Source organism: Pleuronectes platessa, chromosome 18, assembly GCF_947347685.1.
Source record: "Pleuronectes platessa chromosome 18, fPlePla1.1, whole genome shotgun sequence".
Taxonomy (NCBI): Eukaryota; Metazoa; Chordata; class Actinopteri; order Pleuronectiformes; family Pleuronectidae; genus Pleuronectes; species Pleuronectes platessa.
In genome coordinates, this window is record NC_070643.1 from 15,096,197 (window position 1) to 15,220,116 (window position 123,920).

Here is a 123,920-nt window from a genome sequence, read left to right on the forward strand (position 1 = left end):
GGGAATTCCAAACCATAAAACATGTCATAAGCTCCGCGACATCTTTTACGATAATGCATTCCCCTCAAGGGTGTGACTTTCTGGAAAAATACTGAGCTGTTGCCATTCTGCAGTTCAAGAAAACAACAAACAGATTGCTTACAGTGGATTATTCAAAGATGGTGAACGGTCGAGGGCAAACGAGAGCCTTATCAGAATATCTCCTATTGTCGCTTTAACCTCGCTGTAGACATGCAAATCTGGAGCTTCACGCCACAAGCCCTGTCGCAGGTTGAGTGGAGGGTCAAGATTCCACACAGAAGGATTTCGCTGTAGACACCAGAAAGTGAAGATGGAGAATTTGAAGGTTTTTCTCATCATCCTCTGACTGTTGGCTGCAGCCGGTGTATCTGACCTGGACGTGCAGGAGGAATGCAGCTCTGCCTGTCAGAGGCCCGTCAGCAGCATCCAACTCCTTCCAGCTCTCTGCTAATGAATGTTTGTCTGCTGTGTTTACCCAGCATGTGACGCTGCTCCCACAGAAAACACATCATCCACATCATCCACATCCAGCTGCTCTGCCTCTGTGGGGATCTGCACCGCCGAGCAGCAGATTGCGGGTTCAGTTGGAGACCCGCAACCCTGTCAGTCACATAATTAGTCTTTGCTATCAGTGTCTGTCAATCATGTGGCGGCCTGCACATGAAGGAAAAGCTTGGTTTGCTAAGTGATGCTTATCTGGCAAATCAAATGAAAATAAACTGAAGTTTAAGGTGGAAAAATACTTCCAAGTTTTTCTGCTACCATGTCTAAATACATTGTTGAGAGGATTTTTTTTCCTACATCTTCTCTCTAAATAAACAGATTTGCAGTGTTGTGCATGAACGAACGCAAAAGAACGCGCTCATTGAACACGTTCACTTTTATGAGAACGATGAACTGAACGCAACTCAATAACAAATAATGAATTTGAACGGTGAACACGTTCATATTGTAGCGTCCTCGCGTATAGACGACAGGAAACTTCTCTCTTTATGTGTAACCTTATTAAAGTCCAGCAAACACGACACACTTCTTGTTCGTAACTCCGACACTCCTCTCATCCACCACTGTATTCCTCACTCCGCTTCCTCATTCACCCTTGATACACCAACTCATCAGCCAATGAGAGCCTGGCATCCCACAAAACCCTACAGCCATTGGCCTAGACCAGTGGTTCCCAAACTTTTTACAGTCTCGTACCCCTTCAGACATTCAATCTCCAGCTACGTACCCCCCCGACGCACGTATATAGCCTATAACACTTGAAACTTTGAAATTGTCAGGGATTTCAGGACTTATAATAATCGTAGATGACAAAATAATGTCATCTACGAAATTCTTAAGGATCAATTAATCGATTGTCGATTAATTATGCCCATCCCTAGTTTTGACTAATGGTCACTAACCTACCTGTAACTTTTTTTGGCAGTGTAATTATTTTGCTGAATATGGGTATTTTTGGCAATGCGAGTTGGCTATTCAGACTATTTAATATTGCGCGATTATTTATAGCTCAGTTTGAAAATGTAATGGGCTTTTTCACTTTGAAAACGCAGATAAAATGTTCTCCCCACGTACCCCCTGAACCACTTCGCGTACCCCTTGGGGTACATGTACCCCAGTTTGGGAACCGAGGGCCTAGACTGTCACGTTCCCCACCCCTACCTGTTCACTGACCCTCGGGACATTTCAATACTTTCTTCTCAGGAGAGACGCTGTCTAAATCGAATGCTTTCATCATGTCGTTGCTCAGTGCCCGTAAAATGTCCGCGATTTAGCCTAACCGAAACCAACTAACTAGACTTCGCACTACGTTACCCATCTCCCATTGCACACATATGCAGACCAAACAAGCAACGTATTCCAAGTGTTTTCTTCTCTGGCCAGTGTCTCGGCTCCGTACCACACAACTTGGTAGAAGGAAGCTTCATACTGGGTTATTCTCTAACAATAGGTTTCATCCAGTATCTAAAAGCCAAAAATATCAAAGTAACCTTCAATTAAGGCTGAAGTAAAATATTTTCCCTGAAGTGTTTATCAAAAGCAGCATAAAATGACAGCGACACACACACGATAATTTGTCCATCGTCTTGATGTGCTTAGTTCCGGGAGGTAACCATCACTTAAGTGGCCTAGTCGGTAAAGCGGTCGTTCTCTAATAACAGCGACCCAGGTTAGAATCCCACTCATTTTCAAGCTGGCAATATGTTACACTTAAAATTGGCAGGACTTATTCTATTAATTGCTAAATATCTTACACTATGTTAATTTAAATTAATTCAATATAAAAACCGGGAAAAATATTAATTAAAAAAAAAGCTGCGGGCGCAATTTCTGCGCAGGATGTGTGCAGTGGCCTTCTGCGCAGAATGTGCGCAGTAGGCTTCTGCGCAATGGGCTTCTGCGCAGGATGTGCGCGCAGTTTGTTTTTTTTCCCCATTTTATTTAATTAAAAAAATATATATTTTATTTTATATTTAAAAATGTTATATTACATTTCATCATCATTTCTCCGCGCTTGTTCAGGGGTAAATGATGCTGGTCTTCGCAGGTGACTGACCTACGCAAGCCTGTAGCCGCCACCCCCCCACAGGAGATTATGTGCTTGTGTGTGGCCGCGGCGCTTCCTGGTTCTTCCCGGCACTACGCTGCCGGTGCGAACAGCCAAAGTATTTACCATGGGCGAGGAGAGGAGGCGGAGCGCTTTTCACAGCGCTTCTACCTCGTCCCGGGGTTAGAGGATGATGGTGAGATGTTAATGTATTGTTTTACATTGCATGTGTCACGTCATGATGAATCAGTCTCCTATGTCGCCTGTACCAGGAGCCGCCCCTGTCACTGGTTATCTTGGCTCGCTGTCTGGCCGGTAACCAGCCGTCCGGACCGCTCCGTGAATAAGGAGGAGGAGATGTTTCTTCACTTGGAATGCGGCCACTTTATTTCTCGGATCTACAGCAGGAGCAAGACTCGCATCACCTCTAGGTGGTACGTCACTTCTCGTTATACACACTTTTAGCGTCTTTTCCCACAATGCCGAGGTGCACTACGTCACACACTACAAACTTTCGTTAAAGGGGCAGGCCATACCTGCAACACAACAGCTCTCGGTCTCATACAGATGGAAAGAGAAAGCAGAGAGGGATTTTTACACACTGTCTGATAAAGATTCCGACCGTAAAGGCAAGGGGTAGTGATGGATAAGGTTTTCTTTAACAAGTTAAGTCTTTCATTCTCACTTTCCACCTTAAAACTATGAAATGAACTGAAATATGAACTAGTTCAGAATTTAAATGGCGAACTATGAACGTGAACTATTCATGTTTACTTGTATGAACTGAACTTTGAACTTGTTCATGAGAGTAGTGAACTTGCACAACACTGCTGATTTGACAGGAAACTTATATTTATAGATATTCTGAGCACTGAAATCAAACGCATGCCATTTTAATCTGTGCACACAACTCAAATCCACTGCAGTGTTTCTGGCTGCCACCTGCTGGCCGAGATTCTGCAATACAGGCAATGCACCTCAGGGTCACATAAAATCACGTTTGCAATTCTTTCACTGTTGATAGTTCATTTGTCACAATAGGTCAATAACATATCTTTTTCAGTTGATAGAGATAAAGCTACATGATTGAAACACGACAAACTTACTGCGAACTTTCACTCACATCATCAGTTTGTGTCTCTCCTGTTTCAAAAGTATGTTTGTTTGCATATTTAGGGCCCGAGCACTGACAGGCACTGACAGACAGGGAGGCCCTATTGAAATTGTAAGGATTATTATTATAATTTTTCAGGCAAATGAATTGGCTTTAACATGCTCAAATTCTTACCAAAATTTGCAGAAAGGAGATGATGTTGTCATAACTCCACTGTGCATTGTCCCATCACTACCAAACTTCTGTCTCATGATCAGAGTCCAAGCCTGAACAGCTCTATGTGTCAATATTTCCTCAGAGTCATAGCGCCACCTATTGATCGGTGTGAAAATGAAGTTGTTGTAATTATTTTATTTTTTTTTCAGGTGAAAGGCAAAAGGCATGCAACGTTTCAAAATTGCATGTGCTCGGCCCGCTCAGTGCTGCTTTGCAGTCCTAGACATTTTTGAAATTGTATTTTATAGTTGGTACTTTCCAGGGTTGAGCAATCCTGGTTTTAGTATTTATAGAGAGGTCATATCTAAGAGCTACAACAGTAGTCAATAATTTGGTTTACAGAACATTTCTGATCGAACAACTGATCGATCAACTCTGGAAAAAGTGCCAAAAATGTTAAACTATGATTAACTGAATATCTCTGGGTTGTGGATGGTTGATCCAAAAAAACAAGACATTTGAGGGAGAAATGATTTGGTCATCACTGACAACAGAGTAGTTCACATGTGGTGAGACAGATGCACCAATTATTACACTAACGATTCAATAATGTGAGCATGGACCATATGACGGTGGTTGAGAATCAGAGATCGTGGATCAATTTTTCTAGTTTTATTATTGTAATGTGTGGTCATGCTTCAATTTCTGTCATCTTTAAGATCTATGTCCCCTTATAGCAGGCGGACTTTTAAACCAGCAATCCCTGGAGTATGGCTAACACTTTTTAATATATTTATGTAATGTTATGATGTTTATGGGTTGTGTGTGACTACTGTTTGCAAACCAAATTGCCCCTCGTTATTATTATAATTTTTCAGGCAAATTAATTGGCTTTAAGAGGGCTTTAACATGCTAAAATTCTTAGCAAAAAAAGAAAATTAGAAAGTGTTGAAAATTTACTTTTAATTTATTTTGTGTTAACATTAAGGATTAGATTACCTGCTCATTCCCATGAGAAACTAAGCACAGGATATTTATATTTGAATATGCATACATTACTAATAAATTCAAATATAAACACATAGATCCTCCTCTGTTTCCATCATACACAAAAAAGAACAATTGATTTTGCACAGAAATAAACGATTACATCATCACCATTATAGTATAACAGTATTAACTTTTATATCATTAGTTTTGTCTATTTATTGTACTTTTTAATGTTGTCGTCGTTATTATAGCGGTTATTTTAATGACAGTATTTGTATTAGTTTTTCTAACTGCATGTGAGGTGCTGTAGAATTAAAGTCCGGGTTTAGAAACATGTTTTAATCACACATGTAATAAACATTATTCAATCTACAGAGAACTGACACTGACAGTGTTTCTTAGCGCTTTGTTGTGCCGTCCCCTGTTCTGACCCTCGTGATGCGCCGTCGTCTTCCCAGCAACACGTGACAGGGTCAGCTGACATCGCGGTGGTGAAAACACGGCAGTAGATCGGGGAAGAGGAGCCATGGAGCATCGTCCGCTGGACCGGGTGGGCCTGCTGTCCCCGCTGGAGGAGTCCAGTGCGGAGATCAGCCGGGACAGCGGCATCGTGTCGCAGAGCGCCAGCAGCCTGTCCATGGTCAGCGAGATCCTGAGCAGCGGCTCCGTGTCGCAGAGCCCCAGCTTCGGCGCCGCGGCCAACGTCGTCCCGGAGAGCCCGAGCCTCCACGAAGCTGCGGAGCCCGGGGCGACCCGTCGGCACGACCCGGAGCAGGACGACGAGGAGCTGGGACACACCGCCCTCAGCTACTCCTCCTACATCAGGGCCTCCGCTGGAGAGGAGGTCGGTGCTGCTCACAGACACACACACTCTCACAACACACACCAGGATCTTTGAGGGATAACATGTCAACACGAGCCAAGTGTGGTGCCACTTTGTTACAGGTGCACCTTTTCATTTTACAGGCTGTGACCAATGATTTGATCCTCCATTGATCAGTTGTAACTGAGCAATGACTGAGAACAGTTTGTTGCGGTTGCCAGATTATGTACGATCCCCCTTGAGCAATGCACTTCTTCTACTGTCTCCACTCAAGCATGTTCCCTCTGCAGGACGTTTGGACCAAAATCAATGAAAGTGTAATTTAACTGAACAATTAAGCTGTCATAAGCAACCTCCCTCTGGTAGAGGGCTAGTGGATTTAATTGAAAAGGACTAGGTGTCATTAAAGACGTGGACTTAAATCAACATGGCAACTGTCAGAGGTGAACACTGGCTGGAGGAAGGTTGGAGAAAACCGTAGAGATGTGATGTGGCCCCTACTCTTAAATCAGTAATGGCCACAACTATAATTCCTTATTTGCCAAAATAGCTAGAATTAGAGATGTTTCTTTAGGCTGTAATCAATGTATTTAGGATTAATTGTCAGTTATAAGCCATCATTGAGAACCAGGTTGGGAAATGACATGACTCCAACAGTCCCCCTTCCCTGTGGAAAAGGGCTGCAGGACATTTGGACCACAATCCATGGAAATAATAAAGAAAACAGGATTGCTTGGGGAGAGTGAAGGTACTGACTGTGTTTCCTTAAGCGTTACTCATGATGACCGGCTCTCTGTCACTCATGAGCTGACATTAAGTGGATATGCATGACACCACAGACTGAGTGAGCTGGCACTGGAACAACACAAAGCCCCCTGTGTGTTTGGCCTTGTGGCCCTCGCTGAAACAATTTTAGTGAGTTCCAAGATTCACTCCTTTGATTCAGAGTGGGGTCAGTAGCTTTAGTTTGCATGAATGTGTTTGATATTTTACACCATTCTCTTCTCATCCAATGATTTCTCCTCCAGATCCTGTGTTTAGAGAAGAGTTTGGAAGAAATGCTGACAAGAGTAGATGAGTTTGTTGGAATGCTGGATATGGTGAGTCGGCTGAGTCTATGAAACAGTGAAAGACTATGTGTCGTTAATATTAAGATTGTTAAGGATGCACTGAAACTAATGACAAGTATATTTGTCTCCTGGAATTGTTCTGTGTTTTGTCTCCAGATCCGTAACGATACCTCCCAGATAGTGAATGAAAACCTACCTCAAATCCAGCAGAAGTCGGATGAAATGAGACAAATATACGGAAGAATTGATAAGTTAGAGGTAAGTGATCAAGGTTGAAGATGATAACACTGCTTTTTGTTAAAATTATTTTTTTGGGGCTTTTGTAAAACACACTTTATCCAGTGAATAGCTTCCTGTGAAGGAAACTAAACCAACAAGAATTGTGAAATTAATGAAACATGTGATGTAATATGATATATTAGATATCCTCATCACAAGAGGAGAGAGTGGTACACATATTGTGAACTAGAACCACTCTTTATTAACAACCACTTCCTGTTTTCTCCTGTCATTGCTGGAAATAAACACTGGTCTTGGAAAGTTCCTTTTTTTTAAATCTAATGTTTCACACACAATGGGAAACTAACTGTGACAGAGGCCGCTGAGCCAAAACGAGATAAGATAATCCTTTATCAGTCCCTGACTGGGGAAATTTGCAAAAAGGAATCAGGCATCCTATAATAAGTAAGTGGCCCTCATAAACCGTTTGCTTTACATGTGGGTGATAGTATTTTGAATGTAGTTTCAGATTTTCTCATCTTCTTGCTGTGTTATTCTGCTGTGTCGTCAGGCCTTTGTAAAGATGGTGGGAGCCAACGTCAACGCCATGGAGGAGCAGGTCACGCAGGCAGAGGGAGAAGTAGGAACACTACCGGGCGCTTTCAAGAAGATCTTCCGCACAATGAGTGTCCCAGGCTTCCTAAATGTAAGAGCTTGTGAATCTGCTGCTTTACACAGTTTGCTTTGTGTGTACCAATGAATGTAGTGTAGTTTCGTTTTAACAGTGTGATCAATAGTGGACTGTGGTGGGAAACTTTCTCTTTTCCTACATCCATGCTAATACATTTTTATTTTAAAACAAACACCAATACTCGTGCACACTGATGCTTAAATCCAGACCGAAGTTTTCAAACTAATATAACTAAAACAACATCGCAACAGTAAAGCATTTTAAAGCTAAAACATTGTCATGTGGATGTAGCCTGAGAGATGAGACCCTTTCCTTGTTAAATGATACCAGTTTTCCCAGCAGTGGCCCCTGATTCCACTCTAGTGTGTCTGCTACTGAACAATGGAGATTCATTTGTCTTCCCTTCGTTGACAGAAACCGGCCAGCCCGAGAAGACCAGCACCAAATCAGCGTCAAGAAATCCCCAGCGTGTTCCGGACAGATGATTATTTCACATCACAGCCAGAACAGTGACACGTCGGAACGTTCAACACATAACTTGGTTCTAACCTCAAGAGGCCTGTTTTGGGTGGAAAAACTGTAGAGACAACTTTCACTGCCATCCATCGCAAGTGGATCTGTCAGTGCGGCGGCCTCACCCCAGCAATAGCAGCATTTCTGAACAAGTCACTGGAAGTCAAGTGTGTGGAGACACTGCAGATTTTGAGTGCCGTTCTCCTGGCAGCAACAAACACTAAACTGTAGCAAACTGGTTTTTATAAAGTGCCTATAAGGGTCTTATTTCTGTCCAGTCCTGTTTTCAGTAATTGTGAAGACATTGTCCGTTGTTAAATGTGACAAGTCAGGAGGTCAGAGTCGTCCCACTATAAACAGAGGTACTAAAGGAGGCGCTGTAAAGATCTTAGGACGTATTACACGAAGGATTAGCCCAGCTCTTTTATATTTTACATTCCTCTTACTAGTATTTGTAAAAGCCTGCACGCTGTTATGAATTAATCTGTTTTTCATGCATCTTATTGCTCTCCCTGAGCAATATCGATCTCAACCAGTTAAGCATTTAATGTCTTCCATTTCAGAAGATTTCACTTTATTGTTAGCCTGACGTCATTGGCCTTGGATGATCCCGTCGATTGTGGGGCTACATCTTTGATGGCACCTTTTCAAAAAAGAAGAACAAAAAAAAAAAAGCACAATACTGATGAGTTTTGTCGGCTTCACAAGTCGGAGCATCTGGAGATGAATCAGAGTTTAGGGCCATGATGAAGCTGAGGTCGAGATTCATACCGATGGATGGAGGAATTTAGAGAAAGTCTCGCCTTAGAGGTGTGACGTGGCCCTTTCCCTTTTCAACAAATCAGCGAGGATTCGTTATTTGATTCATGATTTGCCAAAGTATTTAATAATAAAGATGTTATTGTTTAAGTGTTGCTTTTCGTTCACGTTTTTAAAATAATCATTAAAGATTTATATATAAAAAGTTTATCTTGTGTTTGTTATTGTTATTATATCTACTTTTTTGGTGTATTATTCTTATTTTAAGTCAGTGTTGGTGTGTTTTTGTTTTAGCTTCAATTTATCTGACTCTCGTGCTCCAGCTGTAGTTGTAAGCTTTGTGAATGTTTTTTTGTTTTAAGCAGAAGTATACATGGGATTGCAAACAATAACAAACAGGAACATACAAGCCTAGGTGTTGTACAATATACATATAAATCATATAAATAGGTTATAAATAGGATTTAAAGATATTCAAGGTTTAAACATCCTTGTTGTTGGATGATTTGGAAATAAGGTTTCCATATTGTGCAACGTCTTTTATCGCCAGGGTCTTTTATCGCTATATTTGCATTAATGGTTAATAGATAACATTTTACCTAAATAATGAAGATTCTTTGAAAAATGTATCAATAATAAATCTACAGAGGTCCCTCTTGGTGTGAGCGTGGTGCCCAATAAAAGGTAAGACTATTTCTGGAGGCTCATCACAGAAAGAAGGTACTGAAGTCTGCAATTCGTCAGTGGTGATGGAACTTCATAAAGTATTCAACTACAGACAGGTTCATCACTCTTTGGGGTCCCCTGGAAACATTTCCGTTGTGGTTTTTCTTAATTTGCACGTTTTTTTTATACTTGCATGTATTTTCTTAATTTGCACTTTGTTGTTCTCCCTCGGCCACGGTCATCTTTAAACGGGTATTGATCCTGTTGATGGAAGTATCAGACAATTTTCTAAAACACTGCGGATTCCTGACAGGCAGAACACGGGGCAACTCTACTCGCGGACATCACGGGCCCTTATTGGTTTGTTTGTAGGCGACGTCATTAGTGCGTCATAATTAAGAGGAAGCGGGAATCTCGTCGCCCTCGGTTTGTCTGGATCTGTCTCCACGCTGACGAACCGGCGCTCTGTCCCAAAGTAAGCACACACAACAGCCCTCTCCGTGCGAATACAACTCTGTTCACGACCGATGACTTTACAACTCACATCCGGGGTGACACGTTTTAACCGAGGGGGCGCTAACGGGGACATTTGACACATTTCCGGGTGGAATGCTAACATGCGTGCTAACAGCAAAGTTAGTTAGCCGCAAGTTGCGTCGCTTGCTAAGTCATCGCGGTACTTTGTGCAGCGGCGAGACACTTTGAGCCCCAAACGAGCACGACACCAGGTTCCGATGAACCTGGATCGATTTGTCCGATCTCAACCGAGCTCCCGTTCACACTGGTTTATGGTCATGAGGCCAAATCGTGGAAAACAATCCTTCGACTCGTTGCTATTCCAGCTTCGTAACGGTATTTAGCTTCATCTCCACCTACAGGAGTGAAGCTGAAGCTGCAACTCACGATTAGATTCACTGCCGATTAAGCCGTCGATTATTTAATCAATTGACCAGTTTTTCGACAGCTATATTTTCCTAATTCGGACATGGTGTGTTCAGATTGCTTGTACGGTTCGTCTGTGATATTCCCCACATGATCAGAAATGACACTGACCATTATGAAAACAATGCATTGGAGCAGCTCTAACCAGCAGATATGTTGAGTTGTTGGAAAATGATTTTTGAAACGATCCAATTATGGATTTGAGTCATATATTTTCCCATTTGTTTATTTACACACATGAGAATAGCTAATTGTGTTTATTTGGACAATGTGATTTGTGGGTGGTCTGGTACATTATGAATAGGAAAAATCTCTTATTTTATTAATATCCATCTTAATGCAATCATGATGAAGCTAGCTAGGAAAATTCACAATGATAGAATTTGCAAATATTCACTAAGGACCTTGTAAGAATAATAGACTTGTGTGCAGTTTATAAATTGTTTTCAATGCGGTGCTATTCTCATTGGCTGTTGGTGTTGTCTACCAACGAAGGATCGAATGAGTTCTATCCACGTACTGACAATGTCTTATATATCTATCAAGGAAAAGTTATATTGCGATAATTATCTTTATTAATGGATATCAGTCTCTTAAGATGCATGATTTTTTTTTCATCAAGATTCTCAGACATACTCTGAACTCTGCAGAGCCTTGGAAAAAATAACAGAGGAGGTGCATGTGTGAACACAAATGACTGAGTGAGAGGCTCTGCATTATCTATGTACTCTCTACGCCTGGCCTCCTAGAAGGGGATCCCCTGCTGGATTCACCATGGGCGAGCGAGTGGGAGGGGGTTGATGGCGCTTCTAACAAACCCCAAACTTTAAAAAACATAAAGAAAACCAATGTCTCCTGGTGAAAAAACAGGAGTCACCGACAAAGATGCCAAGAGAGTCTGTGGTGATATGAGCCAACGTCTGTGTGTCGTAAAGAAAATGATCTGATCTTCGCAGCGGAGTTAATAAGTTACTTTCTGCCTCTGCTGATGCACCAACTCTAACCTGAATAATGTGGAGGATTTGTTGCGGTTTATTGGACCAGAGAACGCCTCTGTTCAGTGAACCTCCCGCTGCGTTGTACATGTGTGAAACTGGGTAAACTCCCAGTTCTCCGGACTTTACCCACAGGTCATGTCAGAAAACGGCTAGAGATATCAACAAAAGTGTGTGTGTGACTACGGGGTGGTCAAAAAACTAGAGAAAGTTTCCATCATGAGTTTATTGAACAGTTTGCCTTCCACTACAACTCTTTACTCCCAGCTGGTAACAAGACTCTGCTTCTTCTTTCAGATCTTAAGCGTCACACATGGCTAGTGAGACAGAATTATGGCAAAGGATCGGAGAAGGCTTTGTCCAATTATATTACACCCAGTTTGACACTACCAACAGGATGCTCCTGGGTGACCTTTATGTAAGTTTCCTCACTGTCCATCGTGTATTGTCTGTGTTGTTGCACTAATCGCTGCTATGTCACTGACATTTGCTGCAAACCAAATAGTAAACAAAAATCTTTCTGATGTGAACAAATTTCTCTCTTAGTCTAGTACTGCTTGTCTGACGTGGGAAGGAACAACCTTCTTCGGAAGGGAAGCAATCGCAAACAAACTAATAGTAAGTATAGTTTCTTTATTGTGCCTTTAATTGGCCTCATCATTTCCACAGATACAATTTAAATTGACTATTTTTACTCACTTCTTTGTTTCCACTTCACAGAACTTGCCTTTCAAGAACATAAAGCACATTATCACAGGACAAGACTTTCAACCCACAGTAGATAGTTGCATCCTCATAATGGTGTTTGGACAGTTACAGGTAAGCTGGTAGATTTGAGTCTAAGCCTCTGTTATCACTGATGGAAAACCTACATTGTATTTGTGCTTGAAGGCAGGTTGATGTTTTATTTGCAGCTATTATGTATCCTGCACACATGTATATCTTCAGGGTTCCTTGCAGATCCCCAAAAAAATTCCAAAGGCATTGAAATTGTTTGTCTAAAAACAAGACCTCAATTTGGTTTTAAAATGTCTCAAGTCAAGTTGTAAGTCTTAAAAATGCTGAGGAAGTAATATTTCATGAGAGATTTGTTTTTCTTTTTTACTTTGCAATGGAAAAACTCAAACTAGCTAACAGTCAGTCGGGATGCTCGGAGCCAAAGCCACAGTATATGTGTAAACAAATTCTCCCAGTTTAGTCAAACCACATCTCCATGCTGTTCTGAATTGGTCTTGCATTTAATTCTCTTCTCAAAGTCTTGCATCTACTTCGACTTGAGCTGCAGGAACCGTGTGAATTCATCGTGAATATTGCAGGATTTCTGCCTTAATGGAAGTTTTACAGCTTGTTTTCTCACCCTTGTGTTCACATTTTCTGCAACAGATAGATGATCATCCCCCAATGGCCTTCCATCAAGTGTTCATGCTGAAGAACCAGAACGACAATTGGGCTTGCACAAACGATGTGTTCCGGTTGGGGATACACAACATACCAGTGTAGCTCCAACGCATAATGACATGTGACCCTGAATCCACACTGGGGTGAAGTTAAATTGAATATTTCAAAATGAAAGGAACTTGCATTGAAAGTTCCTCCACGTTTACAATAAATCTATGAACACTCTGTTTGTATTGGAGATGTGTCGAACTACATCCCTGTCCAATAAAAGCATTTATTAGTTTGATCTAACGTCGCCCTGTCTTTACTTTCGGTGACAAATACCTGCATTTTCTTCCATAGCCGTTTTCAGACATGAACTCCAGAGGATGTCCGTAGAACTTTCTCCGGAGTTTGCCTCTCACACACAAACACAGCAGGAGATCCTCAGCTCAGTTCACAACCACACAGAAATCTCTGTAAAGTTCAGTCAAAGGCTAGAGGTTCTTTATAATGTCTGCCTTGGAGATAAGCACATTGACACTAGCATTTGCCCTTATCACCAACTTTTGACATCTTAGTGTCGTCTATGTTTATTGCATTGGTTTTTCCTCCTGAGATATATATGTATTCCTCCTTTTTGTCATCAACATGCCTATTTGCTCGCTGAGGATCTCCTGTTGTTTTCCTACATCAGCTCTTTTGGACATTCTATGGACTTTATTAATGGGAAGCTGGCTGGAGAAAGTCCAGAGGATCTCACTGGGGCAACTGCGTTCTCAGCCCCTCTGGAGAACATCAGGACGACCAGTGGAGCTCAGTTCATGTCTGAAAAGCAGCTCATCCCTCAGTTTCACCACAACAAAGACTGCAGTGCGATGACTTGATGCTGTGTTGTCACAAATGAGTGTAGGCAGGTGTTTTTTAGATATGTATTTGTGCAGAGTTTGTGATTGTGTAGTGCAGCATTGCGTGTAGTGCAGTATGGCGTGTGGCCGTTAGGGGCGCGCTCCCCTGCACGCTGGGCTCGTCTCTTTAAAACGGCTCGACCGACACAGCTGCAGCTGCATGAGGAACCGACATCAGCTCCAATGACACCGACGGTGAACAAGTCTCAGGAAAAGGCTCTGATGAATAGAACCCTCCAGCCTGACGATCTCCAGCTCAAGGTAAACCGCCTCAGCACAGACAGACACCGTGCGTGGTGCGACAGAGGGACGTAGACTGAGGGTGACGGTCACATCTGACTTGTCTCTGCGGTTCTATAACGGAGAATCTGGTATTTAATGAAAATCAACGCGTGTCCTGCACAGCGAAGGTTTTAAGGGCTAACGTCATTGTGAAGCTAGCTCCTTGTTAGCTAGCTCTTAAGTGTTCTAAGTATGACGACGACACAACAGCCGCTGAAATGGACACAAAACGTTTAAAAGTGTCAATGGGGGGTGACACGACGTTTGTTGTGGTGTTAGAACTTTTTAAAAAGCTAAATATATGTGAGGTAGATGTTTAACAGCCTTTGTTGTGGGTGTTATGAGACTGTGACGCGCAGGCGCAGTAGCATCTTTGGTAATTAAAGGTACAGTCCACAAAAACGTGTCAACCTAAAGCTAAGCCTCAATTTAAAGATTTAAATTTAAACAAAAGTAAACGTATCATGTAAAATACAAATGTAATGTAAGTGAAAATATTTATAATTATCTTCTATTTATATATCACTAATATAGTAGTGGCTGAGGGGTAGAGTGGTCGTCCTCCAACCTGAAGGTCGGCGGTTTGATCCCCAGTCTGACCCATCTGCATGCCGAAGTGTCCTTGGGCAAGATGCTGAATCCTGAATACCCCCCATAGAATAACAAAGTGCTGCGATTAGATGCACTGTATGAATGTGTGTGTGAATGTAAAACTGTACTGTAAAGCGCTTTGAGTGGTCATCAAGACTAGAAAAGCGCTATATAAATACAAAACCATTTACCATTACTACTGCTACAACTGAGGTATTGCATGTTACTTATTACTTACTGATGCCTTTTTCGACTCTTGCTGCTGTAATACTACAAATTTCCCCATAATAAAGGATGATCTCATCTTAACACGTGTATTTTTGCTCTGGCTCTCTGCAGAATGGCATCAGAGATAAAAGTCCAGCATGCCAAAGAGGTTCCGAGACAGAGGAGGAACCTTTACTCCAGGAGAACTCCAGACGGTTTGTCATCTTCCCCATCCAGTACCCGGAAATCTGGAAGATGTACAAGCAGGCACAGGCCTCTTTCTGGACGGTGGAAGAGGTGGGTCCAGCAATATTGGTGTTTCTCTGACCTGCCGTTAGTGGAAAATACACAGATAACAATAATGTTAAACTTTTCAATTAAAATGTCTGATCAATTACCACACAAAGTGGAATATGGCAACCTCCCATCATATTTACATTTTTTTATTTACAAATCCAAAGCTTACTCCTAGTTAATTGTCCACCACAGCTTGTTATCCATGTGAAAACTTGATCAGTGTATGACACCGATTTACTCCTCATGTTGTTTCTCTCAGGTCGATCTATCCAAAGACCTGCCGCACTGGGACCGGTTGAAACCAGAAGAGAAACACTTCATCTCTCACATCCTCGCCTTCTTTGCTGCCAGTGATGGCATCGTCAATGAGAACCTGGTGAGAGAGATGTTAGTGGGATCTAAAGGCAGCATAAGATCTTCCTGTTAAATGTATAATGAATTGATATAGCAGTAAATTAACCCAGGTCTGTTATCTTCCACAGTCACATGTAAAACTATCTTTCCCCTGCCAAAATGTATTGCTTTTTAATTATAAGAGATGTTTCATAGCATAAATTGACACTAGACTGAATCTTGCCTTGCTCTGTGTCAATCAGCTGTTTATTTCATAACTCTCACAGATTTATTTTAAATGTTGTATTTAACTGATTCAATTTTGCATTCAGGGATGTGCCAGAGTTTTACTTTTGCTTGATGCATTTGTGTTTTGTCGAACAGGTGCAGAGGTTCAGTCAGGAGGTGCAGGTCCCTGAAGCTCGCTCCTTCTACAGCTTCCAGATCCTCATAGAGACTGTTCACTCGGAGATGTACAGCATGCTCATCAACACTTACATTAGGGACCTGAAGGAAAGGTCAGTGGCTTATTGGTCCAGCACATTCTGGTGGTGGTTTTGTCTAACATTATGAATAGGTTGAACTGAAGGCATTGTTAAATAAATTGTGTCTTAATGTAGAATATTTCAATAAAAAAAGGTATATAAGGTCTAATGAGAACATATTTACTCTCCACTAAGTCAGTATGAGTAATTTCTTCTTCCAGTAAAGGCTAGATGGCAAAGATTATTTTTCTCACCCTCGTTCGATGGGGTGTAGGTGCATAACCACAAACAGACAATTTATCTTGTTTATCTAATTCTCTGAAGATTCAAAACAAACTGTAGGAGACCTGCACCTGTTGATCACAGGATAAGTCTACAACACTGTGGTTAATTTCTGTTGCATTCCCAGCTGTATCAGCTGTATCAATACACACAGACAACAGTGTCAGGTTGCCTATAAGAAGAAAAAGGATTTCATATTTTAATGTTCTACAATACAAATCTTTTACATTAATTGTATCCTCTTCCTTCAGACATTAATCTGTTAATACATGTTTGTGAGTTAAATAATTTGATCCATTATGATTCAGTATTCTACATTAAAAGTTGTAATAGTTTTATAGTAACTGTGAGTTTGAACAGGTAATGTTTAAAATATATTTTGTGTCTTAGGGACCACTTGTTAAATGCCATTCAGACCATGCCATGTGTGAAACGAAAAGCAGACTGGGCCATTCAGTGGATAAATGACAGCAACTCCACATTCGGTAAGGAAGGCATGATATTAAAATCAGTGTATCAAATAACGAATATATTCGACAACACTGGCCTTGTGACTCTTCTTATTTATTGGGGCTTGATAATATACATGACAGTTTGACTTTTTGTCCACAGGCGAGCGCATTGTGGCTTTTGCTGCTGTGGAGGGAATCTTCTTCTCCGGTTCGTTCGCTGCCATCTTTTGGCTGAAGAAGAGAGGCTTAATGCCTGGGCTTACCTTCTCCAATGAGCTGATTAGCAGGGATGAGGTGAGAGGAATTCACAGACTAAAAGACACGTTTCCCTATCTGTTGAAAGGGACACTTAAATTCCAAGGCAGTTACGGAAAAATTTAAAAGTGATCTCAGGCCACTCAATACATATTACTCGTAATTCTTTATATACTTTCAAAATTAATCTTAAAATTTAAGTTAAATATGACTTCTTGCAACACATAGATTAAAACAAGGATTTAATTTGCATAATTCCGAGGAGGACCGTTATGCCGGATGATTTCTCAGACACCTGTATTTAGCCTCAGCTTTGCAAGTTTTTCCCTCACCCTTTCATGTCCCTCAGCTGTTGTTAAAGGTAGCTGTGGTGTATTACTGGCTGTATTCACCACTCGTGTGATGTTAATCATGTTTTCTTCAGCTGTTAAAACCACATTTTGCTGTTTAAACATTGTCTTAGTTGCAGCGAGGCGCATGGTTCAGTTTAGGTAGTAAAAGCCGTCACAGTTTGTTTATGAAAACAGTTAACTGACGCTCTTGTTTGTTTAAACATCAGCCATCCTGACGTGTGTATCAATGTGTCTCCTAGGGCCTGCACTGCAGCTTCGCCTGCCTGCTGTACAGCTACCTGCGCAAAAAGCCATCAGCAGACAGAGTTAAGGACATCATCACCAAGGCTGTTACCATTGAGCAGGTAGTTTTGGATGAATAATTCTCATGGATTATAGTGTACTGCACAACACAAATAGTATCTGTGAATAAACCATCACATCCTGTCTTGTGTCGCAGGAGTTCTTGACAGAGGCCTTGCCAGTTGATCTCATTGGAATCAACGGATGTCTGATGAAACAGTACATTGAGTTTGTGGCTGACCGGCTGCTCGCAGACCTCGGACTTGATAAGGTAATTTCTATCACCTTAAGTTTTTATGCAATGGAAGAAAAATGGTCTTTTCTCATTTCTATTCTTTATGCTAGGGCAGTTATGCTGTTTAAAGCAGAAGTACCCCTGAAGCCTCACTGTGGAAGCCTTGTTCCTTTCATACATTATTATTATTTTTGATTAACTGTGTGCAATACTGTTCAGTAACTTTTACTTCCTCTTCTTTTTCAAGGTTTACCAAGTGGAAAATCCATTCGACTTCATGGAGTCCATTTCGCTGGAGGGGAAAACCAACTTCTTTGAGAAACGAGTGGCCGAGTACCAGAGATTTGGAGTCATGTCGAGCATGGCGGACTGTGAATTCACACTGGATGCAGACTTCTGAAACTGAGTTGTTGCATACATATTACCTTTGACCTGTTTATTTATTTGTTTTATGCAGTAAAGAAATTATAGAAACCCAATAAAGCGGACATTTTTAAAGGAATTGAGAATTACACTTAGCAGCCAATACAGTCAACAAAGTGGAATATGGTGATGCTCTGTCAATGGAGTATTTTTTACCTTCACACAGTTCAGGTTAGGTCACATAAATGAGTTCGGTTCATTTCATATCTCACTGGATGCTGGAAGATGGTAAATATGTAGATTATATTTAATGAAGTTGAAAGATCGGGGGGGGGGGGGGGGTTCTATGGTGAAATGTCTTATCGTTTTTTTAATGATCAATAAAATGTTTTTGTAAAATGAAAATAGTGTATTTGTTGTAAATCATGAATCACTTGTTCATTCAACAGCCTTGTTTTCATATCTTGGTGACTAGTGATTATTTCAAATGGCCAAAATACATCAGTAACTATATGTACTGATGTAATGCTAATGGTAGCCTTACTGAAATTTCACATAATAACCAGATTGGATTAGCCACTCCTCCGTTAGCATACGGATGCAGGCTATGGTAGCTAACAGTTAGCTAGCATTTTCGTAATTTGGAAAGATGGCAGGGGACCTGCGAGGCTTCGCGCTGGAGAAAGCCGAAATGCTCTCCGGCCGTTTGAAGGAGCTCCTGTCGTCGGGACAAGGCTACGTCCAGGCTCAGCTCGGGGTCGACCTGGGTCTGAAGCCCGAGCTTTACCCGACGTGGGTCGTCCTGTCCACGGCCGCGGCGGGGCTGCTGCTGCTGCTAGCGCTGTCATGGGCCGCCGTCTGCGGCCGTGCGCTCTCGGGGAAGAAGCGAGGAGCCCCGGTGACCCAGGCCGAGCCCGTCAAGGCCGACGTGGCTGTAGCTGCGAAGCCAGAAGAACCGAAGAAGAGGAACAAGAAGAAACCGGCGGAAAGGGCTCCGCAGGCGGCGGTAACGAGCTGTCGAGTCACGGTGAGACTGAAACGAAACAAGTGCGATGGCTAGAAACAATGGAGGCTGGAGGAAGGTGCTCAGTCCGCTCAATTCAAACATCTCCTCCTCTGACATGTCAACACAAAGAGACCCCAGGTTCAACGTTTCATAGCCTGGTAGCTATTTTACACACTATTACCTGTCATTAGGGTTTCCACTCGCTTAGTTTACTCACTATACACTAAGCTGCACAGGGCCAGTCATGTGATGTACGTGCTCATGACTTAAATAAAGACAAGATTATCCTCAATTAGCCCCACTACGGAAAATTACAGACTCGAGATCCGGCGAAGCACTGGGTTGGGATTGGAAAAGGATGCTAACGCTAACTAGCTTCAGAAAGAGGACAAATAAAAACAAAACATCTCAAACGAGAATTAAATACAATGTCTCTTTAACAAAATCACAGGCAGCCAGAGTTTTGATGCTAAATCTAAAATCAAAGACAGCAGATATAATAATGCAAATAGCTAATACACGATGGAATAATGTCTGATAATAATAAACTGATCTTTGAACAAAGTAATGATTTTCAAAAAGCTGCGTTTAAGCAGTTTCAGTAAAGATACATTTTTATTTATCTCAGGTTTAAAGACCTTTGTATTTTTGCTCCTTAGTGAAGCTTGTTGTTTTAATCTTGTTCTTTATGAGTAGAAAGAAACAATTGATAAAACGCAATTTATTTTACAATTGTGAGGTGCAACCATAGACTGTGTGTGTGGTGTACGTCTTCACCATGCTTGCCGAACGAATAAGAAAAATATCATTCTGATTTGTACGTTTGTTATATTGCTATTGATGAAGATTATATTGTGTTAGTTATAGTTTTATCGCCCAGCCCTTGTTAATGTTTCCTTTTGTTTATGGGGCAGTTTCAAGGTGCATTTGCGAGGGATGCTGCAGACAGACATTGTGTTAGGATCCATCTTGAAAGTAAAACCTGTGAACATCACGTTGTTAATGAGATTTATTGTCTTTCTCCCACAGAAGACTCAGTCTAATGGGAAGCCAGTGACTGTCGCTCAGGAGGAGGTCAAAGTGACTGAGGTGGTTCCCAAGCAGGCCCCCAAGATCAAAACGGGGAAGGTGTGTTTAACATTCTGTTGCCGAAAATCAGTGCAGCCAAAATAATTGTTTTTCCTTTTCCAGTCTTTCCGAGTTGTCCTAATATCTTATGAAACAATTCGGTCATTGTTGTTATATTACTAAAGCCCCTCTGTCGGTACCCAACCACTTTATTTATTGTCTTTGTCCACAGGTTGTTGAGGTGCAGGCCCCTGTGCAGGTGAAAAAGAACAAGAAGAAACTGAAGACGGAGGTGAAACCAGTTCAGCATGTGTCTAAAAATTATTCAAAGGAGCCCGAGGATGGTAAGAATCAACGGTTGTAGGGGAAATTTCACAACTTCTCATTTTGAAACTGACTGCTCAGCTATATCCTGTTTACGCCCATTCATGTTCTCACTATTTCCAGGAAACTTGAACTCTCCAGTTTTGTTTTACTCACAACAAGAATCATCCACGTTAGCTGTTGTTGCTAGTCTCCTTGTGCATCAACTATAAAAAAATATGTATTTTTCAGTCACTTGCATGAAACCAAGACGTCTAACCCTTTGTTGTTGTTGTTTTGTCTGTCACCCAGGTGCATGGGAGACCAAAGTCAGTAACCGTGAGAAGAAGCAGCAGCGCAGGAAGGACAAAGGCCCTGAGGACTCTGGGAGCTCAGGAGGTGTCGAGGTCCCCAAATCCCATGTGACAACAACTGCAGCCACAGCCCCCACCAACAGCAAGAAGCACAGAGGAAACCATGGTATTCATCTAACAAACCATTACTGTGTGTGTAGATGGTAGAAATTGGGGTTTTGTTTTATATACGAGTCCAGAGAAATAATCGAAAGTTTGAGTCTGTTTCAAATGTTGTTTAATTTAAAAGGCCTAATAAAAATGTTTTATTTTAAATATTGATATTTTCACTCATAGTCAAAATAAACAATAATCTGGTTTTGTTGATTATCACTCAAGCAATTTCCGTTTTTTCCGCTTTGTTTCAGAGTCGCTGCCTCCAAGAACCAGTGGAAAGGTGGATACAGCCAGTGGAGCTGGTAAAGGTATTCTCCTTTTCCCTGACTTTTTATTTTCCTGAGTTAAGTTTTATTAATGTTTTAAAATAATTTTTAGATTGTTGATACTGTACCAAACTGCCCTAGTCTGACTCTGTGTCTTCCTTTATGCCTGCCACCTCAGTGTCCTCCAGCTGGCGAGAGGAGCCTTCAGTTAACGGCGTAGGATGGACCGACAGTTCTCTGAAGATTCAGAGTCAGATGGGTGCCATGGATGGAGCCAAGTGGAGGAACGTTCCCTCGGCTCCGCATTACCGGGGCCCGGCTGAGCCCCAGCGCTGGACACAGGAAGCACAAGGTAGCACATGGGCCGAACTTACCTGCATTTCAATTATAAACAGTAACTGCAGCATCAGAGGCAAACAAGCGTAAGAGCATTGAGTTTTATTTTTTACTGTTCTGGCTTTTCTCAGAATGCTGGCTTTAAAATGTAAGTGTGGCTGTAAAGATGAACGAGTCAACATGCTACAGCTAAACAATAAAATGCTCCCACTTCTACTGCTGAAATAAAAAATGGGGAACGAAACTGAGGTCAGAATATCCTGCCCCACTGAGCCGTTTGATGGTAGTGGTATTAAAAAAGAGAGCAGCTGAGTAGACGTTATATGGATAAGTTCATCATTCTTGTCCAAACATTTAAAAAAACAATATATCATATAAAACCAATACATCTTGACTGTATTCCACATATATTTTATTCTGTGTTTCTGTGCCAGCAGCATGGAGTGGCATTGATGGCCGGATAAAGACTGAACTCAACCCCGGGTCCTTCTCCATGGGGAGACTCAACACCTCAGGTTTGTTTTGTGATTAACTGCCAGCTCTATCATCTGATCAGTGTTTATTTTTCTTTTCTATTTTCAGTCGTAGTTGCTTTAATGTTTTTACCTCACCCGTGTCTTTCTTAGACCCGATATCCAATTCAATTGAGATGCAGTGGGCGAGCACCCCAACGATTGATGATGAATGGTCTGGTCACAGTAAGTGTTTCAAAAGCCCATCCATGTATTGTTGACCAAACCCTCTTCAACAATTACCTTGATTTGAATAACATCTTGTTAATTGCTTTAATGTTTTTTTTTTTTTTAGATGGGCAGGCAGCAGCTGACTCCGCCTCTGACTGGAGTGCCCCAGCAGAGCACTGGGGCAACTATGAAGAGCCTCCTGTGTTGGTGACAGCAGCCGCTCCCCTGAAGGAACAGCCTGCCCCCAACAAGGTCTTGCTCTATGTTCAGGGCCTCCACGTCCCTTTTTATTAAAACTCTCACTAATCGTGGCCTAAAGCTCTTGAAGACATGTGACAGGCTTTAGAAATAGCATTTTAGTGTTAATCCCTAATGCACCTCTTGCTTGATTCATCTGCTCTGGCCATTTTCTCTGACTATAACTTAAAGATATTGTTTTTCAATTGAAAATATTTGAATGTGATTTTATCTGGGCAGGTATCCGAGGATGAGAAGGATGCCGAGGATTCCTCTGGTGGAGCAGCAAAGTCCAAGAAGAAGAGGAAAAAGAAGAAGAAGGCAGATGAGGAGGCTGCATCCGAGGCTCAGGCAAGACAACAAAACCTCTAGCTCTCAGATTAATATGTGGGAGTAGAGTATAAATTGTTGCACTGTAGACGTTTACCCTTTTTTAATGGGAATGTCATTTCATCTGTTTGGTTATAGGTGGTGAGCACAGCACCCCTGGTCAACGCAGCGCCCAAACCCCAGGAGCTTCCTGTGATGGCCTCCAAAAAGCCGAATCCCAGCATATCTTCCGCTCAGAGTAGGTTTCAACAGTTCTGAGTCTGAATCTGTGTTTTCTCACTTTGCAGTAAAACACCATAAAGGGAGGAAATGTTCCACCCCTTTATTTGGAGATGGATCTAAATATAACTTGAATTTTTACTTTGACTTTTCAGAGATGTCCGAGCAAATCGTGGAGCCTCCGAAACCTTCGCAGAAGAAAAAAGTCAGACGAGAAACATGAATTCACATCACAGGTTCCAACTAAACATATGCAAACGATTGTTATTAAATATATCACATGCAATAATTTCTAGGTACAGAGTTAGTTTCTGAGCTACATTAACAGTTTACCAGTGACCTGAACAAAACAGAAAATAAACAGTAGATATCACCTGCTTGGGTAAATGTAGTGATGAAATCTGGTCCTGTGGACTGAAATCTTAACTAATTTGCACTATTTGCTACACTGCAGCCAGAGTGGAGTTTCAGGACAGCTAGACCCGCAGTGTAGGTACATGTTTATGTAGTTGTTCTTTTAATGGCATCTAAAGGGTTTGGTTATCATTGTTGATCCCAAAAAACCGACATGTTTTTCTTTTAATTATTATTTTAAAGAGAACCATCAATTTTAATTCCCCATGAGTTGCACTTTGTTTTTGTTATTCGTGTTTCTGCCCGTATATCAAATTACTGAAATGTGTTCATCAGATAGAGTCTCAGTTCCGTCTAAAAGGGTTAGTTTGGAGTTTTCAGAGGCTTATTGAAATACAACGTTTACATGATTGTACATATATTGACAGTTATCGGTCGCTGTAATTATGCCTCCTACTCATTCTTGCCAGGATGTTACACCATCACAGAGAAAATATGAGACACACTCGTCTTTTCTGTACAAAAATGCATTTCTCCATTTACCCAAAGCTAATATGAGGTTTCAGCTAAGTTACCATGAGACAAATTCATGTGTTTTCCTGGCTGAGCTTTGGCAGAGGGATTCTTCCTGGTTGTTGCATGTTGGTTTGTTGTCACGACAACATACATGTAAAAAGAAATGTGATCATATGGTTGTTCATACACTGCTGGGGGCCTCCTTTCAGTTTTGGCTGAACTTTACAGCACTTAGACTATTTACTTGTTGGCTCTCAAAAGTATTGCTACACGACTTGTATGAAGAAGTCATTTTTACAGCTATCCCTAACACTTCCTATGTACACACGATGACGATTGGAATACATCCAAACTTGACCTTTAAATTATTTTCATTGATATCTATTAATTACAAATTATCAACTGTTTGCTGTTTAGTTTGTAAAAGCTCCTACATGAAGAATGGCAGCTGTGGACCAGTTGAATTCAGTGTCAGTCACAGTGGTAGGAAGGAAAAAACCATCTTGGCCATAGAAAAATCTACACAATCACTCCTAAAGGGTAATAATTTGATCCAAACACTTATAATTTTACCAAACTGTGGTAAAATACACTTCTGCCTCTTTAGGTAGAGGGATAGCAAAGGCACTGGCTGCATATTTAACCATATTATATTTAAACTGTGATTAAAAAATTCTGAAAAAGTAAAAATTCATCAGATAATTTAACTTAATTTGTAAAACTGATTCTGATTTGGCACTAGGACTGTTCAGGCGAGAGCACAGTAACTGATGAGAACCACTAGGAGGCAGCGTAACGTTGAGGAATAGTGTGATGATCCCAGGAAAGCAGTAGCACTATTGAGAATTGTCCCTTTACTTTTACCACTCTCAGCTTGTCCGTCCTCATCTGACGAGACTGGGCGTTGATTTTTCTAGAGCTTGAACCCACGTTCCTGCACTCTCTCTCTCTCTCGATCGCTCTCTCTCTCTCTCTCTCTTCTGTTTTTTTAGAGATACTATCTTCCGTTTTTTTGTGCTAGAATAAGCCATGCCATATGTACAGATTGTAAGGGCTTTTTCCAGGTCTGTGATTTGCACTGTGCAAAAGGCTGCATTGATTTCCTTTTGATGTCAATGGATTGTTTTTACTACCTTTTTCTGTGGAATGTGAAACTTGTAACTTTTGTTTCTTGATGTAAATTGAGAATGAAAACATACATGGAGATATGGTATGGAGCAGCTTTAATTCCACATGGCAGTTGGACTTAGGAAACACACACTCATACAAACACACACAATTACACACATACAAAAGGAATTTCCAGTAATTCCATTGCCTTAATCTGTAGATGTTTAACATTTGCGTCCTTTTTTTAAATAGTTTCCATCTAATTGCAAGTTTTGATGTAAGGAGTAATTTCATCGTGCATGACTTTGATAATAGTACTTCTGTACATGAAAATAAATGAATGATCTCTTGCTTTAACTATTGATACTTGGTCCTGGAATAGTTTACCACTTAATGTATATACTGTAATAGCTTTCTCAAAGGAGACAAATTGCAGCTTTTCTGTTGGAGTCTGTTGTTGGTAGGGAGAGCGCCTCAGCTGGCCGTGGTACATCATTGTTTGTAGACCAGATAGAGCAAAATTATTATTTTGGTGTGGCTTCAGGCATCTTTTATTTTTTTTGGATTGATTTTTACAGATTATTAAAAATGATCCAATCAATGTATTTATAAACTTGTCTTTTTTTGTGAATGATTTTGTTAAATGAGGAGAAACAAATGATATTTCTATGTTTGTTTGGTAAAAATGAAAAATAAATCAGAAATGCTTGATATCACTTTGTCATAAGTTTGTACTTCTTGTTTCTCAGGGACCGAAGCATGAATCTGCAGAATAGATAATGGATTGATTACATAAAATGTAGAAAACAGTTATTTTTGCTGTGGGGATTTTTTTTTTCAGGCTTCTCAGAGCATTTTAATTTAATTACTCCATTCCAATATTTATTGAATGTCTACTGATGCATGTTGAAATGATTTAATTCTTCGCTTTGGGTTTTTAAGCTATATGGTGTAAATAGAGACAGTTTCTCTGTTTGAGAAAGAAATTCTCTTCTTCTAATATTAATGGTTTATCTAAATTCTTCTAATAGACCTGTAGTTTATCTACTTGACGGTTAGTTATGTAAGAGGTAGGTCTTTTTAACAGCTAATTTGTTTTTAATACACAAGTATCCACCATCGCTACAACTGTGTACCCATCATCCATATTGCATGTGTATGACTTTGAAGGAAGACTTGTCACCTGTGTGTTTGCATGTAATACCCGTTTGGAATTCAATCTATAGGTCTATCAAACCATTATATAGGCTTTACAGGACATATGCACATATTCCCTTTTTAAGGATAGGTGGAATTAGGATCAGTTTAATAACTGTAAACTGAACTACTTTATAAGACTGCCATCATTTGAAAATATGCACAGTTATCCCCAGGATGACGAGACATAGTGTTGCTTTCAGTTGTTCTATTAGCAGAATTCACCACAACCTACACTGATATGAAGCTGTGCTGTCTACCTGTCCGCTGACAAACTGATCCTGAATCTGTGATTAATACCATGAGGAAACACTATAGCCTATGATGTGAGGCAAATCTGTGTCAGCAGCCAGGCCCGAGCTCGGCCCCGGTCGCAGTGACCCATCCCGAGGCCAAACCACTGCCCCAGTCAATATGGCGGGGCAGACGCATGGCAAACTCAACAGCGCCTGACCTCCTTCGCCTCCTCTCTCTCTCTCCATCCCTTATCTCTCAGTTCATTTTGGATTTACCAGCTTTTAATCTCTCACAATCTCTGGCTCCCTCTCCTTTCAGCCTTACTTCAGAGGGATATCATTTTTTTTTGGTTTCATTGCTCATGGATCACCTCGCTTGTTGTTTGTTCTCTCATGAGTGCATGAAAGGCAGATGTAATAATGATGAAGGTCACTCTGTAATGGAAGGCCCTGTGGTCACTCAAAGCCTTGCTATGAAAAAACCCACATAATCCCTGACAGTCACGTCCTTAATCAAGTCAATGAAGCGCGGTGACGTTACACGGCCCAACTGACATATCTCTGCAGCCAAACGCCGGGTGTGGGATTTATGTTTCTCCAGCAGGTCTGGGAAAAAAGGATTATGGGGCTTTGAACTTCCGGTCATTATGTCAGATCCCTCCGAAATATTTACACAAATATTTCTATCTGATCATTTAAATGTTCTGTGTACCTGCTGAATGGGAAATCATTAAGGCCGGAAGGATGCATCATAGGTTGGAGGTCTGTTCTTCGAATTGCATTTAAAAAGGTGGCAGGCTGCTCACTGCTAAGTCATGGCAGTGGAGGAAAATCCCCTAATGTGACGATGATGCTGTCCACAGACCAGAGCTTAGAGCTGTGGTCACTGGCCCATCTGTCAGGCCGGGGGCGGGTTGTGTATGCTGACAGAAAGATGGCTTCTGGTTCTAACGCTGCAGTGAAACACACATCAATCGTGTCAACATGTAAACACCGGATCTGCGGAAATAATGAAGGTCGCACGTTCCCACAGATCCAGACAAAGTTACAGTAAATCCAATTTGAGGGAGTGGTGACCCAGTCCTACATGGGGGACAGATAAAACTGCTGCCATTGGCAAGTTTGCTCACATGGTAAGTGCTGTGTGCTGAATCCATAGTGACATGTGACTTTCACATCTACTTTTTTCTCATGACCGGAATCAACCCCAAAACGCTGCATCTACAAAGGTTCATGAGCAATTTTCATTGGTGCACAAGTGCTGTGTGGACAGTGGAGATGTTTTAAGGCAACTTTGAGGGAAATGACATCTGATAACGAGTTGTGAAACATTCTAACTGTGACCTTGGTTGGGAGATCGAACAGGGCGTCCACTAACCAGCAGGTCGGTGGTTCGAATCCCCGTCTCCCCCATTCTGCATGCTTCACATTCAAACATCTTTAATATTTACGATAATCGGCTCAGACAGAAACCAATAGGCACTGAGAGTGAGCTGACGGGGAAGCTGCCCCAACTGATTATGTTTACTTCTCTATATTTCTGTTTCTTCTGACTTATCCACTCTCAGACTGTTCTGAAAGGGGCAGTAGTTGCACCTACAAGTGGTCGGCCAACCGCACCCTGAATAAGAAGAATCTTCTCTGGAAAGCCACTGTGAGATTGTTTCCTACAAACAGTCAATATGTTGTGTTACGCTCTAGCCCAATTGTAAAGGGTGTGTGTTCTGATAATTTTAAAATAAAAATCAGTTAAATCTGTCAATTTGTGTGGTCTCGGACTTTCACCTACAGTCTTGACTTAAACATGTATTACTATATGTGTACTGAGTAATTGATTATACATTGAATTAACCTCCCTAATGAAATAATGAAACTGTGTACTGGTTGTTAAGAGGGACCCAGAAACAAATGTTTTCCCCAGGCCCCCCCTCATAGGGAGGTTCATCTGGCCCTGTCCTATAACTCCAGTTCCCCAACATGATGGAGGAAACAAAAAATACTTCTTTATCAACAATTTAAAAAAAGTAAAAGCTTGTGTGTCTGGGAGAGTCACCGACATGTTGTCAAATCGTCCGCTGGTCACATGACCCGCGGATGAGCCAGATTAGCGGCAGTGTGTTCTCCGGGAGTCCGCTCGCAGAGACGTGGGGAACATACTGGATGTGGCCGCTCCTCCTCCTCCTCCTCCTCCTCCTCCTCCGCCACCTCCTCCTCCTCCTCCATCGCACCAAGGACGCAGACATTCCTGTCTCTCTCACTCGCGCTCTCGTCGCAGGGGCTCGAATCTCTGAATCTCCCGCAGCCTTCATGAAATAGCCTGAAAAGTCGTATAGCAGGATAAAAACAAAACAACAAACAAACACACACAAAGCCGAGAAGATGATTTCTCCGTGGGACCGCTGGTACTCGACGAGCTGCTGCCTGTGCTGCCACGTCCGGACGGGCACCATCATCCTGGGAATATGGTACATGGTGAGTCGCGTTTCTCGCCAGTTATCACCCACGTATCAGGCTCGTACATCTTCATTTGTGGCCGCGAAATGTGACACGAGCGCTGGGATGCGATAGAACGAGCTGTCGTTGAGTTTGAAGCGAGGAGAAGCTAAGTTGGCTAGCTGCTGCTGCTTTTCTCTTTCTGTTCTCATTTGCCATTTTGAGCGATGTCCTCTGTTGTTCGTCAAAACAACACGTTTGAGCTGCAGCCTCTGCTCATTGGTCTTCATCCGTAATGATACACGGATCTTCACGGTTATTCTCATGTATTTATTATTTGATATCATATCTTATAATTCACAATTTGCTCCCATGCTGTTTTCTTTCCCTTTTGGCTGATTTTTGTTGTTGTTGTTGTTGTTGTGATGGAATGTATAACCCTCAGCAGTGAATCCCTGTTTGAATCGTCCTACACTTGAACAGGTTATATATAGAGTCACTTTTCTGTTGGGATCACCTGAAGTTTTAAACATAGCTCAGTAAGCCTGGTAAATCCCTGACCTTCAGTGAGCGTCAGTCCAATGACTTTCTGACCCAACGTGAGCAGAGGTCTGATTTAAACACACGGGGGAATACCTCCACAGATACAATATTCAGATATAGTAGATATCTATATATAAGTAGAAGACTCATGAGAACTTATATTTATTCTCATCATAATTGTTTGATAAAGCTGCAACAACACAACTTCATCTGAACATTACAGCAATGTCTCCATCTATTAGGATGTTAGGTTAAATTCAATGTTGGGCTTTTGATTAAACAAACCAGGTTAATTGAATGTGAAGTTGAATTTTGTTCATAATATTTTTCACTATGTTCTAGAGCCTGATATGGATTATTTGGAGGGATTGATTGTTGATACCGAAAACATCTCCGATATTAAACTGATATATCAGCTGATTTTAGAATAAAGGACAAGATGGGGAATGTCCCTTGTATATGACAATAATTCCTAAGATGAGGATAAATAACCCTAATGACATAGTAATGTAACGAAGACTTGATATGTTACAGTTTATTCATAAACTTCATCGTAATTAAATATGACATTAAAAAAAATAAAAACGAAATACAACCCACAATTGAACTGATACAGTCTTTGTATCTCTAATTATCATCTACTATGAACTTTTACATTGTTTGAGGTTTTTCTTTTATTTGATTTAACAAGGGCCCCATGCACAAAAAGGAATTTCTAAAAGTATAATAAACGTACTGCCTGAAAATCAACCCAAGATTTTAAAGACGGGTAACTTCACAGTGAATTATAATGTTTATATTGATTTTTCTAAACTGTTTTCCCACAGCTCATCAATGCAGTGGTGCTACTCATCCTGTTGTCGGCTCTCAACGACCCAATTCAGTACCGCTACCACCTTACCAGCTCTGAACTGGGAACTGACATCGATGTCATGGACGATGCAAGTGAGTGCAGCTAATCCCCTCGTTGTTGTCTGTCCAGCTCGGTATAAATGATCTCCTGGGATGACAGATTATGTTAAATGTCCTCAATGAAGCAGTTTCTTATCTTTAATGAATGAAACCATTTATCAGCACCAAATAAATCAGCAGCCATTCTGATAATTGAGTGTTAAACATTTGCTCGTTCCGGCTTTTTCACTGTCAGGATCTGTCTGGTTTTTATAACCGTTAAGTTGATTATCTCTGGTTTTAGACCAGTGAGACACAAATTAAAAGACATTAGCGTTGGGAAACTCAGATGGGCAAGAAGTTACTGACAAAAGAAAGTTACTTACAAATAATTAAAATAATTGTTAGTTGCAGATTTAAATGAAGCATATTCAGTTTTTATCCAATATTCAACCCAACCCTTTAAGATGTATTCCTCCAGGTTTTCTATGTTCTTTAGGTTTAGATTTACCCAGATGGCATGTGATTTTATTTTTTATTTTGTAGTTCTTTTTAAACCCATATTGCCTATTCCCAATAATCCACTTATGCAAACTCTTATTTTGCTTCTTCTCTTCGAGTTCATGTCAATTAATTAAATAAAGTCGTGTATGATTACTCAAACATTCCAGTGGAGTTTAACATAAAAAATATAGATTAAAAGACAAATTGATTCTGTTTGTTTGATACATAAATCCAGAGGTTAGTCTGTGTTAAGTCCCACATTGGTGTTTGCTGTGGTGTCTCCATTTATTCCAGCACAGATTCATCTCACTTATCTAAGGGAAGCACCAGGCAACAGTGCAGAAGCAAATACCACAATCATTTAATCTCAGTGTATCCTTCATCATCATCTCAATGCATGGTTCAGTAACAGTATTATTTTGTTGTATATATCCAGAGATAGGTCATTCAAACCAGCAGCGTGTCCCTGTGGCCCCGCGTGTTTCAGCGTCTTTAAAACCACCTCTCTTTTCTGCCCACCACGTCTTTTCCCAGAATGCTGCTGTCAGCACAGACACAGCTGAGTAAGCTCAGCACCGTGAAGAGCAAATCAAACCTCATGTGTATTTTCAGTGCTTCCCCTCCGGCAGCTATCATCATCACAGTCGCCTCTGGAACGCCACAGACCCTGTCACTGGCTCCTCTGATTAAAAACGACTGCTCTAATTCTCCATCGGATTAAAACGGCCATCTTGACTGGCTGGCCCTTGGAAAGCTCTTCTGCTTGTGCAGCGTCAGTCAAACATAGTGACACAAAGAGGAGTGATGGAGACGGGCTGTCGTCAAAAATATCACTATAATTAAATGCACAGAAATCCTGAAATTAAAACTAGAATTTGTGGATGACGTGTGTTTCTTTGTGAGGAAAGGGATTTAGATTGAAGGGAACCATCGTTTCCTGTGTCTTAACACAGTATCTTTAATAATCACTGAAAACAGAAAACCCAAATGTTGTGATGAGATTCCCAAGTTGCATTCCCCCTTTTTGTGTTTCACAAAAGTCCTTTGGTTAAATTTTTTCTGGTCAACAAAAACTAAAAGAGATACGACTGTTCCACAGCAAGCACTGACTTTGATGACTGGTGATGTGGGATCATTTTCTCCAGCCTGGACACGTATAAATATCTTGTCTCCAGTGCCACAGGGGCCTCATCAGTCTTTTTTGCAGCTGTAATGTGAATCTGAGAAGGGTGTTGCATTTTTCGTCAGATTTAGCACCTTGCATAACAATTATCCACGTGTGTCGAACATGCTTTGTCCGAGTCATATTGGATGCTAAAAATAGTGAGGTCACCAGGGTGCTTTGTTTTGTATAAATCCTCACAGAGACTTTGTGATTACATCAGGTGGATTCAAGGTTCCAGTGAAATGACGTGTTACTTTCCTGCTGTTTCTTTCTTTCTTTCACTGGTAAACCCGATGATCTGCTCTCACCTTGTTGTGTTGGTCTCTCTGCAGATATCTGCATCGCTACTGCAATATCCCTACTCATGATTCTTATATGTGGCATGGCAACGTACGGTGCTTACAAGGTAAATAAACAAGAGACTTTCAATCACTGGTCTGACAAACGATCAGTCACAGATTTATTCACTGTATGCTTTTTCTCAATATGTGTCTTATTTATCTTTCCTTTTTATAGCAACATGCTGCTTGGATCATTCCATTCTTCTGCTACCAAATCTTCGACTTTGCCCTTAACACACTGGTAGCCATCAGCGTGGTGGTATATCCCAACACAGTGCAGGACTACCTCCAGCAGCTGGTGAGGACACTTTTACATGTTCACAAAAAAAACACCTACACAAACAACTTCGTGCTCGTCGGTCCAAAACATTTGAGTTCAACAACAAGTTTACTGCTTTTTAATTGAATGTTTAATATATTCAGAATATTGTGCTCGTTCAGGGAAAGAAAGCCCCAGGCATTAACACAGGTCTTATTTATGCAGATCTATATAGACTCTTTAGTTGTTTAAGATTTAAAGGTTGTGTTTTGTCAGTCCGATTTAACAAAGGCCAAATTGCTACTTCCTGTCTGTTTATTTATTTTAATCTATCTTCCCCTCTCTCTCTCTCTCTTGTTTCAGCCGGGGACATTCCCTTACAAAGAGGACATCATGTCCACCAACAACATGTGCCTAGTCTTTGCAGTCCTCGTCTTCATTGGCTGCATCCTCTCCTTCAAGGTAAACCTACACAATCCCTGTATCACTCCAGGTTCTCCCATTCTTCCTAGCGTCTGCCTTTTTCATGCGTCCGTGCCGGTGACAGCCGAGCACCGGAGGCGTCATGTTTTCAGCTTATGTTTCTGTGCATCCATCCCATTCTTGTGAGCATAATATCAGGAACACCTCGGGGGAATTTATTCAAATTTGGAAAAATGTTTACTCAGACTCAGAGACAACACAGTGATGAATTGATGAATAGATCACTGTGCCCTCATATCCATCCTATCCTCTTGAACACGACATAACTGAGGAATGATTCGTTTATTGTTTTCAAATGTCACTGTGGCCTCACGTTTGTCCCAATCCTGTGAGACCACTTCATCAATTTCATTACCTTTCATACAAACATCCACTTGGACTCAAAGATTTACTGATTAGAATTTGATATTCAAAGGTCAAGGTGACCTCACAAAAAAGATTTTTAGCAATAACCCAAAAGATTGTGCTAATAATAACACAGAAATTATAATAATGCACCTAAATCCTTTCCTTAAAGGAGTTTTCAACTATTCACTACATTATAGAAGTCTGGACCCTCAGGAATATAAATTGCAATTTGACTGACGAGATACAACTGCAAGGCAATATTCTAAATGTCATGTAGCCATGTATCTGATGTTTAACACTGTAGAGATGCATAGAAAAAATGTAAAGTTGTAAAATATAATGATGTTTGCATCACACCGTCACAGATTACACGCTCACTCACTCGGTTCCCAACTGCCTCTTTTAATAGATCTGCTCATCATGTTGCAATGTGATTAAAGCAATTAAGCTTCACACTGTGCACATCTCGTAGCAGTACGAGCCATATGGCGTGTATAATGACCGTGCCAGTGCGAACATTTCCATTATCAATGTTCTTCACGAGATTATCACACAGCCAGAGCGCAGTGGGTCGGGGACAACAGGAAACCAAACTCCGGGCAAGCTAATTCCCCTTTAATGCATGGATGGTTCTCCCGGCGCAGTTCCGCTCTGGGGCTCTGGGACGAGATGGGATATGAAGTTGCAGTCATCTGTACAATCAAATCAAGTTGTTTCTCCTCTGAGTTCAGATTGGAAATGTTCTCGGCAGACATCCAGAGCCGGGCTTTATGATAGGAAGCAGCCACTGGGAGACAAACTGCTGGACTCCCAGAGAGAGAAGAGTTATAACTGCCCTGACTCAGACAGAGAGCTTTGATGCACAGTGTGTGTATGTGCGCTCATTGAACTGCACATTGCTCCGAAATTCGATACCACAGATCAAATGTAGACGTGGTCCTGCTCAGAGCGTAATCTTGACATTTGCCAAGGGAAATCAATAGAAGCCCATATTGATCGATGCGCTGCATGTACAATGTATCGGCTCCTGTCCTGTTCCTTTCCATGATGATAGTCGAGTCAGTCGCCTGGAAAAGTACCAGATCTGAAATCTGCTGAAGGACGCATTGAGCTCTCGGCACAGAGGCAGCACCTGCTGAAGTTCCTGCTGGAGCCAACATCCTCCATTCAACTGCATGTGACATGAATGACTGATGAAGACAGTCAAGGAGACCCGGAAAGAGAGGAGAGGGTAGAAACAGAGAGCGGATACAAAGATTTAGATGCAGTCGATAGAAGCTTGGATGAATAAAAAGATAAACTGTTTGACGTAAGCTGCTTTCAGACATTTTCCTGAAGCTTTCTGGTGAAGCTGTGAGTAATAAGGCAAATATGTATTGAACAAAAACAACAGATTTTGCTCAGCAGGATTTATACGTCATGTCCTGCCTCCTGTGTGCTCTATCCGAGCGCCACCCCTCGTCTGAATGCTAAGGACAATATGTTGGTGTTGTAAACACGTTTGGACAATATCCTGCTGTGTTCTTCATATGTGAAAGACAAACAGTATTTCGTACATTATTTCATGTCTGAAAACAGCTCTGACAAAAAATGATTCTGGACCTTTCAAACAAAATCTTATGTCACTGAAAAAACACTAAAAATTGGCCTTAAAATTATTGTAAAAAAAAAATTTCATTCAAAATTACAAGTTCAACACTGTTATATGTTTTATCAGCTTCGAAGGTGCAATAGGGCGTACGTTCCTGTCGTGGACACGTTAACCTCGGTTTACAGTTGGCGTCACGGTGAAGAGGTCGGCTCAGCAGATGGTAAAGTGATTCGTTAGCAGTCCACTGGGCGTCCTGGTCCGGCGGTTGCTCTTACGGTTGGCAGAGGTACCGACGCAGCAGGCTGCTCACACATATTCACAATGAACCTCCTGTTCCTCTGCCAAGTCAGACAAACCTAAACCTCAGTGCAGCCACAGCCTTAGTGGAGCAAGAAACGCCTGATAAGTAGCTTTTGGTCAAGCGTCGGATGGTTGGACCACTCATTAAAATGCCTGTATACTTTTACAAGTGAATTGAATTACCGTGAATCCTCACCTGACTGGCATGCAGCTGACATATCACAGGCTTTATGAAGTGTTGGTATGATGCATGTGTGCTGTCATCATCAGTATCCTCTTTAACCTTGATGAATGGATGAGATCATAATGAAAAGTGGAGACCGTGTTTCTAAAGGTCGCTGTGTGTCCTCTCTGTTTTTTCAGGCCTACCTGATTGGCTGTGTGTGGAACTGCTACAGATATGTGAGCGGCAGGGGCAGCACGGAGGTCCTGGTCTACGTCACCACGAACGACACCACGGTGAGTCCGCACTTCCACCCGTCAGCTCCCTTACCTCAAGGACGCACTGAAAATCCCATCCTCAGTTTTTAATATAAGTGCATTTGCACAGCAATGTTTTTTTTTAATGGTTTTGACTTACAAGCTTTTGGTTCAGTAGAGGCTTTAGTGTAGCATGTTTACTTTAACACGGTTTAGCAAGTGCTAGGCCCGACGTAAAATAATAAAATGATAAAATACAAAAAATAGACCATATTAACTTTTGTATGTTATTGCAGTTCAATGAGTTGATACCTCTAAATGTACAAGGTATGTATAACCTTCTATTTAGCTGTAATTGTGCTTAGACCAGCAGTTTAGATTTGACAAATAGACAGAATTTTAAATTTAAAGGTTCAGTGTGTAGAATTTAGTGACATCTAGTGGTGAAGTTGCATGTTGCAGCTGAACACCCCTCACCTCACCCTCCCCTTCCAAACATGAGAAAGAACCTGTGGTAGACTTCAGTTGTCATAAAAACTCTTAGATTAGTTTGTCCAGTTTGGGCTACTGTAAAAGAACATGGCGGCCTCCGTAGAGAGGACCGGCCCCCGATATAAATGTAAAGTATTTAAATATAAAGGGACCATTTAAGGGTAAAGAAAATAACAAGTCGTATAATTTAGATAAAACACACTAGCGAAAAAACACCATTAGGATTATTTTATATTCAATTTCTGCCAATAGATCCCTTTCACCTAAATCTTACACACTGAACCTTTAATTTTTAATATCGGTAACGTCATCTTCCCCAAAAAAATCCAAACTGACCAGGATCTACTGTTTTATCCCATGTTTCAGTCATTTCACATAATTGTTTCCATTAGGTTCTGGTAAGTGGGTCCTGCTGTTCAACCCCTAGACTAGATATATATTACCATGGTCCGCAAATGCATGTACAAGTGAAGATAGCATATGTAGTCATTTAAAAGGAATTTATTCCTGCTACAGTAGAAATTTAAATGATTTTACATGATTCACTCAATATCAAAAGTGATTAAATGTATAAAATCCATATTTATTGTGTGTCAGAGGTAGAATAACATCAACTCTGCAGTGTTTGCAGTCCAGTCCAGGCTCTGGATTCTGTTGTCGAGCAGTGTGCGTCAGTCCGTGACGTTGGTGTTGTTGGTACAGTACAGTGCTGTAGGTCGTCCTGAGGTGTGATTGGCCGGCTGCTGAGAGCCCGGGTGTCCGTCCCTCAGCGTTAACTCTGGCATTCTGAGAGGCTTTAGCACACTCACGGTTTCCATTTGTCTGTCCGTCTGTAATCCTCAACACAGATACATAAGACATTAATCTGTCTCACACCCTCTGTCGTCGCAGCACTTCATCGCTCTGTCACTTCGTCCTTGTGCTGCCGCGGCCCAGCTTCACTGATGACGTATTTTTCGCCTTATGAAACAGACTCAGCGGGCAGGAGCTAATCCAGCAGGGTCTGATATCACGTTGTGTATCATATGGCCTTTGAGCAAATACTGGGTATGTGCCAGTGGGGTTTGTCCGCGGAAAGGAAGGAGTTGTGTTTTCCTCTGCCGGAATTTATAATGAAAACAATCTAGCCCTGATATTATTTATTATTTTAATATTTAAAAAATCCAGGATTTTCTCCACAATTTGACGTGGATTAGCAGTTGAGTACAGAGCCACACAAGTGATGATGTTATAAAATACAAGTCTAATTTTTAAATTCACCAATAAGTAGCACAAGCTACATGGATTTTAATGAGAGAATCAAACAGCATCCAACAGTTTAAACACCATCATTGTGTTCCCTTCCTCCTCACACACACACAGACACACACACACACACACACACAACCACAATCACACACATAGTGGTGAATGAATAGAACGCTAAATCCGTCAGTGTGTCTAAATGGCTTCCTACAGCATCACACATCAAGTACCCAGCTGCTTATCTGTCCCGCTTTTATATAAATGCCATTAAAATGCACAAGGGTCGTCTCTCTCTCTTTCTCACTTTCCCCCCGAATATATCTCCGTCCGTTGCCTCCCTCTCTCTCTCTCTCTCTCTCTCTCTCTCTCTCTTCTGGACATGTTACATAATAGTCTGCTTGTCCACTTCATTTCAAATCCAGCCTGTGATGTGTTCGCTGGGCCTCTCTGGCTGTTTCACAACTCCATCCCCTCCGAGAATATTCTCTCTCTCACTTCCTCTCTCTCTCTCTCTCTCTCTCTCTCTCACTGAATTAGCAGCAGGGATGGTTTTATAACACCATTTACAGAGAGAGACTTTGGCTAAGGGTGAACGTGGCCCGGCCTCTGTGTGTGTGTGTGTGTGTATTGCCTTTAGTAATTTATTCTATACGGATGCAGTATAAAGAGCTGAATGAATCAGGGGGAAACATGCAGCAATGGCTAGAGGCTCATTTATGCTGCCTTTACGTATGAACAGAGACACGTCACTGCCCACATACTTCCATGTGTCCTTTAAGTTGGTGTGGCTGCTAAGCAAAACATCAAACATGTCGACATTGGACGAGGTTGTGATGCCGTCTTATAGATTCCTCTATTTTCTAACAAACTAAATTTAAAGTCTCTCCTCAAAAAGTTCCACCATTGTTTACATTTCTTCCTCGTCTCCTATGTTTGTCTCGATTGAACTACTAGCTACACTGCTTCTCCAAGATTTCAGGTGGTACTGCACCTTTAGTCTGTCGTTCCTGTCTGTAAGCTTTCAGAATACGTACAGAAGTCTCTGTCCGTTTCCGTATCTACATATCTAGTGTTATCTTTAAGCCTGAGTCTGAAATCACTTCCTGTTACTGTTTTGTGAATTGTATTTACTTCCTAAAATATTTGCGCAGTATCCCTGAGAAATTCCCACAATAGGATACAATCAGTTAAATGTTTTTCAACTATTCACTAGTTTGGACTGAGCCTCCTTTTTGTTCTGTTGAATTTCAGGTTCTGCTGCCACCGTACGAGGAGGCCATCGCCCTCCCGCCCAAGGAGCCTCCTCCCCAGTATATGGAGGCGTGAGGGAAGTCCTCGCCGCTGGACCCCTCACCCCCACAGCCCCTCCCTACCCCCATCACACCTCTCTCCGACAGTAGGACCCTGGAACATGTTGAACAACCAAGGAGAAACAATGTCTTAGATGCTGGTTTCAGCTTGGATTCTTGCCAATTGTAGATTAGTGACGCTGAGCCAGTATCGCCATCGACTCTGCCCCGCCCTCCTCCCCCATCCTCCACCCTGCTTGTTGTGACGTTTTGTCCTCCCCTCTTTTCTCCTCTGTCCTCTCCAGAGGACATCAACTTCAAGACCAACAGCTCCCCTGACCATCACCAACCCTCCCTCCCTCCCTCCCTCCCTCACTCCCTCCCCTCACTCCCCTCCCTTCCCTCCCTCCCTCTTGGCAGCTGCTGACTCCTGGCAGCCTCGGAACTCTTGCACGCCCCTGAACACTCTGTCCCATCCTAGTTTGCACTTTTCTTTGAGTGAAACGTGCACCCACCGGTCTTGGCCACCAACTGTTAACCCCATCGATACTGTGAATCTCCCTTGTGGTCTTTGTATAGAAACAAACTACCTGAAGAGAGATGGTGCAGAGAAAGAGAGAGAGAGAAAGAGAGAGAGAGAGAGAGAGAAGGAAAGCGACATACATGATCAGTTATGCAAGAGCACTTTTTTCAGAAATTGACAAATTTCCTTCATTGAATGTAATGTTGGGGTATTTTTGTATGACTTTTTTTGTATAACAGTGAAAACGGAGAGAAAAAGAAGCGAGTAGTGAAAGGCTGTCTGTCCTGGTGTGGTTAAAGTATCATCCGTGTGCTGATGTAGCTTGTCCTGTGGGACTTCGTATCGGATAAAGGTTCCTCGACCGATAACGACGTCTTCCTCTCGTACCCATGTAACACGCTTTTCTGTAAAAACCTGTCGCCCATCGACTGCCAGTGAAAACCTCGTTCACCTGAATCCAGTCACGATGTATTCCAGTTTGCCTTCCTGCCCGTTTTCGTGTACTTCTCCGAGATCTCAAGAGACTTAATGTAAACACTCACACAGACATAAACACACAACAGATTCACATCCAAAAAGAGGCAACACACACGAAACAGAAGTGTGTGTGAACATTAACGTGTGAACATGTGTCCTTGTTGAGTTGCAGCTGCAGAAGCATTGACTGTGTCTTTATCGGTTTGATTATTGATTTAATTGTGGTCTGTGATGGGATCGTTTGAGTTAACTTAGCTGGACTGAGGGCATTTTCCTATAAAGACGGCATGACGTGCTGCTGTACATGCACAGACCGTATGCGTGTGTATGTTCAAATGTGTGTGTGTGTGTGTCAGCGCTTGCCTGCGAGCTGTATGATGTAACTTCCTTTATATGTAGTGACATGTTTGTTTTTTTGCACATGCAGTGATATCATGTTGAGTTATTTCCTGTGCTGGTGACGATGGATGGGGATCTAAAGCATTGATTTAGCATTGCATAGTAGCACAAAATCTATACACACTATACGGAGCTAGTCAACAGTGCAAAATGCTTGGAACAAGTTAGGCAATCAGTCGAGTATTATTAGAACTAGTAATGGAACCAATAATAACCATGTTCTTTCCGATAATTCCCGAGTAGTTTGTTACAGAAGAAAACAAGTTACCATGAAGTAGTTTTTCCATTTGATACTAATACTGTGGGTGGTGATGTAGCCCCCTGTTGGCCCCTTCATGATTGTCCCTGTGTGAATTATGACTTCTGCAAATCCAACAAAGCTGAAAAATTAAATTGCACTTTAAAGTCAGCGTCACTGCAAAACCCACATGTTTGTGTTTTCCCAGCTAAGTGGTTCTAATAGGAAATCAGCCGCCCCCCCCGTCTGGAGGAGACAAGCTTCCATAACTTTTATTTACACTGTCTGATGCGGCTGAGAAGCTGCAGAGCGTTGACAGATTTGATTGGAGTTGTGTCAAGTTTAGAGGAAAAAAGGAAAAAAGCTTGTATGTGGACGAGTGGACGGTTGATGCCTCATTTTTTATTAGAATCGCTCAAAGACTGTTTTCCGTCTGTTTTCCACTCACACACTTGCCCTCTTGCTGGATCTGGATGAGCTCATGTCTTCAACTCTGAATAATAAAAACTCTAAATCAACCTGTTTCTGCTGCTGGATTTATTTATTGAGTTATTTATGTTTGAAAAGAACAAATTAAGTTAAAACGTTTAGATTCTCAGGGTCTTTTCAGTGCACTGTGTATTATTATATTGTTGACAACGTTTTTTAACATATATCATAAACTGTTTAGCATATAATCTTTTACATTATGTAATCTTTCCTTTTTGTTTGTTGTCTTCAGATTTTGCAGCCGTACTACCAGAGCATGTTAGATAAATAGCAGCTGTAATCCCATGTGAGAGGGTGCCAAGGTTTTCAGTGACATTTATTCCAGTTAATTCAGACATGGTCTCTATTAGAGGTAAACCAGTGCACACAAAGCTCTAAACCTTATTAAAACATGTTGAATTCAACCATTCATTCAGGAAGACATTATGTTAGAGACAGTAAAGTTTCAGGACATGATTGTTTGGGTTTCATGAGCGTGCGTCCAACTGCCCTCACAGAGATTCAGCCTCCCCCCTCACTCCCATGCAGATGAACAAGCTGGCAGATCAGAGAGGATTTACCCAAAATGGAGGCTGGGTTACCTTGGGTCTGTCAGTGGGCAACCAGACAGACCGGCTCACCTACTTTTCTGCCTGTGGGACGGGGCTGAGAGGGGGGGGAAGGGAAAATACTAACAAACCCAAAACAAGTGGGTCATATCTAGCCTATTTTTTTTTGTTGCAGGATTTAATGATGCAGGCAGAGACCGGGTTTCACCATGAGATCGGATTTTTAGAAAGAGGGGGATGATTTTGAAAGAGGAGTTGGATCAGATTCTGCTCTGATTTTACCAAACACACTTTTTAACTTGACAAAAGCAACTACTTACAATAACTTCCGTAATCAAGTATTCAATAATAAAGCATATAGAATTAACACTAAACTTGCCTTGTTAGGAGTAGAGGTTAATGATAATTCTGTGTGAGAACATTAAGTACACAACATCTTATGTCCACTAAGATATAATTATAATAATTTTTTAGTGAGAAATGTTGAAAACTAAATTGACTGAAGACGTTTATTGTGGGATTGTTTGGGATTTTCTACTTTGTTTTACACAGATCAAATAACTTAGTTCAGGACAAACTATTTCAATTGAACTTAAATTAACTACACTCGTAAAATAAGTCCAAACCAATTTGCCTGTCCTTGAGTGTCTGAGGAGATTGTTCATATTTGCATATTCATTTTTTTTTCTTTTTCTGAACACATACTTCAGATATTGTCCTATATTTGGAGCGGGGGAATCTGCAGCATGTGATCCAGATGACCTGGGATGATTTCATTTGATTTAATTGGGAATCAAGAAAAAAGATTAGGGGAACCAGTGAGTGGAAAAACTGGGCCAAACCACTCGATGGATGATGGGCAGCTAATACAGTCGTGTCTGGGTTGATGCACCTGCCTCTGTTGGACATAAGTGTTATACTTCAAATACTAGTTGTATATACAAGTAGGCAGGAGCATCGGCATGTCTATTAGTCCTCAGCCAACAAGTGTCCCACTGGTGTGGGTTGTTGCAGTGATTATGAGAATGAAATCAACATTCAAGGATTTAAAAGCAAACTTCTATACTTAGTGAAGATATTTTGCATTGTAATGGAGTAACAGACATACTTAAGCTTCAAATATCTAAAACAAAACCCTGATTATATATGTCAATGTGGTTTTAGAGTATGAGACTCAGAACTAAAACATTTTTTTTTGATTTACACATTTACAAAATAAGAATTTGCTCCTAGACTTCACATAAATCTATATCTCCACATGTCGGAGGACATCAGCGGCGGCTGTCACTCTTCAAAGCCTTTAATACCTCTGACAGGAGAAGTGTCCTTACTCGATTACAGTCAACAGGCTGCTGACGATACAGTTGAGGGTCATCCCCACGGTTTATGCAAGTGAGAAAGAAAAAACCTCTCAAATATCAGTGTTGTGTAACTGACAACGTGACGAGCAGCGGATCACGATGGTCGACACATGAACTGATAATCCTGTCATCCCGCTCTGTCAGAATTCTTTGAAGAAAGCTCTGCGGTTTAAAACTCAATTCCCATCATTGCCTGTGTTTCTGTCAACAGGCTCACAATGTAAACAACTGCAGGAGAGGAAATCCCTCACACAGACCTCTAATGCCAAGTAGGCGAGTGAGAGCACACTGCCTCTCTCTGGCGGACAACGGCAGGACAGACGTGGAACTCATGCATTGATCAGAAATAATGTGACACCAGTGTGATCTGTTTAACTCCGACTTTATTTATGACAACGGGGCTGGGGAACGTTTCTACTGAGGTGGCTGCTGCTGGTCTGGCATGCTCCTGATGATGTCAGAATCGCCTGAAGAGGAAAAGATGAACAAAGAGTCAGTGGGTGGAAATAAAACATGTATACAGAAAAACCTGTGTAAATAGCTAATATTGAACTTATGAGATGTGACCAGCGGAGCCTTTATGAAGCCGCCAGAACACAAGGGCAGCTCAACCGAGCGCTCCGACTGGCGTTTATCTAGAGAACCACTTGTCCTGCACTGGACCACTTTGTGAGCAGGGCCAACAGGCGCAAAAATTCGCAGAGGAAACTAGGTGACCTGAAATTTTAACCAGGTTTTATAAAATGATATTAATATTTAAGTCTCATTTGCTTGTGTGAAAACAGGTGTTATAAGTTTAGTTGATCTCCAGTGGTAATGATGCACGTATATCATCCATTGTGGTTCACACAACTGCTTTCGATGCCAGCAGCTAATCGGGGCATGTGCTGTGTGTGTTTACATGTATAAACACACACTAATTTACTAGTATATAGTAAACTTAAAGATGATTATGCTTTTTTGATAGACATGCAGACTCTAGCATGGATCACTGAAACATTGTTGTGTGATTGAAAACTGGTTTATCAGATACTGCTGTTCAATTGTGTCAATGAATCTGACTGAGACCAGTAGCACTAAGCTAATGTTCTTGGACACGCCTTATAAGAAACATCCGATTAGTCCCTTTAAATATTGTAGCACTGCGTTGGGAAATCAGCAGGAGAAGAGGCTCAAATCTTATGGTGTAGGAACTCACCAGGATCAATGATGGCCAGTGTGCACACCCTGAAGTATTTACCACAGGCTGTACCAAGCTCAATGTTGTTTCCACTGTAGTGGTGGACACCGGTCTTGGCCAGCATGGCGTAGTACTCAACCTCAGATTTCCTGAACGCAGCAGAGACGAAGGGAACGTGAGTCACAGCAGCAAATACATATCAGAAAAAACGCTTAATTTATACAGACAGGAAGTACAGATGAAATGCATCAAATGTGAAGAAAAGATATTCTATCCATCGGTAATCTTAGAACCTCTGATGACAGAAAACAGAAACACCCTCGTAACTGACTTGTGTTGATACAAAAATTACAATTATGTTAGATTTTATATAGCAATGAAATCAATAATAATGAGGTCACATAATGTATAATTTCATACACTGGTCGTTGTGAGACATGTCAATAATACATTGACCGAAGTCCGAAAACTCACAGAACCAACAACATTTGACTCTTTAACAGAGTCCATTGGATTTACTTGTCATCCCTGAGGAAACTGGTTCATAAGTAAGACTTTTCTTTAAATGACCCATGTTGTGAATAAAAACAAGGTAATTTGGGACCTGGAACAAACATGATTCTATGGACAGCTTTTAACTTCCTGCACTGGAAAACTGCAAATGGAAAAGCAGTACGAACTCCTAATATAAAGTTTTAATTTGAGATCAACTAACAGGTCATTAAAACCCCAAATTCTGCCATTAGCAGCCAGATGTCGATAATAAGTACAGACATGATGAGACGGGTTAATAATGGCTGTGGTGTTGGACTACAGCTCATGGACATCTCCTTCCCTTCATTTAAAGAATCTGACATTTGACACAGCTCCTGCTTTCGACACAGATGTTACTAATATAACAAATGTGTACAACATTTCCTAAACAGAGTGAATTTCCATGGATCAGATGCAAACTGCAGTGAGCCTCTCCACTGACCTGAGGGCCGGGCAGTTGTTGGCCAGGATGACCAGCTTGGCTTTCCCCTGTCGGATCATCTTCTGGGACTGCTTGTAGCCCAGCACGTACTTGCCACTCTTCATCACCAGCTGGAGACGAGAGTTGATGGACTCCATGGACTTTTTCTACACAAACGGTAGAGAGATGCACAGTCGAGTCAACACCTGAGCTACACGGCTAACGTTAGCCTCTTCGAGATCGGTGAACTCAAAAGGGACAAAACTAGGGACATGTTGACGTTAAATGTCACATTTAACCGAGTGGACACAACGAGGGTGGGGTGTCAAGCTAGTTTTTAGACAGCATTTCTAGGACTCGATGCTACTTTGCTAGGATTTTGCTAACGTCTGGATTTAGCTAGTTAGCTTAGATCAGGGTGAACATCCGGATAAACAATACCGGGAGAGAAATAACAGCGACGTGTTCCTTTGAATCTATACAGCTGCAATAATGTAACTTTAAATATAGTCGGTTTAGAGTAGTTTAAGAGGAGTGTCGCGGTGCTAGCTGGCTAACAGGCCCCTGACAGATAACTCTCGTCCACGTGAAGAAGCAGCGTGCGGCCCCGGCCCGGCCCGAGCTCCCCCGACACTCACCGTCTTCTTTGTGGCCACCATGTTTGCGGTTTAGTCCGGACAGGCCAACCTGCGGGCGACAGGGGGGGAGGAGGAGAGTTTGGTTAACGTGTGGATGAAAACACAGAGTGAGAAGAAGCAGGGAAATCGGTGTTTTATTGAGAAAACGCAGAGCTCGTCTTACGGTAAGAACTCGACAATATGGCCACGGAGAGAAAGGAAGGACCAGGGTGCATTGCGGCGCTATCTGCTCGGAGGAGCTGCGCAGAGGTTTACTGCGCAGGACGCTCACTGCACATGTGTGTGAATGTTGAACAAAACCGGTTTATGTCACAAAACTACACAAACACTCTAATGTTAGGAAATAAACACCACGGTGGATAAATCATAATTACAGCTATAAAACAAACGGGTGGAAATAATATAAGTTAATTCTTAATTTTGTTTTATCTGAAGTCTCATGCATTCAAAACTTTATACAAATGAAAGAGCAGATACGGCTGCAGTCAGATTAGTTATTTTACTGTAGGTACTGTTAATGAGGTCATTTGTGATCACGTGCATGGATGCAAAATATGAATCTAGATCTTAAAAGTGAGAACAGTTCTAAGTGTGTTGTACTTTACTTGAGTTTTACCAATTAATACAACTTGGTGCCTCCACTCAACAACACATGAATAATGTTTTTATTATTGTGTATTTTAGTATTGACCAATATTCATGTTCTCTTCATTCCACAACAAAACTTGACAGATCTTTTTCATTATTATTTGAAATCAATCTAACTCTGTACCTACCAGGAGTCTTGAGCTTCTGCAAGTCAAGTTTTTGTTTTCCTGCTAAATCCTTTTTATTCCAGTGAAATTATTAATGCAGGGATTTTCCTTAAAGGGGAAAATTTCTGTTTTGATTGTGAGGTATTTCCCTCCCCAATTTACACTGGGTTCAGATGTTTAATCAAGGGGAACAATTGGCCATGTTTTTTAACCTGCTGCTTTGGTTTGGTGAGGAAAATACCAGCTTCACTTTCTCCGCCCCAAGAGGTGGCCGCTGCACACACTAACTGAATAATGTATTTTTCTCCCTGCGCCAGCCTCTTGGAAACAGCCTCAGTTACAGCACACAACAAAAAAGCCCTGTTTAGAAACGTGCGTCCGCGACACGAGGACGATCCACGGTGCGCAATTACGCGCGGGAGGATAGAGGAATTTGACTGCAGGGGATTCACCGGCCACAGTTTGGGACTCCTCTCAATTTCCAGGGAGAGAGAGAGAGATCTAATGCACCACGTCATCAGCGCAGCTCCAGCCTCACCCCCTCACTCTGAACGTCTCCATCCAGTCCTCTGTGCGCACAGGACAGGATGGGATGCTCCACCAGCTCCCAAACTTCAGCTGTGGACACTACTCGACCCAGTGTGAAGCCCGAGGAGAGCAACGGAACCAGCACCACAGGTGACGTAAGATTTAAATTTACATGCATAAAAGAAAAACATCATATAATTGTTATGGGATATTTGGACAATTGCATCTATGCACATCGGTACCATTCATTGCAAACATATTATAAGTGGCCAAACAAGTATTTTAGGGACTATTAACTGAACATAATGGTGTGAAAGTCATATTGTGCCGTCAAATATATGTGGAAGCAACGATTGCCCATATCCAAAACTTTCGGTAGTGTCACAAATAATATAATTTTCGAACATTTCCACAATTATTTCACTTATGTTAATGCATATAAAAGTTTGATGCAATTTATTATGATTATGTCATATTGTATGTATATATTTATGATTATTAGTTCATTACATGCTAAGATGTCTGGGTCCTGGAAGTTCACTGCTGCTTCCTCATAGAGTTACATCATCCATTCTGTTACACTGTAGTGAACACTGCTCTGGCACAGTCTGCATGCAAATGAACATCAGTGTAATCCTCTGGGTACAGTATCTGATGTCTTTATTTCTACTGAGTCAAGGCTCCACAGGGACAGGATGGGAAAGTCTATTGCCATTGTTTAACACTGGTCTCTGGCCCCGTCCTCCGCTGAGAGAGACAGTGGCATGGAGGCAGATTTGATGACAGTCTACAGTTTCAACAGGAAATGGAGAAGCCACTTTAGGCACCCCTTTGTTGTCGTGGCTCAGAGACAGGCCCGGCTGTAGTGATGCGGAGGAACTGATAAATACAGTGTGAGAAAATGTCATGCATTGTTTGAGTCAGCAATAAATTAGACTTCATGTTCTTCAATAATAAGCAGAATAAGTGTCTGACGTCCAGAAAGGTGAAACACTAAAGGAGAGGTTCAGTTACGATAGAGTATCATGTTGTTGTTGTTGTTGTTGGCTGAGGATGTCGGGGCCTCAGATTTCACTTGCACATCGCTATATTTGGGTTTATTGACCAAATTCATAGACATCTTTATTGTCCCCTTTGGGCAATTTGAAGTACAGACAGCAGTGTCCACACAAACGTCTCGCTGAACACAAGTGATGGACAAAATATACAATATAAAACACTTAGAAATAACATAAAACCAATAACTGCCTTCGATGAATTGAATCACAATTAATAAGCCAATGGCATCTGGGACAAATAATTGTTCTATCTAGCTGAGCTTCATGTTGGCAACCGTGTCTGAGGTCAAATGGAAACAGCTTAAACCTAGTGACACTGTTGCTATTGTCTCAGAAGTCAAATGGAAATTCACCAGGATGTGTCCTTCTCTTTGCATGAGGCTGATTTCCTTGTCTTTACGATGCCCGTCACTTCCAAGAAAGCAAACAGGATGACATTTATTGACCAAAGGTTTATTCATTTTGAGGAACTAGATAGTTTAACCTTTGAAGAGAGGAGGCCTTCAGTCAGCGGGCAAACTTGTTCTTAACAAACATAACTGAAAAGGTTTTAATCGCAGTACTGTTAAATTATTGACAGGCTTAAGAAACAGTGTTTACTGAGGCACATTTGCGGCAGAAATTGGTGTCAAATTTGTAGGAATCTACTGCAGATTTCCAGATTGCCAAAAGTCACTATATATGTTTTTGTGTCTCAGGTCTTTCATGGCATAATTTCTATTTAAAGGAACTCTCTGTGCCTTATGCAACTTTAAAGATGTCAATGGTCAAGACTTTAGAGATCAGTTCAAATATTTTCAATGCAAATCCTTATGAAAAACGGAAATGATAAACAATATATATAACCCACAGCACGTGTCTACAGAACCAGTGGTTAGAGAATGGAGTACAACCATTGGAGGCTGATAGGAGTCATTTATCAGACACCGGATAAGGTTATTTTCATCTTTAAAAAACTGACATTCATCCATCAGACCTGATTGTGTTCAACAAGAATTCTGAAGATTTCACTGCAGTCTTAGATCTATGATGAATCTGATTGAGTTTCAAACTCTCTTGTTTGGCTCATGTGCTGTGTTCACACTGTGTTCAATCCGACAGGGGCGGCCAACAAGAATGGCAATGTAGCCGAGGACTGTGAAACTCTCCCGGACCAAACGCCTGCTGCTGGTGGCGACGTTACACCCGCAGATGAACCTGCTGCGGCTGCCGCATCTGCAGAGAACACCAGTGCAGCTCCACCAGCAGAAGAGGATGCTCAGCCTGCAGAGGCACCAGCAGAACCAGCCCCAGCAGCACCAGAAGAACCAGCAGCACCAGCAGAACCAGCCCCAGCAGCCCCAGAAGAACCAGCAGCACCAGCAGAACCAGCAGAACCAGCAGCAGGCAGCACCACTGAGACCCCAGTGAGCTCCTCTGAACCTCCAGCTGCAGCTCCAGAGCAAGGTGGGTTGGAGTGAACTGAACAGCCTTGTTAAAGATCAGTGAGATACGTCTAAACCACATGAGATTTGGTTATTTTTCCTCTTGAGATAATAATCTGCATCTGCAACTAAAGCTATGAAACAATAACGTGTCCCACTGAGGGAAGAGGAAGTTATTAGGGAGGAAATGTCTCCATTGACCAGCAGTAACCTGAGCAGCACACAGGGAACCTGCTGCACGCTGACCCAGTGAACACAGGCCGCCTCCAGGTGCAGCACGTCCCCTCGTCCCGCCCCGGTATCACCGCGATGCCGGTAACCAGGCGGTATCCAACAACACACACACACCGAGACTTTGTCCTTTAATGAACACACAAGTGGCCAAAGGAATGTGTTTATAAGTCACACATGCAATGATTTGTTTAGTCTTAAAGGAGCGGCCTCAACACATCGCACTTGTCATCAGGTCACAGTGAATGAATGAAACGTTTTTCTTTACATTATTATGTTATTGTTGTCAGTGGTGTTTGATTGAGTGAGGATTGTTTGAATACCATTTTTTTTGTATTTTTTTGTCACTTTCATTAAGGGCAGCAGAGAAACATGTATGTTCAGTGACGAAGATGTTTCTGGTATCCTGTGATTTCTTTAATTTAATTTGCATGATTGTTCCTGGTTTGTTTAACCAGGAGAGATCTGTTGCCAAGGGACCGACTCTTGTTGAGGTTAACTCACCTTGACCTTTGTCTTCACCTGCTCTCGACCCCCCACGGTGTCCAACCTGACTCACCCTTGACCACAGCCGTGTTTGAGTGGCCACTGCCGAGAGTGCAAGTTTGTGTGTGTGTGTGTGTGTGTTGCGAAGGCTTTGTTGTCACTGGTGTGTGCCAATAAGGTGCAATTGGAGTCCACAGAGAAACTGGAGCGTGCCAACACACACACACACACACACACACACACATAGGGCTGCCGCCAGCGACGAGCGATGTCAGGTCCCGCTGAGCCTCCATTTCACAGCCAATGGAGAGGGAGGATCAGGTGTCACATTCACAGACCCGGACATGGCACTGCATCCACCTCTGGATGTGTCAGCAGTCAGGGATGGGATTCTTTTTTTTTTTTTTTTTAGGATAATCTGTAATCACAAACCATTGAGGGAAAACTGGGAATGAAGCATGTGATTGAATGTGAGATGCTGGGATTTCACCACTTTGGATTTCAATGTGGCGAAATAATTTGTTTTTCAAGGAGACGTTCAGCTCTGTGAATTTTCAGACCAGGATCCAAATCGGAAATATGTGATCTCAAAATCTTTTGATATTTGTGACTCAAGTTCTTGGGGGGGAGGATTTTAAGCCTGTAATGATAGTGGACAGTAGAGAGATGACAGGAAACCTCCACAGGTATTAATGTGACCATGTTTGTTGTTGTTGTTTCTTCCTTAACAGAAAAAGCAGCAGAGGCCACGGAGACAGATTCAGACCCGAAACCTGAGGAGGCACCAGGTGAGTACATGTGCAGTTTACACACACACACACACACACACACACACACACACACACACACACACACTGTACAGTCTGAACATGTTTCCCTCTCTCTTGTTTCCAGCTCCTAGTGAGTGAAGTGCAATGTGGATGCCAGCAAAGATTAATCGCCTCGAGGGTTCTTCACTTGTTCGTATGTGTGAGTGAAAGTATGAGTATGTGTGTGTGTGTGAAACAGACATCAACTTGTTGCCAAGATGCAGACCCTGTGGTGACCACTTCCAGTCAGGGCTCCTCAGTCATCACTGTGCCTTCTTCCCCCTCCTGCATCACTGCTCGGGACCTGAACAGATCTGCAGCACTTAAGTGTGTTTAATCAAATTATTCATTAAAATGTCTACATTCATTATAGCCGACGTCTGTAATCTAACTTTAACCTGAAGAGTTTATTCTGTTGTTTTCTAAAAAATTATACAATTCTACTGAAACCAAAGCCAAAACTATATTTGATTTATGAAATAATGTTCAATTTGAGGTGCTGGCTTTGATTGTACAACCCTGTTTGTAATGAATATGAAGAGCTGGCACGCTGCAGGTTTAATGAGCACTGACTTTACACGTTTCTGATGAGTTTGTGTTGTTTTGTTTCTGATGTGTCATGATTTCTCTCTGGAAAGTCAACCTGAAATCTGTCATAAGCTATGAACTTGATTAATTAAAAGAGCCACATTAAATTGAAATCATGAGTACTTTATTTTTGATTGTGCTAAAGAAAATATGAATATTGTGAGAATAACAGATTCATGGTCATTTATTTATTCAAATTTTATTCATTTCAAATGTTTCAATGGAAGAAAACTAAGAGAAAGTGAGTTTATTAAACCAAAAACAGCATCACAGATTTATATGACATCTAGGCTGTCCAATGAGGCCGAGGGAATGTTAATGATTATTTTGGTTTCAGACTTAACATCTTACCAGACTCTAGAATGTGGTTTAAGGTAAATTCAAACTGTGAATTTACCTTAAACCACATTCTAGAGTCTGGTAAGATGTTAAGTTCTCTGTTATTGTAAGAGTTTTAATGTGAAGATCAAAAGTTTTCCATTGATATGATACTCAAAAGACTAAATTGCTGCAGACAACCAGCCACAGAGGCAACAACAGAAAAGAACGTCCTGTGGAAATGCAACAAGGCCTCTGCAGCACAACTCTGAGGCCACTTGGCGGTTGGACTATAGCTTGTTTGTGATGGGGCCGGCTAGTCAGGAGTCTGAGAGAGGACCGACCACAGCCACCGCCTCGATTTCCACCAGTCCACCCTGAAGACAGAGACAGAGAAACACTGAGAACATGGTGGTTTACTGAGCGTGTCAAGATTGTGATCTGCTGTTGACATCCATCCAGAGCGATCCGAACTCGAGTGGTCAGCGTTCAGTTCATGTGTTCACACCTGGCGTCCAGATTGTGTTTCCTGTGACCACCTGTGATTGGATCACAGATAATCACTTGCGACATTTCCGTTGTTTCCACCTTGTTTGAGGTGATTACTGGTAATCAGTGATGATGTTGTAGCCAAAAGCAAATTGACTTATTCATCTGATAATAGTAAAAAATACAGTACTTCTGATTCATTGTGAAAATGCAGAAGGTCAAAGGTCATCAGCTGAGTAGTTGGTCCTACACATGTGGTCCAGGAAACATCTTTTCGTTTACACAGCGAAAAGAATGTGGTCACATGGGCACCAGACAGATGACCAATGTGGTCAGAGTGATCAGACCTCAGGACGCTTTCAGGCGCACGCAGACATGCACTGACCACTTGTGATCGCTCCACTCAGGACGGATGTTTATAGCAGATCTACACGGGGTCACCGGGTGCTGCAGTTCTAAAGTGATAACACAGGTTCTGTCTGTACTCACTCTGGGGAGAGCAGCGACTTGGTAAGCAGCTCTGGCTGGAAAGTTACTGCTGAAAACTGGAGAGGAAACAAAACAAATCAACAACGGAATTTATAACTTACAAATTATCCAATTAAAACTTGTTAGAAAGGAGGGAAACTGTTGAGCACTACATTGAGGTTTAATGAATTCAGTGATTAAGTGTAGTTGTAAGAGGATATGAGGAAGATGTAGAGTTCAGAAATAAATCTCCAAATAGGTTTTTCGGTCTAAATAAATGTGATAAGACCAAACTTTGGCTGCAGGCTAAAATGTATTTAAAGTGACTCTTAACTTTCAGCCTGAAAACTCAAAATCAACACGACTGTATCACTGTGGGCACGTGTGCTCTCCTCCTCCTATCAGGGTCAGGGAAAGTTCCCTGCCTGTGGTTTAGGGTTGAGTAGAGTCTGGAGGTGGGACTGGGCTTGGGCCCTGTAGCAGAGGCAATGGTCCGTTCAGCGGGGCCCGCCAGGAGGGGTCGAGTTTCCCCTGTGGGCCTGCACGCCGCGGGTCCCTTTACAACTCACTGGTTACCGCAGCTTCCATTACACCTGTCTGCTGGGATGCAGGAGGAAACGAGCGGGCCGAGGGTGAGGAGGACGCTGCTCCCGTCCAGCGGAGGAGGAGCAGAGTGAGTCCGTCAGCTCCCTGCCAAACCTGTCAGCAGCCATTTTCTGAGCGATGTCAGTGGAATATGAGCCAGTGTATCAGCTCACAGGTAGGAGAGGTGGAGCGTGCCAGTGTAATTATTACAGGCTCTTTTATGGTTTACTTAGAATATATCAGTAAATTATATTGGTGGGTTTCTTTTAACATTATTCATCTTTAAACCGAAGCAAAAAGCCAGTGATTTTCAATTAAAATGTATCTAAATGTAGGAGGATTTTTCAACAACTATTTTTTGCTCTACCATTTTAAAATGAAAAACATGAATCATCATTTGAACATAAACATACCATTAACGCAGATAACGGTACGTCTGTGAATCGACAGCTTCTCATTGGCCAACTGATAAATTGATTTGGCTTTACGCTCATCTTAAAGTGACGTCCTGGGAGAGAAATGTGTGGTTTCTCTTCTCAAAGCTCAAGGTCAAATACCAGTCATCACTGCTGGAGCACTGGACGCTGAGTGCCTTGCTCAAGGTCACTTCAGCAGCTGACGTTCGTCCTGACATGGAGGCTTGGAATCCACCTCCTCCTATTAGAGAGCAGCCTCACTTTCATAGAGTCTCATGTAAAGTGATTAAGCTTTTTTTTAATTGTTCTGATGGACCAATGACGACAGCAGCTTTGTCTTGGTTAAATGCTGTCCCCATGTGTTCGCTTTCTTTAAATTTAGAAGATCGTGATTATGAAGAAAACACGTCAGTTCCATTAGAGAACCTAGATCTATTAATCTCTGCTCTGTTGCGTTGCCTTACAGGCAGTGTGTGTGTTTACACATGTACTCACATGTCTTGTAGACCTCATTGACGCTGTTGAAGTCATTAATGTCAGCGAGCAGCACGGTCGTCTTCACCACTGAAACAAAAGAGTTCATGTTGTTTAGTTTGTTGAAAACAGTGAAAAACATAAAACCGTCTGGTGGTGTTTAGACCTCACCGTTGGTGTAGTCACAACCAGCAGCTTTAAGGATCTCCCCCATATTGATAAGAGCCTGAGGGGTGAGAGAGGGGAGGGAGGTCAGTCAATACTTAATCTTAACTTTTACATCTCGGTGTTCTTTATTTGTGACGATCAGACCTTTAAATCTGTTTGATTTAATCGCATGGATTTATTTAATATGATTATCCCTTCCTATCCATCCCAAGAACTAGATTCACTTACAGTCTAATATTTGACTCTGTCAATTAGCATAAATATAAAACACCACTAAATCCATACATCAAACATGTATGTAGAAGTATCATATGATGTTTATTATGTCTGTCTCCTCTGTGCAGTTCAGAGGCCTTCAAGTGTTTTAGATTAAAACATCTCTCTCAGAGATAATAACAAATGCTCATGTGACCTAGAGTCATTCTAGTACTGAGAGGAATCTATTGTACTTCAAACGTTTTGGTTCTACTTGCAGCATCATCATCATCATCATCACCCCCTGAGCTTCACCTGCTTGGCCTGAGCCTGGACTCCTCCCTCCACCAGCTGACCTGAGGCCACTTCCATCCCCAGCTGACCAGAGATGTACACGGTTCTGTCCGCAACCACCGCCTGACTGAGGACACACACACACACACGATAAAAGATGTAGCGCTATCTTACAACTATTACTACAAGTACTGTTCAAACTATCTTCGTATGTCCATACAAGTATAAAAACATAAATATACAAATACTGCTCTTTGCCAAATGTGCTGAGCAGATGAACACTTTGCTTCTGTCTCTGTTGTATCCACATCTCAACCCATCATTAATATCTAATCTGCATTTCACAATCTAATACCATGACCCCATTCACACACGTGGTCGTTGTGTAAGACTTTATGACATGAAAATTCAAATTAAACATCAGACAATAAACATTTAAGTTAGTTAACAATTTATATCTAAAGTGAAGGAATGTGGATTTGTTCCCCTGTTGAAAACAACCTATGATCAGCAGTCAGCACACGGAATTCACTCTGATCTGTCTCCTCCCCCTGACTTCTGATTGGTCACAGCAGAAACACCCCTTCATTTCCACTCAGAGTGAATCAAAGAACAAGACATAAACTTGACTTGACATGGAAATAGACATGGATGTAAGATTTCAGACAAAGGGAAACATATATGCATTTAATAAAGACATATACATTTTTCCAGTTTTTATTACAAACCAAAACGGTACGTTGTTTAAATATGATATCAGATTAGAATTATTCTTTCAGAGCACGTGAACTCTTACCTGTATATTCCCTGTCTGATTGGAGCTGTAGCTGTGTAAGGGATCTCTCGACGGAGGGAGGCCATAGTTTCTACTCTGTGACTTCTACAGGTGTCTCTACTCTGCAGCTCTTCTCCTGCTCTGCTGCTGCGGGTTAACCTTTGACACTCGGGTCAGTTTATTGATCGCAGAGATCCGCCCCTGCTCTGATCACGCATCGGACCCATTCAAACATCTCCTACTCACCACGTGTCAACGCATTTAATCGCACATGTTAACAATCAGGTCCTACCTGTAGGGGCCGATGGCTGCCGGAGCCGATGCGGTGTTGATGATCTTTCTAACGAGCGCAGACATGGTTCCTGATCTGGTGGTTTCTTCCTGTTCCACAGTGAAAAGCAGCGAATGCCGTGCTGTGGAACAACTAGCGGAACAACCAGGGAATAAAAGGAGCAGCTGACAAAAACTTTACCGTAATGTCCGCTGGGAGGAGCACGCTGCATTTTTGGAGGCGATTCCTGCAGGGAACAGTGTGGAAATGAAAAACACATGTACGCCTGTGCTCAAAGAGTTACGGTACAACAGGTGTTTTGTCCTATGGACTCTGAGGTTTTTATGACCAAAGGAGGTTATTTTTATACTTAGTTATGTAAGATATGTTACATGTTGAAGAACAAGACAATCATGTGTAGAATTGTTCAGTCTTGGCAGAGGTATACGCTCTATTGAATCAAGATCAGAGGTTCAGGTCTCCACGTATTAATGTCTTCCAAGATAAAAAAGCATTCCACTGCAGGTCAGGTTAACTATAAGTAACTTTTATTATTTCTTGCACTTTTCCGAAACATTATAAAGTCTTACAAACAAAATAAATTAAGTGGTTCAAACATAAATGCTTACATTCCACCCTACACCTCAATTCATAAATGAAGATAAAATCATGAAAAGGGAAGTGATTTCAGATAGAGAACCTGGCCGATTCTGAACAATGTCATGTTTCAAATGAGGCTTTTTGTTTTTTACAAAGCAAATTGTTTTTATTCAATAATTGTTAAAAGCTGTGAAAACAATCAATCTTCCATATAAACAATACTCTTACCTGTTCAGTTAAAAAAAAGCATTCCACTACAGAGCAAAGATAATAATGAACATGCATAGTCTAACACACAATATATCTGACAAAGGATCAAAATATTAAGCAGCCAAATCAGCTTCTATATTCAAACCATTGTCACGGAAATAAAGAGGTTGAAACGTTAAATAAATAGAGTGAATGCTTGTGTTGCCAATGTGCTGCAGACTAAATTCATGAAAACAATGGCAAGAACAGTAATGATTATTGTGAAAGAGGTTCAAGTTAAAGAAGAAAAACTATAAAGTACAAACGTGATCATTAATAGATAGTGATCGAAATTTGGATTCACAAGTTTGACATTTCCGCCCATGGTCCATCATATAAGACGCAGTAAGACAGTGTAACAGGTCTATTTATAACAGAATAGTATTATCAACATTCAAATGTAACAGCAACCTGCAGACGACCACATTAATTAGCATTAGTGTGACAAATCAAAACCAGACACCCACAGGAAAACATGTTTCCTTCATGAAGAGAACAAATGTATCAACGGTTGGTATCATAGCAATTTCACATCAGTCGGTCAACACGCTGAATGTGTCTGTAAATGCAAATTGAAGCGACATATCTTCATTACTTTGATGACACCACAAACTTGATATGTCAGAAAATCTAATTCATAACTGCTGAAACACACGTGCAGATAAGCTGCAGGGAAATTTGCTGAAATTATCTGAAACTCAGACAGGAGATATGAGGCTGGTGGAGCCGCTCTTTTTTTCATTAAGTAAACAGCATCAGTCACTTGAGTCTGTTTTAACTCCTGAAGTGAACCACAGCCAATTAACCAATTACAAGTCACACTACTGGCTGCTTTCTTCCCTGTTACAGCTCAATATAATTTATTTAACACAGAAATTAAAACAGTCATAAGTTGTTTAGGAATGCTTAAGCTTGTAGGAGAATTATAATCCTTCTGACTTTCTATGATGATTTGCATTACAAAGAAAAATACATCTGTTAAGTAAGATTTAAAATTCATGTAGAGTGGGTGAACGTGTGCCGGAGGGAAGCCGGTGTGAGTTATGAGGCACTAAGATCCATGGTATCTGTCAGTATAGACTGAAAGCACATTGGCTGTGATTTAGAAGCCCAGATCATCAAATTGGAAAACAAAAAAATTAAATTAATGATAATAAGACTATACTGAAATAAGTTTAGAATTTTCTGGTCCACAAAACAACTGAAAACACGCAATCTAGTGTTCACCAAACGATTTGTCATCTCGGTCCATTCTGACAAACATTGGCAGAGTCCAACTTGTCTCCAAGAGAGGACGTATTCAACCACCCGACGACGTGGTTGTTCCACTACATTGCTTAATTTGAAAACCAGGGTTTCAAATATGTTTTTAAGGCATTCTCAACTGAAGCGTCACCTTGATTGTCTTTGGTCATGGATGAACCTCCACAGCTTTTTGTTGCAGGTATTTCCAAAGTAGGCTTTATGTTTTATTTACATTTCAAAAGTCTGAGGGAAAAAAAGACCACTTGTTGTTGTCCACACCTAAACCTGAGGCTTGGTGTAGTGCTGGCCTGGTTGTCATGGTAGAATTCTGTCCGTATGTTTTAATGGTGATTCCCCAAGACAGTTTTCTATGTGACGTGAAAGGGGAATTTGTTTAGAGGAAGGGAATTCAATAATTTTCTCATACGGATGTGTGATCTCCGGACTTGGTTTTCTCTTTGGCCGCAGACTTGAGCCTCAATTGAGGAGACGCCACTTTACAGAACTGCAGAAACTAAATTAAGATTTAAAGCGAAGGGAACAGCATCTGGACATAGCGTAGAAACAAGGCTTGTTAGTGTGGATTCCAGGAGCCAGAATGAAAGAAGAAGCGTCTCTCTTCAGTCACAGGCCACTATGTCAGAACAGCAGTCGACTTCAAATAAAGACAGTGGGGTCATCTTGGTTCCTTCAAGTCATTAGGACGTACGTTTTGTGTTTTTTGTGGCTTTGAGAGTCCCAGACCAGGGTGTGAAGGTGACAGGGAGGATCGCTCAGAAGTTCTGTTGCCGTCTCTTCTTTGCATCCATGGCATCGAGGATGGGCTGCCTCTTGGCCGTGTAGCGCTGCCTGAGCTCCTCAATCTCCCGCTCCATCATGGGGTCCAAGGCACCCAGACGCATCTGGAGCTCCTCGAAGTCCAGGTTCTTTAACTGGTTGACAGGAAAGAGATGTGTGTCCTATTTAGCGTCTTGTGTTAAATACTGCAAGAAATGCTTCTGCTATTTTTAACCACTGACTTCCACTATGAGTAACCCCCCCTTCAGTACATTAATACCACCGCAGGCTCGTGGAAGACATTACTCACAAAGTCAAAGTCTCCGTCCTGAGGCACCTTCCAGTTGTCAGGGAAGACGTTTTTGGACTGAATGTGGTAGCCAGGCTGCTCCTGCGGCTGGTTGTGGTTGTAGTTCTCCTGCTGCTGGGCTGCCTTGTTGGAGTCCTGCTTGTCGAAGTAGTCCATGAAGGATGGACGCATCGGCTGCTGGGAGGTGGCGTGCCCTGTGATAGAAAGAGGATCAAGTTGAAACCTAGCAGAAACGTATTTAATAGTTTTTTTCAGAAATAGAATAATAGATAATGTGAACATCCTCTTTCCTGTTCGCCCTACAAACATTTTTTGTTGCTTTGCCCCTGGATCACAGGTTTGTCTCAGAACTTCTCGTTCCTCTCCTACCAACTTTTTAAGGGACTATTGTATATTTTCTCCCATTTATGTAATTCCCGATAATTAAGTTAACATTTGTGCGCTCACTCCTCATGGATCCCTGGTCTTCCTCCTCATCTTCATCATCGCTGTTGATGACCATAGTGCCGAGGTCTGACTCCAGCATGGTGCTGCTGTGTTCGATCATGGTCTGTGCTCCGTCACTCATGGTGCTGGTGGCCCGCATGGTCCCTGCACCTTCTGTGCCCGACTTCACCATAGTGTGAGAGTCCACCTCAGTCTCCTCCTCCTTGATGACACGAGACAATTAGACAAGCAGCCTTCACATACACAAGGGAGGTTTCCCATGGCTACTCTGAGTGGAGAAGTGTCTCGTTATACATACAGAGTTGTCATCTTCCTCCTCCAGCTCTCTCTGCTGCTCCTGCTGCCTTTTGGCTTTCATCTCCATGGATTCAGTTATCAGTTCTCTCAAAATTGAGACTGGCTTGGCCTGGTTGATGAACTGGTGCTGGATGTTGAAAGAAAAAAAGGAAAAGATTTGTTTTATAAATATGTTTCTATAGAATCATGTCTTTAGACGTGTACACCCAAAGCTCTCATATGTTTATATCTCTGCAGGTGTGTCATCCTCTAACCTGTAGGAGCTGGGTTGCAGTCGCTCTCTGCTCTGGATTCTTGACCAGACACTTCTTGACAAAGTCTGTGAATTCATCTGACCAAAGCTCAGGCTTTCTGAATGTTGGAGGAGGGTTGGTGGGGATCATGAAGATCGCCTGACGAAAAACAGAGAGGATACAAGACAGTCAGGTGGAGTTAAAGAATAAGTGAGATTTAGGACCCACTTCTTTGATAATTTATGTTTTCACTCACTCTCATGGGATGGATGTCGGCATAGGGAGGTTTTCCTTCTGCCATCTCTATAGAAGTGATACCCAGGGACCATATGTCAGCCACACAGTTGTAGCCAATTTCCTGGATCACCTCTGGTGCCATCCAGAATGGAGTACCAATCACAGTGTTTCTCTTTGCCATGGTGTCCTTCAGAGAGAAAATATAAACTGGTGTCATTAATACACCCTATATTATCAATCACCCTCATATGGGTTCACAAAATCAGTGAATGATCAACATGAATTTTAACCTTACCGTTAGCTGTCCAGCTACTCCAAAATCTGCCAGTTTGGCATGTCCCTCCGTGTTAAGAAGGATGTTTCCTGCCTTGATGTCCCGGTGGATCTTTCTCATGAAGTGGAGATATTCAAGACCCTTCAGAGTGGACTTCAGGATGGTGGCAATCTCCTCCTCTGTCAGCTGAGGATAAGAATGTGGTTAATGTCAGTGTTGTGTCAACATGTGTTCAATGTAACTTTTAAACCAAACTTCCATGTTATCTTAATATAGAATATACTTTATAATACAAAACACACACTGATCACAGAGGCCGATAGAACCTGTAACTTTGTGAGCACCCACCGTCTTGTTGCGCAGTCTGATGATGTCAGAGACAGAGCCAGCGCCGCAGTACTCCATGACAATCCACAGGTCTGTGTTCTTGAAGTAGCTTCCATAGTATTTCACCACATAGGGACTAGAAGGAAACGCAAAACACTGTGGTCATCAAGAGTGAATACAAAGTGTCATTTCAGACAAAAGAGCAGAAGTGAGACAACAGATGACTGTAAATACTGCACGAGCACCATGGTTTAATACAATTTAGACCTAAAATATAATTGAACATCATTGAAATATGATACTTTGAGGGGACAAACTATTTGTTGTGTTCATATACGTAGTAAATCCAGGGATTCGGGTAGATCTGCTTCATCATCCCACCTGTCACACTGCTGCATGATGGAAATCTCCTTGATGATCTCCTGCAGATCAGACTCCACGGGAACCTGCTTAATGGCCACGACCTGGCCTGACTCCTTATGAATGGCTTTGAACACACTGCCATAGGAACTAAACAGAAACATCACAGATTGTTAAGTTTGGACAAATTAAAAACGTGTAATACACAACAAAAGAGGTACATTGAACTGTTTTAGTCAAAAGATGCACGAGTTAAAATGGAAGTGAGTCATGACAGCATCGTCTTACCCTTCTCCAAGTTTCTCTAGAACATCAAACACTTCCTCCGGTTGTTTGGTCAGGCTGTCTTCACTCAGCTTTTTCAGCTTGCTGTAAAGATGTAACAAATCACTTGTAAACTCTGCATAATAGTTTAACTGAAAAATAAGTAGTGAAACTGTTCGTTGGACCATCAGTTAGATACCAAAAGATACTGTGTGTAACAAAATATGAGAAGCGTGGCAAATTCTTAAATTTGATCATCTAAAACTGAAATTGAATTACCTTGAGATACATTTCTTATGCGATTGTTAAAGTACTGGCAATTCATTGTTGATGTGTTTTCTATTCATCAATTGGCTGATTAATTGGTTCATCCCTTAATTTCCTTTAGCAATTATCAAGGACGAAGGTGGAGACACATATACTTACTATTTATTTAAAATATTTAATCAACAATTGTAGACCCAATCTTACACCTGAGAACTGAATGTAAAGCAGCATCTGAGATAGAAAAAACATTTAACTCATCATGTTCAAGATACAACCTCACCCAGCTCTCAGTTCCTCTTTAGTGAGAACTTAGACAACCAGTGTTCACATGAGAACAACAACTAAACCAACACGTCCAGGTCCTACAGGGAGGTTTATCCCTGGACTGCAGTGATGTCTGTGCCTGTCACACTTCACGATCCCTCCCTTCATGTCTGATTCAGAAGAACAAGCTCCCTAAAAGTTACAGAACCCACGACACAGGCCTGAAACCCACACGAAGTTTCAACGCAGCTATTTGAGATTTTTGTGAAATGGGATCGTTTGACCAGTTTAGTCGTTTTAACGGTAAGTTTGAGAGAAAACCGGTAAAGCCCAAGTTAGCATCAGCCAGTTAGCTTGCTAAGCGACGGCCGCTACGTTAGCCTTTTTAGCTGGTTATCAGCTCAAACCCACGTTTTAAAGCAGCAGAATGAACACAGACCTTTTGGGCGCCGCTGTCTCCATGTTGTACAGCTTCAGGTGATATAAAGGCAGGGGACCGGTGGTGAGTTATAACAGTCTGGGGGCCACTAGTCGCGATGTGATCATTGTCGACTGAGTCGTTGTTGTGAAAAAAGTGGTGGAGGGCCAGCTGAGCGTCAGTCAGATGATGGGCCGTCTGGGGATGCTCTTTCACCACAGCGCCCCCTGTCCTGTCGGAGGGGGACACCAAAGCTTCAATGTCGAAAAAGTTAGAATCCATGAAAAATATACGATTAATAAACCAAACACAAACCACTGTTATACAACTTGATCGGTTATATATCCACAATGACGGCTTTGTTTGGTACAGAAGCAGAATATGTCATATACGAGAGAGGGGCTTTCTGACCAATCACAGTCCACTTTGCTGGGAGGTCGACTGGACGCGTGTACGCATGCGCACACAGGCAGCGGTGTGTGAGCAAAAGAGGTAAACAGATTCTGTTGATGTGTTAAAACGGTGATTAGTTTTTTTTTGTGGATTCCTTCCACGAGTTTCACATTTTATCTAAACACCCAAGACATTTTGGGATTTCCCATAGGCCTTTGGGTCTCAGAGGGACTTCCGGTTGTGATTGTTTGAGCTAACCATGCCGTTTATGTGTTAGCATGCTGTGATGATGCTAACACGTACGTTTTTGTCTTAAAGGACCAAAAATGGAGACACCGAAAGATGTGCAACCACCCAAGCAGCAGCCCATGATCTACATATGTGGAGGTACATATTCTACCAGTACCTGCTAACGTTATAGCTAGTTAATACTCTTAATAACTTGTACTACTCTTGTAGTAGAACTGAGCCATCGGTATAACTGTACGAATGGACCGAATGGTATCATTTACAAGCATTATTAATATATTAGTACTTTCAAATCCATATATTCCAGTTATTTACTATGAATTCAGATGTTATTGTTAGCACAGCCCACACTGCATGAACCAACAAGTTAAGGTTAAGGCAACGCATATTTATTTACCAGCACCATCCAGATGTGAAGCAATTGGAAGTGTTTGAGTCTGCAATGTTTTTCTATGTCTAATATTATTCTGACTTAAATTGCAGAGTGTCACACTGAAAATGAAATCAAGGCCCGTGATCCAATCCGATGCAGAGAGTGCGGTTACAGGATCATGTATAAGAAGAGGACAAAGAGATGTATCCTTTAAGTGTGTGCGAGAGAAACCGAGTGAATGTATGCAGTGAATTTATCATGGAGATACAAGTTTTCCTGTATCGACTGATGATATTAAAAAGGTAACAGATGTGTAAGGGTTTGAAGAAATGCTCACATTTGGAATCCAAAAATATGTATGAACCGAGAATGTGTACATTTCCTTATCTACTGATTTCAGTGGTTGTTTTCGATGCCAGATGAAGAAGAGGTGATCAGCTGTTTTGTTATTGCTGTGTGTAATTTTTGTAGTTTGTTTGGATGTAAATAAACAGACATTCAGACCTTTCTGAATGATGTTGAAAATCTTTTACGTTCCACCCATTCTTTTTTTTACTCTGAAGTTATGGATGAAAAATTTGGTTTATTAAAAACACGATTTTCACAGAACAAAACAGTTTTCCCTGTTTTTTATGTAATGTTTTTTCACATTTAACTGGTATCAAATAGATGAATGCAGACACAGGAAAATGCAGGTTGAGATACTTAGTTTTTATATGCAAATTTGGCAGTTTTACATTTTCTCTATTCATTCCTGCCATGCTGCACCAACATGTTTCTACAGGAGCTCCGAATCGACCAACCTAACTCTGGCATTTTAACTTTGCCTGAAGAAGTGAAGGTTTTCTATACACATGGAGAGACCAGCTGAGGCAAAGGGGTATTTAGGAGGTGTTTTCCAATAGTCTGAATGAGGTAACATGAAATAAGTTTGGTAAAGTTTTCATTCAAACAAAATGTTTTATTTTGATGAAGATTTATGTTGAAATTTGTAATATATTTAATTTCTAGCAAGTTTTTTCAACATCTAATTTGAACTTTGTGTAGATTAAAGAGCCATCAGAGGAAGAAGAGTCCAACGGTGGCAGTTTATAATGCAGTCAATAGTGCAATAAATATAACATTTCACTACATATATAACCGTTATATATTACGTTTGTGTTGAAACTAGTGAGATATTGATCAAACTTCATGGTCATTATGGAAGTAGAGGTTTGTTGTGCTGTTGAATGAAGGGACAGTTTCTGTTATTTTTTTAATAAATTAAATTTATTAGTATCGTGGTATATTAAATAATACAAACCCCTGGCTTCATGGGTCCGTATAGCAGGCACTTCTTTAACCTGAAGAGTTAACATGAAGTTGAATCTGTGGCCTTTGGGAACCGGTGCTCACACACTGGTCAGCAGATGGCGAGCCACACTCACGGATTTACAGTGAATAATTAGTTAAGCCTAATACTTTATCTAAGTAACCTACAAGTTAAAAAATGTAAGTCTATAATAATTTTTGACAAAGACTTATCACATGTTGGAGCTTGACCTCATTTATCTGATTTATCTGAACAGGCAGAGTGATTATAATGACACCATGGCTTTGGTGTGTGTAGCTTTGAATTGAATAAATGAATGAATGATGTTTGTGATGCCAATACATTAATCAGGAATTTATTAATATGGTGTCTGTATTTATGGTACAATGGCGGGGTCAAAAGGGACAGTGGAAACAAATTGGGCAGAGGGTTGTGATGTGAATGTCCTTGTGTTACTAAGGACAACATGTATCATGTAAAATAGGAGCAACATTTTATTCATTTCTATTTAAAAATAACAACTTCTCCACAGTGCTGTTTTTTGTGTGCAAACAAACGCGCAATAAAGTCCCAAGTCCACAAAAATGTGTGTGTGGGGGGGGGCATTGCATTTCGCTGCACCTTATATTTCGATCACCACATACGTCACCAACACAAGCTTCGATACGCGCTTCACAAAAATATTCTTGGATTACTCTACAAACGCTTCGAAGCCTCGCCACGGAAGGACACAGCACTAATTTCCCCATTAGTAATTGGTTATTTCTAATATAGTTGAACCTTAATATGTATTGTGTTATGTATTTGAATTTGGCCATTCCTGTGGGTCTCTCCAGCCATCGTGGTGATTTGCAGTGAAATCTGATCTGAGGTTGTCCCATCAGTCCCATTAGAGCTGTCATTTTGGAATAATAACAAACCTCTAATGCTACAGATAGAGTTACCAAGTTTTGACAATGGGAATTTTGGTTGTCAGATGTTCAGATAACAAAATATAGAAAATGCCTTGTCTAAGGATCACCCCCGTCTGATGATACTAAAAGGGTAACAGAAGCCATCAGGCCTGTCCCATCAGTCCCATCAAATCTGTCCCATCAGATCTGTCCAATCAGTCCCATCAGATCTTTCCCATCTCATCGGTCCCATCAGACATGTCCCATCAGTCCCATATAGACAGTCAATGGTCCCATCTGTCTGTCCTGCTGCAGCACTGCATCGCCGAGGCACTTCCCCCACTGCTGTGACGTCTCACGTGACGTGTCGTGCAGGGGGCGGTCGCAGCAGAAATCCCCTGCACAGGCTCAGATGAAGCCGCAGCTCTGAGGCAGAAGCAGGAAGAGTTTGATCTCACTGCGGAGGGAGAGCAGCCATGGGGAACGCGCAGGAGAAACCCTCCGGTAGCGGAGCAGCGCGATCGGACCAGGCCTCAGCGGGAAGCGGGGCGAGGAGCCGGGGCGGAGGCGGCGCCGACAACCCCCACGGCCAGAGACCCTCGCAGAAGGGGGTGGCCAATGGCACTCGGACCGGGATCAACCCGGCCGGGGGAGGACAGGAGGAGCGGGATAGACCTGCGGAGGACACGAGTTACCTGGACGCTCCTGCCGGGGCCCTTCCTCCTCACCTGGCCCGGTTCAAGAACGAGGGGAACCACCTCTTCAAAAACGGACAGTTCGGAGACGCCCTGGAAAAGTACACACAGGCTATTTGTGGGTGTGCTGAAGCAGGTGGGGACGATATGAGCAGTTTGTTGTCCTCAGAGAGACGGATACTTGTGGTCATAACACGGTTGTACCTCCGGGCATGTGTGGTATAGGAGATTCTTAGAGCCTGACGTAAATAATGAGCGGTTAAAAGAAGTGTTAAGAGCCTGTTGACATTGTCTTTGTCAATAACATTTGTATGCTAACAACTAGCTATTATTTTCTTAAAGGTTCAGTGTGTAGAATGTAGTGACATCTAGTGGTGGAGTAGCATGTTGCAGCTGAACGCCCCTCACCTCACCCTCCCCTTCCACACATGGAGGAGAACCTGAGGTAGCATTCAGTTGTGGTAAAAACTCAAAAGCTGTTTGGGCTACTGTAAGAAACATGGCGGCCTCCTTAGAGAGGACCAGCTCCCTATGTAAATATAAAGTATTTAAATTTAAAGGATCCATTCTTGGGTAAAGAAAACAGCAATTCGTACATTTTAGAAGAAACACACGTGTGAAAACATCACTAAGATTATTTTATATTCTGCCAATAGATTCCTTTCACCTAAATCTTACTCACTGGACCTTGAAATAAAAAAATAATAATGCAGGTTTGTGACATGTCACAGCGTAGTTGTTATATGAGGAATTATTTGATTCTTTAAATCCAAAGTTGACTTTTTAACAATCACAAAACTGCTGTAAATTTTTATTAAATCAATAGAATTCTCCATCTGTATATTTAAGGTTCTACTAAAAAAAAAGATTGTACTACAGTATAAATATTGAAACCTGCTCTTTTTCAGAAGCAACATTTGATGGACTTGATGGATTAAGTGTTATAATTTAGAAACAACAGCAGATGAGTTGCACAGTGTTAGAGAACCAAGCATCATCTAGCATCTGTGTATTATTTGGAAGGGAACTATAGGAAAAGTTTGAATTAGTGTCATTGGTCTCCATGGTCCACAGTGTCCCATGTCCTATACATGCAATGCCTGCCATGCTGCACAATTTCAGTTATGTGCCCAATTTCTATCTCTATCTAATAACTGAAGCATAGCATGTGCAGGCTACTTCTCAGTTAAGTCACTGGTCTGTTTGGAGAACTGGGAATCTTTCCCTTTTAACCGAACATTTACCAACATTATCTAAAACACGAGGAGTCATTTGTGAATGAAGTGGAATGTTGGCACAAGACAGAACCACTGACCATAGACTGAAGTCATGTGTTGGTGCAAGGAGCTTTTAGGTGAGATTGAATGTCACGCTTCAGAGCGAGCGGCCAACTTCTCACAACTGGCAAGAGCCATGGCTTTTTCTGCAGCACTGGAGACCAAACAATAAGACTCGACCTATTATGACACAAGAGAACGTGGGTCAGGTGAAACGGACTTTGTACTTTTTAGTAGAAACATTACAAATCAGGAGCAGTATATGCACGGCTGACGTTAGTTTCAGGACTGAAGCAGTGCGTAGTGAAGGATGATGTGCTAAGGGTTGAGAAACTGCAATGGAGGCTCCGTAAAGAAAGGACAGAGAATAAAATGACTCTGCCAGAAGGACACATCCATTCATCTGTCTGCCGTTCCCCCTCTCACCATCTCTGGACAGTCTAATGATTTTAAATAGAACTGCCTGTGTTGACTTGAATTCACTGGAGCCCGGAGCTCCTGGTCCAAACCGCTGAGGATACCATCTTTATTTTCACAAGGGAAGCTGCTCTACAGTGTTTCTACACTGAGCTCACTGACGACTGTGTTCCTTTTGTATCTGGTCTCCCAGTTGAGTGGTTGTGGTTGTTCCCCTGCAGGCATTGATAGTCCGGAAGACGTGTGTATCCTCTACTCCAACAGAGCTGCCTGTTACCTGAAGGACGGAAACAGCAAAGACTGCATACAGGACTGCACCAAGTACGTGATCAGTGTCCGGCCTGTGTCTGTGTGTTGTTTGTGCAGACTTTGTTTTTCTATGTAGTTCTTTTATAACGCAAACAATAATTACATTTTCTGTTTACATTCAAAAGGGATGGAGAACTGTGTTTTGAAAGGTGTAATGAGTTTAGGATTGCATTGAATTCCTTACATGGTAATCAAATAGCCTAAGAAATTATTTAAAGAAGAATTTACCTCAAATGGATTTTCAGTTACCTTTTGTAGCCAGACATTATTATTTCATACAAACACATTAAGAGATTACTTGCAGTGTATTATCCTTCTGCAGGATATTGATTATGTTGTTTTAGAGCCTCATCATTTTGACCCTGTTGTTTATTTACACTCATCATCTACACCCCTTTATCCTCACAAGAGTATAAACAGACAACTTGATGTAAATTAAAATGTACTTTTCAACACATTGCATAATAGCAGGCAGGAGGTCTTTATTGCGTGTTAAGAAAAGGGACATTTGCTTTGTGATTAGTTTATAATACCATCTGCGTGGCTGTCCCAGACCGGAGCTTATCACCGAGCCACAAGCTCAAACACAAGGTTGTCCAGCGTTTCCACAAAATCTTTGATAGTTGTAAATGTTTCATGGAAAAGTTTTGGATCCCCAGGGTTTGTTTGGTCACTGTTGGTTCCGGAGGCTTCAGGAATCTCTCAGTCTCAAACACTCCCTCACATGTTTATGAATGGAAAGCTTCAGATCATCCCAGCCACACCTGTGCAGGCGTGAAGGGTTTGATCCTCTGTCTCTGCGTCTTTCTGATCCTCTTAGGGCTTTGGAGCTGCAGCCCTACTCCTTGAAGCCCCTGTTGCGCAGGGCCATGGCCTATGAGTCACTGGAGCGCTACAAAATGGCCTACGTGGATTATAAGACCGTCCTGCAGATGGACACCGGGGTGCAGTCGGCTCATGACAGCGTCCACAGGTCAGCTCAACTCAGCTTAACAGTGAACCACCCTCTAGTGGCTTATGTAACCTTATGAAAGAAGAAGAGCTATTTACACGTTGCAGTTTCCGAGTTCATTCAAAAGGGGAAGTTGTGTTTTTTACCCAACACATTTTCATGTCACATTCTGTTTTAGCTTCCACTGCATTTTCATTTATTTTAGTTATATAATATGTATCGAACTCAAGACATAATGTTTTGACTCCACTGGGCCAAACAAACATGCTTGTGTTGAATGCATTATTTTTCACACCATAATTAATACTCCTTTAGAATCTTATTATCCTGTCTGATTCTGTGGATGTGGAAGTTCTTATCTGAATTTCCTCCGGAAATCAGCTGCTGTAGCGTTAATGAGAAGTGGTAAGGATCATTTGGTCTCTACTACAGAGTAGATGAAAAAATATATGTTCTAATTCTGGCCCTGGAAGGATGCATCCGAGGAGGGCACGAGGGCTAAACTTCTCCCAACCTCACTGTGACCACAAATAATGCTGCATGTAAAAGTCTTTGAAATGGGGCAGTCTGTTATTTTCTGTAGGAGCCATTGAAGCAAATGAATGATTACACTAGCATGTAGCGGTGATGGCTGCCACTTAGTCTGTGGACTGCAGCCCTGTGTTGAGACAACACGTTCAGAAACATGACGAGCGCCAAGTATAGAAACATCACGTAACTTAGTAGTGGCCGCAGCATTAATACAATACAAATACTTCACAAACATTCACCCACACTTGAGCCATTCCTGGGCTCATCCTTTGCTCTGCTTGTCTTTCCTGACAGAATCACTAAGATGCTGATCGAGTTGGAAGGGCCCGAGTGGAGAGAGAACCTTCCAGCGATCCCCGCTGTCCCACTGTCTGTCCAGCTGCAGCACAGAGACAAACCAGTCAGCATTGAGCTGGCCCAGGCCCGGGCCGCCAGGGCTGTACAGGACGAAGGTGAGTGACATCACAGCCAGTGAACTACATACGCGTGTGCTTTAAATGGGAACATCTGTTAAGGGGGTGGTAACCTCCTAGTTTTCCCTTCAATCATTCACAAGCACACACATGTATGTTACACAGCATACATTACGCAATAATAGACTTATAAAGCCACTATATGTAATTGTGAATTACTGGTTTAAAAAAAAGGTAAAAACATTCTCTGGTTTTTGACATAAATTGCATGTGTTTATTATTTTTATTACGTGGATTTATTGTTATTTTCAAATCTTATCTAATGAATTGAGTTTTTTTTTAAATGATAGCATTGAACTATGGAGTCATAAGCCATCAGCAGCATAAGTCGTACATGGGCTCAGTGAAGGCACCCCTGCTGAGTGACAGTCGGTGTGTGTGTGTGTGTGTGTGAGTGGTGGATTATCAATCAATAATGCAGAGGGGGAAGGCGATCTCCACAGAGCGTAATGCTGCTGTAATGGAACAATCCAGGTCAGGTTTCCTGTCGGCTGCTCACACAGACCAGAAAACATGTCTCATACATTATATAATATATATTTAATATATTTAAAAACAGGCAGTGTATTATACAGCTATAAAAACACATACACACCAGCAAATACATCTTATTTGTATTCACCACGCAAAAATACCAAAGACAGGATTTAACCCTTAACACTGATAAAGGACACACACAGACACATGTACACACACACTTCAGGACTATAGCACCTTCAAGTACAGCGTTAATCTCAGAATAGCACACTGCTGTTGCTGGGGAGACAGAAACTTGTTGTCAGTGTAAAAAACGTCATATAAGCTGGTGAATTCATATTTTTACTGCAAATATGCACCATTTTACTATCTGTACCTTATCTTCCATATATATAACAAGCAGTTTATGTCAGGCAGACTTTTTAATTAAATCATATTCTAAAATTTGTCCAGAGGAGGAATTATAAGACTTAACTATCAATCTATTAGATACTACTGCTTTGTATTTGACAACAGTTGGATTCACAACACATAACATTGTAACAGTTTAAAACAAACAGATAGACGTTAAACTAGTATCCTCTGTTTATGTAGTAAACACTCCCTGGAGGAAAATAGTTTATTTGTTCTAGTTATATATTGAAACTGAAGAACATCTAATTTCTGACCCTGTGACTTATCAGGTTTTGTGCATTTACTACATAACATCACATTTAAGCTTGTGATTACAAGTCCAACATTAATTGTATTTATCCATAAAACATGGAAATTACAGTGATAACATCCTAATAAAATAATGTGGATGACCAAAACACGGAAAGTAATAGTACACAAAATGAAATCATAGATAACCAGGATGACACTCAGATGAGCGCATACCACAGTCCTCTTGAATTCAATCAAGCTGCATCAAACTACAAACACGCATAGACATCAGTTTCCTAAACATGCCTTGGTATTATACATCAAGATTCATGAAGTAGTCCCTGTAAAAGCTGTGAAATGAAACGGAAATAAATAGTTGTGGATTCGCCACATGCCAAAATTCAACTTTTTTTTCCCTAGCTCTAACCCTTCAACAACAAACTATATTCAATATAAACACAAAAAAAGAATCATACATCAACAATATCTCTGAAGATTAAAGATGAACTAAAAAGGCCCACAAAACAAGGGTGAAGCTCCTGATTGGCTGTAGAACTACACAAGGGAAGGACCTGAGTTAATTTGCTCGGCTGCTTTCTTGTAAAAAGCTGATGCAGGAGAGCGCTGTGCTTTAAACAGACGGAGACACAGACACACCGCTGAGGTCTAGCCGATGGTTTATTAAAATTATATTGCTCTCCTGATGCCTGCTTGTGTTTATCCTTCCCTTTGCCAGAGCAAGAGGCTTATTGTGTCGCCGCCTATTTCACATCCCACAAGTGTGTGGTTTTTTATTTTATTGTTCATAAACAGGCACACTTAGGAAAGACTGACTATCATAGAACAGTTGCCATGTTGAACTGTGACTCAGGGGTTTTATTTGCTCAGTTATAAAGGGATATTTGAATAGAAAGACGTGTTGTTATTGTCAGAGTGTGTATGACTAACATGAGCCAGCATTCCACACCTTGTTGAGTCAGCTGTCTGGTCCCACTGCATAAATAATTTAGACTTTATATCAATAACTGGGTCGATTGATAGGGGCCAGGCCTGGATTATCTGTGTGTAGTATTCACACACAGATCCATTTGTGAGTGCCTGTGTGTGTGTGCGTGGGTTTTCCCCCCCCCGAACTCATTGGACATTGTGGCTTCCTCAGCACAGTGGAGCGCTCAGTAAGCAGGAGTTGACGCCTCTGGTTCATTTAGACGGCCGCTGATTGACTGATGGCTTAATCGACAAAACTTTGAAAAACTTTGTGTGCTGACCTGATGTGAGAAGCCAAACGCATCCAATACGATTTTCTTCTGATGTGTGTAATCCATCCATGATCTCCAACGAGCTCCAGTTCTGTCATCTCTCCATCGGTTTTTGATCAATCAGAGGAATATTGACTGTTCTACAGACAGATATTATATCACTGCAGTTTCCCTCAGCGGCCTCAGTGTTGAACACATTTTTCTTTCAACAGTCCGGAAAAAGGAGTCCCAGTTTACTTTACTGAAACAGAAGGGCAACGATATGGTGAAGAACGGCAACTTCCAGGAGGCTCTGGAGAAGTACAGTGAATGTGTCGCCTTGAAACCAGACGAGTGTTCCCTCTACACAAACAGGTAGGAAGGAAACCTAAAGCCTTTTCAATTTGATCACACATTTTAGAATTGGTTGATTCCTGGACTAGAGTTCATTAAAAGTTAAATGTGACCTGTGTTTTGAGAAGAGGTTGTAGTTTTAATTATAGACTCCTGAGAATAAGAAAGAAGCTGATGACTCTGCAGATTGAGGCATTAATAATAGAGAACATATAAATAAAACAAGGATGTATCAGCGTGTGACAGGTAGAACATTACAGGATAACAGAAGCCTTCTTATATAGTGCTTACACCGGGACAAATAGTATCATAAAATGTAATAATATCCATGTGTGATTGCTCTTATGAAGATAGCTTGGTCCAAGATATCATAAATTTAAACTTTGATTCCAGAGCCATTTGCTTCCTGAAACTGAATCGCTTTCAAGAGGCCAAGGAGGACTGTGACTCTGCTCTGCAGCTGGAGCCGGGAAACAAGAAAGCCTTCTACAGACGAGCGCTGGCTCATAAAGGTTTACAGGTGACTGCCACTCTTCTTCTTTTTTTAGAAGATATTGGAGCAACGGCGTTTGCAGATCTAATTATTAATTTTAATTTATTGTGTGTTTGTTTCACAAACCCAGGACTATCTGTCAGCCAGCACTGACCTCCAGGAAGTCCTCGCGATGGATCCAAACGTCCGGGAGGCCGAGCAGGAGCTGGAGGCGGTGACAGGTTTACTGAGACAGAGTTTGATGGACAACACTGCACACACACCAAGGGTGAGAGAGCCATTAACACACACACACACACACACACACACACACACACACACACACACACACACACACACTACTATAGCTGTGATTTGCATTTCTTTACTGCTGGCTGGATTTTACGTTGGTAGCTCTAACATTTATCTCACCGCAGCCCACACCCGACAAGGTCGTATTTCAAGTACGTTACACATGATCTCACAACAAACAACAAGCTGGAAGGGGGCTCGGAGAGTGTATACCCCCCCCCCCGAGGCCGACACCTCATCTCCCCATGTTATAGAGGTTAAAATAAAAATATCTGCAGCCATTGAAGAATTTAACGGGTTCCTCCCTGGGTCATGCCACACGCCTCGAAATTGGTTTGGTTATTGTTGAGTAATCCTGTTGATAGTCAGACAAACTAATAAATGGCAATGAAAACATAACCTCCTTGGCGAGGGTCATGAAACCTCCAGGAAGGCTAACGTCTGCTGATGTCCTCTGTAGGTTTGATGTTTGTGGATCAAGAGGCAAAGGAACGAAGCAGATGTGGACTCTCACTGCACTGTAGCAGCTCTGGAAGAAAAACACTTTTAAAGCCATCAACCCCGAGTAAGTCCCTCCTGGGACGGGGGGCTCCTCGGAACGACCACCGTCTGAGCTCCGCACCATCTGCAACGTGTGTTCAAAACCACACCATAACTTCTGAGCGCACAACCTTACGTAATGAGGGCAGCTTTGTTTTTAAAAAAAAAAGAAAAGAAAGGCTATCGTCATACAACTTGACCTGCTTGCACTATAAAACCATTCTCGTTATGATGTAATATACTGTACATACAGATTCATGTACCAGGCTGCCGAGCACTGTTCTTCGTTTCAGTCAAATGAGGAAAGAGAGAGAGTGTGTAATAACGAGTGCCTTATTGAGATTTCTACCGGGTTGGGATGAAATACGCCAAGAAAGTTCTGCTCTGACTTGTTTTTAAAGACGTTGTGTTTGGTTTCAGAGTGATTCACTGAGCTCATGACAAAATAAATGATTTTCATTGTCAGGATGACGAAGGCAGAGAAAGATGCAAAAAGGTCAATAGGTCGTTATCTGGTACGTTCTCCACGTGACCAGGGTTCAAACTCTTCCAGCTGCGATGCAAGACATGTCACCGTTTACGATTATTATTACATCTGCTGCTAATTCAAGAAGACAAGCCAACCACCCACTATAAACCGCTGACTTCACTGGAATTATAAGATGGGAAAATAGTCATTTAAGTTAGAATATCCAACCGAATAGGAGCTCAGTGCATCCGCTCGGTGTTCAAGTCAATCAAGAGGTTGTCGCTTTACTGGTTTTAGATAAATATGCTGTTGTGTACTGTACGACTTAACGTAGGTCTCAGGTTCAGTCGTGAATGTTGACAAATCTCCTGCTTCACCTGTTATAACTAATGTCTCCACAACCTCCCAACTCCAAGGAGTACAAAAGCAACATGTTCGGGTTGAGTTCACAGAACCCGGCACACAATCCTGTAAGAACAACATCCAAACACACTCAGACTCATTCATCTCACAGGACAAAACAGTGAGTATAAACGTCTCCACAGAAACAAAGTATTGATTCCACTCCATGTAAAAGTGTTAAACTCCTGATGCTTAAGTGGCTGAAGTCGGGGATTCTGCTTTAAAGTTTAATGTGTTAAGTTCTTTGGAGCCTAATTTCAATCTGAATTAACTGAACTTAATATCATCAGTTGAGATCAATGTTGTCTCCAGTAGCTTTGTTTCCTCCCCTCAGCCTCAGTCTGGCTTGGCTCCCTCGGTCCGAGTTCAAAATGATGAACAATCATGTGGCTGGTTTATAGAAAGATGGATGACAACCTGATGATGTCCACCTCCCTTCCATTGTACAAAGATTAACGGACGCCGCCCACTTGTGCTGTTGACATCATTTGAATCCAGAGTCTGCTCAGTAGTGGTCATGAAGCGGAGCCACAATTCGTACTCTCAACCAATAGCATTGTCTTGGCTGTCAGTCATGACAGTTTCTCAAATTTTTGGGCCTGAAAATATAATTAAAACCAAACTTAATTAACTCGAACACACATCAGCTTGATCAGAATAACCTAAAAGGACAGAAAACCTCTTTAAAGAAAATGTATTTGTTGTGTACTTAGATTTTTAGTTTGGGCCACGTTCCATCAACTAACATGGAGGAGGTGTGTGTTAAGGACCAATGCTGCAGCCAGCCATCGTGGGGTGGGGGGGGTGAGGTAGAGCTGATTTGGTATTGTCCATCTTTATATACCGTCTATGATCTGACTGCATTTTAAAAGCCTCCACACAGATTGGTTCTGTTTCTGGTAACGCTCACTGTACCTGATCCGCTCTGGAGTTAACGCAGCTCCGCCCAGTGATTAACTACGATTAAAATCTCCTGTGTGAGGGGGCGGGTTTTCAACAGTGGGAATGTTCATACAGCACAATGTGCCACAGCTTTTATTTCACGTCTGCTTCCAAATATCGACGATTTCATGTCCAACCCAAACTTCCTGGTTTTATCTCCTTTTCTGGTTTTTGATGTCCAAATAAAAGCATACAAATAACGAATATAAGCGAAAACACTTGACATGAGGCTCCAGTGTTCCAGACATTGTTTGTCTTGCTTCTTGGAATGTTAAAGCATTTACTGTATGTAAATAGATTGAATGCAGATGTAAATAATAAAGTGCAATGTGTACGCTTTAATGTGCCCGTCTTATTTAAAGTTCACTTAGTTCTGAAGATGTAACCAAATGCTTAGCTAAAAGGAAACGAGTCAAAATTAAATGTAGTTAGTTTTGTGCTTTTCTCTCCTCCGATAAGGAAGATGATTGTTTCCTTAAACCACAACTGCTCAAGCTGCAACAATTCTTTTTCTCCAAAAAAACAAACAGACAACAAAGCTTGATTGAGGATTTTATTGTGTAAGGATATGCATTAACATGCACATTATAAAGCAAATTATTAGGAAATATATACTTTTTCGAAATAGCATACGCTGATTTTGACCAAGTAAAAAAATAGACCTGGTACTCGTCTTCAAATAATAATATAAAACTCACTGGAATCAAACATTTTTTTTCATACACATAAATGAGGTGGGAATCCTGCAGCTGCTGAACACAGAAGTAGTTTAATTCAACTCACTCAGATACTTATGCTGCAACTTGCTTTTGGGTTTATTGCCTCTACCGACTCTGAGACTTTGGCTACTTAAGAGAAACATTAAGTAGTGTGGTAAGATTTAAAGTAATGCCCCAAACTAGATTTCACTCCACTGTTGCATTGTCGGCTCAGCTGGTGTCTTTTTTTTTTATTAACTTAGTGGACTGATCACATCATGTATTAAAGTGGATTTAATGGAAAACCTTTTAATATTTGTCATTTTCTTATGATTTTTATGTTTATCATTTGAAGACACACAGAACGAGGAAATGAAAGTAAAAATAAAAACACAATACAAAGGATTCCCTCCCTTGAAAAGGCACTGTGGGTCCAACAGATATCAAATACAAAATTATTTGCATCAATCATTAAGAAAAGACCGGCGGTCTGATTAAAAAAAATTATATTTTGACTCCGATGTTAATAAGGGAGAATCAAAGTTATAACATTACTGTACATTCATTAGTGAATATTAAACCACTGACTGATGTATGTGCTCTAATACTAAAGAAGAGTTTCTCGTGGAACAAGAAACTGTTTTTTGGAAATAAGTCTAGATGTGGTTCTTTGATCGGACACATCTTGAAAGCTTTATTTTCTTATTGCAAATACATGTCGCTTGGACAGAGTTCCAGTTTAAGTGATGTTCAAGAAATGCTACACTACTATGAAGACGGGTTTGTGTTTTGCATTTCTCAGTTTACAAGGAATAATGTAAATGGAATTTGTTTTTAATACGCCTCTCAAATTAAATGAAAAATAAATGTAGTGAAATATTGGTTACATTTGCAACCACAAATATTTTTTACCTCTTCAGACAGAGTCTTAGAACTAACTTCAAATAAGTCTTTCAACTTAATTCCTGCCCAATTTTACTCAAAACCACTTTTCCTGGACCCAACACAGGGCTTTAACATTAAAAACCAACTTTCCCAAAATGGAAAATAAAGCAAAAACATAGACCAAGAACATACGAGTCACATTTTAAAACAAAAGCAATAATAATAATCACTTCTTTATAGATGATTATGGAAAAAAATACAATATGCTACTGTAGGGTCTGGTCCCGCTCAGGTTGAGGTTTAGACCCTCGAGTTGACAGAGGGTCGAACGATCCTTTAACCTGTGGTGTTTCTCACCATTAAGAAGTCACAGAATGAAGCGGTGGCACAGCGGTGGACCACAGTGATGGCGTCTCCCTCCCTGATTCAAACAAAAACCCCTGGAGGGAATCAGACTTTTGCAGGTGTGACGAAGGAGAAAAGCCGGTGACGCTTTATTTATAATAGCAGCTCAGTTTACTTTTGAAAGGAATATCAGATGTGTGACTTGCTCTCCAGCTTTTCTTGAGAAAGGGGTAAAAACTTGAGGCTGGTTTAGACAATAATTCAGGGAACAGCTGGGTAGATTAACCGCCTCCTGTAGCATCTCTCCACCCTGATAACCTGCTTCTCACCTGTCCACGTACATTCAGCGCTACCTCCTAGAGGCCCTGCTGCTCCAGCTTCACACACCGTGCCTCTAAATGGCACTAAACCACCTGCTTTGACTTGACTGTGCTCCTGCTCACTTGGTTACTCACAAATCTCTCTCCACCTCAAACCTCTCTGTAACTGTACAGTCTCACATTCACGTAATATTCCAAAAATATCGTTAATATTAAACTCGACTACCAGCTTCCAAAGAAGAATCGGCTGCTTCGGTTTTAAGAGTGAAATTAGGTGATAAGGCTGATAACTGAGCGAGCAGCGGTGACACAGCTTCAGATATCTGTTTGTACACAGTGATTCCTCGTCGGGCTCTCAGGCTCTGCTGCAGTGTTGTTGCTGCCCTCGGTCGCGCTCTCTTCCACTTCCGGCTCCGCGCTGGCACCAACGCTCTCCTCGCTGATGTACAGAAACGTCCCGCTGCTTCCCTCTTTTGGCGAAGCGGGTGGAGAAGCGGACAGCAGGCGGTGGGTGAAGGTCACGTGGCTGCTCTGAGAGGGATAGTGCTCCAGGCGGTCGTTCTCCACCTCAGGCATGGGCGTGAGGGCGACGTCGATGAAGGCGGCGGCAGCGGCGTGATGAGCGTGGGGGTCCATGGGGGCGGAGCAGAGGGGATGGGCTGGTCTTGAGGTTTCGAGGTCTGAGCAGCTGAGCTCTGACGAGAAGTGGCTGCAGTGCGAGTCGGCCACTGAGGGCAGGCTGCCGCTCAGGGATGGGGAATCGAACTCAGAGGAATTGATGCTGCGCCGCTCCAGGAGCTGAGCATCCATATCTCCTTGCGTCTCATTCATTCTTCTTTCTCCTTTGCTGACGCTGGCTCTTTTCCAGAGCTTTCCTTTGCTCTTTTTGCCCCCCAACGTGGAGGGTTCCTTCATCCAGGGAGGTGAGGGGCAGCTGTGGTTGTCTTGCTGAGCGCAGCAGCAGGTGGAGGGACATGAACACGGGCCACCGCCAGCTCCTTTGAGACCAGCGGTGCTACTGCTGCAGCTAGCGTCATCCAGGCTGCTGCTGGCGCTGGAGTGTCTCAGCTTCTCCTGCTTGGACTCCACGTCAGCCTGAACCTCCAGACTATTGTCTCTGCAAAATAAAACCACTCACATTTAACCAACAGTATTATAACATTATTTTTTCAACACTGTGATATCTTCCTGCTTGTACGAGGAATATTTTCTGTTCTGACTACCGACCTTTCCAGGGGCATGTAGGCACTGAGGATGGATCCTGCCATGGCCTTGGTGCTGGCGTTGTCACTGATTGTCCCGAGGCTGACGGTGGCCGACTCGCCGCTCAGACTGCAGCGCTCCTTCTGCACGTCCGCCTGCACCTCCATCCTGGAGAGAGAACAAAACAAGTAGTACCACGAGACAACAACATCAACTCAAGTGAAATATGACTGAACGACAATGTATGAGTTACCTATGTTTCTTTTACCGCTTTCTTTCTTTTCAACATTTAAATGATGTATTGTTGTATTTGTCTATGACTTGTATTATTTTGCTTGTTGTCTTTGCTGTTTTGTTTTCTTGTATTTATTTCACCGTCCCTCTGAAGCACTTGTAACAGCTATTTTTTTTAGAGTTATTATAAAATCCTAAATACACCTGCATGAAATAAGTCATAATAACATTTGTTCGGATCAAAATCAAGCAGATGTTTATTATTCAATACATTTTCGTGTCTGTAATTTAAACCATGAGAAGTTATAACAAAGACCTTGAGGTTGAGTCTCTCACCTGTTGTAGCAGCTGCCCGACAGGCTGCCAGTGATGCTGGTCCCGGCGAGCGCTGTGGTGCTGGCGTTGTCGCTCATGTTGTCCCGCTGGGCCGAGCTCATGCCGCAGCGCTCCATGTGGCTGCCGCTGACGCTGAGGCTCAGGCCCGTCAGACCCCCGACGCTCGCGCCATCGCCAAGGCTCGGGTTGTTGAGCCGCGTCTCTGCCACCGAGGTCGTGTCTGTAGAGGAAAGGACGGAAAAGGGATTTAGTAATTTCATTAAATTTACAGACGAGTTTATCTGGTAAAAATAACATCACAGATGATCCCTGTGAACCCACAGACCCTGATCAAAGCATGACACCACATGAAAAAACTATTAATTACTGCAGAAATCTTGCGTATCTTTGTATTCAGTGGCTGTAAATGTTCAATGATTCAAGCTGGAAAAAAATGCTAAAAAAGAAGCAGAAGATAAATTGAGTTTATTATTTGAACTTTACCCAGTGACTTTACTTTCACAGGCTTTACTTAGAATCCTGAAACAACAGATTGATAAATTCTAAGGTGCAAATAAGTGCTGCCATGTCTCACACCTCCCTGCTGTCACGGGGATTTTTAATTATCATTCAGGAAAGCTGTGAGAAACGCGGTCCCTTTCCTCAAGCACCTACGAGGTGAGAAAGGAGAGCTCGACCTCACACAGCCCTCAGGTTGATGCTGACAAACACACACACACTTGACAGGAGAAACCACTGACACTGCACCGGTCATCTCACACATCACACAACTCCCAACACTTATCGGCTTCTCAGATCAACAGTGCTGGCATTTTGTGGGCTATGAATAATCTGCATGAGCAGACAAAGGGCGTTGACGCAGATGTGCTTCTTCCTGCCAATACAAACACATACCAAACCTCCTGGTCACTAAAAACTCTTGGTGTTTTCCAGATACTCCGGTTCTATTTTAGACCTTAAGAAAAAGGTCACATGCACATGTCTACAGGAACTACATGTTTATGAATGAAAGAGAAGAACTACATATAGAAACAGATCATTATTAACCTTCCTGTGTTTGTAGTTTTATTTCCAACCAAGATGTTTTGATGGCATATATTTGGCAGCCTCACTATATCACTTTCACCTCGTCGGGTTACCAGTAGACGTACCTGTGGCTGCAGCTCCACTGCCTATGTTGTCATTTTCGTCATCGAACTCGATTCGCACCCCTTTGCCGCTGCCAGCGGACACTCCACAGCCGCCGCTCCGACACAGTGAGATGGGAACCACTCCGTAGACATAAGCCAGCATGATGGGAACCCCGATGCCTACACAACACAACGTAAACACTCAAGTTAACAGCAGAAGTTTCCTTGTGAGTCAGTGGTAAACTCTATACAGTGTATATAACAAGTTCCTCAACAAACACTAAAAACATTTCACATTTTTAGAAAGATGACACGTGACAATTCCATTCAAAACCACAAGGTGAAGCGTTTCCAAAGTGTTCACTTTCTACTACCGAGCCACCGAGAAAACAAAACCCTGTAAATAATTCAAGTGTAGTTGAGAAACAGATGGTGGAGAAAGACAAGAGGGAAAAGAGAGAGAGAACAAAAACACTTCTTTCTTACCGACAGTGACGGCAGCAACCACAGGCGACACGATGACAGACAGCGTCACACCGCCTGCGATCACCAGGTTCCTCTTGTGTTTGGAGATGTCCTTGCCCTCATAGCGGTTATGGATCTGAGGGGAGGAAACGTGTTTATTGCCTTTAAGGGTTCAATCACAAAATGAGAAGATGCGACTGCGAAACAACAAAAGATCACATTGTCCATGTCGTTAAAAAACGATTTGTTCCTCCGGTCTAAAAACTGATATATGGCTTCATAACAACCTGGATTAGATTATATACATTTTATTCAATGATGAATCTCTCCAGAATCACATCTGCCACGTTGAACAGGTTCACATGTTTCTTTCGTTCATCAAATTGCAGGGAAAGCAATCTCACAATGTGATTCACACCTGTTGATGTCGTTTTAGTTCTGATCTTTAAAATATATTGTTATGGTTATCATTCTTAGTGTGGATTGGCCTTTAGTGAACCAATCTGTTTCAGTGATTTCACATCCCTTTGTTTTCAGTATAGTTATTTTCTACCCTGCCTGCCTCTCCTTTACACAACATCAGAAAAAGAATCATCTCTTTCTTTCCTTCATCTCACTTTAGGTTAAAGTCAAACAAGCATAAAGTATGTAAAACAGACAAATGTGTCCACAAATAGTTTGGTTTTAAAGATCAACTTTACAAGTATAGTTGTACCTTCTGTTCGTCTATTACATGTTATTCCTACGCTGTCTGATGGTAGCTCTCACCTTCCTGCCCACATAGACTGGGATACCAATGATCATTGCGGGGATGGCGATGCCGGCAATAAGGGCGATACCCACAGGAGCTCCGACCAGTGTGCCGAGCTGCCACAGAATCTTCTTCTTCCTGCTCCAGGGCTTCTTTCCCCAGAAGGTGCAGCCTGACGGACTGAGAGGATGGAGAGAGAGAGAGAGAGAGAGAAAGAGAGATTATTTATCCGGGGGAAACTGAGACCGAAAACCAGGCATGTGTTATAGAGTATATTATACACTGAAACGATAATAACTTAAACTAATGTAAAATAAGTCAAATGTCAACTGAAATACAGAAAGGAAACAAAGCGGTAAAAGGGCAGTTTTCATCGATTTTATGATTGTGTCACCTTAAATAGTGCAGGTCAGAGATCTCCTTCATGCAGAGCCAGCAAAACTCACAACCGCATACAGCACAGGTCATGTGATTACAGCTCCCATCATTCATCTTGATGATGTAGGCGGCACACCGAGGACATGGCTTGATGTCATCACCTAGAGGAGGGGGATAGAGGTGAAACCTTTAATCTAGGACTATGAGAATAAAAGGAATTGTGATGGGTGAGCTGAAGGTGCAGATGCGCGTCACCATTTATTTTGTGTGTAAATTCCTAAAAAACTGTCCGTGTTAGTCCATGTGCAATTTGCATTAAGGCCTTTCATTCTAAACTACCTGCGGCTCCGCTCTCTTGACTGTAGCTGAGGGACGAGGACCTGAAACTCCTCAGCCGGAGGTGCTGGGCCCGCTGCTGCCGTGCAGAGTCACACGTCTGGTTGGGATGCCACAGCTGTTTGCAGTGGTAGCAGAACTCTGTCCCGCAGCCCTCACGTCCACAGGTGATCTTTGGGCAGCTGGCACAGCCAAACGCAATGACTGCATAACTGAGAGAGGAACAATACAGACAGTGTGTTTTTTAGATAGTTGCCAGTAGGAGCGCACCGGTGTAGTAGTGCAGCACAACACTAGGGGTCAGCAGGGGCAAAACGACTCGAACAGGAACAGAGCAGGAGAATTAAACTGGGTGGGTAAAATGTCTAAAGTGCATAAATACAAGATTTCACAGTTGGTGACATGAACATCGTCAGGAATGTGTTGGCTACGTAAACACAGGAAATTTGCTGCTACATACTTTCCATGATGATATCACCTATAAGCTCTGTTACAGTAAATCAATACGGGCACAATCCCTCCTGCATGAGCGCATGTCACCATGGTGTCTTTCATCAATCATTGCAATACCCAATTGAAAAGCTGTTATTGAAAACTGCACAGCAGGACGGAGCGGAGGGAATTTCCAATAACTGGTTTTATTATTGTGAGCATACAACTCTAACGCAGCTTGACAAACAGGTACCACAAAAATCCATTGTTGCAGCAGTCATTCATTACCTCACACTATTATTGCTTCAAATAAATGGTCTAATTATTTTTTGAAAAGTTAAATGATAGGCAGGACTGTGACTCGTAAAGCGACTTGTGTCTCACTGGTTTGGATACAATGAGACATTAAGAGTTATGTTGTTAAAACCACAGATACTGTGGGAAGGTCTGAGGAGCACCTGGTCTATTAATATAATATGTTTGTAGACATATAACGACCTCAGCTAAACCCTGTGACTGTTGTGGCCATTCTGGCTCCCACAGCAGAGGCATCATGGGAAAATTAAAACCAGGCAATAAGGAAAAACAAACACTTGTGGATGGATAATGTGGACAATTTGTTACGGTTCTATAGTGAGACAGAGGCCCAGTGTGTGAGTGTGTATGAAGCTGCTTATTCAAGTCAACATAAACGCCCTGGAAAAGATTTAGAACAAATAGAAATGATGGCATCAGCTGACACTCACACACTCACACACCACGTCTGTTGGTTCATCTACACACTTACATGTACCTACAGCTTCTAACTGGGAAAGATCTTAGTTCAAATGAGATAAGCATTTAATCTAATAGACATGCTCAGGTGATACTAGACAAGCAACAGTGAGTTACTGAAACAGAACCGGTCAGTGTGTGTCAGCAGTGACTCAGAATCAATATTGGAAAAAACATGACCCATCATGACCTCCCTTCTTTCAATAACAGGTTTGGCTTATGCATTATGTGATATTTCCTATAAAAGCATACAAGCTGGATTATACTTTTCTAAATGAGTGAAAACTAGAAAAATTATGTTTTTCTTTCTTTTTAATGGGTTGCCAACAGTCCAGTTGTGGGGATGTTATTTGTGCAGAAGCTAAACAACATTGTGTACAGACAGCTTGCAGACGGTCTGCAGTCACACCTCGGTGAAGCAAACTGTTGCCAAATGGGGTTTGACAGTTGTAACTGGCTGGGAGAGATTCCAAGTCGACCTTTTGCTGTTAAAACTATCTCACATATATTTCAGTGTAACAACACATTTCTGTATGACGCCACTGCAAAGTCAGGACTCCCCTGTGCATGGATAGGATTTCTTTCCTCATGCAGAGGATTCTTGGGAGTTAATATCCGCTGAACAACAAAGCCCAAAAACTTGTGAGTGCAATTACACGAGAATCATCAGTGAGAGCATTCGGCTGTGGAGAGTGTGGCGGGGAGCCAGAGCTGAACCGGGTGGAGGAATAGAGCAAGAAGAGCTGGAACAAGCTTATGAAAGAGCCATTCTTCGAACAGACAGGGTCAGCAGTGTTGATGAGACAAAGCCATGAGAGGGAGTGAAGGGTAAAACCATTTCTGAATTCAGCCATCATTAAGACAGGGAAAGGGCGCGACTGAACCACAACGCTGATGAATACATATGTAGTGTTAATCAAACCAGTCCAACAAGCGCCTGCAGTAAAAACCACAGACGGGTGCGAGTGTGGACGAGCAGCAGAAGTACACAGGGCAATGAGCGACACGAAGCAGAGTGACCTACTGAGCAGGGACAGTGTTATGTCAGCCTCAGCTGGGGCCGCTCGGAGCAAACTTCTGCTTCTCTACCAAACACACATGACCCTGAAGTGACCCTCAGCTCCACCGTCACCTCCATGTGACGGGGTCTTAGTTCCAAATAAATCATCTCTAACTGAAAGTAACAAGCGAGTCAAATGTGTATTTTTTTTATAAAGTGTATAAGGGAATCTTGGCAGAATTTCATTTATCCATCTGTCCATCGTCAACCATTCACACACACATTCACTCCTTCAGACCATATCGAGTCTCTGATTAACCAAACCCTAATCTGTCTTCGGAACCTAATTGGGTAAATATACTTATTTATGACGCGTTTGATTGTTCTACAATTTTAAAATGTATTCATATTATTCAAACTGCGTCTGAGTCCCTATTCACTGGTAAATATACTTGTGTATTTAAAATCCCTCTACATTCTATTAGCAGCACTAAAATGACAGAGTGTGACGACATCGCTTTATCAGTCGCTCGCTGATCTTTTTCGGGATGACTCATTCGGCTGACAGAATACACGGCTCTCTCACTTCTACGAGTTATTTTTAACTGGCGCATCAATGCAGAAGCCTGGGTGAGCTTCAAAAGGAAAGATTACAGCCTTTGAGTTTCCTCGATGCTGCTGCTTACTGTTATTTTGGGACCCGTGTGTTGGTTATATCAGATCATCAAGCATAAGGTAACCGGAAAACAGATTCTGAAATGTGAAGATGTTGTGGAAATAATCTCACAGACCTGAAACCGTCATGGCAGATGGGATCAAATAGATTCAATAAATTGTTGTATGTTTTGTTGCTTTCCGTTAATCAATTTTGTAAGTAGATATCAGGTTGTTCAAATATGTGAGTCACTGATTGGACTTTGTAATCCCATTTGCTTACCCACAGTCCGGGGCAGGACACCAGCGGCAGTCAGGCTCACCCACCAGCCACCTCCGCAGCATGAACTCCTCATACTTCTCCATGAGGGCTTTGTCTCCCAGGATCATGCGGATGTCATGAGGATTGAAGCGCTCTGCACACTCGGGGCAGCTGATGTTGACGCGAGACTCTGAGATCTCAATGCGCAGGTACTGTCGCAGGCAGTCCGCACAGGAGCGATGGGGACAGGTCATGATGTCGGGGAAGCGGTCGCGTACATGGCGCAGCAGGCACAGGGGGCACTCCAGGTGCTCTGATATTGACACTGATGAAGTCGACGCTACGCCCGGTAAAGAGTGTTCTGAGGTTTTGTCTAGGAAGGTCTCTGACTGCACAACTTCGGTGCTGACAACGGGGTCCACTCCAGATCCGGTCTGCAGAGGCTTGGACTTGAACTTGGGGTCGCTGGTTGGACGCCGCCGCCGACCAAACAGCGCGTGCAGGGACAGGCGACGCTTCTTGGGGGTCTTTCTAATAGAAGGGAGGCTGACAGAGGAGGTGGCCGATTGAAGATCTCGTTCTGAGCCTGTGCTGCCATGATGTTGCTGGTGCAGGCTGCTCATCGTGCAAGAAGGGGCTGTGTTGGTGTTAGCACCAGAAATTACCACATCAGGAGAGGAGATGAGGCAGAGCGGAGGGGGGGAGAGGGATTGGGTTTGAAGGGACAGGTTGATTGGGGAAGGGAGCGGGGCAGCTGTTAGCTAGGACATTGCAACTTGAAGCTAGAACAGGAGGTTTTGAAGACCGTGGTGATGTCTGTCCCAGGTCTAAACCACAGTGATGCAGGGGCGAGGATGTAGATTTTCAGATATGGGACACCAACCTGAGAGAAACAGAAGAACAACAGGAAATAAGGTACCGAACCACAGCTGAATGCATTCACTTTTAATGTGCTGCTGCAAAAACAGAAACATTTGCAAGCAAAATGCAAAACCTGTTCTTCAGGAAGCAAAACCACTTTTCTCCTGGGGATAAGACAGTTGAGATATGATATAATCTAATCAGCAAAGTCTATAAAAGCAAGATCATTCCTTGAATTAGGTTTTGCAGAGTGAAGAAGATTTAATCAGGCATGCCTCCCATGTACGCATATTAGCCTGCTTGCAGACACAACTGCAGGCTTTCCCCAGAGTGTGCATTGGTCAAGTGTTGGACAAAACAAGTCAAAATCTTCCACAATAGATCTCAGATGTGAACACAGCTGTGCGGCCACACCTCGACACTCAAGTGCTCCCACATGTTCGTGTTTTACGATGAGAACAACTTCAGGATAACTCATCACTTGCGAGGGCAGAGTTTCTGTAGTGCAGACATACATCCACACTAGACATACGAGGGAGGGACCTTCAAGTATTGACGAACAAATTCCCGGCATTTCAGAAAGGGACACAACCTCGGATTTCAACAGTGACACTGTGTGCTGCCGCCATAATGTACAAAGGGCAGTATATGTGCGTTTAATCAGGTTAACCTGTCAACAGGATAAATAGATTTTAGTCTCAGTAGCCAATAAGACAACTGAACAGAGGAAAGTGTGTTTTCAAGGTTTTAAAGACCAGACAGATGTTGAAAAGAAATTGCATCACCGTTTTTACAACACAAAGATTCCAGTTGTAAAAAAACAAATGCTTGACGCACGTAACCCATGACAGACTTTACTTTAAATACCGGTTTGTTTTTTGAGGCCAGTTCGAAACATTCAATGTATGTTTAGTATGTCCACTTTGTCCGACTTCTCTCTCTGCTTGTGTGTGCACCAAGGAAACCAAGACGTAACAAATTAACAAGACGACAGTAAATCTCCACAGGGGCAGCGATCTCAAAAAGGCTCAGTCTCACAAGCTAAGAACCTGTCTGACTGGCTGTGGTTCTTCTTTCCTCGTGATGACCAGCAGGCAGCAGTTTTATTGCAGCTACTTCTGTGTTAAGAGTTTTTTTTTTTTCCATTAAAGAACTTCTCAGCCAGTTTGGTGTCTGGCCTGGACATTTCATAAAGCTGAGTGTCCTTCCTCTTCGATGTCATCCAAATAAGTTGGATAGGTAATCCTTGATTGATCCTAACCGAGCAAATTCTAGTTTTAGTAGCTCAAGGGCAGAATAGATACATGTAAAAAAAAAAAAAGAAGAAGAAAAGAATAGAATGACAGAGCTAGTTGTTTATTTGTTTTTTCCTGTCAAGCAGTGATCAGTTTCCCCAGGATCTTATCACAAGTGGTCACTTCATGTGCACTTGAGTGTCCATCAGATGCTGGTTGTAAAATGCAATCCATCTAAACTGGCTCTTGACACATTTGAGAAGCTCTAAATATGTTCTCCAGCATAAAAAGGAAGATATCTGTACTGATACTGTAACGTCTTTTGATTTTACGCCCAAACATCCTCGTGTACAACGAAAACGAAAGCAATAGCCTCGTTGTTCCAAAAGCCTTGGAGCAATGTGCATAGTTAACTGTGTTCTAAAGATAAACGTGAATTAAAAAGCCTGTCAACCATAATTGCATCTCATCGAGCCATTAGCGCTGAAGCCAAGTTGTAAAGAATAATGTTTTAAATGGCTCGGAAAGTTTTTAAATGTCACAATTGAAAACCAAAGTCAGCTATCTTCATACAAATACTTGGGTGTGGTCGGCTATCTGTTGTCCTGGAAAGATCAGAGGGAGTATGTCAACATAGTGTCTGAAGTCATTTGGAGCGAGTGGACAAATCCTTTTGATTAGTTTTTTACTTTTGTCATAAAGTACTGTAGTACTACGTGGCACAAGTACTTTTACTTTGAAGTCGAAACTGGTCCGCCGAAAAAAACAAAAAGCTGGACAAAGACTTTTTGGAAAACCCCTTGAAACACTATGACTCAGGTCCACAGTCACATTTGTTCGCTGGTGAATAATCGTTAAACAATGTTAGACTGAAGCACATTTTGTTCACCAGTTGATCCTAAAAGTACCTAGAAGGCCACTTCGCAGAGTGTGTTCCTCTGCCAAGGCTAATGCTCTATCATGCCATGTTAAACAAAGTGAAGGAAATGACTGGATCCACTTCTGCTCTGGCTTTTGAGGATGCTATGTGATGCTACATGTATGTATCCTTAGTTTGTCTCAAGCTGTAAATGGAGCTGCTTCTGTGATACCTGACAAACTGTACATGCTCAGACAATAAAGTATTATCAATCACTAAATCATTTAACTCGAGTTGTATCAGGGCCCTGAGCCAAACTCCCTGGGGCAAACAAAAAGTCCCAATACCGGAGTTTCCCTGAGGAGAAGGAATATTTTTGAAAATCTCAGTTCATCTATCAGAGTTTACACCATAGACACCGAGGGCTAAATCAAGTTCATGGGGGATTCGACTCCTAAAAGAAAAACATCCCTGCTCGGGAAGCTGTACTTTCTTAAGTCTCATGAACTTCCTGATTTGGCTTCTAGCACTGAATGTCAACTGAATGTTTTCTCTCTGCGCTGTTACATGTCTGCAAACACTTACTTTTGCTTTTAGTTTGTGCCCAGCAATAATCAAAATGAATCAGCCTGAGTTTTTAGACCAGATGGACCAGAAGTTCAGGCTTTGTTGTTCTTTTCTGCATTGCACAAAAATGATTGTGCTTTTAATACGTCAGCCAACTAAGTTGTTCTAATATCCACACGACTTCAGCCCCGCTGTGGAAACACAAATCACCATGTGCTGGAGGAACTTTCACCCGAGGGAAATGAAAAGGTCATTGTTTCTCAGGACATTAAATGTTCCTGGATCTTTTGGGGGGAAACCACCTTCTGATGCCACTGGACACATTGTGCCTCATGGTGGAGACAAGACGCCTGCAAACCTGTATGAGATAGGATCTTCAGATCATCAGGTAACATCTTTAATCTTTAAACACCTTCAGTCAAGTAGAACGATCTCAACAATCTACACTTGAGTGCCCTGGCTCTGACCTGTATCATGACCATGGAAACCTGAGGATGCTTGGGTTGGTGAGGCATGAAGATAACTTTGCAGTATGATGGCCTCACACTATAATTCCACATCATAACAAAGCTCATCATAAAAGTCCAAACCCCTCAAATCACGTGCATGAGAGGAAACTTTAACAAGACTTAGGAGCAATTTCAAGCAACCCACAGGTCGATGTGAAATTACACTCCCCAGGAGTAATTAAACTGGAAAAGCCTCAGCTCTGTACTGACTGAGAAGGAGTGAGTGGGACTTTCCATGTGACTGAGGTCAGTGTGTGATTGTGTTTTGGTGTGTGTATGCACATGCATGTAATCAAGTTCTAAGGCTTAGGGGCAATCACATGCAACCACGGCTCACACACTGGGATGTAGTCCCGGTTCCTGAGACAACCACAGAGCACGAAGCCTACCACGGCAGATTAAACGGTTTCAACCTTCCGTCAGCTCTACAAAGAGTTTACATCAGCTGATGTTATTATGCTATTATACTACTTTGCTTCTGGAGAAACGGGTCAATGCAAGGTCACCAAGTTAAGGTTTTTAGGAAGTCACACTATAATCTGTGTGTCAAGATGGATGAGGGAAAAAATAGCAACAAAATGTGTCACCTGAGTCTAGAGTGGTAATGGTTTTAACAAGTTTAGCCCTGCAGACCACAGAGCAATAACATGCTGGCTCCGGCACGGCAATAAACAAAATGAATCCAGGTTACCATCGCCTGTAATTTCACAAAGTGACAATAACGTGTATAACCACATTGCAATGGAACAATTTGTGCTGCAGGTATATGACTGCACGCCGCTGCTGTGTTTCACGTGCACCATTTGTAATTTTTTGGGACTATTAATAAGCCATAAACAGAACATGCCTGTCTCCAAAAGAAACATCCTTTCCTGAATATTCACACTAACAATGTTGGTCGCAAAGGCTTATCATTTCCAAAGTAAACAGGAGAGCTGAAGCCTAAATAAAACAAGCTCACAGCGAAGACATAGCATCTGCATGCAATTTATTTCCAGTAAAAAATATATATAACCTTCAGCTGACCTGAAACCGTCTCCTTGACGTTTAACACACAACAGTTACATTTGTGATCTCTCAGTGTCACAGTAAATTAACAATAACAAGATGATAGTTTAAATCAAGTAAAATGTTAAATTTCACAGTAAAGGGAAAGTCATAGTGACTCTTCAGTTGTTCATGTCGTAGTATATACAGCAGACTGTAGCCTTGGGGTACTTGTGTAACCTGGGTCCCTTAAGTTGGATGTAGAATGGAGAAGCAACAGTGATTCAGTACCTGTCCAAGACTGGTTCTTAATCCATGATATTTGAGAGTTACTAGAATCTGAAATATGCCTAAACTTTTGTTAATAAAGAACTGTGACAAATACTCAGCAGGATATTTGATAGTTGATAGATAAACGTGTCAGTGCTATCTGGTGGGAAGTCGATAAAGAAAAAAGCTGCTCTGCTGTTTCTCAATGCTTCAGGCTAAATTTAGGTGACGGTTGGATTTATAATCAAAACTCGTAGTTTCAAAGAAATCACTTGTGCAATGAGCGGCTTCCACGACTTCAAACCAGTCAAAGTATTCTTCTGCAAAGGGTTCATCACGTACACTAATTTCCGCTGACATTCCAGCTGGAGGACAGACTTCCTGATCATGACAATGCATCCAGTTATTACGACTATGTACAGAGGAAGAGCCAAGTGACAACAAACAATTCCACTTTTTTTATACCTCATTTTGTTTATCTAGCAGTTATATTTCAGTAATTTTAAACTGTTACAATATTCTAAAGCCCTGTTCCTCTGAACAAGTTCATACAGAAATACAAAGTTACTGTTAGACTGGCCTGCACTCATCAGGCCAACTTTCTGTCCACGGGACATCGACACAACCAAGTAGCTTAATGAATCTCCGTTTAGTCTTTCATCTGTCAGCCCCAGTATAATAATAAGGTGTGATGTTGGACATGGTGGGGACAGGAGACAGTGGAGTGAATACGTCTGAGGCTGCTTTTAGCACTGTTTACTAAACAGTCCGATTTAGAGCCAACAGAGGAGGGTACTTTTCCACTGTATCTTGTACATTACGATGAGGCAACAGTTTTATTCAAATGTCACTGACAATAATGGTGAGGATGCAACTGATGATGCAAATGAATTGCTTCTGGCAAAATGGTACATCATATAAAAAAAGCTAGTTGAACATGAGGCTTTATTATTTTTCCAGATAAAGATATAGACTTACGTTTGTATGAGGAAATGCCATTTGCATTATATATATATATTTTTATATGGCAAACTAAATGCAATAATTCTAAACTGAAAATGTCTGCTCAGAGCAGCCGAGTCGCTCTACACATATTGAGCGGACACGTCTTCTCTTTTAAATGTTTGGCGAAATCTGCAACACCGGTGTTGTCTCAAGTTTATCACCCAGTGGAAAATGTTCCGTCCAGTAGCATCCCTGTGGTCCACACTCAATACAGACTTAGGTTGACTGTCCTAATCTAAACCAGAACAGTCAAGCCATTTAGAATAATGACTGCTTGCAGAAAACCACCGAACCAAATGCTAGATTAAATACATTTTCAAGCAAGACAGGATGAGTAGTGGTGGGTGAATCCATTCCATCCAGGGCTGTGCAAAATAATGATGTATCTATTACATCATGACCTGACCTCACTCGTTCACCCCACTAAGACCATGACACGCCATGACGCTCTCTACGGCAACATGATTTCACCCCAAACAGCAGGGGAGTAGGAGGCAGATGGGGGGGTGTGATGGCGGTGACATCCCTGCCCTATACTGTGCTACATGGAGGAAGGAGACTCCAACAGCTATTCACAATTCACCAGCAGCGCTCGTCTCACGGTTTAATCAAAGCCACTGATTTGACAGTGTTTGGATTAAGTCTACTAGAAATTTTTAAGAGTTGTGTGGGAAACTGAAAAGAGCTTTTTGATCTTATTAGTCAGCTTGTGTCATGTTGAAATCGTCAAATCTTCAGTTGCCTTCGAGGCTGAGCAGCTGTTCATGTTTACTGATAGGTTTGCAAAAATGTCAAGATAACCACAAACTGTGAGAACACTTCTTCTTATTGGTCACACATAACAAAACCACACATATTTTACAGACCAATCGTAACTAAAGAATTCAAAAACAAAGTTTAAATGTCTGCTATGTGTTCCTGGGGCACAAATGTTTGCTAGCTCAAACAGTCAAAGTCTGGAACCGGCCCGAGCTGGTTGACTATTGCAAAAAAGCAAATGTTTGCTTCGAAAATAAGGTCATTGGTCTTGTATGTCGATGTCAGATGAATGACAGAGGAGCGTTTGATTGGCTATAATGGCAAAAACCATAATGGTAGAAGAATAAAACATGGATTTCTCAAATTTGACATATGAATTTACAAATTGATTCTTACATGTGAACATGTAGATGGAAAAAAATCTGTTTCATTATGAACTTGATGGCCCCTAAATAACTGGTAACCAAATTTAGGTCAGTAAACCATAAAACTAGTTCAGGCTGAGAATGGGTAGCGGGTGATGGCTTTACAAACCAGTTTCTGGTAAAAATGCTTAAACAGGAATTTAAATACAAAGTCGTATAATCCTGGGCTGATATTTTAGTATATAAAGCAATATAAGTAATTATGCAATGTTTGAAAATGTCCTTTCTGCAGCAAAAACAAAAAACACGGAATTAAGCAATGCGGTTAAAAATGATGGCACAGCAGTTAAACTCGAATCCTAAAGTTTCACCAAACTTCGAAGCATGAAGTTTCGTTTCAGTTCCATTGGCTGAGTGCGCGGCTGAGATTGGTCCAGTTAAACAGTAACAGGTTGTCAGCAGGAAACAAAACACTGTGACTCATTGACAGAAAGCTTGGGTGAGGACGCCGTAGACAAATTAAGCAACAAAGCTGTAAAAGTCCCCCAGTAAATACAGACGGACTGTGCCCAGCGGTAGATACGATATCTACTCAGCAAAAACAATGTTGACTGTGCCATAAAAGTGACAACAGAAAGACACTGTCGGTCATTGTTCCCATTTGCTGAGGGATACCTGTGTTTAGCAACAGCACGAGTCAAACTCATTTAATGAAATATTAATGTTAGATGAAGCTCTTCCCCATTCAAAATTTAAATCAGCAATAACTGAATATATATTTGAGTGTAATAAACGTTAAACATTTTTAAAAAACAGACTTTGCTTTTATGTCACACTAATCTTTGCAAATTACCCAAATTTAAGAGAATAAAACGGACCTAAATGGATGACAAGCATTAATAATTCACATGAGATGTTTTTATAAGTGTCCTTTAAAAAAACGAATCAATTATTTGCAAAGCAGCTACAAAGACATTGAGTGTTTTGTAACGTGCAATTGTTGTAAACCATTACATGATTATACTTTAACAACACATAATTATTGACAAATGCGTTAAAAACTGCTAAACAAATAAAAAAAGGTAAGAGTAAGAGATTTGAGTTTCCCAGAGATTTATAAGAACAGAGTAAAAAGGTTTGCATGTTTAACATGTAAAGAAGCTGATCCTTAAACCGGGAGTGCAAACAAACTGAACACATGACGATATCGAGGATAAACTGCGTCTCAGCCAGGAAAATAAAAAACCATCGACAGTTCACTGAGCGCCACCACACATACTGGTTTACGAGTAGTGACACTAATAAAACAACGAAGGAGAAGGCTGTTAAAAACAGAGAGACGTCATCTGATGCTGGGCACAGTCCCACTCGCATTTTGTTTACACTTTCCACCTGGCTACACAGCTAGCCTGCTAAGCTAACCAGATTTGGCTAGCAGGGAGCTAAGTGAGCAACTTTAACTGCCCGGAGAGTTTCTCCTCTGACGAGCTGTGGTTTCCCCCCCTCGCTGGTCAGATGATTAAATCGACTGTCAAACACGGCCCGAGTCGAAATTAACGGACACCTCACGTGAAGGGTAAACGCTGAGGGATTCCTGCCGCCCCCTGTAGTTCCAACGATGGGACTTTACAAGCTAACGATGCTAAACGCTGCTAGCCTCTCGTCAAGCCCCGCACAGGAGGAAGTTCTCGTTTGTTTCCATCTCTTCACCAAACCAGGGCGACTTCTGGCTTCTAATGTCTTTTTCTGCACAGACACTCACCGTTCAGCTTCCAGCCGATCGCACCGTGCGTCCCTACAGAGGAAGCTCCGCTGCCTCCATGTCTCCGGGAGCCCAGAGAAGAATGTGTCACAGGAAACTTCGCAGGACGAACTGACTACATTCTCCGACTGCTGCTGTCAAGGCGGAGAACTGTGGTGCCACGCGTGAGGGTTCCGCCTGGATTTTCACTATAAAACATAAAGGTACGGTGGAAAAACGTGGATTTACTTTGCAATAAAACAAATGATTGAATTACTTGTTGTTGTCACTATTATCTTATTTAAATACAATTTTGTTTTTGCTTGTTCACAGTTTGGAATCTATGGTAGAAAAATAGATAAAAACATATAAACATCTTGTTGATGGCACCTCAGAGCCATAGTACAAAATAGAGACAAACAATCAAAATTACAGACAGTAAATTGGTACTTTGTTATCCTATCATTCATTTTACAGAAAGTCACTTAAAGGATAGTATATAATTATTCTCTCTTATGCTTTAAAGTGGCCATTTTCTGAAAATGTGGGCTCCATCAGAGTTCCATCAAAAGTGTGCTTTAATTTGTTAAACTCAATCGGAACATTTCCTCCTGAGAGCAACTGCTGACTTGACCAATGTTTATCTCCTGGTTGATATACTGCCACCTTGTGTTCATTGCATGGTACTTCCTCATCCATAAAGGGACATAAACAACAGATTTATTAACACGAAGAACTTGAAAATGTGCAAAGGCTCATTAACGTTTTGGAAGAATTACTTTTACCAAAGTGCTCAATGAGCATCAACTTTTAAAATCGTCTGGATGTCCTCTGTAAAATGAATGGATTCAATCAAATTTAAATATCAGTTTTGTATTTTAATAATCAAATTACCTGGGGTTTATCCAGGATTTGTTCATGATCACCTTTTAGAGAACTGATTTTCAATTGGTCTCAAAATCATTGTTGAAAATGCAGAACTCGCCTTCAAATTATGATAAAATAGAAGGTGAAAAGTGGTTAGTTTGTTAGTTTAAGAATAACTTTGTGTAAGAGTAATAATAATAATAATAATAATAATAAAGAACAAAGGTGATATCTGTCTCCTTTGCAAGTGTCTAAGTTTAAGACATCCAAGATTGCGAAAGTGAAATCTATCAACTTGGTAACTGTCTAAATCTACATCAGAGATTCCTCCGATCTCTGACCACAGACGCTGTCACTCGCTCCTTATAAGAAGGCTCACAGCTTTCCGCTGTTTTTCACCATTGACAAGCGAACTGTTCGGCGAAAGTCATATAAAGTGTTGTTTGTTTCGTTTCGTATGGAGCCGTAGTAAACGTTAGCATCAAAACAAACACATCAGAACACAAACCGATCCATTCACACCGAGGAACTCCTTGATTTCTCCTCACGCGGTCTGTGACTCATCGCGTCGCTGGTTGAACATCTTTGTTTAGCTCTCTGACAGCCGCCGAGGGGGGACCTGGCTCGGCGCATGCGCACACGTGGCCTGCTCGGTCGTCTCTTCGGTCGCTAGCAGAGGGAAGCGTCGCCTCTTCGACCCGAAAAAGCTCCGGAGCGCTGCGGGAAAGTAATGAGGTAGAAAGCCGGACAGATAACTACACCAGCCCCGCGTGGAAAACACCCCGCCGCGAACATGGACCAGCAGTTCGAGGACATAGACTCCGAGGGCCGGTGGCAGAAACTCTACTTAGTAAGTCTGTTAGCATAGCTAGCACGAAAGCTAACAGTCGGTATCTGGAGCGCGCAGTTAATATAGCGAGCTAACACTTTGACTAGCTCCGATATCTCTCAGTTAGCGTGTCAAATAGCGATGTTTGTACTTAAGTTAGTGTTTCATGTCTGTTTGGGATGTTTCTAACTGGCTGCTACACGTGACACCGTAACCGCGACCGTGTTGTTAATGTTGAGCATTTGGTTGGTTGTTTCTGATCAGCTGCTTTATTTAGCTCTTCACTTATCCGGCTGTTGTGATTAATTCCAAAACGTTAATTCTCTTCAGCGGGATCTTGACGTTAAACGATCACGAGGTTCCGTTGTTAGGCTGAACTGTGTCAGTTCACTATCAAACTATCATCCCTCACGTCGGAACGTCAGTGTGACTGTGCAGTTCAGTCCCCTGACAAGAAGAATCAGTGATGATTTCCACGCTTTCTAAAAACCCTCGGTTTCCTTTCTGCAGGATATCAGGAATCAGTCCCACGAGTGCGCCTACAAGGTGGCGAAGCATCCAGAGAATCGCAACCGGAACAGATACAGAGATGTCAGTCCATGTGGGTAAACATCTGTGTTGACAGGTCCAACTGTTTACGCACGTCAATTTCGATCTGTTCCTCAAATAAAATGTCCCCTCTCTCTCCGCCGCCGGCAGTCGATCACAGCCGGGTGAAGCTGGAGAACACAGAGAATGACTACATCAACGCAAGCCTGGTGCTGATGGAGGAGGCCCAGCGAAGTTACATATTGACCCAGGCAAGACTTTTTTATTAAGGAATAACCAGAATAGCACCAAGTAGAGCACATACCTCCTACCAGGGCTGAGCAGTCCTACACAGGGCTGTCTGCTTCTTATAGTAGAGATTTGAAACCTGATTAGAGAAGTGGTCTGATAATCGAAATTATTTATTTGACATGAAAACCAATTAAACATATATCATCCTCCATCTACATGTATCTGCTCAGACCTGAACAAATAATGAAAATGGCGAAAATGCCCCATGTTAATGAAAGTGATCTGGGATCCAACCTTTAACTTATCCACATCCAAGGTAAGATTCCCCCACCAAGTTGGGTGGAAATCTGTTTAGAAGCTTTTGAGTAATCCTTCTTACGAAGAAACAGTCATGGGTGGAAACCACACCTCCTTGGCAGAGGGATCAATCATCCATGCAGATCTATAATGTGGTGACTAAGAAACGTATTTATTAACAAAAAGGTAGCAGATACATTTTCTGTCAGCTGTCTATTAGCTGTATAAGGTTGGAGAGTTTATGCAACTTATTTATGTGGTCATATAGATAGAGCTGGGGGATATGTGATTCTTCTGATGCTGTTTCCTTGAATCCCTCAAACCGTACCTGTTACTACCTCTGCTCTTTTTCCTTTTTATGATTATTTACTACTTTAAACTTCATACAGTCTCATACACTAAAAGTAAAGGAGTTGCAAAGTTTGAGACAATGGAGTTTAAAAAGTAAAATATCAAAATGTGTATTTTTGACGCATGCATAACCCGAGTAATCCCAAACATTTTCTTGTATAACTTTCAGGAAGTTCTGTTTGTATTTTTCAGTCTGCAGTACTGAACTTAGCAGACATTTTATACTGTCACCATTTTATACTGTTAAGGCCTCTAGGTTCAGTCTTATCATGGCTGACCGTCGTCATGTGACTGATCAAATTGTGTGCGTGTCGTCCACAGGGCCCACTCAGAAACACTTGTGGCCATTTTTGGCTCATGATCTGGGAGCAGAAGTCGAAGGCGATCATCATGCTCAACAGGGTCATAGAGAAAGGCTCAGTAAGTTCCAAATGAAACACACAGGTTATTGTCTGCTTTGACATCTGGCATTTGTCTAGTGTGCACACACCCACACGCAGAGGCTGCAGAAATTCTAATTAGACCCAAGCAATCATCTCACACCTATCATTCATGCTCATACAGTCATGGCTCTTTGACAGAGTTTGCTGCCTGATGACTGTTAAATTATTAATGCAGCTGTTTCAAAAATCTTACCTTGAATTTAGTTTGAAAGGTTTATTTCTGAGCTTCCCTGGATTACTGGATTTCAGTGTTTTTACTTCAGGTTCACAGGATGAGGTCCAACCGTCTTAAGTCCTTTAATGCCAGGGTCAGGACACAGGAGTTTTAAAAGCCTAACAACTTGGTCTAATGTTAATAAATAAAAGCAGGAGGCTGAAGGAGTCTGGATGAGAACATGGTCATTATCAGCTGCTCTGGTCTCTCTGTCTCTCATTGACTGTTGTTGATTTGTTCAAAAAGCACAATGGTTCTGATTGTGTTTCGGGAGGTTTAAGAATGAAAACACTATCATGTAATCTCGGCCAAACATCAGTACTGGTCAAGGCTCCAGAACCGATTTCTCCTCTTGATTCTCGAGGTTAAATTGTCCCGAAATTCCTGTCATCTGACCCCAGCTTTACTCAAATGATCGTGCGGTGTAATGACCCTGTTCAGGCCTGCGTTAACGTCCATCTCAGGGTAATCCGATCACATGTGGACGGCGCTGAGTTCGTCAGTTCACACCTGGCTTCAGAACGCGTCTCTACATGTGACTTGAATGGCCGCTTGACATCTGATCTCACTTCCCCGCACCGTATGCAAATAAACACGTACGACAGCGCTGCGTGCAAAGACCAAATGTGATGTTGTTTTTAGCCAGACTGTGGCCGACAGGTCTGTTCTCAACGTGTGTGTGTGTGAGAGAGAGAGAGAGAGACCGACGGAGAGAGACCAGGGTAAAGAGGATTGGGTGAATCAATCCGCTGCTGTGCGAAATGAACAGAGCAGCTGAAAACTCTTAGTAAAGCAGCTGGAGTGGATCTTGCTGCGTAATCAGATTCTCCGACTGTGTTTTCTTGGAAATAAGAAAGATAGAGCACCTACTCAACTGATGTCATTAACCTCACAAGGATCTTTTATGTAGGCCAGCTCTCCAATCCTGTAGAGAGGGGAGCTTGCATAATATACTTACCATCATCAACTAACCCTCTGTTCATGGTCTGTTTGCTTGGAAAACACTGAATGGTGTGGTGTTGGTTGCTGGAATAAATAAAGTATCGGTCACAGTATTTGTTTTTAGTACAATATTCACAGATTACTTTCTGCAACCTGAACATTTTAAATTAGATTAATGGTACTTTTGTTGTACTACAGAATGAGGAATTTTTGGCTTTGTGAATCTTAACTTTGTCAAGCTCGACTTGATTGTTACTTTTTCTTTTATATATGATAATAACAACTAATAAAATGTATTTATATATTGTCTTTCTTTAGAAAAATCCAGCTATAGTGCTTCTTTATGTAACAAAACGAAAAGAATAACAATAATTAGGTTAAAAAAAATCATTAATATTTGCTTCTGCATTGGTTATTCAGTAAAATATAAGCTTGCATATATGCAAATACTGATTTGTGTGTAAAAAAAGCACGTATCAGCTGATTTTTATTGTCTTTTTTTCTGTTTTCTTCTCCTGTCACAGGAAAAGTGTGCTCAGTACTGGCCCACATCTGAGGAGAGGGAGATGGCCTTCAGAGACACACGCTTCGTGGTCACGCTGTTATCAGAGGATACCAAGTCTTACTACACCACCAGAGTGTTGGAGCTGCAGAATATTAATGTAGGCCAGAGGATTGTTTAGCATGAGGGGAACTTCCAGTAAATGGTGGCAAAAGAGAACTGAAATGCTTCAGGAGTGTCGCACTAAGACGCTTCCCACAAACCGGTTTTCTGAGGCTTCTTAGACCTGAAATCATCCTTGTTTGCACTGACTTTAAGTAGATGCAACAAATACTTACCCGAGTTTCACTATCTCGCACGCTGAAGATGTGGAGGTGGTTAGTAAATGCAAATGAGATGCAGATAATGCGGCAGAGCAGATTTCTCAATATGAACAACATTCTGCAAAATGCTTATTTTTTTTTATTCTGGTTAAAAAAAAAATTATGATTACTTTAATCATACAAAATATAAAACCTAACTTAAAATAATGCCTGAATGATCACAAGAGAATCAAGAATGAAGTTCACTTGTCCCAATTTACTGTTTTGATGTGTCAAGTTTTTAGAGCCTGTTTAATTGCATGAATTGAAAGTGAAACTCGTAAACGTTTATTCAACTGTCAAAACATTTCTAAAATACTTTTCATTGACCTCAGCCAGTACTGGTGAAATCAGTCTTGAGAGTCTCACTGCAAATACACACGTTTTTTTTGTTTTCTATCTACTAATATAGCCTCTGTTTTTTTGCATTTCACAGACGGGGGAGAAGAGAGAGATCTTCCACTTTCATTACACCACATGGCCGGATTTCGGTGTCCCAGAATCCCCGGCGTCCTTCCTAAACTTCCTGTTCAAGGTGCGGGAGTCAAGAGCGCTGGGTGCCGACCACGGGCCGGCTGTGGTGCACTGCAGCGCCGGAATCGGACGGTCAGGGACGTTTTCATTAGTGGACACATCTCTGGTGCTGGTAAGCCTTGTCTCCGGAGTTCCCCTTTGATCACAACAGACAAATGAGTCACCGGATATTTCGACATTAAGAATTTATCTTGTTTGGCTGAGTCAAATATAACCGCTGTCCTTTGCAGATGGATAAGAGTAAAGACTCGTCATCAGTGGACATCAAAAGCATCCTGTTGAACATGAGGAGGTACCGCATGGGCCTGATTCAGACCCCTGACCAGCTACGCTTCTCCTACATGGCTGTGATTGAGGGAGCCAAGTGCATTATGGGAGACTCCTCTGTACAGGTACCCACATCACACACGCCAACACAGAATATAACCATCATACAGGTACTTTGTCATGTCAAGCACCGGAAGAAACTACAGATACAAAGACCTTGTTTACGGGAGACATAGAGCTTAAGGGCAGTGCGTGACAACGACAGCTTTTCAATGTCTAAACAGCAGAATGCCCCTATGACAAAGAAGATTGTATCACATGGAGTTTCTATTTAACAGGTATGCCTTAGGTTGATTTGCAGAATAAAGATTATGCTGCATGGTATTTAAATAAGTTGATCATTTGAATCACTATATTGATTCACTCATAGGACGTAGAGGACACATTAATACTGGAAGTGTTATAAATTCAGGGACCTCAATATACCCTCATATTTCTTATAATTGACATAGGTCTTCATTTTTATACATTACAGTCTTCTAAAGTTTTTTAAAGTTCTTAAATTTAACTTGAAACCCTCCTGCATCTAAGGCAAAGAACCAACTATTGCCCTGGGCTTCAAGTCCCAGAAAGATGTCTTGTGTTATATTGAATAGAAAAATACCATCTTTCCACAGCCTCATGTTTACATCTTTGCCTTATGTCACTGCCCTCAACTATTTCCTGTAAGATGAAGACAGGAAGAGAAAGACACGTTTTACACGTGCTTCCAGGAAATTTGATGCTACTGTCATTTTTTTAACCCCTTTGGCTCCATTTTGTTTCACCCACTAGTCTTTATAAAGTATAGTAGTTTTCTTTCATTTATATTACAAGGTCTTTATCCTGATCTAAACACACACTGACAATGTGACAATGGGATTCGTTCTTACGCCTAGTTCTCTGCCATTGCCTTCCCTCCTTTCAAGCCTCTCTTCATAGGATAATCATTTTTCTTGGCTGATTGACTTTAGTCAAGAATGTTCGAAGTCAATAAGGAAGTATCACATCACAGTGTTTAGTACAAATCCATGTCCTGAATTGACTTAGCAGTGATTTCTCTTTCTCAACCTCCAGTGTTGTTAGCATGTGACCTTTTCGATCTTGCAGAATAAGGCAAATAAACGTTATCACACAGGAAATTTCCCAAATGTTATTATAACCAAATTCATAAACCAACTATAGGCTAGGGTTAGGGTTTTAATCAGTCTCAATAAAAACCTGGTGGTCTGATTTTATTCAATTATCCAAAGCAATTTAAAAGTCTTTGATCCCTCGGAAATTCTTATGTGTTTATTTATTGCATCAGTAGAAAAACTCGACTCTCTTCCCCGTTTAATGTCCTTGTCCCATTGTAGAACCGATGGCGTGAGTTGTCCAGAGAAGACCAGGAGCCGTCGCCAGAGTCTCGTCTCTCCGCTCAGCCTCCGGCAAAATGTCCGACGGAGCGAGTCAACGGCAGCCAACGAGGGGGTCAGCTGGAGGACGGAGAAGACTACAGGCAGGACGCAAAAGTACCTGCACAGTCCCCCTGCAAGGAACAGGAGCTGGACAGCAGCACAACACAGTCAGTACACTCAGCACAGTCAGTGGATGATGATTGTAATCAGCCCAAGCCATTTTATTTCAGGACATTATTTAGTTTTTAGTTTTTATATATATTTGCTTTGAATTTGTCCGGTGATCATAATCGGATCCAGAATGCAGTTCTGTTTAACCAATATTTCCGTCTTTCAATATAACGCCTGTGTTCTCTCTACTCACAGGTGCCTGGAGGGCATCCTATTTCCTGTTGATGTCATAATGTTGCTGGACAGAGCTGTTTCACCCATTTCCCTTGTATTGTTTTTGCAGCAAGCGACGCAGAGAAGACAGCATCTCTAAATCAGAAACGGCAAAGACACCCCAAAGCAAGCCCAGGACAAATGAGTCGGAGAAGAAGAGAAAAAGGTGATTACATCCTCTGGATCCAAGCCACCTCGTATTTTCGGGAACCAGGTATCATGTTGTTGTTGCATTCCAGGAGGATTTGTCATTCACCATTTCACTTCTTCTTTTGTTGTCAGACAAGTGTCTTCCACAACTCTCTCAAAGTCAATGAATAAAAGACATGAGGCTGGAAATTGACTCACAGAGGGAATCTAGACTTTCCAAAGTATGACTCATCATGCTAGTAGCAAAACTTATTTCTAATTCTCTCTTTCACTAAGTGTGAAGCCACTAGTTAAACATTCTGCCTCTTGCACTAATGTTCTCATGAAGGCAGGAGAAAGTTAGACCTGAGGAAGCATATCTTTCGCTGACTGCACCTCAAAAAAAAAAAAAAAAAAAGCTGCTCACTAAGTCACTTCTCAGAAACCTTCCCTTTGTTGTGTGACATGTCAGTGTTGTTCCAGTAATACAGCCTGCACCGTTTCTGACGAGGTCTCACTCTGCTGTTGTGGTTCTTCTCGGACAGTTTGGGCTGCATTTGCTGCACATGACAAGAGCAGGCCTGTCCAGCGGGGGGCAGCGTATCTTTACCCCCTTCTGAGACAGCAACAACAACCACGAGGAGCACATTTAGAGGAGGAAGTTTGCCCACAGCTTTTAAAAAGAACTCCCACTCTTGTACGTTGAGGTGTGTGTGTGTGTGTGCGCCTGTGTGTACTGTCTGTTGTGTTTTTCTCTTGGGGTTTTGTTCTTCTCTTTGTGATCGCTTGGCTCCTGCGGTTTGGAGGTGTGTTGATTTTGGCTGCACCCAAGCATGGTGTGTGTGTGTGTGTGTGTGTTTGTGTATGTTTGGCGTGTGTATACGTATACTCGTGGTTTTAATGGTTGTTGAAGCTCTAAAATATCTGGTTCACATGGAATAATATAAGATGCTAATTTCCACTGTGCATCAAACAGTAAAGTCGGATTTTATTGAGTGAGCGAGCACAAAACACGTTTACAATCAGCAGCCACTGCTTTGAACATGAAACTACCACTATTATGTGGGCAAGTAAGGTGGATAAGACACAATTGTAGAATTACTGATGATCCTTTGACAACCGTATTTAAGTTAAGTCCTTAAAGCAGACATATTATGCTCATGTTCAGAGTCATCGATTGATCTGGGTCGTTGAAAAGTTTTACTTGCTCTTATGTTCAGAAAACGCATCACTTTCCTTTTACTATCCATTGCTGCAGCTCCCCATTCAGCCTCTGACGAAAACACTTGTTTTTAGCTCCGGTCTCTCTAAGACTCCGCCACCAGATAAAGCACAGTCTGCTCTGATTGGCTGGCCGGCCGGCCCACTCTGTCTCGATTGTTCAACTGTTTCCAGCTTGTATAAGAAATGTCGGCCTCCTCTCTCGCTTCTCTTGGCTTTGTCATCAAATCGGCCGGATCACTGATGAGGCCTTTTCACAATCTGTGTTCTCCGCAGACTTTAACTTTTCAGACCTTTTAAATGCTCAAAAAACGATTATAAAACACTAGTAGAAAGAAAAGTTGAACGAGCATCATACAACTCCTTTAAAAACCATTTAAGAGTAAATCCTTTTCCTGGTTGACGCTGTCAGTCTATCGTATCAAATGAACTGGAGCTGATGAAGGTTTGTTGTATGTTCCTGTTTTGTTTTTTTCTGGTACCTCTTACTTTCACAGTTGTGAGGTCATCGCGTTTCTTTAGAACCTTCGCATGGCGGTGTGGAAGTTTGAATTTAGATTTTGGTGTTTGATTGTCACCAGGGGATTTATAGTCAGGTCTATGATGGGTTTTGTTGATGTTAAAAATGCTGAATGACCTGTTGAAAGATTTGAAACTTTATGTTGTTGCTTGTTGTAAAGGATCATGTTAGATATTCAGGGCTACAACTTTTACAAGCTTTTAATATCTGCTCATTTAAAGACGGCAGTACAGGAGGCCCCAGTGCTCATCTCAAGTTCCCAGAACTCTTACACAGATCAATAAACGCAAGATACTCTATTTACAAAGATATGAAACAGAAGAGAAGGGAACATTTGCTTCATATTTGACTTGAACTAGTCTCAAAGTTCTTGACAGGGTGGTTTTTATGTTCTAGCTCCACCAACCCTTCCCCATCATCCTTAGACAAGTCCTAGTTTAGCTTAAAGATAATAAAAACCTAATTATTTGCACGATTATAGAGAGAAATATTTGTAATTTACAGCTGAAAACGTCTGAGCAGTGTGACAAGTTGCTTTTTAAACGCACAATGGCTGCTTTTGCTTCACTGATGATCAATCTAATGATTTGGACAAAGTGATCTAAGACGCTGGATTTTGCCACCTCCCCTATTATCAGGTGACCCCCCCACCCCCACCCCACCCCCCTTTAGATTCACACTCCCTGTGGTTAAAGTTTTTACCCCTGACGCTAGCCTGATTTTTGTGGCACAAGCTGCTTTGATCACTCTTGTGCTTTACTCACACTTTCGGTAGAAAAGAGTCTCTAGTTCAACCTCTTGAAATATTTTGTGTCTTGTGACAGGGCGAAGACCAGCGACTGCTAACCACCTCCACCTGGGGCCACGGGACTACAGCTCTGGCAGCAAAGCCACCATCGGCAGGGAACTCCAGCTCCCTCCTCTGAAGGAGCTCTGTCCTCCTCTTCCTCGACTCCAAACCACTCTTCCTCATCTCCACCTCAACAGCCAGCTCTCCTCTCTGTTTTTTCCATCGCTTACTTTCGCGTGTCAGCCCAACAGCATTATTCCTCATGTCCCTCCCACATCCTCCTCACAGCTTTCCCATAACTACTCCTCCTCCTCCTCTCTGAACTGTTTACAGCAGACACTTTAACATTCTTTGAAGAGCGCACATTCAAAAAAGACAAACACACCAGCTCCCCCCCCCCACAGCCCGGAGTCAGGAAATCATTACTTTTGCTTTAATATTTTTATTTACAGCTTTGTCTCTCGCTATCTTAAGCTTCTTTGCAATGACAACATTAGGACAGACAATAGCAGTGGCTATGCATTGCTAATTCGTAATGGTGTTCATGTGTATTTTTTAGTAAAACCTTTTTCAGAGACAAAAATGATAAATGTTCTATTTTTTATAAGAGATTACTTGAAGTTTTTCACAGTGATGGGGGGGGGGGGGATCAAACGACAAGCTCTGCCGCCTCCGCCCACATGAGAATTCAGTGGCATGTAATGTTTTCACGATGTACATAGTGTTCTTTTTAAAAGATGTGTGTAAAAAAAGACTTATTTTGTTGCACACGATGTCACAGATTTGAATACAGTAGAAAGATGATTTGATGACTCGTTCTCCTTTTTAAATGAATTTGTCTTAAGCTTTTCTCTCCCTTAGAGTAATCTAAAAAAAATAAAGCTGGTATCATCTAGTTTAACTAACAAACTGTGTTGCACTTTTTATTTAACACAAATCTGCATCTTATGTAAAGGAGGATGTAAAAGCAGTTATTCCAGATTTGGGGAAATAGACTTAGTTTTATAGTTGGTTGACGAAATAGATTTGTATAATCTAAATGTGCTATATTTATACACGTTTATTTCACCAGTCTTTGAGGCAGAGTAGGTTTCCCATATTTAGTCATTTAGTTAAGCGATGTCCATGAGCTCCAAAGGGGATTTTTAATTAACTACAGACGAGTGAGGTTTAGATATCTAAGTAAATGAAAGTATTAAAGCTACTGATGAATTTAGGACGAGACGACGGAGTTCTCCTTTTCTGAGCCAAACTTTAATTTTATGGTTCCTCATTGAAGCTGACAGGACATTCCTCTCACACGGCAGGAAAACCACAAACTGGGCAAAGCAGCAGTACAGGTCAAAGTATGACTCACTTCTGATATTCTGTCACCACGATGTAAGATGTTAAAACATGTCGTCGAGAGGAATCAAATTACAGAGAGGTGGGACTGCTCGGAATAAAGCGTGGCATCTGGCCAGCCACTTTCGGTTAAGTAGGTGGAGGCGAGGTCCAGTGACCGTAATACAAACAAAGTCTTTATCTTTGTGAAAGCATTCAAACTGGATTCATGTAAAAATCTTTTATTGGGGGAAATAAACATTCAAATTCTGCATTTCTACAGTATTCCACAAATGCACATCTGGGTCAAACACTGTACATAATGTAATATTTGTACATCGAAGGAGTATGATTCAAATAAAGGAAACTGATAAGTGTGTAATTTAATATGGGGTTATTTGTTCACACCGGGGACCTCAACAATTCATAATTTTTTAAGCATACAGTATTATCAGACACAAAAACCTTTCAATAAACAAATTTCTAAAATGCGAATGTGTTGTTGCTGTAGGATCATTATAAGCAAGGTAAACAAGTGTGTATTAGAACATTGCAGGAGGGATGCCGCTGCCAAACAGAAGACTCCAGGACGGTGGGATCTTCCATTTGTTGGGCTCTTGGCTCTGAAACAGGATTGAGACAAACCGATTTAGTCTTAAAGTTATAAAATTTAGTCAATAGACATTTTTGCTTGGACATAACTGTGATATACTTTACTTTAGTTTTCCTACTAACTGAGGACTATTGGAACAATAAACAACACTGCAGTATGAAAGGTCTCGTTTGCTCCTATGCGTCACTTACAGGGTTGTCCAGCAGGTGGAGCCAGTCATTCAGGTGGTTGACGAGGGTGAAGGCGTCTGGAATGTTGTCGCCCTCCGAGCAGAAGAGCAGGATCACAGCCAGTGGAAGATCCTCCGCACAACTAAACCCAACATCAAACACACACAAGATAAATATAAATATAAACCTATAATCACATCATATCCTTTCAGTTATTTAATTCTTTCTCAATAAGTTATATAAGGATATTGAATTAAATACAGGAAAATAGTTTTTGTGTTCCTGATAAGCTGGAAATGTATAGGCATCTGTAATATACCTCTAAAGTTTTTGTGGTGAAAAGATATCAACAATATTGTGTGACATGGCTTTAAAGAAAAATGATCAGCTTCCTGACGCATTGGATTGTTTGATTCCTGGAATTATGGCTCCAGTTTTTATAAATAAGAGTTTATGTATTACACCAGGATACTACATAACCAGCTCAACACACATGTTCAGTTGCTGTTATTGGTTAATTATATAGAACCATGTTTCATGTTGAATTGACAAACATCAGTTACAGCTGCATTTTTAACGTAGGCATAGAAACATTACAATTCGACTAGAACCATTTCGTTTATGTACAACCATGATTTGAGGTCTGTTTGAATTTAACCAGCCGGCTGATGCAGCTCTTTAACTCCACCTGTCTGTGTAGAGTCCTTTGGTGATGCCTCCTCCAGGGATGCTGAGGCGCGACTCTGCGTTGGCCTCCGTCAGTCCAGGGAACGCCGGCAGCTGCTCCATTTCCCTCCAGCCCAACTCCTTCAAGGCGTCTGCACTCACCTTCAGCAGCGACGGAGTGACCAGGTACCTCAAAGGAGTGCTGCAAGGCACGCAAATACAATTTCTATCAGACTTGTGATGTAAAGAGAAAGAAATGCAGGGATGACGTGAAGAATGCTGTTATTACCCTTTCATCTGTTGGTCGTCCCTTTGGTAGGCGTGGCTGCTGGACAGAATCACAGTCCGGGAGAAGCCGCTGGTTTTGATCCAAGACACGATCAGCTGACGGAACTTTTTGGATTTTTTCTGCAATTAAGATTAAGGTTAGAGCCACATATATAATAATATATAATTCATTCTGGCTTCATGTAAACACAAACTCCAATATACATAGAAATTAAAAGATACCTTAAAAAATAGCTTATACGATTAAAAAGATGTCAAATGCAAAAAGAGGAAATAACAGATATTCTTCATGTCCCTTCTTCGACGATAAAATGCTTTGGATCATAAAATGTGTTTGGAAACAGGTTGAGAGAATCAGCTGATGCAACAGACTGTGGTTTCACCTGAATGATTGGTGCTCTGATCTGAAGAACGGCCAACTTCAATTCTGGCGCCGTGTAAACTGTGGAAGAGAGAAAGTCGACAGGTTAATTCTTTGGACGTGTCGGTGGCTACTAATAAAACTGCTGTTGACCTGATTCACAGTTTATTCAAAGTGTCACCGTTTCATCTACGTGTGAAAGAAACTTCATTCAGTATTTTATTCTAGTCCTTGTCAACAATTTGATGAGAATGAAAAGCAATCGTCACTTGTCAACAAACGAAACAGCTTAATCCAAATCAGGTGAAAAGATGGAAGAGCTACTCTTCTCTGAAAACTTACAGATCAGTGCGGTTTTTTTAGCTGTTTATGGAGATAGCTGACCATACGTTCACAAAACAATCCAGCCTTTGTTATTAATTATATTAGAAGGATTTCAATAAGTGTACATCACAGGTTCAAATTGCACATGAAGGCTTAGAGACGCCACCTTCTGCGGGGGTGTGCAGCTCCTCAGCGTCCTCTCTGCAGGTGCTGTACGGGTTGTTCCCGGCCATCGGGATCAGACAGTCGGTGTGTATGTAGCCCACTAGCTTCATGTTGAGAGTGGACACCAGGAGGTCCACCGCCAGCTGAGCCACGTTACCGACAGCCACCGCCGGCTGGAAGGAAAAAAAACAACAGCAGATTTGGAAATATGTGAGGATGTGGATGCTTTTATTGTCTTAAATTGCAGGAACGGAAAAGACCATGTCGGTCTGGACTGAACAAGCGACATGAAGACATCAACTTGGGCTCCAGGTCAGTGTAATGGGTGTTTTTCACTATTTACTGTTTATTTATAAAAACTAAACAACTAAATCATGCACAGAGAAAATAAATAGCAGATATATTAATGATCAATAAACATCAATTGCAAACCTAACAAGGGCGGTTTGAGTTATTATTAACACTTAGGGCTCCTTTTAGAAGATGGCTCCTCCTTAGAACTTAATGTATTCATATTCTTTTTCACCTCCAATCACTTTAAATTCATTTAACCGTCATCAGAAATACAAAACTCATTCATTGACACATTGACGCATTTTAAACAACAGATGAATCAATTTTGTTCAATTATTTGTACTTTTAAAAACTTAAATGAGGCTAATGTGTGTTTCTCGGTGACATAAATCAAAAGTTACATGACTTGCACAAACGAGACAAACTCTAGGACAATAGAAATATGTCCAGATGTAATACAAAGGCACAGATACGACACATTACAGGACATTTTCCCAGTGAAATACCGAGTTTGTTCTCAGGCTGTTAAAAACGCAGATTTTATAAATGTGGGTGTTTTCTTCCGGATGTGGGACTCACCATGACGAGGGTGAAATCTTTGAGGGAGGGGGGAGCATTTTCTGAGGAGATAAACATGGCGCCGTTCAGGGAAACTAACTGAGCCACGGAGATTTATAAATTAAACTGAAACTAGAAGTTCTTCAGACTGGATTCACTTATTTTCATGCCCGGTGTTGAGGTCCTTCTAGAGTCACAATCCCCGTCCGCTGCTGATGATTCGCCCGCTTTGGTAGCCTCTGTAGATGCCTGATGTATATATTCATAATTACAAAAAAACAGGTAGAATTAAAATACGATAAATAGTAAAACAACCTTTCACAATCTGTGTTTATCTGTAAACACGTTTTTTGTGGTAAATATATTCGACATAGATTTAGTTTTTTATTTAATTTTAATCTGAGATATAAACGGTTACAGCCTCGCTAAGATTTACTCACGTGTTCTCCAGAAAGAAGCACAATCATAATGAAAAATAGGAAAATAGCAATAACAGTAATACTAATAATAACTAGTTAATGGGAACAATATGTCATTTATTTGATCACCGAATATAAACTAGAAGGTTTTGCATGAATTTTCAGAATTATATTAAATTAAATGTGTCCCACACTGTGATTCTTATGAGGCGTCAGAAGCCAAGGTTGGAAACTACTACGATTGGTTTTTAAAGAATGTTAAAACATCCAGTATCTAAAATCCAAAAATATAAAAGTAACTTTTAAGCAAGGCTGTCAAATATATTAGGATTAAGATGCATTTATTTGTTCCAAACACATGCACAGATATTAACAGGCACACTCATGCAGGTAGGGAAATTTAACCTCTGCTTTTGACCCATCTGGTGCAGGACACACAGAGCAGTGAGCAGCCATGTACGGTGCCCGGGGAGCAGATGCTGGGGGAGTAAGGTGCCTTGCTCAGGGGCACTAGACAGGTAGGAAATGTAGTAATTGTAAAGTAGAAAATACAATGGTTTTCTCTGAAATATGTATCAAAAGCAGCATAGAATGACACACACACACACATACACACACACACACACAAACACTTTTTATTTATGTATTTAAATTTACATAGTGTAAGATATTGTGCAATGAATAGGTGGTGGAAGTCCTTCCAATTGTAGCTGTTGTAACCACACCTATGTAAATTCATCTATAATATCACCATGTGAATATGTCGATTATCGGTAAAAGAATATAAATAACTGTAAATACTGTATTTTATCTGCTGCATAAAAGTGTGCACTGATTTTGATTTGAATTTAGAAAATCACGCTGAAGAGGAAATGCATACAAACGTAAATATTCTGAAAGCTTTGTATTAACAGTTAATATCAGTGAGGATCTGATACAAAAAATTGTGTTGTTCTTGTAAAGAAAGACACAAGTATCAAGGAAGTAAGTCTAAATGTGCCATGTTCAAGATTTCAGGCAGCTTTATTATTTTTTTGTGTTACAGTTAACACATAAACTTTACATATGAATGAAGCTATCTACAACATAAAACATTAAAATCTTCATGTCAGTACATATGGCTAAAGGACTCCCAACAGCCCTTAAAGATAATGGACAGATGTTAGTTTATATCCAACACAAAGAAAAAATACATCAATTATTTTAATGACCTGGTCATCACAGTTATTGTGGCAAATCATTAAAAAATAAGACTTAAAACTCGACAGGTAAAAACTAATTTAAGGGGAACAAAATTTAGTAGTAGTCATTTTAAATGACGTCTTTTATGCTTTTTACATAACACGTGTAACAAATGTCTATTTATCATCTAATTATTGTCTTTTATTGCTTATTTATTTGACCTCCTTAATCTTCATCTTGACGTCCTTCACCGACCTCTGTTTGTTGACCTGTTATTTTTGACACGTCTCATATTGGATGTTGTTGAATTGCTCTTCTTGGGATCCATAAAGTTGTCTGAATCTAAAATAACTTTTCATGACTTTTCCTTGGTCGAGACACTAATACCAACAATTCAGTGCTTCATCACTCAGACAAATGATGTACTTTCATTTCGGCCTGACTTCATTGGGGACGGGTTGTCCTTTCACTGCAGCCAGAGCGCTTTCTACCATCTTCTCCACCATCCGTCTGGTTGTGGCGTAAGTGTTGGTGCCGACGTGTGGCGTGATCAGCACGTTAGGAAGAGTGAGTAGAGGATGATCCCTGCACCAGAGAAAGAAGAGGAGGAGTTCAGTTCCAAACCATCAGTTTTGTATCTTTAATGTGAGTGTGTGGGTTATTTGAGACAGACGAGACCTTGGTAGAGGTTCAGGATGAGTCACGTCTAACGCGGCAGCTCTGATCGTCCCACACTGCAGAGCTTTCACCAAAGCGTCCTGGTCCACAACCAGACCTGTGTGAGACACCAAGAACAACAATAGACATATTGAAACAACCTTAACATGGATTTGTCTTCGGTCTCTTTACATCGTCCTCACCCCTGCTGATGTTGACCAGCGTCGCTGTGGGTTTCATGAGGGACAGCTCTCTGTGGCTGATCAGCCCGGTGGTCTCAGGGGTCAGGTTGACCGCCAGCGTCACAAAGTCCGACTCCTTCAGAAGGTCGTCCATGTTCTGACAGTAACTCGCTCCCACCGCTCGCTCCTCCTCAACGCTCCTGGACAAACAAAAATAAACTAACACTTTTAACTTAACATTGTCATCCGCAATAATATGCCTCCCTGTTAAGTGCATTATTGAATTTTGACAATTTATCATTAAAAAAGATTATCATAATTTTTTTAAACCTTTATTGTCTAGCTACACAACAAATAACATTTCAGGACATGTTGTGCTTGATTTAAAATAATATTCAAATTTAACACAATTGTGAAAAGTTTATCTTAGGAATTATTTTTTCGAAATTTGCAAATTAATTTAGAAATATTACAATTATTCTTGAGTGAGTTTAGTCTTTAGAGAAAATTTAAATTAGTCTACATGTGAACATCTTATCTTTATTTACCCTCATGTCCATTTTTCATGTCTTTAAATGAACAGATTTGTCTTGAAACATTTACCTTCTGTTCCTGTTGTGATACAAGATCTTCATATCAAATCCTTTGCTCCTCCGAGCTATTTTGTGTCCGATGTCTCCCATTCCAATGATCCCCAGAGTGGCCCCTGTGACTTCAAATCCCATCAGGCATAGTGGTAAATGGGTCGTCTTGGGGTCAACGGCTAATTGGTGACCTAAGAAGAGAAGGATGGAGACCCATAGAATCAGCTCTTCTTAGGAGGTTGTGTTTTGATGGTCGTTTGTCCGTCTGTCAGCAGGATCACTAAAAAATTACTGAACAGTTTTCCATAAAAGTTTGTGTTTGGACACCACCCAAAAAAGAAGACATCACATTTACAAGCAAGACCAGATAAATGGGCGGATACATGGAATATGGTGACAAAACAGTCATCGGTCATTGGTTGAAGTTTGTGCGTTAGTCTTTAACATCTTTCTGGAATTGAGTAACTAACCAAACCTGATTGATCAGTAACAAATTCATATATACATTAAACACATCTGTCTTAATTTTAAGAGCAATATTATGCATTTATTAACTCATTAATTAGATACATCTTAAATGTTTCCACAGACAAACTAACGTCTTTTTCCCAAATGGATTACTTTTTTGAAGTTTAAGGGCCTTTAATTAAACCATTTGACCAGGTCACTGTATTAATTTTCTCCTTCAATTCATTGTTAAATTGATTTTTTAATTTTTATTTCTTTGTACCTCTTTTATTCTAGACTTTTTGAATCTCTAATTTGATCTTAAAGTTATTTTTAAATGATTCTTTCTGATTTGAAATTGATTTCTTTTTATTTTGTTCCTGTACAGCTCCTTCCTCTGTGTGTACACGTGTGTATAAAAGAGTTGCTCTAAAAACTATCTGGCTTCACCATCCGGTCGACCTATGACCTCACCTTCAACAACCCTCCGTGCCGAGGCCAGCAGCAGAGCCATGGCCATGTCCGCGGTGGCATCGCTCACGACGCCGGGCGTGTTGGTCACCTTCACCCCGAGGCTGGAGATGTACGGCACATCCAGGTGGTCGATGCCCACTCCTCCGTTGGCCACCACCTTCAGCGAGGGCAGAGAGGTGAGCAGCGAAGGCTCGGCTGCAGGTTGAGCGTTCCACACGAACATGGCCTGGATTTTCTCACTGTACAGCTGAGGGTTCTGTGAAAAGTCTCTGTGGCAGACGATGTGGAAATGCTGTTTCATTATATCAGTGACTTCTTCCAGGTAACCCTGCTCGCCCACCTCTGAGAACAGAGCCCACGGTTTCTCCTCGGCCATGACCTGGGACAAGAGGAGAGAGAAACAACAAGAATCCACTGCATTACTGTACATTTTTCATGCATCTGTACTTTACTTAAGTCGATTTTTATATTGCATTTCATGTTGCTGTTGTTTTTTTCTACATTTAATGATATTTCCAGTTTATTAGAAATGATAGGTTATCGATAAGGAGAGGGGAATGGTTCCAGTGATCCAATTAAAGCCGGCAGGTAAGATTCAGCAGAATCACTGATGAAAGGAAGCAGCAACAATGGTTTAGTCCACAGTACTTTTACTTATACTACCTTAAGTATATTTAAAAGCAAGATCTTACCTTTACTCAGATAAAAAAGGTCACATTTTTATCGTTTTATTTGTACTTTGACTGAAGATTATAGTCAGAATAAAAAGAAATAACCGATCAAAAACCTCAGATAAACTGGTTTTGTACTTTACTTTAAAAAGTTTTTCTCCTGCTAGGTAAATCATTCAGGATCTTATTCTCTTCTATGTATCATCTACTCTTCGTGAGGTCATGTCACTGAGTGACAGCCACAACCGAACCCGTTGAACCCGTTCTTTAAAACACTGATCGATTAACCGTACTGATGACAACTAGAGACGCACTTCAACATCAAACGTGAATACAGAGAAATCAGCAGGTTGGTAAAGACGCACAGAGTTTATGAATGAACCGGATTACACTCACTCACGCGCTGGTGTTTTGATTTCGCTCTGTATTTGACCCAGGAAGTAGTACTCAGGGGAAGGATTTCAAAATAAAAGCTTTCTAACAGCGGGAACAGTGACATGAATAATAATAAAAAAAAGTAACAACTCTACTTATACAACAATAATGATTATAATAATAAGACTTTAGGTTCGGACAGACAAAGTAAATACAGTAAGAGAGCTAAGAGAAAAATGTATTAGTACCAGTATTAGTACATTTAATGGAATCTAATGGCAAAACTGTTCAGTGCAATTTGAACTTTACCTTGGTATGTTGCAGTCGAGTTACAGATCTGTGCAGGTTTGTCCCTTTAAGAGTCCGGGATGCTTGAGTTGAGCCCAACAGTTTCCTCACACACCGGATAAAGTAGAGACTTCTCATTCTGAAAGATAACATATCAATGTTTTACCATGTATTTTGAAATGTTACACTACAAGCAAACATCTCTATACATTCCTGCAAAGCGTCCACAGGCCAAACTGCGATGAAAGTGAACTACCCTTTGCTTTAGATGAAGATTTAAGGAGAGGAGGTTAAACCTTCAATCGACACAAGTGAACTGGGTTCAGCCGGAGCTGCGGGGCAATGATTGGTGCAGGAAGCGAAGCCCTGAGACTCAGATCAAGGGTCAGTTACCACCCCACTGTCCATAAAGAGACAGTACATGACACTGACTACATATGGTTCACCAACCTTCCCAACCGGGAAAACACTGCATGTCTGGATATGTCACCTGCACAGTGCGTCTGAGGGCTGATGCATGAGAGATTTCCAGTCAACTCAGAGTGTGTATGTGTGTGTGTGTGTGTGTGTGTGTGTGTGTGTGTGTGTGTGTGTGTGTGTGTGTGTGTGTGTGTGTGTGTGTGTGTAACTGTAGCATGTTGTGTGTGCAAACTGACTCGCTTGCAGATTTGAAGTTGTGTCTGGTGCGAAGTTTCCCACTGTTTCAAGATATGGATCTGAGGTATTCAAACTCATATGAGAAATGCCAGTTGAATAATTTAACCACTAGATGTCGCTAACGCATTGACCTGTGTCTTTGCAGCATGAAATCTCCTCATGTGTTTTGAATCTGAAAGTCTCCACAGCATCCACTGAGTGTCACAGCCCTCATGGTCATTATATTCGCAGCAGCTCATCACAAAATAATTAGTGAACTCTAATCAAATAGCTATAATGTTCTCGACAAGGCCTTCTCCTACTGTTCACAGAGTCTTGCAGCAGGGAAGTTAAACCAAAAACACTTGGTGAGAACCTTTAAATTCTAAAATGGCCAGATGGTCGGTGGTTCGATCCCCAGTGCCTCGACTCTGTGTTCCAGAGTGTTATGAATTTTTAATACTGGACTGGATAAATTACCCCTGATAGCTGTACTGGCAGTGGATTAATGGTGTGTGATAGAAGAAGGCCTCACACATGGAAGCACTGTATGGAGGTGTGTGTGAATGCCACTTAAACTGTTGGTGGATATAAGATTGGGAAAGTGCACCATGAATACCGTCTATTTATCGTATTGTTTACTGAGCTGTAGAGCTTTTAAGATTATTGCTAACTAATAGTTGTTTAGTAGACTTTTAGAGTATTATTTTAACTCTTACAATAATTTTGCAAAGAACATTTTTCATGCAGCTGCAGGAGTTCACAATGGAAATCTGCTGTAGCCACTTTTCTGCCACTGTGTCTTATAACTCTCTTATATATTTAATGCAAGTGTGTGTTTTTGTTTCTTTGTGTGTGTGTGCGTTTGTTTCCCTGCAATAACTCAAGGCATCAGGGACGGCCATATGTGCTACTGATCAGCAGCTTACCTGGTTTCCACTGTTTCATAACCTCGTCACCTTAACATAGGTTATCTGCTCCTCCTCCTCCTCCTCCTCTCCTCCCTCAGTTATTTGACTCTTCCTCGACACCTGCGTCCGCCCATCCTCACTTCCTCCTTACCCCTCTCCCACCTGGACACTCCTGGCGCCTCTCCTGTCCTCCCCTTCTCCCTCCTCTCTCTGGATCTCCACCGGCTCTTCTCCACCCAGATATTCCCCCTTCTGCTATCTACTGTATACATGAGTCTGTAACCTTCCCTCTCTGTGCTGGGCCAGGAGTCATTTAGGCCTCCATTAAGCCAGCTCCGTTCTCCAGCCAAGCTTCAGTTCCATCTGCCACTGTGTCCAACAGCAGGTGGCCTTTTAGCAAAAGTGCTGACTCACGTGGTAGACTCTGCAATTATATCTCTGCTTCATTACACAGCATTTTGGATCATGCCGTCAGTGCTCTTCCCTGATCAATAAATTTCATCGGAAGTGCAACCAAAGTCACATCAGGAGGTCAAGAGGGAGTTTTTTGTATTTCAAAGGGGAGTTTCTTCCTTGTTTCCACTCAGTATTGTGTCATGTTGCATGTCACACTGTCATGTTTGCACACAGGTGAGTGAAAAGGCCCAAAGTAAACTCTGGCTCGGACTCTCATAGATTACTGATCACGTAAATCCACAAACTCATCCTGACACCACACAGCTTCAGAGAAGAACAGGTATACCCACTCCTCTGAGGGGATAAAAAATAAAGCTCCAAAAACAATGGAGATGACTGTGCTGGTTTGTAAGTGGTGTTTGTGCTGCGGTGTCCCATCTACTTTCTTGTAATTTTTGACAGCAGCAAATTGCAGTGGGGAAAACATGTAGTTAACAGCGTGCAAGTGATGTTTCAAGACTCAAACAACAGGTTGCAACAGTTAAGATTCTGTTGAAGAAACCTGAACGGCACATTTCTCATTATTAAGACCATATCAATATAACACGGCCTGTGCTCGTAACCGTTAAAAGAAAAAACCCTGTGAAGTACAATGCTTGAGAAAAATGAATAATTGTGCACACATCATTGCTCATACTCATTCCGCTTGAATCCCATTTTGTCTGAACTTGTCTGAGAGCATCGGCAGGACGTTGATCTGACTGATAACATGTCCGATTATATGATAAGAACAACACATCTTCTGTGACTCAGGCTTTCGTTTTTCTCCTGTACTGATCCTGGACAAGTTCACAGGATTTCCCCACCTGCAGGTGCTGTCGTGTTGCAGAAACACAGAAACAAAAGAGACCACGCATACACAGTGTTGACACCTGTGCCTCTCTCATGGTTCTGCAGAGGCTCAACACGCAACTCTCAGCATGTTCTGCTTGAGAATAAAGTCACCTGCTGGGTAATCCAGTCAGCCAGAGCATTAGTCGGCTGCTCATGACGCACAGGCCTGTGCTGGTAAGTCACAGGTCGAGTGTGGAGCTGGACTCGTTCTCTCGAGAGCGTGAAGATCACTTGCACCTCTCTGGTGTCCCCTGACCTCTGCTTTGTCTCATTACCCACAGCAAACATGGAAACGTTCATAACCACTCGCTTAGAGGACCAACATGTCACATATTGATAGATGGTTTGAGCCAAATTAGAGAAGTACAAGTTGTTGTTCAGGGATTAAACCTCATGGAGCATTCCCTCACAACACAGGTAACGTGCACCCCTCAGTGTGTGACTCTCACTGGCTTTTTTCTGATAACATCCTCGACCAGTGACTGGCTGCCAGAGAGCTTAGCTCACCTCCAAACTTTTGGCCTCGCTCCTGGGCAGGTTCAGAGCGGCACAAGGTTAACTCTGTCAGGTTAGGTAACAGATAATCAGTAAGAAGAGGCTGTTGGTCCTCTGCTGTGCGGGCTCTGCGGCGCCCCCCCCCCCCAAGCACCAGCTACTTAGCCCCTTCTCTAAAGCCTCTGTTATCTAATGACAGAGCCCGTGTAGAGCCATGGGCCGGCTGATTTAGTAGGTGACTCCCTCAGTTCAAAGCCTCTTGGCAGTTGAGCTGTGGCAAACCAGGCCTCGCTGATGTGTGTGTTTGTGTGTGTGTGTGTGTGTGTGTTTGTGTGTGTGAAGAGGGAGTCAGAGACTGCTCTTCACTGGACAGCCATTCCGATCAATGTTATGCAAACCTATTAGTCAGAGGTTGCAGAGCTTGCTTCTCTTGGTACTCACAGACTCTCCCTCAGGGTCAAACTCCCTGATGAGCTCTCTTTTCTGTTGAGGGTAACAATGTTTGTCTGCTGGTTAAAGGCCAATAACAGAGAAGAAGAGCTTGACAACCCCACCATGACACTGGGAAACTCACCCTGACACTGCACTGGTGCTGTCGGGTTCCATCAGCCTCGCAGGCATCAGTGTTTCCTGTTGTTACGTTCAGTTTGCACCACCAGACTCATGATCATTGATAACCAATTTATTGATGTTCCATTGCTGTTTTCTGGTTTTGTACATTTGCATTGTTGTAAAGCCTGAAGGTTTTCACGTTGTTAATTTTAGGTTTTATGCATTTTTTTATTATGATCAAAGGTTGCAGTTTTTTTTTTAGCTTTTTGTGGACTTTTTTGGTACCTGAGAATTTACATTTTATTTTATTTAATGTAAGATATACACATAATATGGCATGCTCAACAAAAATGTGTCCAAACCGACAACCAAATTTTACGTTATTTTATCAATGCACGCATCATATTTGCTGTATTCAAACAAACTTGCATCATGCAAACTTTCATTTTAACCAATGTCATTATACAGCAGTGTCCACATTTGTAATATAATTAACCATCCAAAGCACTCCCACTGAAATACAGCCTCTGTACATTTTTTCATTATGAGCCATCAATTTGAAATCTTTCAAAAATTGGAAGCAAAAGTGCAATGTAAATTTGATGTCAGAGTGCAAGATGATGTAGCAAGCCTGTGTCATTAATGCTTATCAAACATTTAAAATCAATCTTTTATATTTGCTTCTTGAGTGCAATGAATCACTGAGCTATCTTTCTGTCAGTGTGGCTGGGATTTTGCTGAGTCAACCAGAGGACCGGCTCCTCTGTGTACTTTATAAGGCCATTAAGAAAAAGCTCCAAGGCACACTGGCTGTATTAGCCCCTGTGGCCTTGACTTCCACTAATCATCTTAGGCAAAGCATGGCTTTCAATGTGCCTGCATGAGAACACCTGTACTGGGCCACAGCAAATACTTGGTGGTTGTCATCATCATCATAATCTTTCTCATCATCAACAACTCAGAAGTAAAGCAAGCTTATTAATTTGCCACTCGAGCAGAACATATCAAATGGAGGGCATAAGTGCAAAGCAGGTCCACTGATTATTTGAAAGTAAAGTCTTTAAAATAGGATTTAATATGAGTCACTAAAAAGGAAAGGCTGTGAATACCCCTTATTAAAACAGGCAAAACGGTGGTTTGAAAATGAATTTGCATGACAATAGATTTGCATTATAGCATTATCAGACATGGATGTGGATGTGGGTAGGTAAGCCAAGGACAGATGAAGGCTGGGCAAACAGCTGAGAAATATGCTCTCTCCTCTCCTACTACAATATTTGAGATGATAGATAGATAGATAGATAGATAGATTACTTTATTCATCCCCGAGGGGAAATTAAGTCGTCATAGCAGCAGGTATATTTGAATACAATAAAATACAATACAATAGAATAAAATAAAAAATAATGAGGTAGAAAGAATTAAAAAAACAGGAACACAAGATAAATAGGTAGATAAGGTGCATTGGCAAGATGATGGTAATAGTACTGATGATATGATGGTAATGTTATTGTTAGACAGTATATAAAAGATAGTACAGTATATATAGTATATAATATATATTTATATATGATAGTAATTATACCAATATAATAGCAGTATATAGTAATAATAGCAGCAACAGTATATATAATAATAATAATAGTAGAATATAATAATAATAACATGTACACATGTATAAATAAAATATGTGTATATAGACTTATATATACAAAGAATATACAAAGAGTATGATATAATATATGATATATAGTACGGGTATCAATATAAGTATTTGGCGATACAATAGATAATATAATATACTGTGAGTGTAAGAATATGTAGACAGAGTGTTCAAAAGACAATATTATTGTATGAAATGATGAATTGAGACAGGTATATTTAGATCAGTTCTGTGATGGTGGCTCTGACAGAGGTAGAGGAGTTGTACAGTCTTATTGCGGTTGGGAGGAACGACTTCCTGTATCGTTCCTTAGAGCAGCGGGGTTGAATGAGTCTGTGGCTGAAGCTGCTCCTTAGCTTGTCCAGTGTTTTGTGGAGGGGGTGAGAGGGATTTTCCATGATTGCCAGCACTTTTGCCAGCATCCTGTCCTCCACCACCTCCTCCAGGGTGACAAGCTTAGAGCCAACCACAGACTCTGCCTTCCTAATCAGTTTTTTCAGTCTGTTGGCGTCCTTTGCCTTGATGCCCGTACCCCAGGACACCACAGCAAAGAAGATGGTGCTCGCCACAACAGACTTATAAAACATCTGCAGCATCTTGTTGCAGACGTTGAAGGACCTGAGCCTCCTCAGGAAATAAAGCCGGCTCAGGCCCTTCTTGTAGACGGCCTCTGTGTTGGTGGACCAGTCCAGTTTATTGTCTAGTGTGACACCCAGGTACTTGTAAGCAGGGACCACCACCACAGCCGTCCCACCGATGCAGACAGGAGAGGGCAGGGGCTTGGTCCTCCTGAAATCCACCACCATCTCCCTCGTCTTCTTCACGTTGAGCTGCATGCAGTTCTCCCCACACCACTTCACAAAGCGGTCAACCAGGTCCCTGTACTCAGCCTCCCCTCCGCCCTCAACACACCCCACAATGGCCGTGTCATCAGAGAACTTCTGCAGATGACACGTCTCTGTGCAGTGCTTAAAGTCAGCAGTGTATGTGGTGAAGAGGAAGGGGGATGCTTTTATTTGTTTAGTTTTTTTAATCAGCATCATATCTTAAAACCGTTATAAATTCTTATTACCAAAAATAGGCTGCAGGAATGGTCTCCATCCTCTGAGGAGATGCTGCTGAGTGCGAGGTCAAACAAAGCTCACTGCTTATTTTTTTGTCAAATAATGAAATGTTGTACAAGCAAAACTTCATTGACATCCCCAGGGCACATAATGATAAGAACAGAGAAGAGGTAATACAGAATTTAAATGTTCACCATTCAAGCTGCTGGGAGATAAGCGTACATATTGACTAGATAAATATACAACAAAAAGCTACATTTTAAGTTAAATATTTTATTGCATATTTGGCTAGTGATTCAAAACAATGATACTTTTTATAAATGTCGGGGGGGAAGCTATAAAGAGTAAATAGAGGAGAGAAATAGTACTACAAGAAATGGAAAAGCTGTATTTTGTCATTATTATGACACATTTTAAAAACAAAGATGCGATGAAAACAAATCATGAAAATCATCATGAAAATTTTATGTTGAACACTCAACACTGGGTTTCTGAATCATAGATTCCTTTTCTTTTTCTTTTGCAGAATGATGCCGCGAATATTGAAAGGAAAGGATAACAGAGAAAAGAAAAGGAGAAATAAGATGTACACCAGTGAGAGAGAGAGAGAGAGAGAGAGAGAGAGAGAGAGAGAGAGAGAGAGAGAGAAGGGGACAGGATTTTGGGGGCAAATTAAGCTGTTTGTAAAAATTAAACATTAAAAAATGAAACAAAATACTGGCTCATAGAATTTTACCAACATGAACTTCCATTCG

The 123,920-nt window shown here is 41.6% G+C and overlaps 15 protein-coding genes and 1 long non-coding RNA gene across 35 annotated transcripts; 10 read left to right on the forward strand and 6 right to left on the reverse strand.

Moving 5' to 3' along the window:
- Positions 1–5,335: 5,335 nt before the first annotated feature.
- On the forward strand, positions 5,336–9,115 carry bloc1s4 (biogenesis of lysosomal organelles complex-1, subunit 4, cappuccino). Its single transcript, XM_053446572.1, has 5 exons — positions 5,336–5,676; positions 6,684–6,755; positions 6,882–6,983; positions 7,516–7,650; positions 8,050–9,115. Exons 1-5 carry the CDS (start codon positions 5,359–5,361, stop codon positions 8,146–8,148), a joined length of 726 nt encoding a protein of 241 aa, XP_053302547.1. The 5' UTR covers positions 5,336–5,358; the 3' UTR covers positions 8,149–9,115.
- An 824-nt stretch (positions 9,116–9,939) lies between these two features.
- LOC128461344 (nuclear transport factor 2) lies at positions 9,940–13,194 on the forward strand. Its single transcript, XM_053446216.1, has 5 exons — positions 9,940–10,048; positions 11,808–11,928; positions 12,057–12,128; positions 12,231–12,329; positions 12,894–13,194. Exons 2-5 carry the CDS (start codon positions 11,824–11,826, stop codon positions 13,008–13,010), a joined length of 393 nt encoding a protein of 130 aa, XP_053302191.1. The 5' UTR covers positions 9,940–10,048; positions 11,808–11,823; the 3' UTR covers positions 13,011–13,194.
- Positions 13,195–13,890: 696 nt separating this feature from the next.
- On the forward strand, positions 13,891–18,544 carry rrm2b (ribonucleotide reductase M2 b). Its single transcript, XM_053446217.1, has 9 exons — positions 13,891–14,056; positions 15,008–15,172; positions 15,432–15,548; positions 15,890–16,023; positions 16,663–16,757; positions 16,885–17,018; positions 17,572–17,676; positions 17,772–17,885; positions 18,097–18,544. The coding sequence occupies exons 1-9, from the start codon at positions 13,979–13,981 to the stop codon at positions 18,247–18,249; spliced, it is 1,095 nt and encodes a 364-aa protein (XP_053302192.1). The 5' UTR covers positions 13,891–13,978; the 3' UTR covers positions 18,250–18,544.
- A 302-nt stretch (positions 18,545–18,846) lies between these two features.
- mtdha (metadherin a) lies at positions 18,847–25,826 on the forward strand. 2 transcript variants are annotated; one of them, XM_053446219.1, is made up of 12 exons: positions 18,847–19,239; positions 20,248–20,346; positions 20,519–20,630; positions 20,902–21,069; positions 21,311–21,367; positions 21,504–21,677; positions 22,096–22,176; positions 22,288–22,359; positions 22,469–22,596; positions 22,822–22,932; positions 23,050–23,149; positions 23,286–25,826. In XM_053446219.1, the coding sequence occupies exons 1-12, from the start codon at positions 18,862–18,864 to the stop codon at positions 23,351–23,353; spliced, it is 1,548 nt and encodes a 515-aa protein (XP_053302194.1). In that variant the 5' UTR covers positions 18,847–18,861; the 3' UTR covers positions 23,354–25,826. The 2 variants fall into 2 exon arrangements, with proteins under 2 accessions (XP_053302194.1, XP_053302195.1); XM_053446220.1 differs by having other exon boundaries at positions 22,099–22,176.
- Positions 25,827–28,720: 2,894 nt separating this feature from the next.
- Positions 28,721–39,002, forward strand: laptm4b (lysosomal protein transmembrane 4 beta). The gene is made up of 7 exons (XM_053446578.1): positions 28,721–29,015; positions 30,347–30,464; positions 32,412–32,485; positions 32,596–32,718; positions 33,043–33,141; positions 35,765–35,860; positions 38,810–39,002. Exons 1-7 carry the CDS (start codon positions 28,923–28,925, stop codon positions 38,882–38,884), a joined length of 678 nt encoding a protein of 225 aa, XP_053302553.1. The 5' UTR covers positions 28,721–28,922; the 3' UTR covers positions 38,885–39,002.
- A 4,246-nt stretch (positions 39,003–43,248) lies between these two features.
- On the reverse strand, positions 43,249–45,927 carry rpl30 (ribosomal protein L30). The gene is made up of 5 exons (XM_053447116.1): positions 45,819–45,927; positions 45,656–45,704; positions 45,039–45,184; positions 44,081–44,211; positions 43,249–43,349 (listed from the first exon to the last, which is right to left on the reverse strand). The coding sequence occupies exons 2-5, from the start codon at positions 45,674–45,676 to the stop codon at positions 43,297–43,299; spliced, it is 351 nt and encodes a 116-aa protein (XP_053303091.1). The 5' UTR covers positions 45,677–45,704; positions 45,819–45,927; the 3' UTR covers positions 43,249–43,296.
- An 868-nt stretch (positions 45,928–46,795) lies between these two features.
- Positions 46,796–51,689, forward strand: si:dkey-284p5.3 (uncharacterized protein LOC557830 homolog). Its single transcript, XM_053447117.1, has 4 exons — positions 46,796–47,088; positions 49,098–49,442; positions 50,869–50,925; positions 51,032–51,689. Exons 1-4 carry the CDS (start codon positions 46,998–47,000, stop codon positions 51,043–51,045), a joined length of 507 nt encoding a protein of 168 aa, XP_053303092.1. The 5' UTR covers positions 46,796–46,997; the 3' UTR covers positions 51,046–51,689.
- Positions 51,642–56,170, reverse strand: rida (reactive intermediate imine deaminase A homolog). Of its 2 annotated transcripts, none has more exons than XM_053447118.1 (6): positions 56,009–56,170; positions 54,963–55,068; positions 54,456–54,510; positions 54,306–54,374; positions 52,831–52,886; positions 51,642–52,229 (listed from the first exon to the last, which is right to left on the reverse strand). In XM_053447118.1, the coding sequence occupies exons 1-6, from the start codon at positions 56,071–56,073 to the stop codon at positions 52,173–52,175; spliced, it is 408 nt and encodes a 135-aa protein (XP_053303093.1). In that variant the 5' UTR covers positions 56,074–56,170; the 3' UTR covers positions 51,642–52,172. The 2 variants fall into 2 exon arrangements, with proteins under 2 accessions (XP_053303093.1, XP_053303094.1); XM_053447119.1 differs by lacking the exon at positions 56,009–56,170 and adding an exon at positions 55,738–55,902.
- Positions 56,171–56,518: 348 nt separating this feature from the next.
- On the reverse strand, positions 56,519–62,768 carry stk3 (serine/threonine kinase 3 (STE20 homolog, yeast)). Its single transcript, XM_053446681.1, has 11 exons — positions 62,578–62,768; positions 61,632–61,712; positions 61,365–61,493; positions 61,005–61,119; positions 60,678–60,842; positions 60,402–60,569; positions 60,167–60,304; positions 59,914–60,039; positions 59,616–59,817; positions 59,169–59,362; positions 56,519–59,013 (listed from the first exon to the last, which is right to left on the reverse strand). Exons 1-11 carry the CDS (start codon positions 62,598–62,600, stop codon positions 58,855–58,857), a joined length of 1,500 nt encoding a protein of 499 aa, XP_053302656.1. The 5' UTR covers positions 62,601–62,768; the 3' UTR covers positions 56,519–58,854.
- Positions 62,769–62,968: 200 nt separating this feature from the next.
- Positions 62,969–64,098, forward strand: polr2k (RNA polymerase II, I and III subunit K). 2 transcript variants are annotated; one of them, XM_053446682.1, is made up of 4 exons: positions 62,969–63,048; positions 63,268–63,336; positions 63,682–63,774; positions 63,972–64,098. In XM_053446682.1, exons 2-4 carry the CDS (start codon positions 63,276–63,278, stop codon positions 63,992–63,994), a joined length of 177 nt encoding a protein of 58 aa, XP_053302657.1. In that variant the 5' UTR covers positions 62,969–63,048; positions 63,268–63,275; the 3' UTR covers positions 63,995–64,098. The 2 variants fall into 2 exon arrangements, with proteins under 2 accessions (XP_053302657.1, XP_053302658.1); XM_053446683.1 differs by having other exon boundaries at positions 62,994–63,078.
- Positions 64,099–66,252: 2,154 nt separating this feature from the next.
- On the forward strand, positions 66,253–76,623 carry spag1a (sperm associated antigen 1a). Its single transcript, XM_053446707.1, has 8 exons — positions 66,253–66,607; positions 68,387–68,486; positions 69,295–69,447; positions 70,252–70,409; positions 73,024–73,165; positions 73,538–73,664; positions 73,768–73,905; positions 74,389–76,623. Exons 1-8 carry the CDS (start codon positions 66,253–66,255, stop codon positions 74,392–74,394), a joined length of 1,179 nt encoding a protein of 392 aa, XP_053302682.1. The 3' UTR covers positions 74,395–76,623.
- Positions 76,624–76,820: 197 nt separating this feature from the next.
- Positions 76,821–95,830, reverse strand: rnf19a (ring finger protein 19A, RBR E3 ubiquitin protein ligase). The gene is made up of 10 exons (XM_053446698.1): positions 95,664–95,830; positions 86,506–87,367; positions 83,366–83,574; positions 83,043–83,187; positions 82,666–82,828; positions 81,919–82,033; positions 81,454–81,612; positions 80,303–80,522; positions 79,757–79,900; positions 76,821–79,646 (listed from the first exon to the last, which is right to left on the reverse strand). Exons 2-10 carry the CDS (start codon positions 87,105–87,107, stop codon positions 78,845–78,847), a joined length of 2,559 nt encoding a protein of 852 aa, XP_053302673.1. The 5' UTR covers positions 87,108–87,367; positions 95,664–95,830; the 3' UTR covers positions 76,821–78,844.
- On the forward strand, positions 86,106–89,727 carry LOC128461670 (uncharacterized). The gene is made up of 2 exons (XR_008342286.1): positions 86,106–86,303; positions 86,512–89,727. It is a non-coding gene; the product is annotated as an uncharacterized LOC128461670 (long non-coding RNA).
- Positions 95,831–97,128: 1,298 nt separating the features above from the next.
- Positions 97,129–107,422, forward strand: ptpn2b (protein tyrosine phosphatase non-receptor type 2b). 9 transcript variants are annotated; one of them, XR_008342284.1, is made up of 12 exons: positions 97,129–97,359; positions 97,849–97,939; positions 98,038–98,138; positions 99,088–99,186; positions 100,884–101,027; positions 101,666–101,875; positions 101,994–102,155; positions 103,428–103,636; positions 103,924–104,019; positions 104,136–104,224; positions 104,528–104,689; positions 106,548–107,422. XR_008342284.1 is itself a non-coding variant. In XM_053446700.1 (11 exons), exons 1-10 carry the CDS (start codon positions 97,303–97,305, stop codon positions 104,194–104,196), a joined length of 1,230 nt encoding a protein of 409 aa, XP_053302675.1. In that variant the 5' UTR covers positions 97,129–97,302; the 3' UTR covers positions 104,197–104,224; positions 106,548–107,422. The 9 variants fall into 9 exon arrangements, 7 of the variants coding, with proteins under 7 accessions (XP_053302675.1, XP_053302681.1, XP_053302678.1 ...); XR_008342285.1 differs by having other exon boundaries at positions 104,528–104,679; XM_053446700.1 differs by lacking the exon at positions 104,528–104,689.
- A 640-nt stretch (positions 107,423–108,062) lies between these two features.
- On the reverse strand, positions 108,063–111,491 carry psmg2 (proteasome (prosome, macropain) assembly chaperone 2). Its single transcript, XM_053446708.1, has 7 exons — positions 111,297–111,491; positions 110,425–110,596; positions 109,957–110,015; positions 109,575–109,693; positions 109,308–109,487; positions 108,641–108,761; positions 108,063–108,459 (listed from the first exon to the last, which is right to left on the reverse strand). The coding sequence occupies exons 1-7, from the start codon at positions 111,351–111,353 to the stop codon at positions 108,379–108,381; spliced, it is 789 nt and encodes a 262-aa protein (XP_053302683.1). The 5' UTR covers positions 111,354–111,491; the 3' UTR covers positions 108,063–108,378.
- A 1,188-nt stretch (positions 111,492–112,679) lies between these two features.
- On the reverse strand, positions 112,680–117,025 carry zgc:136493 (uncharacterized protein LOC692276 homolog). Of its 9 annotated transcripts, none has more exons than XM_053446713.1 (7): positions 117,005–117,025; positions 116,576–116,693; positions 115,221–115,599; positions 114,319–114,490; positions 113,737–113,915; positions 113,555–113,651; positions 112,680–113,461 (listed from the first exon to the last, which is right to left on the reverse strand). In XM_053446713.1, the coding sequence occupies exons 2-7, from the start codon at positions 116,690–116,692 to the stop codon at positions 113,305–113,307; spliced, it is 1,101 nt and encodes a 366-aa protein (XP_053302688.1). In that variant the 5' UTR covers position 116,693; positions 117,005–117,025; the 3' UTR covers positions 112,680–113,304. The 9 variants fall into 9 exon arrangements, with proteins under 9 accessions (XP_053302688.1, XP_053302685.1, XP_053302687.1 ...); XM_053446710.1 differs by lacking the exon at positions 117,005–117,025 and adding an exon at positions 116,811–116,921; XM_053446712.1 differs by lacking the exon at positions 117,005–117,025 and adding an exon at positions 116,768–116,920.
- Positions 117,026–123,920: the final 6,895 nt, after the last annotated feature.

Excerpts from the sequence above, each read along its gene's own strand:
- bloc1s4 (XM_053446572.1), top strand. The coding sequence starts at position 5,359 with ATGGAGCATCGTCCGCTGGACCGGGTGGGCCTGCTGTCCCCGCTGGAG. Across the intron at positions 6,984-7,515 it reads GAAGAATTGATAAGTTAGAG|GCCTTTGTAAAGATGGTGGG; the intron begins GTAAGTGATCAA and ends CTGTGTCGTCAG. Across the intron at positions 7,651-8,049 it reads GTGTCCCAGGCTTCCTAAAT|AAACCGGCCAGCCCGAGAAG; the intron begins GTAAGAGCTTGT and ends CTTCGTTGACAG.
- LOC128461344 (XM_053446216.1), top strand. The coding sequence starts at position 11,824 with ATGGCTAGTGAGACAGAATTATGGCAAAGGATCGGAGAAGGCTTTGTC. Across the intron at positions 12,129-12,230 it reads CAATCGCAAACAAACTAATA|AACTTGCCTTTCAAGAACAT; the intron begins GTAAGTATAGTT and ends TCCACTTCACAG. Across the intron at positions 12,330-12,893 it reads TGGTGTTTGGACAGTTACAG|ATAGATGATCATCCCCCAAT; the intron begins GTAAGCTGGTAG and ends TTTCTGCAACAG.
- rrm2b (XM_053446217.1), top strand. The coding sequence starts at position 13,979 with ATGACACCGACGGTGAACAAGTCTCAGGAAAAGGCTCTGATGAATAGA. Across the intron at positions 14,057-15,007 it reads CTGACGATCTCCAGCTCAAG|AATGGCATCAGAGATAAAAG; the intron begins GTAAACCGCCTC and ends GGCTCTCTGCAG. Across the intron at positions 17,886-18,096 it reads CAGACCTCGGACTTGATAAG|GTTTACCAAGTGGAAAATCC; the intron begins GTAATTTCTATC and ends TTCTTTTTCAAG.
- mtdha (XM_053446219.1), top strand. The coding sequence starts at position 18,862 with ATGGCAGGGGACCTGCGAGGCTTCGCGCTGGAGAAAGCCGAAATGCTC. Across the intron at positions 21,070-21,310 it reads GAAGCACAGAGGAAACCATG|AGTCGCTGCCTCCAAGAACC; the intron begins GTATTCATCTAA and ends GCTTTGTTTCAG. Across the intron at positions 21,368-21,503 it reads AGCCAGTGGAGCTGGTAAAG|TGTCCTCCAGCTGGCGAGAG; the intron begins GTATTCTCCTTT and ends CTGCCACCTCAG.
- laptm4b (XM_053446578.1), top strand. The coding sequence starts at position 28,923 with ATGATTTCTCCGTGGGACCGCTGGTACTCGACGAGCTGCTGCCTGTGC. Across the intron at positions 29,016-30,346 it reads TCCTGGGAATATGGTACATG|CTCATCAATGCAGTGGTGCT; the intron begins GTGAGTCGCGTT and ends GTTTTCCCACAG. Across the intron at positions 33,142-35,764 it reads GCTGCATCCTCTCCTTCAAG|GCCTACCTGATTGGCTGTGT; the intron begins GTAAACCTACAC and ends CTGTTTTTTCAG.
- rpl30 (XM_053447116.1), bottom strand. The coding sequence starts at position 45,676 with ATGGTGGCCACAAAGAAGACG. Across the intron at positions 45,185-45,655 it reads TGGTGGCCACAAAGAAGACG|AAAAAGTCCATGGAGTCCAT; the intron begins GTGAGTGTCGGG and ends CCGTTTGTGTAG. Across the intron at positions 43,350-44,080 it reads ACTGGCCATCATTGATCCTG|GCGATTCTGACATCATCAGG; the intron begins GTGAGTTCCTAC and ends TTTCCTCTTCAG.
- si:dkey-284p5.3 (XM_053447117.1), top strand. The coding sequence starts at position 46,998 with ATGGGATGCTCCACCAGCTCCCAAACTTCAGCTGTGGACACTACTCGA. Across the intron at positions 47,089-49,097 it reads CAACGGAACCAGCACCACAG|GGGCGGCCAACAAGAATGGC; the intron begins GTGACGTAAGAT and ends TCAATCCGACAG. Across the intron at positions 49,443-50,868 it reads AGCTGCAGCTCCAGAGCAAG|AAAAAGCAGCAGAGGCCACG; the intron begins GTGGGTTGGAGT and ends CTTCCTTAACAG.
- rida (XM_053447118.1), bottom strand. The coding sequence starts at position 56,073 with ATGTCTGCGCTCGTTAGAAAGATCATCAACACCGCATCGGCTCCGGCA. Across the intron at positions 55,069-56,008 it reads GCAGCCATCGGCCCCTACAG|TCAGGCGGTGGTTGCGGACA; the intron begins GTAGGACCTGAT and ends GTGTGTCCTCAG. Across the intron at positions 54,511-54,962 it reads TCCAGGCTCAGGCCAAGCAG|GCTCTTATCAATATGGGGGA; the intron begins GTGAAGCTCAGG and ends CTCACCCCTCAG.
- stk3 (XM_053446681.1), bottom strand. The coding sequence starts at position 62,600 with ATGGAGACAGCGGCGCCCAAAAG. Across the intron at positions 60,843-61,004 it reads TCAGACTGCGCAACAAGACG|CTGACAGAGGAGGAGATTGC; the intron begins GTGGGTGCTCAC and ends TCTTATCCTCAG. Across the intron at positions 60,305-60,401 it reads CCGACATCCATCCCATGAGA|GCGATCTTCATGATCCCCAC; the intron begins GTGAGTGAAAAC and ends GTTTTTCGTCAG.
- polr2k (XM_053446682.1), top strand. The coding sequence starts at position 63,276 with ATGGAGACACCGAAAGATGTGCAACCACCCAAGCAGCAGCCCATGATC. Across the intron at positions 63,337-63,681 it reads CATGATCTACATATGTGGAG|AGTGTCACACTGAAAATGAA; the intron begins GTACATATTCTA and ends CTTAAATTGCAG. Across the intron at positions 63,775-63,971 it reads TAAGAAGAGGACAAAGAGAT|TGGTTGTTTTCGATGCCAGA; the intron begins GTATCCTTTAAG and ends TACTGATTTCAG.
- spag1a (XM_053446707.1), top strand. The coding sequence starts at position 66,253 with ATGGGGAACGCGCAGGAGAAACCCTCCGGTAGCGGAGCAGCGCGATCG. Across the intron at positions 73,166-73,537 it reads TGTTCCCTCTACACAAACAG|AGCCATTTGCTTCCTGAAAC; the intron begins GTAGGAAGGAAA and ends CTTTGATTCCAG. Across the intron at positions 73,665-73,767 it reads TGGCTCATAAAGGTTTACAG|GACTATCTGTCAGCCAGCAC; the intron begins GTGACTGCCACT and ends TCACAAACCCAG.
- rnf19a (XM_053446698.1), bottom strand. The coding sequence starts at position 87,107 with ATGAGCAGCCTGCACCAGCAACATCATGGCAGCACAGGCTCAGAACGA. Across the intron at positions 82,829-83,042 it reads TCTGACCTGCACTATTTAAG|TCCGTCAGGCTGCACCTTCT; the intron begins GTGACACAATCA and ends CCATCCTCTCAG. Across the intron at positions 82,034-82,665 it reads CAGTCTATGTGGGCAGGAAG|ATCCATAACCGCTATGAGGG; the intron begins GTGAGAGCTACC and ends TCCTCCCCTCAG.
- ptpn2b (XM_053446700.1), top strand. The coding sequence starts at position 97,303 with ATGGACCAGCAGTTCGAGGACATAGACTCCGAGGGCCGGTGGCAGAAA. Across the intron at positions 97,360-97,848 it reads GGTGGCAGAAACTCTACTTA|GATATCAGGAATCAGTCCCA; the intron begins GTAAGTCTGTTA and ends TCCTTTCTGCAG. Across the intron at positions 101,028-101,665 it reads TGGAGCTGCAGAATATTAAT|ACGGGGGAGAAGAGAGAGAT; the intron begins GTAGGCCAGAGG and ends TGCATTTCACAG.
- psmg2 (XM_053446708.1), bottom strand. The coding sequence starts at position 111,353 with ATGTTTATCTCCTCAGAAAATGCTCCCCCCTCCCTCAAAGATTTCACC. Across the intron at positions 110,597-111,296 it reads AAGATTTCACCCTCGTCATG|CCGGCGGTGGCTGTCGGTAA; the intron begins GTGAGTCCCACA and ends TTTTCCTTCCAG. Across the intron at positions 108,762-109,307 it reads AAAGGACTCTACACAGACAG|TTGTGCGGAGGATCTTCCAC; the intron begins GTGGAGTTAAAG and ends TGTTGGGTTTAG.
- zgc:136493 (XM_053446709.1), bottom strand. The coding sequence starts at position 116,707 with ATGTTATCTTTCAGAATGAGAAGTCTCTACTTTATCCGGTGTGTGAGG. Across the intron at positions 114,491-115,220 it reads GGCACGGAGGGTTGTTGAAG|GTCACCAATTAGCCGTTGAC; the intron begins GTGAGGTCATAG and ends TTCTCTTCTTAG. Across the intron at positions 113,916-114,318 it reads TATCACAACAGGAACAGAAG|GAGCGTTGAGGAGGAGCGAG; the intron begins GTAAATGTTTCA and ends TTGTTTGTCCAG.